Below are 144,179 nucleotides of genomic sequence, written 5' to 3' on the forward strand. Positions count from 1 at the left end.
TGCAAACTTAATAGAGAGCTTCTGCGTCTGGGGGCTGAGAGATTTCAATCACTGGTATTGTCAATGAGTGGGGTTGGCTGGGGCCATGGTGTATCCTTGTCTGGGAAAAAGAGCAGAAGCTTAAAAAACAAAAACAACAACAACAACCACCCCACCACCACCTCCCCGCAGAAAAACAGCCTTGCTGAGTAGGTGCCAGGTCCGGTTGTGAGCTGTTGCAGGTGTGTTAGCTGACTGGAGCTGGGCCGATTTCCTTCCGTGGTGGGGGAGCCCTCCTGCAGGGCCAGGCAGCACACCACAGCTCCACTGCTCAGAAACAGGAGGTTAATTAGCCCAGTGCTTAATGAGAGCATCTGGAGGAACTGTTGAGAAAATACTGGAAAATAAATAAGATGGAGGAACAATGGAGAAAAGGCAGAGGGCTGCGATGTGCTCTGAAATGGCTGGTAGGAGAAATAATACGGCTGAGACAAATTGCCAATGACTGTGCAGCCAAGGCCTGGCCTCAGTGCCACTGGAGGGGTGCTCTTAGTAAACATGCAGCACAGACATGGAGGAGCTTGTGAAACTTGGCAGCTGTGAGTGGTGACATGAGTGTGTGAATGTGCGAATGTGTGTGTGTGTGTGTGTGTATTGAGGATTTAGTGTGGAAAAGGGGAGAGGCTTTGTTTTCATTTTGAGAACTTGAGAATCATTAAGACTTATAAGGCAAAGAAACAATCATGTTCTCTTCCTACAATCATTTGTATTGACTTCTAATCAAGTTTGGCACTTAGTCACTGAAAATAAATATTTGTGGCATAAATGAATGAATAGAAGAGGAAATGAGTTTTGGTAAGTCAGTGCCATGGTTTCATGGCAGTGGTTTTCGAATCATGCCCGGAAACGTCCAAAAGTTCCATGGAGATATGTCAGGAAACCCCATGAAATTATTGACCAGATTGTGTGGATGAGCGTATGGCTCTTTGGAGAAGTGCTTCGAAGCCTAGACACTCAGCAGGGTTTGAATCAGAACCAAAGGTCTAACTGAGCCAAGCGTCCTCATGGCTATTGCAGCCCAAGGTCATAGGGAGAGCTAGAAGCTGAGTTAAGGATTAAGTCAGGAACTTCTGAATTAAACTCCCAGTGCTCTTTCCAATCTACTATGCTTGAGGCTGCATAAATATCAGAAGAATGCACCAATTAATACATTAAATGTTCATAAAAAATTGCCAGTGCCTTGGAAATTTGGGAAGACTTGGGAGGGGAAAGTGAGACTATAGGCAAACTTTGAGGAAAACGAGTGTCTTTTGAAATGAGGACTTAGATAAAAACCGAAGGAATGAGGACAAAACAGTAAAAATGTACATATATAGCAATGACACAAAGAGATCCGAACACTGTGAAATCCTGCTGTCTTCATTAGGGCTACTGTTCTTTAAGGTAAACAGTCTTATTCCAGTTTTACAGATGAGGAAACAGGCTCAGAGAGATGAAGCAACTTGATCGAAGTCACACTGCTAGGAAGGTGGTAGAAAGTGGATTCAAACTCAGGCCTGCGGAGTGCCAATGTCCTCAATGTCACTGAGGGAAATGAATGAGCATGACCTAGAGGTAATTAATAGAGTTCCAAAACAAATGGGCAAAATAATCAGAAAATTTAATAATTATCTGCATACAGATAGATACTATGGTGACAAATAAGAAATGGAACTGTCAATCTCCACACAGCCTGGGCACTGAGTATGGATATGGAAACCACCTTCTACCCCAACATGACTGTGCCATTCTTCTGTATTTGTTAGCATGTCTTTGCTGTCTCTAAGTCTTCATTAGCATGACTGAATTCTTTCCCAAGTCTCCTGCCCAGGCGAATGTTTTGATCATTCTTCACAAGAACTTCTTGAAAGACTCTACTCTTCAATGGAAAACATCAACAGTGTATGCCCCAAAATTCTTTGAATCCCTTGCCTCTGAATATTCATCTTGCTCTTTCCATCAATCCCAGACATTGTTTCATAATTCTGAGCCAATCCTAATCAAACCCCAGCTTTGGAACACCTGCTTGAAGTCAATAAATGTTGATCTTACCTTCTCCCCGCAAGAATTTGCCAAAACTGGGCGCCTGGGTGGCTCAGTTGGTTAAGCGACTGCCTTCAGCTCAGGTCATGATCCTGGAGTCCCTGCATCGAGTCCCGCATCGGGCTCCCTGCTCGGCAGGGAGTCTGCTTCTCCCTCTCCCACTCCCCCCTCTTGTGCTCTTTCTCTCTCTCACTCTCTCTCAAATAAATAAATAAAATCTTTAAAAAAAAAAAAAAACTTTGCCAAAACTTTGCAAAGTGATGTTTCCAACAGTAAGCAATCAATTAAGCTTTGTGTTATCAAGAGGTGGTGTTTATAATATTTGAGGATCCAGCTTTTGACACAAAATGAGCTTCGAAAAGTATTCAGATGCCAAAACCAGTGAGGGACCTAGAGAACTACCAAACAGAACATACAAAAGACCGACCACTCTGCCAAGAAGCCTAAGTTCAAAACAAAGGCCAAATGTTCTGTCCTCTTTCTTACCCTTCCCTAAACATAACAGATCATTTTGCAGTCAAAGTTGAAGCCGATGCTGTTGGGGAGGGAGACAGAGATTGTGTCATTTGGCGAAACCAGAGGCAAGAGGCAGGAGGCAGGAGGATGTCACAAAAGGACCCCCTTGTGTCAGAGCTGGAAAGATAAGAGAAGTCTAACAGTATTACCAGGGTTATCATTCTGCTCATTGAGGCTTAGACCACCATGCTGGTAGATTGTGCAGGGGAAAGTAGGTGAGAGAGTGGGAGGCAAACTGTTCTGTATTCAGACTTTCTCTGAATCTGGAACCTATGTCTGTTCTACAGAGACAAAACGAAGAGTTCTCTTGCCTTAAATCCTTTCTTTAATGTGCACTCAAACCAGTGGTATTCTCTGACCTTCTATGTGAGTTAACACCTCCTCTGTTTGCTTTCCAGCTTCTTGAAATTTACAGGTGTTTCTTTTAAACTGGAGATACTACTCCCACTATATTTGCTGTTAGTTTTCACATTTTGTATTTTTTTTTACTGCCTTAAAATTTTTTAAAAAATTTTAGAGAGATACTAAGAAGAGAGGAGCAAAAGGAGATGAGCATGAGTATTGATCCATTGCCTTCAACTAGAAGACCTTGCTTACAAGAGCAAACATTTTTAATTTTAATGAAGTTCGGTTTATCAGTGTTTCGTCTTATGGCTCGTGCTTTTGGCGTTACCTCAAGGAGCTTTTATAATATGGCATCATGCTTAAAGCCTTTGCCTGAATAGCCACAGGATATGCTAAGTGGTATATGAGTAATACAAAGTTCTATAAGAGTTCAGGGGAGGGAGAGATCACTTAGAAGTAGGTAGTTTTGCAGTGTTGCTAAACAGTTTTCCAATAAGCTGCTGCTGACTCCTGAATTTTCTAAGTATTGAGATATATTGTTAATGTTTCAGGATTTGGCTTGATCACATAAAGTTCAAGAAATGTATCTATCTGTGGCCAGTGAGCCCTAAACAAAACCATTAGTGATATAAAGAGCCAAGAATGTTCCTAAGCTCTCGAACTCCCCCAAGCACCACCTCCCCTTGTCAGCATGTATCCTTTTATTCCACAGGAGTTGCTTTCAAATTTTGATGGGCCCTTTGAATTTTATACATTTTCTTCTTTGATTTATAAGAAGCAAATTATCTATTTAGTGTACTTATTTTTTTTAAGATTTATTTATTCATTTTAAAGCTCACACAAGCAGGGGGAGGGGCAGAGGGCAAAGGAAAGAGAATCTCAAGCAGACTCCCCACTGAGCACAGTGTGACCTGTGGCTCAATCTCATGACCCTGACCCGAGATTATGACCTGAGCTGAAATCAGGAGTCAGCTGCTTACCCGACTGAGCCACCCAGGCGCCCCTATTTAGTGTACTTATTGCTGTGATCCTCTTTCCTACACTACGATCTTTGATTCTGCTTATTTTAAACTCACTTTTGAAGGACTGATGGGCTTGTCTGGTTAAAAAATAGATATTTTATCAGTAAGTGCCTTATCATGGCACCATGAGTATCTTGAGGTCTCAGTGTTTCATTGTTAGGATTCAGCACATAGTAGATATTCAGTAAATCTTTGACAAAAGAAAGAATGTGATTGATCTCTTCACACGAATCAGAAAAGAGTTGAACAGAACTTTTATTCCTACACTTTTATATGTTTGTTCATATCAGTACACAGGTGAACACTAAAACCAAAGATATTGTAGATAATCTGAGGTTGAAAGTAACGTTTTTCTTTCTGATGCTAGAGATGAAAAGATCTAAAGTTTCTCTAGATGTAAAATGAAGGGCAATTTTTTCTTTTCTCTTAGCTGTTAAACAACGACATGGCTTTATTATAAAGGCTACTTTGTTTAGGTGTGGCAAAGGAAAAGAAACCCTAGGGCCATTGCCTCGGTGCCCATCATTAGTCAGTTGGATGACATGAGCATGACAGGCCTTTCACTGAGATGCCTGCCCCGTAGCTCCGGTCCTTGTCTCACGGTGGTGACGGTTTGCACTCACGCTGGGGGAAATACAGAGCCCCAGCCTTTTCCTTCACCCCAGCCTCCCAGCCGTGCTCATAACTAGCATATGCTGTGGCTGAATGACCTGGCTTCATTCACAACTAAATCAGTACTAAAGCAGTCTGGATGATAGATAGCCGCTTATCAATAATTGAAAAGAAAGGCTCAGAGATGTCCCATTATCTGAATAATTAATGCTCCACTTGGGCTTTGTAATTCCTTAATAAAACTGACTGATTGATTTGCTTAATTAATTCCTCCTTTGACAGGCTTATTGCTTTCTTTGGAGACAGGGATGGGCAAAAAGAAAAAAAAAAAAAAGATAATTCAAGCCAAGAGAAAAGATTTAAGATCTTCATAAACTTTAACCCCCTCAGAGTATTATGAAAACAAGTTCTCCAGCAAACCTTCTACCCCAGTCTCTGCTTTGCTGTAAAGACCCCACATCCCTGTAAATAGACACCACATGTCACCTGGGTGTATTTGGCTTTGCAACTGATGAAACATTACGCTAAATGGTAAGGGCCCAACCACATCTGTAGTAATAAACTCAGCTCAACCTTAAACACTTTGGAATAAATCGATTTGAATGAATGTTTAAAGCCGACTTCCATTTAAAGCAATGTGCTCTGAGCAAGGCAGTGGCAGCTACCTCGATGTGGAGTGAGCTGATGGCTTTGCCTGCATGAAACATCCCTCTGGCTTTATGCGCACCTGGTCTGACTGAAGAACAGCACCTGTCACTAGACTTTGGTCTAATCCCAGCTCTGCAGCCATCCCTCCTATGAAGATTGGAGTTGACCAGAGAAGGCTCAAGTCAGCACAAAAAATTAAGCAAAGAAATGGAAAGAAACTGGTCCTGGGGCGCCTGGGTGGCTCAGTCGGTTAAGCAACTGCCTTCGGCTCAGGTCATGATCCTGGAGTCCCAGGATCGAGTCCCATATCAGGCTCCCTGCTCTGCTGGGAGTCTGCTTCTCGCTCTGACCCTCCCCCTTCTCATGCTCTCTCTCTCTCTCTCTCTCTCTCTAATAAATAAAATAAAATATTAAAAAAAAAAGAAACTGGTCCTATGGGGTGAGGTTTAGAGGGTCAGAGATTTTGGGAAAAAAAAAAAAACTGAGTGAAGTAAGTGAATGTGAAATATACATGGCAGAGAGTAGAGAATTAAGGCCATTTCTCTTAATTCTGGAACTCATACAATTGATGCTTAGAAAAATAATATAATCATTCTTAGAAAATGTTGTAAAAGGACACAGAATAAAGAAGAAAAATTATTCAGTTGGAAAAAGGAAGCAAGCCTTACTATCAAACATTCCAGTGATTTTATCAAGTTAAATAACCGATATACACAGTAGAAGTTTTAGTGCTGGATTCTCTTTCAATCATCTGTAGTTCCATGGCATTGATTCCTGTGGATTTCTCAAGAACTTTGTCTTTGCTTAGGCTGCTATAACAAAATACCTTAGACCGCAGCTTTCACAATAGACATTTATTTTTCACAACTCTGGAGGCTGGGAAGTCCAAGAGTAAGTACTAGTCTATTTGGTTCCTGGTGAAGGCCCTCTTCCTGGTTTGCAGAAGACTGGCTGCCTTCTTGCTGTATCCTGCATCTGGCATGGCAGCAGGAAGGACAATGAAGGGGGATGGAAGAAGGGAGAGACAGAAAGAGAGAGCACAGAAGAGCTCTTTGGTTTCTTTTTACATGGGTATTAATCCCATCATGAGGCCCTATGATCTCATTTAAACTTAATCACCTACCAAAGGCCCTACCTCCTAATACTCACTTTTGGAGGTTAGGGCTTCGACATTTGAAGTTTGGTGTGATGCAAACATCCAGTCCATAGCAAACTTAGTTAAGGAGAGTTGGTGGTGAAGGGAGGTTGGGTGTCCTGTATGGGAATCTATTTCTGACCAGGGATTTCTGTGCAAGGACTCAGGATAGTGCATTATCTGTGGAGTAGTGAGACATTTCCTCCCCTCAAATTTCCATGAAAAGAGTAGACACATAACTAAATGAAATACACTTCCTGGTGAGGCATAGTGTGAGGTCTCAGTGGAGAAGGGTGAGATGATCAGGGCTGATCCTAAGATGAAACTCACATCTCACAATTCTGACTTTTGTCACACTGAAAGCTATAAATTTACCATGATTTTCTCAGTTTTCATAACCTAACTCCATTTCTCATATACAGGAGAGACCTACATCTTCCAAGGATGAACAAATGGGTGGTTGAGAATACCCTTCTGAGCACAGTTCTGGGAGCTGTGTCACATACCATCCAAGTAAATATTCTGTGCAGTCCTGGAAGATAGCATTATTAGTTGCATTTTCCAATCAGAAATCTGAGACCAGGAGGGATCAGTTGCAGACTAGTGAAAGCCAAAGTTGGAACTAGGCATGGTTCATCTTTTTTGACTCCATTTGTTTATTTTAGTCATGTTGGTTTGCACTAATTCTTTACCCCTTTATTCAAGTACTGTCTGTTCTTCTAGGCCCCCTCCTCCATGAAGTCTTCCTTGATTGCACCAGTCTCCTTCAATCTCTTCTCTAGGAATTGCTTTTGTCCTTGTTATCAGATATCTCCAGTTTAGCACTAGTTTTCTTCTTTTTTCATGTGTTTTATTTTTATCTTTCCATCTAGTATATCAACATCTTTGCTTTTATAATAGCTCTACACAATAATACAATATTTAGTATACCGTTGGTTACATAGATATCTCCATATACTTAAGGCAATCAAATGATCAATTTTAGAACTTTTTTTTGCAAGCTAAATTTAAAATTTATGACACTTATCACAATACAGTTCAGCATGTTTTTATTGGATGTTCACTAAATGATTGGTTCTGTGTGAAATGTTGCAAGAACTACAAGAGCTTTTGGAAGAACAAGTTTCCAAATTTCCATGTATACTTTTTTTTTTAAAGATTTATTTCTTTGAGAAAGAGAGCATGAGTGGGGGAGGGGCAGAAGGAAGGAATAGAGAGAATCTCAAGCAGACTCCCTGCTTGAGCTGCTAAGCGTGGAGCCTGACACAGCTGGATCCCATGACCCATGAGATCATGACCTGAGCCAAAATCACAAGTGGGACACTTCACCAACTGACCATCCTGGCACCCCTCCATATATACTTTTGCATACTATTCTACAGTTACTTTATGTGTTATCTTTCCATTGTGTGCTCCTATTCCTTCTTAATGACTATCTAAAAGAACACTGAATTTCCTTAGAAAATCATTCTATTCTCAGCTAGGTGGTTTGTTTAAGATAGGCTACAATCTCAGCTCTAGAACTGGGTATGATTAGAAGAAGCCAGTCAGTATGTCCCATTACCTAAGCATGGTAATCTGCTTAGAGATGGGCTTGCTACTTTTACTAGAATTTCTGGGTCACAGACTCTTCTTCTCTCCTGAATTTTTCTTACTTTTGGTGATTTTATTGCTAACAATGCCCTGGACAGAGCTACACTAAAGATGAGAAAAAGGATACAACTCCTGAACTACAACTCCTGAACTGTACTGCTGCAATTTCCGCTATGTGATCTCCGTTTCCTCTTTGTTCCTATGCTAGTTCAGAGTTTCCTTCCTAAAGCCTAAAGAAATCAACTGTCCCCATACTTAAATTCATTTGATGATCCCCATTGCCTAGAGGATAATGTCCAATCTCTTCAGTATAAGTTATCATTTCCTGTAACCTGATTCCCACAATGCCCCAGAACAATGCTCTCAACAAGGAGAGATGCTAGTAGCACTTGGATTTTGTAGTAGTAGTACTAGCATTTGGGCAACATGATTCTTGTTTCTGTGGGACTATTGTAGGTTATTGAACATGCCTGGATACCTGGTGTTTAATGGTACCAGTGTGACCCAGCACTGTGAAATCAAAAGCACTGTACACATTTCCAAATTCCTCTTCTGTTTGATATAGACCCCAGAGTGAGTAACCCTGCAACATCACTATCCTTGTCCAAATATGCTGAGCATCCATAGATTCTCGACCCCATGGCTCAGAGTACAATGCTGAATACACACCATTAAATCAATTTTTGTTTGAATGAATTGAATTAATACAGCAAAAATTGACTCAAAGATATTTCTTAACTACTCTTTTTATATGGAATGAGGTGGACATACCTTAATACCTAAGAAATATGATTATATTTATCCCTAATTTCAAATTACTTAAGTAATTCTTCTTAGGGAAAAAAAAATCACCTATATACAGAGTGACTTAGTTGAATAGGAAATAATAACATCGGACAAAAATTTAAAAGAATCCACAATTTAGTGTAGGATTTAATGTCTAATGAGTTAAAAAAAAAAAAGATGCATTTCTGAAAAACTGTAGGTGTCTATAAAAAGGTTTGAAGCCTGTTGTCTTCAGATGTGTTTCTACCAAATAGGAATATGAATCAGTTTTCCAAAGCTTTAAAACTAGCCATACACTTCTTAGTAATAACATTCTATCATGCATGCTTTTCTAGAATACAGCAGTTCCATCAATATTGAGAACATAGGCAGGAAGCTCCTTCCTTGGTAACGCTCTGCAGTTACTGTAGGGGACTCTTGATCAGGGGCAGTGGGTACATTCTCCACCTAACCATTCACTATGATTGAAAAAAATAAGTTAACTGAAATCCAATTTTCATTTATTCATTTGTTCAAAAATATTTATTGAACCTCTATTGTATGTTAGGCAGTCTTTTAGGAATCAAATATGTTGGATGGGGGGAGTAAAAATTTTAGATTGGCTAGTGAGAGGGGAAGAGAAAGGGAGAGAGAGAGAGAGAGAGAATGTCATGCAGATACTAGCCTGAGGATAAACTTTCCAAGCAGAGCGAATTTCAGATGCCCTGAAATGGGAGAGTGCCTGGCAAGTTTTAGGAAGAATGAGGAAGCTGGTGTGGTTAGTGATGGAGCAAAGGGGAGAGCAAGAACCACATGGACATACGTTGGCAGTGCCCTTCAAGACTCTGCTCAGAGGATGAAAATTTTAGATAAAGGGCTTAGGGTGTTCTGCTCCCTTTGGCAAGGCCATCCTGTGGAGAGGGATGCCAAAGGAGATTTCTAATAGATTTCATGTGTTCTGGCCCTATTTGATGAGACCATTCCAATCTCAGACTAATATTAATTCCATTAGCTACTTTTTTCTGAATCAGATATTCACTAATTCTTATTATTATCTCATTTCCCACATATACCTTCTCCCAAGAAGAAAATATTTGGCCATATAGACTTTGCATATTTCATTTCCTATGAGTGGAATTTATCCTCCCAATAGAAAGGTATTGTTTACAGTAAATAAATAAACTGACATCCTGAGTTTATTCCTCAGTCTCACAAGTTTGGTTAGATTGAGTATGTTTTAGAAATATGGGTGCAGTCACAATGTGCTGACAGAGGCAGATTCCTAAGGATAAGGGCCACCACCATCTAAGCCATTGTGAGAAAATTTACCAAGAAAATAAATGCCACCCTGTGAGATACCTTGGAAGGGAGACACTTTCCTAGAGGTCACATGTACACATTCTCAATATTGCCTAGGACTATATTTTTTAAATTATTATAAATATTATTTCCATACACTTGTGTTGAGTCTCTACCACGTAGAGACTGTTGGTCAATGCAAATAGATGTCCTAGATATGGTATCTGCCTCCCAAGACTTCAAAGTCTACTAGATTACTTGTTGGCAAAGACATTGAGGAGACGATGGCTGTTGTGAAAATGATACATATTCAACACTTAAAAAAAAACAGTTTTAAGGCACAAAATTGTATGCCATATCTCTGCAAGGCTCAACTTCCCATGAGCTGTTCAAGTGCAGATAGACCACTAGTAAGTCCAATAGTAACTAGTGGAATTTTCCTTTTCTTGTTCCCCCCAAGTTTTATGTGTTAAATGTGTGGAAAAAGTATGCTTTCAAATGTCTTAAAATTTCTGAATCAGTATTTCAAACAATCAGATTCCTTATTTCAACAAACTATTAAAGCACCCCATAAATTATTGCTACATTTCAACATTCAAATTGTGTCAAATTTTTAGGCAGAACCAAAATGTATATTTTTTCAGACCATAATATAATTTTGTGCCTTAAAAGAAAAAAGAAAAAAAGTCGTCTTATTCATAGTACCTACCGTAATGCCAGCTACCTAATAGATGCCCAAACTGACAGTGACTGGTTTGATTGTCAATATCGCATGATACTTTAAGATAAAAGTCTCATTGTAGGGATGGAAGGGTATTGGACTGTCATAGTTGTGTGATATAATGGCCCATTTTATTCTGTGTCTTATAAGAGAGGCTGCATTGTTGTCATCTGGGCATCACCACTGCCAATTCTAACCTTTTTTTTTTTTTTAATTTTTATTTATTTATTTGAGAGAGAGAGATAGCAAGAGAGAGCACGAGCAGGGGCTGGGGAGAAGCAGGGGGTGGGGAGAGGGAGAAGCAGGCTCCCCACCGATCAGGGAGGCCGCCATGGGACCCATCCCATGACCCCAGGATCATGACCTGAAATGAAGGCTGACACTTAACCGACTGAGCCACACTCCCAATTCTAACCTTTTTAATCTGTGCTGCTGAGGAAAAGCCAGGAACTACAGTTCTCAGAACTCCCTTTTTTTGTATAGCTCCAGATATGGAAGGTGGAAGGGAACACAGGCCTTCTTGGGAAGTTATGGCAGCCAAAGGGAATTGGCTTCTCAGACTCATGTATGAGCTCCCACTCTGATGAAGTAGACTGGGACAGTGGTAGGACCTTCCTGTAAACTTGGAAACTTTGAAGCATGTTCTCTGCCAGCCACCCACTCCAGTACTTCAAGCTAAAGCCAGCAATGACTGTTTTGCCAACCTTGTGACTACAGCCGTCCCGTCCTGACTTTCTACTCGCCCTGCTCTTCTCACAAATGTGTAAGCCCTAATCCCTTTATTAACTGTTTGTATCCCTCTAATTCTTTGAGAGGCTCTGATTCCACGGCCAACCCCTAACTTAGAGTGAGTTACCCTTATGGAAGACTCAAATACCTTTTCAGTTACTCAAGTGAAGACAGCATGGAGATTCATTTCCAACCTGATGGTCAGGTGTGCACCAACCAAGCAATTTCCTCTGATGAAGTCTCCCTTTAGAAATCTTAGGAAAAGCTAATACAATACACAAACATCCCTCAAAGAGACCTTTCATTAGAGGCACAGACTAAGAAAACCCAAAGAAAGCCCAGTCTGGTTGGCTGTGAAATACCTGTTTCATGGATAACTTAAAATGCTCCAAATACCATTTTTTTTCTCCAGCACTTCTGAAAGAACTAAATTGCTTAGGGCAGAACTTTTTCCAGAATTAAAAATTAACTTAGATGTCAAAATAAAACCCTAGAATTTAATTTATCATAAAAGCTGTATTCTCGAATAGAATCTAATGGACCAAAACAGATAAAGCAATTAAATGGGAAATGCTGTGAATTAATCTTATTTAAAGAGGCAGTCGAGATGGAATTCATATTTTTAAAGATACAATAACCAGGGAAAAAAAAGAGCCTTCCCAGCTCAGCTAGAGGTGTCATAATTTAAAATAATAAAGCATTGTAAGTACCTAATTCATTCATTTTCTGCAGGTGCTATTTGTTACTTCTGACATTCCCCTCAGTTTTGATTGTTGGTGACTTTCCTCTCTTCGGGGACATTTTACTTTTTTTTTTTTCCCCGTTACTTGCTAAATTTTAGTGGTAATTGTGTATGTACTATGTAAAGTGGAAGAGTATTGAAGCCCTGAAAAAAGTTTAAGCTTAACCCGGTCCTTCTAGTATATTCTATCAAATACTCTCTCCGCAGTGATATGGTGGTGAAAGCAATCTTTAGAAGACTCTGTAACCTCCTAATTATCACGGTTACTGTTATTAGTAGAGGGACTGTGTTTTATTATTTTCTTTTTATAAGAATTTTATATAATTAAGGTGTACAACCTGATGTTGCGATATATGTATACAGTGTGAAATGATCACCACACGCAAGTTAACTAACATGTCCATAGCCTCACACAGTTACCTTTTTATTTTTCCCTTCTGGGGAGAACACTTAAAATCTACCCTCTTGGAGAATTTTGAGTATTACTATACAATATTGCTAATTATAGTTCTAGAGATCTAATGTACAGCAGAGTGACTATGTTCTAAGGTTTGGTGTTAGATTTCCTTTATTTTTCCTTTTTTGGCCATGTTGGCTGGTGGTTAGCAGCATGGGCTCAGAAGCAGACTGCCTGGGTTCTCATCCTGATTTTATCACTTCCAGCTCTGCAATCCTGTACAACTTTATTTTCTCTAATACTTGGTTTTCTGTCTGTAAAATGGAGATAATAGTACCTGCCTTATAGAGAATTTTGTGCTGATTTTTAAAAAGCTTAGAATATTAACTGGTACATAGTAAACATTCAATAAACATTAGCTCTTATGTTATAATTACTTTAGATAATTTTTCTTTGACTTAATTCTAAATATAATTTTAAAGGATTATGTGTACCTTTTGTAATTTCCTTCATGCTTATACATTAAAAAGCAAACTGACAAAAATAAAAACTCAAAGCATTATCTTAGCAGTAGATCCTAACCTTTAATATCCCCCATTGTAAAATAAAATAAACCCTAATGTTTATGAAATCTCACATTAAATAGTATGATTTGAAACAAATCAAACAGTGAGACACTGTATTGCTTCTCCCCATCCACACAGTGGGAACCCAATGTACCCTCCTCTACCTACTTCACCTCACAGGAAAGTCATGGTTCATAAGGATACAACCTCTATCCATTGTTCTTCTTCCTCCTCTCGCTTTTTTTGTTCTGTAGTCTCTCTCCTTCCCAGAATATTTTGCAGGTTGCCACCAGATTTGTCTTCCTAAAATGTCCTTTCTACCATGGGTCCTCCACTGCTCCCATAGAGAGTCTGGTCTTCAGAGCCACCTATGGGCTGCCCGCACCCACCAAATTGACTACATCTGAATTACTGCTACTTTGTTTGGTATCAATTCAGTTCTTCCTGTTATCTTCAGCATTCTTCTGGTCACCTCCAGTCACATCTACTACAGGCCCACTATTTTGTGGATCTTCCTGCTCCTTGGACATTAAGCCCTTCTGCACACTTTTTCAGTCCTATCCACTTTTCAAGATGGTGCCCAAGTACCTGACACCTTAACACAGCCTTCTATGTGCCTTGACCACCTCAGAGGTTTCTTTTGTGAACCCCATAAATAATTATAAAGGGCAGACCGCTGACTCACATGATTTTATCTCCCCAACTATGTTTCAGGTGCCTGTGGAGTAGATTCAGAATCATATACCTATAACACAGCTCACTGATTTTTTACTGTATTGTTGTTTGATTTGTTAGGTGCTGATTTTTGTCTTTTAATTGAACTGTTTTCCTTTCCTCCTTATCCATATCCCCTCTCACATTATGTATCTGTGGCTGATGATAATGTGGTCTTCTGTCACAACAAAACTTTTTATTTATTGAAATGAGCTCTTACATGTTTTTACTATCAACATATATTTTCTTAATAGTTACTCCTTGGAGTCATATTAAGTTAATGGAACTTCAAAATTAACATTATGGATAAATAGTATAGCTAAAGCTAAATCTGTTTATATAACAAGTTTGGCTCTATAATCATTTTGCTTCTGCTATAAGATTTAGAATAGTATTTAACAATGGAGAATGAAATAAGTATATTGATTATGATAAGAAAGCATTGACTCCAACCCCCTCCTTCTTCCCTGAAATTGAGAGACTTCTGGAAAATTCTCTGAAGGATATAGAACTATAAACCATTGAAGAGACATCGCTGAGGTAACTAAGCCCAAGGCATAGTTACTTTAGCTTCTGGTCATAATGAGAAAATACTGGAACTGCCTAGAATGATGAATGCTACCTGAGAATGAATGATGGATGTTTACCTGAGAAACAAAGGAATAGGTAACATAAAACTGTTGGTCAGATTGTCAGGCAATGGTATCTGAGTAGACTTGTATGAGTTGAGTCACAGAAGACCCACATCTGGATTAATTAGACAATTATGGAAAAGGAGGCTTGTTGGAATGAAAATAATTACTTAAAAAAATAAACTCACAGCTGGCTATAAATAGTGAGATAAGATTAAAATGAGGAAGTATAGTTAAACCTTTGAATGCTCAATCAAATTAAGTAGAAACATATTTTATGAGGTAGCAACAGTACAGAAAGTGTCTCATTTCATTTGCAACATTCTCAGATTCTGTTGGACTTGCATGTGCATGGGATGGCCCCTCCATTAAAACTGGATGTCTGGAGTATGTGGTCAGGAGAAAGGGAATAGATTTTGGGGGCTGCAGTGTAGAGGAGTAGGGCAAGGGTGTGATTGAGATACCTACGTGGGCAACATAATGGAGGGAGATGGGCAGATGGAAGGAATGGGTTTTTCATACATGGGAACCTGAAACACACAAATGTAGTTGGTGTCTCCTATAAAATAATTCTGAGCAAATGAAACAAAAAATAAATAGGTATATGAAAATTGGGCTTGCACTATCCATATAACAAAACTTCCCTTTTAAAATGAAACATTTCCGGGCGCCTGGGTGGCTCAGTTGGTTAAGCGACTGCCTTCGGCTCAGGTCATGATCCTGGAGTCCCTGGATGGAGTCCCGCATCGGGCTTCCTGCTCGGCAGGGAGTCTGCTTCGTCCTCAGACCCTGTCCCCTCTCAGGTGTTCTCTCTCTCTCATTCTCTCTCTCTCAAATAAATAAATAAAATCTTTAAAAAAAATAAAAATAAATAAAATAAAATGAAACATTTCCTTTTTTTATTGTGGCAAAATATACATAATATAAATTTTACTGTTTGGGGGCATCTGAGTGGCTCAGTCAGTGAAGTGTCTGACTCTTGATTTCAGCTCAGGTCATGATCTCAGGGTTGTGAAATCAAGCCCCATGTTGGGCTCTGCACTGAGTATGGAGCCTGCTTAAAGTTTTCTCTCTCCCTCTCTCTCTCTGCCTCTCCCCACCCCACTCATGCTCTAGTTCTCTCTCTCTTAAAAAAAAAAATTAACTGTTTTTAGCCATGCTAAGTGTACAATTCATTGGCATTTAGTCTATTCATGATGTTATGCGATCATCTCCACTATCCATTTCCAGAACATTTTCATCGTCCCAAACAGAAACTCTAAGCCCATTAAATAATAGGTCTCTCTTCTCTCATTCCTTCAGCCCCTAGCAATCTTTATTCTGCTTTCTGTCTCTATGAATTTGCCTATTCCAGGTGCCTCATAAGTGAAATCATACAATATTTGTTCTTTGTGCCTGGCTTATTTCACGTATCATGTTTTCAGTATTTAATCTTTTGTAGCATGTATCGGAATTCCATTCATTTTTAGCACTAAATAATATTCCATTGCATGTATATATCACACTTTGTTCTTTCATCTACTGATAGATACTTGGGTTGCTTCCACCTTTTGGCTATTATAAATATTGCTGCTATGTACATGGTTGTACAGATATCTGTTTGAGTCCCTGCTTTCAGTTCTTTTGGATATATTCCCAGAAGTAGAATTACTGGATCATATGGTAATTTTTTGCTTAACTTGTATAGGAATTGCCAAACCGTTTTCCACAGTGGTACCAACACTCTCGCCAACAATACACAAGGTTTCCAACTTCTCCTCCATACCCTGGCCAAAACTTGTTATTTTCCATTTTTTTAAATAATATCACCTAATGGGCATGAAGTGGTAAAATGATGTAATTCCTACACAGTAATATGGAAAGAAGTGTAAAGATATATTCTTTAGTGAAAAACACCAAGTTCCAAATCATGCATATATATATATATATATATATATATGTATATATACACACACACATATATATAATATATGTAATATGGAAAGAGGTGTAAAGATATATTCTTTAGTGGAAAATGCCAAGTTCCAAATCATGCATATATATTTATATATATATATACATATATATATATTAATATAGCCAGAATGCCCACATGGTCTCCAACACCTTCCATAATTTGGCCTATCTCCATCCCCAAATAACCCACAGATAAACATTTCTCATTAGTGAGGAGGCTATGACCTATCTTTCCAGTATTTATGTCTTTACTCAGCCTTACATGCTCTGTGCTCTAGCTCAGCCATGAAAAGGTTTTTTTCCACTCTGTCACATAGAAGATTATGACACATTTTCATTGATGCCCTTTGCTTTCTGTGATGATAATTCTCACAGAGAGGAATGTCCCCTCGAGTGGGAACACCAGATGGACACAATGGAGGTGTAGAGGAAGAATGAGAGGGTACAGAGGTTATGCATGATTTCAAAAGTACCCAGGTGATGCTGGTGCATCTGTCTACACCTGAGTAGTCACTGCTATAGCCATCATTTCCTAAAATTAATTAAATAATCAGGTAATCTCTGTGCTGTTTATTAATAAATGCCTATCATGTGTCTCTTTTTGTAGGTAATTTTTTAAAAAGATTTTATTTATTTATTTGACAGAGAGAGAGCACAAGCAGGGGGAGCGGCAGGCAGAGGGAGAGGGAGAAGCAGGCTCTCTGCCGAGCAAGGGTCCTGGGATCATGACCTGAGCTTAAGGGAGACACTTAACTGACTGAGCCACCCAGGCACCCCTCTTTTTGTAGGTAATTTAATAGAAGTGTATTATCTGTGCATTGGTAGAACTCACAGTCCATGAAAGCAAAGAAAGTTGAATAGCACAATACAACAACATATAATTAGGTGTTGGAATAATACACTACAAACTGTAAGTACTATAGGAACTATGATGAAAGAATATGACTAAAGATGTGAGGAATGCCTCAAAACAGTTAAGAATTGAGTAGGACCTTGAAAGATAGGAAAGATTTATTTAAGCGAAAGAGAGAAAGGTGAGCCTTCTGGTGGTAACGAAAACCATGAACACAGACAAAGAAATGGTGATATATGAAAGAGGTGCTTATAGGACTTAGACGATGAATTTAACAGAACCGAAATCGAAATACTAGGAAGCTGTGGGAAATACATAACAGGAAGTCAGTTTATTTAAAATACTATTGCAGCAAATAGGACATTTTAACTGGTGGGACGTAGGGGCACGTTACATCTCCAGTTTGCCTAAAATAACACTATTCAGAAGAGCAGACACCTGTCTACTTTGTTTCTTGTAGGTTTAGTTAATAAAACTGATTGCCTTTGGGGCGCCTGGGTGGCTCAGTCGTTAAGCATCTGCCTTCGGCTCAGGTCATGATCCCAGGGTCCTGGGATCGAGTTCCGCATCGGGCTCCCTGCTTGGCGGGAAGCCTGCTTCTCCCTCTCCCACTCCCCCTGTTTGTGTTCCTGCTCTCGCTATCTCTCTGTTAAATAAATAAATAAAATCTTTAAAAAAAAAAAACCAAACAACTGATTGCCTTTGGAAGGGAAGATTATCTGATGAGAATAATGAAGGTAGTATTTATGGCATCTTGATTTTTTTGTGGGGGTTTTTTGTTTGTTTTTGAGGTGGGAACTGTCTATTCTGAGCGGCTGATAGTCCAGGTTCTGAACATAAATCTTTCATTCTTGCTGAATCACTTAAGAAAACTTTTTTAAAAGATTTTATTTATTTGAGAGAGAGAGCGAGAGAAAGAGAGAGAGAGAGAGTACGAGCAGGGGGAGGGGCAGAGGGAGGAGGAGAGGGAGAAGCAGCTCCCTGCACAGGGCTCCATCCCAGCACCCTGAGATCTTGACCTGAGCCAAAGGCAGATGCTTAACTGACTGAGTCAACTGGCTGAGTCACCCAGGCGCACCAAGGAAGTTTTGAATCTATACTGTACCTAAGCAGTAAATAAAAGCTTATTCCAGGATCCAAAGCTAATCAAAAATATATGTAATAGTGCTCTGCCCTTTCTCTTCATGAAAGAACAACCACGTTAGACACATAGATTTAGAGAAATACCACTTTTCTAGAATTTCAGAAATATATTTTATTCACTCAAGAAGGGAAAGGAGAAATCCAGTCCTGGGGGAAAAATGCTAATCATAAAACTGTAAGATACGGCTGCCTCACTTTCTCCCTAAAGTCATTTTATTTGACAATAATAATATAATTTGAGGAGTGCTGTTAAGAAACCGCAGTTACAGAAAAACTGGTTCCTGGGAGAAGAAAAGGCCCAGTGAAGACTTGCCCACACACGATGTACCATCCTTCCCATCCACCTCAGGTTGGCAGGAGGAGAACTAACAATGAGAATTCACATCAATCAGCCTTTGACCTTTGAACCTGAAAAGAGAATTCTGATAGCAGTCAGTACCCAACCACAGAAATAAGATGCTACTCTTTTCAAATATGGGCAAACATATGAAGAATTTCTGTAACATAAAAGCCTTAGAAATAACACTCAAGATATGTTGGAGAAAACTTTCAAGTTTTATTTCTTATACCACATGTTGATGTTAGATCCCAGGCCCCCTCCCCTCAAAATTCATGTCTAAATATATAGCATTGCATATATATTTATGTATAACATTAAAATAAATTATATTTTTATTTATTTTTTTAAAGAGTTTTATTCATTTATTTAACAGAGATAGAGAGCACAGTAGGCAGAGCGGCAGGCAGAGGGAGAGGGACAAGCAGGCTCTCTGCCGAGCAGTGAGCCCGATGCGGGGCTCAATCCCAGGACCCTGGGATCATTACCTGAGCTGAAAGCAGCCGCTTAACTGACTGAGCCACCCAGGCACCCCAAATAAATTATATTTTAAATAACAATTGATCACACTATGCCGTTCCTGAAATTTTTCCTACTTAAACATGCATTGTATAAGACCATTTGTTTGTTTTGTATTTAAGGAAAAACATTTTGTCTGTCCCCCTGCCCACCTCCCCTCTGGCAAGCACCAGTTTGTTCTCTATATGTATGGGTTTGTTTCTGCTTTGTTTTGTTTTTTAGATTCCACATATAAATGAAATCATATGGTATTTCTCTTTATCTGACTTATTTCATTTAGCATAATGCCCTCTAGATCCATCCATACTGTTGCAAATGGCAAGATCTCATTCTTTTTGTGTCTGAGTAATATTCCATTGTGTGTATATACCATATCTTCTTTATCCATTAATCTATCAATAAACACTTAAGTTGTTTCTGTATTTGGGCTATTGTAAATAATACTGCCATAAACATAGGAGAGTGCATATCTTTTCAAATTAGTATTTTCATTTTCTTTGGGTAAATACTCAGTAGTGGAATTACTGCATTATATAGTATTTCTATTTTTAACTTTTTGAGGAATCTCCATACTTTTTCCACAGTGGCTGTGCCAATTTACATTTCCACCAATAGTACATGAGGGGTCCCTTTTCTTCACATCCTTATCAACACCTGTTATTTTTTATCTTTTTGATTTTAGCCATCCTGACAGGTGTAAGGTGGTATCTCATTGTGGTTTTGATTGCATTTCCCTGATGATGAGTGATGTTGAGCATCTTTTCATTGGTCTGTTGGCCATCTGTATATGTCTTCTTTGGAAAAATATCCATTCAGGTTCTCTGCCCATTTTTTAAATCATTTTTAATTAAAATTTAATTTTTAATTTTTTTATTTCTTTTTTTTAAGGTCAAGTCATATAAGTCCTTCACATATTTTGGATTTTATTCCTTTATTTATTTTTTTATTATTGGATATATCACTTACAAGTATCTCTTCCCATTTAGTAGGTTGCTTTTTTCTTTTGTTGATGGTTTCTTTCACTGTACAGAAGTTTCTTGTTTTGTGTAGTCCCAGTACTTTATTTTTGCTTTTGTTTCTTTTGCCTGAGGGGGCTATCTAGAAAAATGTTTCTAGGGCTGATGTTAAAGAGATTACTGCCCATGTTTTCTACTATGAGTTTTATGGTTTCAGGTCTCATATTTAGGTCTTCAATCTATTTTAAGTTTATTTTTGTGTATGGTATAAAAAAAGTTGTGCAGTTACATTCTTTTGCATATAGCTATCCAATTTCCCCAACACCATTTATTGAAGAGACTGTCTTTTCTCCATTGTAGATTCTTGCTTGCTTTGTCATAGATTAATTGACCATATAAGTGTGGGTTTATTTCTTGGTTTTGTATTCTGTTCCTTTGATCTATGTGTCTATTTTTTGTGCTAGCATCATGCTGTTTTGATCATTATAGATTTGTAGTATATCTTGAAATTTGGGATTGTGATAGCTCCAGTTTTGTTCTTTCTCAAGATTATTTTGGCTATTTGGGGTACTTGTGGTTCCATACAAATTTTAGGATTATTTGTTGTAGTCCTGTGAAAAATACTACTGGTATTTTTTTTAAGATTTATTTATTTATGGGGCATCTTGGTGGCTCAGCCGGTTGAGCCTCTGACTCTAGGTTTCGGCTCAGGTCAGATCTCATGGTAGTGAGATCAAGCCCCACGTAGAGCTCTGCGCTCAGCATGGAGTTTGCATGGAGTTTCTCTCCCTCTATCCCTCTGCCCCTCCTGCTCATACTGTCTCTCTCTGAGATAAATAAATAGATAAATAATAAATAAGTTATTTGAGAGAGAGCACATGAGCAGGGGGAGGAGTAGAGGGAGAGAATCTCAAGCGGACTCCCCACTGAAAGCAGATCCTGACCTAGGACTAGATCTGACAACCCTGAGATCTTGACTTGAGCAGAGCCACCCAGGCGCCCCTACTGGTATTTTGCTGGGACTGCATTGAATCTGTAGATCGCTTTGGGTAGTATAGACGTTTTAACAATGTTAATTCTTTCAGTCCATGAGCATGGTTTGTCTTTTCATTTGGTTGTGTCGTCTTCAATTTCTTTCATCAATGTTTTATTGGTCTTCCATCTCCTTGGTTAAGTTCATTCCTAGGTATTTTATTCTTTTTGGTGCCATTGTAAATGGAATTATTTTCTTAATTTCTCTCTCTGTTACTCTCTTATTAGTGTATAGGAATGCAACAGATTTCTGTGTTAATTTTGTATCCTACAACTTTACTGAATTCATTTATTACTTTTTTTTTTTTTTTTAAGTAAGCTCCATGCCCAACATGCTTGAACTCAGGACCTTTAGATCAAGAGTCACATGTTCTACTTACTGAGCTAATAAGATGTCCCCATTTATTACTTTTAATAATTTTTTGGTGGTTTCTTAGAGTTTTCTATGTATAGTATCATGTCATCTGCAAATAGTAACAGTTTTACTTCTTCTTTACCAATTTGGATGCCTTTTCTTTCTTTTTCTTGTCTGATTGAACTAGGCTAGGCCTGCCAATACTGTGTTGAATTAAAGTGGCTAGAATAGACATCCTTATCTTCTTCCTGACCTTAGAGGAAAAGCTTTCAGTTTTTCACCATTGAGTATGACGTTAGCTGTGGGTTTGTCACATATAAATGAGGTATATTCACTCTAAAACCACTTTGTTGAGAGTAAAACAATTTTAAATAAAGCAAAACAACAGCAATGTGTGTATTGTGGGAACATTTCCAGATCAGTAAATCAGTAGATCTTATTATTTTAACAGCTGCCTTATATTTCATTGTGTGGTTTGTGCCATGACATGTTCATCTCCACCTTCCACTACTACCAACACTGTAACACATATTCTTTTGCTTATTTATGTGAATTTTTCTATCAGATGTTAGGAAGAGGGACTATGGGTAATGAGATACACATTTACATATTTTGATGGATACTGCCAGTTGATCTCCACGTAGATTTTATGAATCTACAATCTAACTAGGAATGTGAAACTGATTATTTTCCCACACTTTTGTCAAACCAGGTAGCTACTAAATAAAATTTGCCAATGTGGCTTAAAAAGAATTTCTCTTATTTTAATTTGATTTTAACATTTTTATTTTTACTTTTTCTCCAGCTGTAGTGGTACTGGCCTTTGTCTCATAGTCAAGCCTGCTGTGCCCATTTTCTTGTGAAGCCCTTGGCCTAAAATGTGCTTTCCCAAGTTTTATGGCTGATTCATAGATATTTCTCCTAAAAAAGTTTTTGGCATTTCCCTATTAAAATTCCCCATCACCCCTACCCTGATGAGTACTCTCTACCCTTTTAATTTCCTTTATTTTCTTAGAAATGCCCGAAATGATGTTATTTGTCAGTTTGTCCTTTCCTATTAGAATATATGCTTCTGGAATAGGGCCTAGACTTAACTTCACTTTTTTCAAATATATAATTATCTTCCTCAATATCATTTATTGAATGATCCATCATTTCTCCTCCTATTTGAAATGCTAACTTTTTCATCTACTGAATTTTCCTAAATTCCTGAGGCTGTTTCTTAATTTACTTCTCTTTCCCACTGTTCAGATAGGTATTCTGCAACAGAACCATATTTTTCAGTTTATTGCACTTTAATATCTTTCGACATTTGATGGGGAAAGTCTTCATAAGTTTTCTTATACAAAATATTTTTGTATAAATATATAAACCTCCTGCATCTGTATTTAAAAATACATTTTAGTAACATTGTCAATAAGACAAATTGATAATAGAGAAAAACACAGGATAAAGTACACATCTGTTTTCTAAAATGTAAAAAAAGCTACAAGTAGAATTTAGAAGTAAATCTGCACTTCCCAAGTTACAGAAGGGAGTAAGGATGCAGGAGGTAAAATATAATTCATTTTGCAAAGGATAGGAAATCAAGAACATCCCAAGGATTTGTATTAAGTAAAAGCATAAAAGAAGAAAACTGATGTAAACTAAACCATTTGGCTAATACAGTTATAAGACAGTTATCTGACTTATTAGATTATTACTTTCAGATTAGGTAAAAAGTAAAATAAATAAGAAAAAGAAAGAAAACTTTGACAAGATACTTACCTAGACAGGGAGATTCAGAATGTATAGATAGAAAAGCAAGCAGAGAAGGAAGGAACGAAGGAAGGGAGGAAGGAAGGGAGGAGAGAGAAAAAGAGGGAGGAAGGAAGAAAGGGAGGAAGACAGAGAAAAAAGAAGCAGTGATCCTTATGAAAATTGAGATTCATGGAATCTGGGAGAATCATCTTGTGTGACAAATATCACCTTTATAAGATAAAGGGTAAAATTTATCATGGAATTATCTTTCTACTATAAAATAAGTAAAGTATATAAGGTAAAAAGTTGGCAATTTTTATGCAACTCCCTCAAGGCTTTACCAGACTAAGGAGACAAAATTATAAACATATTTAATAGGTATTTGCCAAACTCTCTATTTGTGGGTAGAATATAAAAAGCAAGAAATTGTCTGAATCTTATTCTAAGATCTCCCAAAAAGAAAACTCAAAATAATAGCAAACGTTAAAACAGAAAACATGCAGCTACATGAAAATTTATAAAATATTTCTCTGAACAATTCTTCAAATAATGCAGTCTTAAGATTTTGAGGAAAAATAAAATAATGAAGCCAAAAATAAAAAGATTAATAATTAAGAAGGCAGAAAGAGAGTGGAATTAATATGTTTGTTTAGCTTCTTAGAAAAACAAATAACAAAGAGAGATAAAATACTAACATAAGCAATAAAAAAGGACATGTATATTCAAATTAGTAAAAGAAATAGAGTAGATGCACATATAGGTGAGGTGGAAATAATACTAAGAAAATCATATGTAATTATATTTGAATACATGGAGAACATTAATAATTTTCAGAAAAGGGCGCCTGGGTGGCTCAGTCGTTAAGCGTCTGCCTTCGGCTCAGGTCATGGTCCCAGGTCCTGGGATCGAGTCCCACATCGGGCTCCCTCCTCGGGGGGAGGCCTGCTTCTCCCTCTCCCCCTCCCGCTGCTTGTGTTCCTGCTCTCGCTATCTCTGTCTCTGTCAAATAAATAAATAAAATCTTTAAAAAATAAATAAATAAATAATTTTCAGAAAATGTGATTATAATAAACTCAGGAAGAAATAGAAAATCTCAGTAGTTAAAATTCATTTTAAAAATTTAAAAACCATTAAATAATTATTTTTAAAATGTTACTTGACCTAACTAAATGTTTCAATAAGTGAATCTTTTCTTTCATTGAAAAAGTAGCTTCCCTGTGTTATTAGGTGAAAAGTCTCTTAATTTTAAAATAATATAACATTGACTTTAAACCAGATAAATGAAAAATAAAGAAAACTATAAATGAAATTCACTTCTACATATAGGCACAAATTATAAATAACCTCAGTTTAATATTAGGCAAAAAATGTTCAGTGAAATAAAAATAAAATATTTCCTAAATATGATACAGAATATTTGTTTCAAGCCAAGACCAAAATATACCTAATGATGGCTCTCCCTCCTTAATCTACCTGAAGTAGATATCTTTGCTACTTTGCTTCATGCTGTCTTACTTTTTATCATATTCTATATTTGTTTTCTTTATTTACTTGTATATCTATCTGTTTACCAGGAGTTCAGCTCCATGAGGTCTAGGTATTTAGAAGGAACCAGCAAAGTCTTACAGCAAGGCAGGCTTTACTCTTGATTACTTCTGCTGGAGAAGCTTCTGGATGTAGGTGAACACCCAGGGGAGGGACATCCACACCACCATGGAGAGTATGCCAGAGATTATCCAGTATCCTCTTTGCTCCAGGGGTCATCACTACAGCTCTGTGGGCCCTTCCCCGCAGCAGGGCTGATGGAGGTCAGCAACCATTCTCTCTGGGAAACTGTTCCCCAACTCCCTCTTTCCTCCCTTTTCTGACCCTTTTGATTTAAGAAAATCCTTTCTTCTGACACTGAATTTCACTTGAGCCCTGTACTCCTGGAAAACAGCATAGGTTAAGAAATTTCCCCATCCTTTTGGATTCTGGAGACAGCCTACTGCAAAGAAGCACTCTTCCCCATGACACAGATAATGACTCCCAGATGCCCCCTTCCTTGTTTATTTATGACAACGACAGACATAGACACTCCAAATTCCCGTTCTTTGTCTTATTAATGATTAGCTGAACTGCTTTGTCCCCACTGACCAATTGAAATAAAATGCTTGTTAGCCAAGCTTCTGTTAAGTCTTTCCTTCCCCCCAGATCCCTGAACTTGAGCCTACCCTGAGCCAGAGCCTGAGGCTGAGGCTGAGCCTGAGCCAGAGCCAGAGCCAGAGCCAGAGCACAGCCCAGACTTAAACTTCATCCTTCTCCCTAGACCATCCTCAGGGCAAAACGTTCTCTGATCTCCTGTCTCATCACACCACATCTTTTATCCCACTGCCCCACACTCCCTTCGTGTTAGCCTTGTTTACTCCTCCCTATAAATGAAAAACTCTTTTGGTCTCACCATAGAGATGGTTGCAGATCTTACGGTAAGAGAATTCTCTCTACTGCAATAATCCCTCTCTCCTTACTGTGAGGGTCTCTTTCCCTGCCTTGTGATAATGCTTTCAAAGAAAGTCTCTCCTCTACCAAGTCTGGATTTCTTTTCTATTTGACACTTCCCTCTTCCTCCCTCAAGGGCAGTTGCTTCCATTGGCCTTCTCCTTAAACCCTTTCTTTCCTCTTTTTACTCTTTCAACATAGTTTTCACTGTTCCTTAGAACCCAGATCCCAGATCATTAGTGATTCATATAGCAAAGGAAGGATGGTATTCCTGCATTGTGAAAGAAAATATGTTGAGTCCATCTTTCTGGAATAGCAATAAAAGATAATAAAAAGAGTGGGTTTTTTTTGGTTTGTTTTTACTAAAATACGTGTCTGTCTATTTACCCTAGCTTGCATGTATCAAAAGCTTTCATATGGGAAGGGGGAAAAGAAAAAAAAAAAATGGAGAGGGAGACAAACCATAAGAGACTCTTAACTCTAGGAAACAGAGGGTTGCTGGAGGGGAGGTGAGGGGGGAGATGGGGTAACTGGGTGATGGGCATTTAGGAGGGCACTTGATGGAATGAACACTGGATGTTGTATGCAACTGATGAATCACTAAACTATCTCTGAAACTAAAAATACACTATATGTTAAATTAATTGATTTTAAATGAAAGAAAAGAAAAAGAAAACAAAGGAGAGAGGGAAACAAGCCATAAGTGACTCTTAATGAAAGAGAACAAACTGAGGGTTGGTTGATGGAGGGAGGTGGGTGGGGGATGCACTTGATGGGTGATGGGTATTAAAGAGGGCACTTGTAGTAATGAGCACCAGGTGTTGTATGTAAGTGATGAATCACTGAATTCTACTCCAGAAACCAATGTTACACTGTATGTTAACTAACAAAATTAAAAAAAAAAAAAAAAAAAACTTTCAAAATCGACATTCTCTTTAAGCCAGTAATACTGGTTATAGAAGTTGTTCTAAGGAAACAATATAAATATAACCAAAATTTGTTTATAACATGCATGTGCCTGGGTGGCTCAGTCAGTTAAGTGTCTGACTCTTGGTTTTGGCTCAAGTCATGATCTCAGGGTCATGAGACTGAGCCTCACGTTGGGGCTCTGCGCTCAGGGAGAAATCTGCTGGAGATCCTCTCCCTCTGCCCCTCCTCCATTCTCTCTCTCTCTCTCTCAAATAAATAAATAGATCTTTTAAAAAAACACGCATATACTTGTAATGTTATTTATAACACCAAAAACAATGAGGAAAAGTAACAAAACTAAAATCCAACCCCCCCCAAAAATAGGTACATGTATAGACTGGAATGATCTTTAATACTTTATTTGCAAAGAATGTTTTATGGCATACGAAAATATCTGTGGGGGGCACCTGGGTGGCTCAGTTGGTTAAGCGCCTGACTCTTGATTTCTGCTCAGGTCATGATCTCAGGGTTGTGAGATTGAGCCCCATATTGGACTTGGTGCTGGGCCTGGAGTCTGCTTGAGTTTCTCTCTCTCCTTCTCCCTCTGCTCCTTCCCCCTCTTCCCTCTCTAAAATAAAAAGAAAAAATATCTGTGATATAATATACATATACATTAAAATATAAAGAGTAATTTTAGTTTTAGAAAAATTAAATATGTATAACTTGCATTTTTATATTTAGTATTTATCCATGTTTTTCACATTTAAAAAAATACATTCGTCTACATTTTAAAACTTTTTGTTTGTTTGTTTTTGCTAAACTTCTGGTAAACATGCAAGAGTTAGCTATATCATCCATAACCCACAAAACATAGCATCTTGCCTTGTCTTACATAAGAAAAGTCATTTTCTCTCACTGCCTCCATTCTGAATTATCTCCAAGAAGCTCCTACTGGCTATGAGTGCAGTTGACCCATGGTAATGGGCAATGAGGAACCATTACAGATTATTAAAATTATGTGAGGAAGGTTTTAGGTTGCTAGCCACATGGGTGGAAGAGGTAGAGGCATAAAACGTCCTTACTAGTCAAATATGGCTTTGTACAAATTTAAATTCATTTGGTCAGTCCTAGGGTTGTTAAATCCTCTTTTTACAGAACAGAAGCTGAGCCTCTGATAGCTTTACTTTTCAGAAAGAGCTACCCAAACAGTTCTACCTTATTCTCTTGGTAGTTCTGTTCTTACTTACTAGAAATATAATACTAAATTTGATATATTATGAAGGTGGTATTGCAACACTAAAAAAATAAAACAAAACAAAAAAGCACAAAATGACTTGCTTCCTTTCCTACTGAGGTTTGCAATCTACTAGGGAGGCTGGCACATTAATAGTAAGATAATATTAAGACAATACAAAATGAAACGTCAAATGCTCTATGGCAGTGCTGTCCAGTAGAAAAATGATATAAGCCACATGTATCATTTAAAATTTTCTGGTAGTCAAAAAAGTAAAAAGAAACAAGTAAGATTAACTCTATTTTCTTTAACCCAATATTTTCAAAAAATTGTTCAAAATATTGCAATTTTGATATTGCAATCTATATAAAAATGATTAATGAGACATTTTATACCTTTTTTTTTTAAATTGTGAGCTCTACACCCAATGTGGAGCTTAAACTCATGACTCCCAAGATCAAGAGTCACATGTTCCACCAACAGAGCCAGTCAGGCAGCCCTGTTTTGCATTCCTAATATTGAATCTTAGGTGTGTATTTTACACTTGTAGCACATCTTGGTTTGGACTAGCCATAATGCAAATGCTCAATAGCAACATGTGACTAATGTATTAGAGCAGGTCTATATTACGGTTACAACTAAAACTCAAATAAAAGAAGTGGAGAGGGTTATTTTGAAGTTGGGATGCTGAAAAATTCTCTTGAGGGACATGGTATTTCAGCAGTGCCTGCAGGAATGGGGTAAGGATAATAGGAAAGACATAGAAGGCAGAACATGGACGAAATAGAAAGAAGTTAAAAATGCAGTCTGTCCATTGTGGCTGAAATGAGCAGTCTGTAGAGTCAAGGGAGAAAGGAAAAACTGGGCTAGATTATAGAATGTGAACATCAAACTGATGATTTGTGGTTGTATCCACATGCAGCATTAGTTTATCGAGGGTATTTTTAAATGAGCCCTTTGAGTGTGGTGTGTAGCATAGACAGAAAATGACGCAAATCAGCGGGAAAGCCAATGAGTGACAGTTTCAGGAGTGGCAGATCCTGGAAATGAGGGCCCCAAATAGGCATTCAGAGTGAGAATGGAGGCAGCAGGCGTGGGGACATCATAGACGTTGACTTTGCAGAATGTGTTTCGTGACAAGGTAGAATGGGAAGGAGAGTCCCAGATGCTCCTAGGTCAAGGACTGAGCCAGGGAGCAGAAGGCGAGTCTATTCCCAAGACAGCAAGCACAAGCAGAGGAACAGGGGTAAGCAAGAAGCTGAGAATCCTGCTTTTAAATGTAGCTTGACCTTATGGTATAGATCTAAAGAAACCTAAGGTGTTATCTAGTAAAGCCACAAAGGACACTGCGAAAAAAAAACAAAACAAAAAAACATTTAGTCCAAACTCTTACTTGAGATGAGGAAACTTACATCAGTTTGGTGGCTTGGATAAGGAATTGAATTCATAGTTGAAGGTCTTATGTTTGAGTTCACGTCCATCATAATCAGAGGAGGTATGACATGGCATGGCTCCTTGTAAAAGTCAATATCGAGATTCTCTCGCAGTTGGGCCCTAGAAGGAAAATCAGATCCTAATATGTCAGGTCCCCAACATACTGCTGTTTATTTTGAAGATCAGGCGGCAGCTAATGTAAAAATCTGCCCCCTCTCCGTCCCTCCCTTCTTCCCTCCCTTCCCTCCCTCCTTTCTTCCTTCCTTCGTTCCTTCCTTACCCCCTTTCTTAAATCAATGGCCTCTTTTCTAGCTTCTTCCAGCTCTTCTTCCTTATCTAAAGAATAAACTTTTTTCTCTGAAGAAAGCCAGTCCCTAGCAGACTCTTTTTAGAGTTTCTATCAGCTGCCTGTGACCTAGTTAACCACTGATTTCCAACTGAGGCAAGTTTAGTGAAAGTCCCGCAGGCCCTCTCAGAGGGAAGCTCGAGTTCAGTTTGTGGTGTCTGAAGAGCTGTGAGCAGGTGCCCAGGGTCTCGGCGCCTGCCTCAGCATGGGTAATTTATGAGTCCCCAGCAAGTTAGCAAGAGGAGGAGAGATCCCGGATAGGGGACCCTGCTAATTGGCCCTTTCAGTTCCTGGCAGGCACTACTGGTGGGAAACTCCATGGGCTCAGACTTCTTATGTCCTTTTCAAAAGGTAGAGAGAGAGCTTAGGTCGACAAATAAAAAACAAAACAAGTGGGAAAAGCCCCCAGCTCTAGGAAAGGCTGTCATTGGCTTCACCCAGCTGTATGGCCATCTCCTGACTATGGAGGAACCGTGAGCCTGATAGAGGCTTTTGTTTTGTGCAAGCTGAAAGAGAGAACACATTTCCTGCTATAGACTGAGGAGTCAGGCCAGTTGATTCAGACTCACATGTATCTGATTTACAAGTTCAGCAGCTATTTGGAGCTCAGGTGCAGCATGGGGCAGCCCAGAGAGGGTAGCCACTGGGCCTCAATTCAACTGTGGTTGCAGTTTGGGGGTCCACACAAGGAGCCAGAGTTAAGGATACTCAAGTCACCACAAGGAACTTTATGAAGAGGTGGCAAAAACTTAAAGAGGACTAATAAGACATTGTTTTTCTGTCCTGCCTACTTCAAGCATCTAGCAATAAAATAATGGGAACGGGCTTCATCCCCCTTACACTGCTAATTGCTGTTTTCTTGCCCACTTTCCACCAGTACCTACTTACGTTGTTTATTTGGCCCAGTTTATCAGTACAAAAATGATGCCAGCTGAGGCAGGTGACATGTGGGTGGATGTAAAAAGAAATAGTCACAGTTATAACAACAGGTGAAAATAATTTCATTCAAAGCCTTTCAAACCCACATTGGCTAGTGAGGATAAGAAAAAAGATTGGATATTTGCATTGATTGGGGTTATGAGACATACTCAGATTGAATATTGGGTTGGACCAGAAGGTAAGTCCCTTTGTAGAAGGGACCAGTTATTTTCTTTGTGGTGGCATTATGATCAAGCACTGCTAGACACAGTGTTGGTGATGAGTTACAAGCAATTAAATTTGATCATGATACTGAAAATCCCTTAACTTCATCTGACATTATGATTATCATATATTGTTTTAAAAAATTTTTTATATTTCTCATCTAATGTCTTCTTCACAACAAAGCTGAAAATAATATTAATAACTATAACACCTCATATTTATTGAATATCTACAGTGTGCCAAGCATAATGCTAACACTTTTACCTAGAAAAGCCCTAAGACTAATAAGTATTAATTAAATTTTTTGAGAGAAGATTTATAAAAATATGCCTGAAAAGACTTAGATTCTCAACTCAAGCTTTGATTGATTTAACCAGCTGTGTGACTGTGAGCTAGCTGCTTAATATTTCTGGGCCTCAGTTTCCTCCTCCTCATATTCTCATGACCCGTCAGAATACAGAATAAGCTTTCACATGTGCTATTCCATTTTCTCTCCCCAACTGTGTGAAAGAAGTATCCATTTTATAGATGAAGAAACTGAGGCCTAGAGAGAATAAGAAAGGTGCTCAAAGTCAAAGAACCAGAAAATCTACACACCTGGATTTGAATTCCAGGTTTCTGATGCCAGATGCTATGAAATTTCTCCATCATCATGCCCCCTTCAGTAGCATTTCAAAGGCAAACACATTTCCTTTTCACCTGCATGATGTGCGGTGACCTGAAGAATAACTTTCACTTTTGTCAGGACCACAAATGGTGAAGTAGTTTGCTTTTGAGATGGGCTTTGGAGTGCTCCACTGGATTAAAAACTCTAGCTCCTGTGTTTCTGGCTGAGGCCAACCTCTTGGGCCCTCAACCTCTGTGTCTGCTTCTGCTTGCGGTAGTTATAGCAGGGTCTCTGGCACAGTATCATGGGGAGGATTAAATCTGAGGCCTTAGCTCAGATTATGCTAGCATTATCAGAGCACTTGATCAATATTAGTTATTATTCTTTTTTTTTAAAGATTTTTATTTATTTATCTGAGACAGAGAGAATGAGAGAGACAGAGAGCACATGAGAGGGGGGAGGGTCAGAGGGAGAAACAGACTCCCCGCCAAGCAGGGAGCCCGACGCGGGACTCGATCCCGGGACTCTGGGATCATGACCTGAGCCGAAGGCAGTCGCTTAACCAACTGAGCCACCCAGGCGCCCTATTTATTTATTTGAGAGAGAGTGAATGAGAGCGAGCGCGCACATGAGAGGGGGGAGGGTCAGAGGGAGAAGCAGACTCCCCGCTGAGCAGGGAGCCCGATGCGGGACTCGATCCCGGGACTCCAGGATCATGACCTGAGCCGAAGGCAGTCGCTTAACCGACTGAGCCACCCAGGCGCCTAGTTATTATTCTTATGATACAGAGAAGGGTCCTAGCTGCCTAGCCACATGGAGTCTGCTTGCTTTGGAAATATGACCCAATACTCACTTCAGGCCACGAAGAAGTGCTAAAGGAGCTACAAGGACTACAGTTCCATAGGAGGGGAAATCCATTCTTTTCCTCTGGATTCTGCTTGGTTTTCTACTTCTCCCTTAACTGAACACCCTTGTTTTGGAACACTTATTCCATGACCCACCTGAGGGGCTATCAGCAGAAGATTGAGAACTTAGTCATGTTAAATTAAATTATGCCATTGTAGTATCATGAAGAAGCCAAAAAAAAAAAAAAATTCCCCCAATCACATCACTTCATGTCCTTAGAGAAACTGCCAGCATTTCCATGAGGTACTCTGGCTGTGGGCTTAAGCACTGTCCACATATTGATTTTTTTTTTCTCCTAAATTATTGACTAGGTGTCTCCAGCACATTGAGCACATTGTAAAATGTCTAGGGAGGTGCAGTGACACGCTGGGGGTCATTCTTTAAATCTTCTTAAGCACTGGACATATTCTTCCCGTCTTTGTGTATCTAGAGCTGTAATTTTTTTTTTTAATTTTTTTTTATTCTTATGTTAATCCCCATACATTACATCATTAGTTTTAGATGAAGTGTTCCATGATTCATTGTTTGTGCATAACACCCAGTGCTCCATGCAAAACGTGCCCTCCTCAGTACCCACCACCAGGCTAACCCATCTTCCCACCCCCCTCCCCTCTAGAACCCTGTTTGTTTTTCAGAGTCCATCGTCTCTCATGGTTCGTCTACCCCTCCGATTTCCCCCCCTTCATTCTTCCCCTCCCGCTACCTTCTTCTTCTTCTTTTTTTTTTTTCTTAACATATATTGCATTATTTGTTTCAGAGGTACAGATCTGAGATTCAACAGTCTTGCAAAATTCACAGCGCTTACCAGAGCACATACCCTCCCCCGTGTCTATCACCCAGTCACTCCATCCTTCCCACCCCACCCCCCACTCCAGCAACCCTCAGTTTGTTTCCTGAGATTAAGAATTCCTCATATCAGTGAGATCATATGATACATGTCTTTCTCTGTTTGACTTATTTCACTCAACATAATACCCTCCAGTTCCATCCACGTCGTTGCAAATGGCAAGATCTCATTCCTTTTGATGGCTGCATAATATTCCATTGTATATATATACCACCTCTTCTTTATCCATTCATCTGTCGATGGACATCTTGGCTCTTTCCACAGTTTGGCTATTGTGGACATTGCTGCTATAAACATCGGGGTGCACGTACCCCTTCGGATCCCTACTTTTGTATCTTTGGGGTAAATACCCAGTAGTGCAATTGCTGGATCATATGGTAGCTCTATTTTCAACTTTTTGAGGAACCTCCATACAGTTTTCCAGAGTGGCTGCACCAGCTTGCATTCCCACCAACAGTGTAGGAGGGTTCCCCTTTCTCCGCATCCCCGCCAACATCTGTCATTTCCTGACTTGTTAATTTTAGCCATTCTGACAGGTGTGAGGTGGTATCTCATTGAGGTTTTGATTTGGATTTCCCTGATGCCGAGCGATATTGAGCACTTTTTCGTGTGTCTGTTGGCCATTTGGATGTCTTCTTTGGAAAAATGTCTGTTCATGTCTTCTGCCCATTTCTTGATTGGATTCTTTGTTCTTTGGGTGTTGAGTTTGATGAGTTCTTTATAGATTTTGGATACTAGCCCTTTATCTGATATGTCATTTGCAAATATCTTCTCCCATTCTGTCGGTTGTCTTTTGGTTTTGTTGACTGTTTCCTTTGCTTTGCAAAAGCTTTTTATCTTGATGAAGTCCCAATAGTTCATTTTTGCCCTTGCCTCCCTTGCCTTTGGCGATGTTTCTAGGAAGAAGTTGCTTCGGCTGAGGTCAAAGAGGTTGCTGCCTGTGTTCTCCTTTAGGATTTTGATGGACTCCTGTCTCACATTGAGGTCTTTCAACCATTTGGAGTCTATTTTTGTGTGTGGTGTAAGGAAATGGTCCAGTTTCATTCTTCTGCATATGGCTATCCAATTTTCCCAACACCATTTGTTGAAGAGACTGTCTTTGTTCCATTGGACATTCTTTCCTGCTTTGTCAAAGATGAGTTGACCATAGAGTTGAGGGTCCATTTCTGGGCTCTCTATTCTGTTCCATTGATCTATGTGTCTGTTTTTGTGCCAGTACCATGCTGTCTTGATGATGACAGCTTTGTAATAGAGCTGGAAGTCCGGAATTGTGATGCCGCCGGCTTTGCTTTTCTTTTTCAACATTCCTCTGGCTATGCGGGGTCTTTTCTGGTTCCCTACAAATTTTAGGATTATTTGTTCCATTTCTTTGAAAAAAGTGGATGGTATTTTGATGGGGATTGCATTGAATGTGTAGATTGCTCTAGGTAGCATTGACATCTTCACAATATTTGTTCTTCCAATCCATGAGCATGGAATGTTTTTCCATTTCTTTGTGTCTTCCTCAATTTCTTTCATGAGTATTTTATAGTTTTCTGAGTACAGATCCTTTGCCTCTTTGGTTAGATTTATTCCTAGGTATCTTATGGTTTTGGGTGCAATTGTAAATGGGATCGACTCCTTAATTTCTCTTTCTTCTGTCTTGTTGTTGGTGTATAGGAATGCCACTGACTTCTGTGCATTGATTTTATATCCTGCCACTTTACTGAATTCCTGTATGAGTTCTAGCAGTTTTGGGGTGGAGTCTTTTGGGTTTTCCACATAAAGTATCATATCATCTGCAAAGAGTGAGAGTTTGACTTCTTCTTTGCCAATTTGGATGCCTTTGATTTCTTTTTGTTGTCTGATTGCTGTGGCTAGGACTTCCAATACTATGTTGAATAGCAGTGGTGATAGTGGACATCCCTGCCGCGTTCCTGACCTTAGGGGGAAAGCTCTCAGTTTTTCCCCATTGAGAATGATATTCGCTGTAGGTTTTTCATAGATGGCTTTTATGATATTGAGGTATGTACCCTCTATCCCTATACTCTGAAGAGTTTTGATCAAGAAAGGATGCTGTACTTTGTCAAATGCTTTTTCTGCATCTATTGAGAGGATCATATGATTCTTGTTCTTTCTTTTGTGAATGTATTGTATCACATTGATTGATTTGCGGATGTTGAACCAACCTTGCAGCCCAGGGATAAATCCCACTTGGTCGTGGTGAATAATCCTTTTAATGTACTGTTGGATCCTATTGGCTAGTATTTTGGTGAGAATTTTTGCATCCATGTTCATCAGGGATATTGGTCTGTAATTCTCCTTTTTGATGGGGTCTTTGTCTGGTTTTGGGATCAAGGTAATGCTGGCCTCATAAAATGAGTTTGGAAGTTTTCCTTCCATTTCTATGTTTTGGAACAGTTTCAGAAGAATAGGTATTAATTCTTCTTGAAATGTTTGGTAGAATTCCCCTGGGAAGCCATCTGGCCCTGGGCTTTTGTTTTTTGGGAGATTTTTGATGACTGCTTCAATTTCCTTAGTGGTTATAGGTCTGTTCAGGTTTTCTATTTCATCCTGGTTCAGTTTTGGTAGTTGGTACATCTCTAGAAATGCATCCATTTCTTCCAGGTTATTTAATTTGCTGGCATAGAGTTGCTCATAATATGTTCTTATAATTGTTTGTATTTCTTTGGTGTTGGTTGTGATCTCTTCTCTTTCATTCATGATTTTGTTGATTTGGGTCATTTCTCTTCTCTTTTTGATAAGTCTGGCCAGGGGTTTATCAATCTTGTTAATTCTTTCAAAGAACCAGCTCCTAGTTTCGTTGATCTGTTCTACTGTTCTTTTAGTTTCTATTTCATTGATTTCTGCTCTGATCTGTATTATTTCTCTTCTCCTGCTGGGTTTAGGCTTTATTTGCTGTTCTTTCTCCAGCTCCTTTAGGTGTAGGGTTAGGTTGTGTACTTGAGACCTTTCTTGCTTCTTGAGAAAGGCTTGTATTGCTATATACTTTCCTCTTAGGACTGCCTTTGCTGCATCCCAAAGATTTTGAATAGTTGTGTTTTCATTTTCATTGGTTTCCATGTATTTTTTTAATTCTTCTTTAATTTCCTGGTTGACCCATTCGTTCTTCAGTAGGATGCTCTTTAGCCTCCATGTATTTGAGTTCTTTCTGACTTTTGTCTTGTGATTGAGCTCTAGTTTCAAAGCATTGTGGTCTGAAAATAGGCAGGGAATGATTCCAATCTTTTGGTACCGGTTGAGACCTGATTTGTGACCTAGGATGTGATCTATTCTGGAGAATGTTCCATGGGCACTAGAGTAGAATGTGTATTCCATTGCTTTGGGGTGGAATGTTCTGAATATGTCTGTAAAGTCCATTTGGTCCAGTGTGTCATTTAAAGTCTTTATTTCCTTGTTGATCTTTTGCTTAGATGATCTGTCCATTTCAGTGAGGGGGGTGTTAAAGTCCCCCACTATTATTGTATTGTTGTCGATGTGTTTCTTTGCTTTTGTTATTAATTGGCTTATATAATTGGCTGCTCCCATGTTAGGGGCATAGATATTTACAATTGTTAGATCTTCTTGTTGGATAGATCCTTTAAGTAGGATATAGTGTCCTTCCTCATCTCTTATTACAGTCTTTGGTTTAAAATCTAATTTGTCTGATATAAGGATTGCCACCCCAGCTTTCTTTTGGTGTCCATTAGCATGGTAAATGGTTTTCCACCCCCTCACTTTCAATCTGGGGCTGTCTTTGGGTCTAAAATGAGTCTCTTGCAGACAGCATATCGATGGGTCTTGTTTTTTAATCCAGTCTGATAGCCTGTGTCTTTTGATTGGGGCATTGAGCCCATTTACATTCAGGGTAACTATTGAAAGATAGGAATTTAGTGCCATTGTATTGCCTGTAAGGTGACTGTTACCGTATATTGTCTGTGTTCCTTTCTGGTCTATGTTGCTCTTGGGGTCTCTCTTTGCTTAGAGGACCCCTTTCAAGATTTCCTGTAGGGCTGTTTTTGTGTTTGCAAATTCCTTTAGTTTTTGTTTGTCCTGGAAGCTTTTAATCTCTCCTTCAATTTTCAATGACAGCCTAGCTGGATATAGTATTCTTGGCTGCATATTTTTCTCGTTTAGTGCTCTGAATATATCCTGCCAGTCCTTTCTGGCCTGCCAGGTCTCTGTGGTTAGGTCTGTTGCCAATCTAATGTTTCTACCCTTGTAGGGTACATATCTCTTCTCCCCAGCTGCTTTCAGGATTTTCTCTTTGTCTATGAGACTCGTAAGTTTTACTATTAGATGTCGGGGTGTTGACCTATTTTTATTGATTTTGAGAGGGGTTCTCTGTGCTTCCTGGATTTTCATGCCTGTTTCCTTCCCCAAATTAGGGAAGTTCTCTGCTATAATTTGCTCCATTATACCTTCTGCCCCTCTCTCTCTTTCTTCTTCTTCTGGGATCCCAATTATTCTAATGTTGTTTCGTCTTATGGTATCGCTTATCTCTCGAATTCTGCCCTCGTGATCCAGTAGTTGTTTATCTCTCTTTTTCTCAGCTTCTTTATTTTCCATCATTTCATCTTCTATATTACTGATTCTCTCTTCTGCCTCATTTATTCTAGCAGTTAGCGCCCCCATTTTTGATTGCACCTCATTAATAGCCTTTTTGATTTCTACTTGGTTGGATTTTAGTTCTTTTACTTCTCCAGAAAGGGTTTCTCTAATAACTTCCATATTTTTTTCAAGCCCAGCTAGAATCTTTAAAGTGATGATTCTGAACTCTAGATCTGACATAGTACTAATGTCCGTATTGAGTAGGTCCCTGGCAGTCGGTACTACCTCTTGTTCTTTTTGTTGAGGTGATTTTTTTCCGTCTTGTCATTTTGTGCAGAGGAGAATAGATTAATGAGAGAACAAAATGCTAGCAGAGTAACAACGTCCCCAGAAAATATACTCTAAACAAATCAGAAAAAACCTGAAGCAGTGGGAAAAGAAAGGGAAAGAGAGAAAAAAGAAAAAGAAAAAAAAGAAAAAGATAAAGATAAAAACAAAAACAAACAAAACAAAACAACAACAACAAAAAAACCAGAATGTGATCAAATATGATCAGTGCCACACACTAGATTTGGGGTGTATTTTGGTCTTTTAGAAGAAAGTGCCTCCCAAAATTTTAAAGAAAGAAAAACTTATATATGTACAAAAATAAGGGTTGATATGATGAAGGGATGGAATATGACTGTAAAGATGGAAATTATAAAAAATTTTATAAAAGGAATTGATAAGAAGTTGGAAAAAAGAAAGAAGAGGATTTAAAAAAAGAAAAAAAAAGGGAGAGGATGTGATCAGGCAGGGGAATAGAAAACACCATATACTAAAGATTTAGGGTATATTTTGATCTGTTAGAAGAAACTATCTCAAAATTTTAAAGAGAGAACAACTTATATATATAAGCCAAAAATACGGGTAACTACTATGAAGGGATAGAATATGACTCTAAAAATGAAAAATAAAAATGTTTTTTTTTTTAAAAAAAAGGGATTGATAAGATGTTGGTTGAAAAAGGGAAAAAGAAAAATTCAAAAAGAAAAAAAAAGAAAAAAAGACAGTTAAAAAAAAATTAACTTTGAAAGACTACAGAATCATGGTAAAAAAGCCATGAATTCTATGTGCAGTAGTCCCCTAGAGCTGGAGTTCTGCCGTTCTCATTGGTGGGTAAACTTGGTCTTGGCTGGCTGTTCTCGCTGATCTTCTGGGGAGGGGCCTGTTGCCGTGGTTTCCAAATGTCTTTGCTGGAGGCAGAATTACCCCGCCCTTGCCCCCTCCCAGCTAAGTAATCTGCTGGGGTTTGCTCTCCGGGGCTTTTGTTCCCTGCGAGCTTTCCGTACAGCTTTGGAGGCGGAGACTGAAAATGGCGGCCTCCCAATCTCCGCTGTGGAGGAGCCGAGAACTCGGGGCCCCGCTTCTAAGTGAGCCCCCAGAGAAAAGCCGTCAGTCACTCCCGTCTCCCCGGTCTCCAGCCGCACTCCGTGCTCACCCGGCCTGTGACCGCGCGTTTCTATCTCTGGCACCCGACCCGGGTGGAGTCTCCAAACCCAGCAGATCCCTGCGGCGCACTCCCGCGCGGCTCCTCCCGGGGGAGGAAGGTGAGTCTCCCCGGATCTGCCACTTGTTGGGCCCCTGCTGGAGGAGCAGGGGCCCGACTGTGCCGCGGATCACGGTTTATGGCAACCCCGAGCTGAGAGCCCGCGCCTGGGCTCCGCCTCTGCAGCCGGCTTCCCTGCTCCGATACCTGGGAGCTCTGCCACACTCAGGCACCTCCGGTCTTTCTGTGACCCCGAGGGTCCTGCGACCACACTGTCCCGGAGGGTTCCACCCCCCGCTTAGCCACCAGAGTGACGTCCCTTGGCGGAGCAGACTTTTAAAAGTTCCGATTTTGTGCTCCGCGGCTCTATCACTTGCCAGAAGCGGCCGCCGGAGGCCCCTCCCCCGCCATCTATCCTCCCGAATATCGCCTCGGATTCACTTCTCCGCACGTCCTACCTTCCAGAAAGTGGTCGCTTTTCTGATGAGAGAGTTGTTGCTCTTCTTTTCTTCGACCTCCTGTTGAGTTTGTAGGTGTTCAGAATGGTTTGATCCCTATCCAGCTGAATTCCTGAGACCAGACGAAATCCAGGTCTCCTACTCCTCCGCCATCTTGCTCCGCCCTAGAGCTGTAATTTTAATAAGAGTATAAAGGGAGGGAAATAAGAGCCAGACATAGCCCAAGATCAAGATTCTCTTCTCTTGCAATCTCCTTTGGAATTTCTCAAAGTCCAAAATGCAATTAATCACTTCTGTGAGGAAATTTGGAATTGATCAATACATTTCATCATTGCTTTAATTATCCTTAAAGCTGTTTGAGGGCCAAAGTTTCCTGCTCTGGGAAAATAAATAAAACAGAGTCTTCATTAAGACTCCCCTCACTCTCGCTTTCACCCAAGGTAAGGCTGTGGACAAAGGCACAATATACATAAGGGAATTATCTTTCTTCTTTTCTCCTTTTCCTCTTCCCCCTCTCTCCATCTTCTTTCTTCTCCTCTTCTCTTTCCTTCCTTCCTTTCCCTCTCTCTTCTTCTCTCTTCCCTTCCTGCCCTCATTCCCCTCTTCCTAATGAGGAAATTAGAAGGTAGTTTTCTTAAGTTTCCCTAAGCAGCAAGTGACAGGGCACTGAGCACATAGACTAATTCTTGAATTCAGTGGACAAGTAGAAAGTGAAGGAGAGAGGAGGATGGTGGAGGTAATGAGGCAATGGGATTAAGTTCCAGAATTTGCCAGATTTATGATTCAGTGTATTCATGGGGGGTGCCAAGACAAAGGCACCAGGCAGACCACACTGAGCGATGATGCAGCAGCATCCATAGAAATTTTAAAGTAGAGACCCTCCACTTGGGAACCAAGCCTTTTGCTTCCTCATTTTATTATAAAGTATCATAAAACAGATATAGCAACCCACATACACACAAAATACATGACTTAGTTAACTCACCGTAAGACAATACTCCCAGACCACCCAGATCAAGAAATGAAACTTTGCCATCTACCCTAGCAGGCTTTCAGTGGGCTGAGTCCCAATTCAGCCCCTCCCTCCCTCCAAAAGTGATCACTTTCATACTTCCTTAGTAATTATTTCTATGCATTCCTTTATAGTTTTATTACCCAAATATGTATCTCCAGATTAGCTTAGTTTAATTAGTCTTGCCTATTTTTTTAACTCAATATATTTCTTTTGGTCTACAAATTCTCCCTCTATCCCTTTCTTGCCTTTATGAGTTACCTGTTGAAAATCTGTATAGTTTCCCACAGTGTTTGTGCTGCTGAGTGCACAATCATGGTGCAGTTCAGCCTGTTCTTCCATCCTTAGAATTTGCTACAGATTGGCAGCTGGATCCAGAGAACGGATCAGACTGGAGTTTGAGCCCCTTGAGCCAAGTTCCTATATGCATCTACTACTAACAAATAAGGTAAACACCTCTAAACTAGACTATATGGCTTTATTTTACAGTTTTTATTTAAAATTACTTTGATTTGAAGATAGTGATATTTTCTGTGTTCTCTTCAACTCATGTCCTACTAAAAACAATTAAAAAAACCACTAATTTACTCCTTTATTCATTTGAGATATTTATTAAGCTCCTATTAGATACTATTCATACCCCCAAAGGTAACACAAACTCCTTATCATGGATTTTATTTTCATTTGGGGAGAGATAGACCATAAACAAATAAATGAATAATTAAAGTGTTGGGTGATGATAAGCAGATAAAAAAAAAAGCAGGGTCAGGGAGATTGAGAGGGATGTTGGGAGGGGACTATAATTTCATATAAAATGGTCAGAGAAGACTTTTCTGATTATGTGACATTTGAGTGGAGACCCACTTCTGGTGAGGGAGTGAGCCAGGCTATTATTTGTGGGAAGAACATTCCAACAAGAGCAAAGCCCTGAGGGATACTGTTCTTGAAGGTTTGAGGAATGGCAAAGGGGACCATGGTAACCCTATGGGTATGCCTGGTAATGCCATGAAAAGGGGAGTGACTAGGAAAGAACGAGGTTAGAAAGCTATTAAGTGGATAGATCATGAAATATTTATCATCTGTTCATTCAACAGAGCTTCATTTAGAACTTCTACATGTCTGGATCCTAACTCCATGCACAGTTTGAGAGAAAGGGTTGGTGTGGAAAAACATGTTATTAGGGCTCAAGAAGAATATGGTCAGCAATCAAGGCAGTTGGAAAAGAGATACTGATTAAGTCACTCTTACATATTTCTAACTTACATGCAAATAACTACAGGCAGCATGCACTTGGTGTTGCAGCATCAAAAGTCCTTGAGAATTTACCAGAAAGTATTTTTCTTTTTGTGACAGTAAAAAAACTTCTAGAAGGAGATAGCAGTTGAGTTGGACTTTGAGAAAAAGTAGCATTTTTAAAGTCAAAGGTGGGAGAAGGGACTGTAAGTGGAGGAAATGCCATCAGTAAAGGCTTATAAGCAGGAAGACAGAGCATATTCTGAGAATGGCCAGTGGATCTATTTGACAGGACTTGTCAAAGGAGTCATGGAGTGAAAAGACAGGTGAGGTTCAACTGTTGATGGGCTTGAATGCTATGATAAATAGGTGTATGCTTTAGAAAGGGGAGACTTAAGAAAAATATTTGACTTAGCAAATGCCTTGGTTAAAATGGAATAGGAGGGATTGGAGAAAAAAGAGGCAATGTTCAAAAGAGGAATTCATAGAACAATACCTAGCCTAATATATCAGTCCAGAGCTGAGGGGCTAAGGACCTAAATAAGGCTTGAGGAAATTTAATTTAAAGAACAGACTGAAGAGACTGAGTTTCAACTGGGACTTCAGTTAATGAAGAATAGGAGAGGTGGACATGTATTATAACTCCAGTTCTAAGAGTTAAACAACTGCATCTGGGAGCATTATGATGCAGATGATATAAGCATATATATTTACAAATGCAATATACCCGTGTGTGTGTGTGTGTGTGTGTGTGTGTGTGAGTGAGTGTGTATAGTATATATTTGCCAAATCCCTGCTTTTTCTTTCATTTTGCTTGCTTCCTTCTCTTTTTGAATCTGGGTGTCTTCTTTTGTGCCTAGATTCCTGAAGCTTCTTATTAGCATAGCTTAATCTTATTCTGACCATCCAGTTAAGTCCTTGTAGAGTCTGGATTTTTCTAGTGCTACCACCAAACACATTTCCAAAACCTACCTGTCCTGAGTCCCTTTCTTTTAGAGCTCTGTTTTCCAAAGTGACAATTATTTGTAATAATTGTATATATTGTAATAATTGTATGTGTGTGTGTGTGTATATATATATATATACATAGTCCTGCTGATAACACTGCCTAGATTCACTAGAAGTTTCAGGAACTAGTAAAGATAAAGAAAAGATGTAAAGGAATTCTGGGACTTTTCACTCTTTTCAAATCACTCAACATAGGTAACCATCCATGATACAGTAATTCTGCAGGGAAACTAGAAAATTGGTTGAGAAAGCAGCCCCTGGAACCACATTGCTTAGACTGTAATTCTACCTATGTCTTTAATAACTGTGATATTGGGTACATATCTTGAGTCTCAGTTTTCTCATTCTGTAAAATAGAATAATGGGGCGCCTGGGTGGCTCAGTCGGTTAAGTGACTGCCTTTGGCTCAGGTCATGATCCTGGGGTCTGGAATTGAGCCCCACATCTGGCTCCCTGCTCAGCGGAGAGCCTGCTTCTCCCTCTCCCTCTGCCTGCCACTCTGCCTACTTGTGCTCTCTCTCTGTCGAATAAATAAATGAAATCTTAAAAAAAAAGAAAAATATTTTTAATAAAATAAAGTAGAATAATTATGTTAATTACACCATTTTTCTGTATTAAGGATTAAATAAAGTTAATATATGAAAACACTCAGAACTGAGACTGGCAGAGCGAGCATTCAACAAATATTAGCAGGTTTGTTATATAAGTAATCCTTTGACTGAATCTCATCCATCAACAAAAACCTAGCCTTCCTAACAGTAGCAAACTAGGATGCCTATGAAAAGTAACTCTCTAGGTGTGGCCTTCAGTATTCTAAAACCCATAATTCACTTGGTCGATACACAAAATTAACTTCAATCTGGATCTTTGATTAAACTACCAGTGTACTCCAGCCACTGGGAAACCCATCAGTGGTTTGCTTAAGGGCTGTTATGGAAGAAAGATCAAGGGACTGTTGCCAAGTTCTGGTTCTGTCATTAACAAACCGTGCAACTGGGGACCAGACATTCCGCCCCCCCCGAACTTCAGGCTTCCCAGCGGCAAAGTGAAGGAGTTCTGTGGAAGACTCTCTAAGTTTCCTTTCAGGTTGACCTCCCTGTTTTTATTGTTTAAGTGTTTAAAATAAGTGTGGGGGTTATAGGGGGAAAATGTAGCAAAATGAGTTGCTTGTCCGATATCTTCATTCATTGAAAATATAAACACACACACACATACACAAGCATGCCATGGAGCATGTTCTCTTTCTTTATCACATTTGTGAGGCAAGAAGTTGAAGTTGTTTCCTGTTCCTACTGTGTCAGGTGGCACTGACTGTACAAATTTTGGTACATAGACTTTCTGATCTCTTTGGCTTTTCACTTTAAATAAATGCAGGTTGACATGAGAGCAGATTACATTTGTCATATTTCTTCTTGTATATATTCCTGGTCTGGAGGAACAACTGTAGGGCAAGAAAAATGTAGAATATATTTCTGTCCCTCAGAAACAGTGCTAACAGAGCCATGAGCTAGGACATGCATAACCCCTTTATAAAACCATACATGAAACCTAAAACCAATACTAAATAAAACCAAACTGAGAACTTATCCCCAAAACTAGATAGTAACTGCAGGAGGGAACAAGGACCACCTCTTATGTCTCTGAGATCACAGAGACTTATGTCCTGCAAGTAATTAAGACCTCCTAGCATTTATACCCGCCTTAGACATTCTTTCAAACCCAGAATTTGGCAAATGCCACCTCTACCTAACAGTAGGATGAATTACATCAGTGGGGGCATTCTTCCTTTGGAGTTATTTTTTTAAAAGAATCTTAACACTACATCAACCATAGAGTCATTGATCTGCAGATGAAGAGGGAGTGACTGCCCTAGGCAACTTTATGAACCACTTCAGCCCTTACATGTGAGTGTCCCATGTCCTTCCTTGCTGGTCTTTCAGACTCTACTTCTGACTTCTAGTATCCTAAAGCATCTCATTCCATAAAATCCAAAGCTACTCTTTAGAGGGTGCTTCTTCATCCTTGGCTGAACTGTATTTCCATATCACTTCCATATCCACACCAGAATTCCACCAGAGCAAGTCAAATTTCTCTTCCGTATCATAGGATTCATATATTTGAAGCAGACTGTTCTAGAGTTCGTGACTTTTCTTGACCTTAACTTTAAGGATTCCCAGCAGGCAGAGTGAAAAAAAGCCTCTGCCATGACAACATGACAACAAGACAACATGACAACAAGACAACATGATTTTGCTGTAATTCACTAGGTACCCTGTGAGCAGAGAGAGTTTCAGTGGGCAGATTGCAGGAGGTGCAGATCATGTGCCTCTCATCACTACATGGTGCTTCTTCCTGTGCCAACATCTTAGGTTATGACATTTTTTTCTGTACACTTAGACAATATTTTTTTCAAAAGGTAGTCTGGTGGAGGAGTGTAATATTCGGAGCTAAAATCTCCATCTGCCTGATGATTTATCTAATTCAAAAGCCTCTGGGCACCAACTATGGCAAGATTATCAAGCATAGGTGTTCAAGATGAACCTACACAAGCACACACACCCACACACACACACGTGCGCACATGGGCATCCATAGTGAAGAAATGAGAGAATGCTTTCTTTACATTGTTCAGGGTACAACCTACCCATTAGAAGGCTAAGTTCACATACATTGTCTTTCCCCTTTAAGTGAAAATCTCATTTTTTAAAATTTTTTTGCTTAGCTATATGCCCATAAGCAAGGGTAGCCCAGTAAGCTTGAGCAGACAATGTTTGATGGGAACCTGACAAGAGGAATGCTGAATCATATTTCCACTTACTTCTTTTTGAAGGGTCCAGAGCCAGTCCTATGTACTGCAAGGAAGAAGGTGCCTCTTACACTTTGTCGTGAATCTGTTCCCATTTTTCCTCCCTCATTGATTGCATTACATTCTTCACTTCCCAATTAAAGGTTGATTCATAAGGTCATATTTGCAAGTATATGTAATTCTGGGAGATGTAAATGAATTGTTGATTTTTCACCTAGCATCCCACTGAAAGGAGAGGAACAGAGGGTGAAAGAGAAAATGGGATACTTTCTGGAAGAAATGTTATAATGCCACAGTGATGGTATCAGGGTGGCTGATGGCAGGCATCAGGAATGTGGGCAAGAGGGCATCTCAGCTCTGCTCAGGTGAAGGCCCTGGCTCTGGCCCATGCAGAGCCCCTTGTCATCCAAGGGAAGAGGCAGAACGAGACCCTTGCCATGCTTTCTTGTGTACTGCCTTCCACCAGCCAGAGAGCACAAAGGACCCAGGGCTCCTGCAGGTGATTGAAAAGAAGAGCTGATTTTTAAGCATTTTACTTTAAAATGTACATTTCCTTCTGTTTACATCTGCATATATCTTTCCACTGATGTGGCAGCTTAAATGCTTTATTTACTTTTTAAAGCTCTACAATTGGCTTTTAAGTTGTGGTTACAGCTCCTGTCCTTTCCCAGATGCGATCCAATTGTACACAAACACATAAACAATTAAAATGGTGAGATGAGGTGGGGAAAAGGGCAATAAAAATGGTCAGAGTCAATTAACCCAGTGAAATAAAAAAAAATTAAAACGTGGAATGGTGTACACAATAACCCATATTTTATTATTTTCCCCTTACAACATTGTAAAAAATACATAAGCCCTTGATGTATGTACGTTTCCTTGAGAAAGGTGCTCTATGGCTCAGAGGCGGATTGGCGGCATGTGATGTGGGCAGCTGTAAGGTAACAACATGTTTTCCCATAAAAAGCAGAGGAAATAGGCACATAAATTCCATATAAACTGTCAGTGTGTCAACTATGCTAACACTAGGGAAGCTGGTGCCCTGGAGCTACGCTAACTTATGCACCTTCATTTTTCAAACACACACTTCTTGAATTCACAAAGCTAAGCTGCAGTCAGTCTACTTTTTTTTTCTTCATCTTCTTCTCCTCCTCCTCCCATCTAGCAGTTGCCCCCTCCCCCATTCCTTCAGATATCTCTTGCTTTAAGAAAGGAAAAGGCAAAGGACAAGAATAAAAGAAGAGAGTATCAAGAAGTGATCCTTACGTGTAGTTGCCCTCTTGGGCAGTATAGCAGTTTCTGGGTCCTTTTTGTTAACAACCAAATCTCATTGAATTAAATGTAAAGAGCATCATGGTGCTAAGTCTACAGTTGAAAAGGTCAGAAGCACAGGGAGGACTCAGAAGAATTCTCCCTCCTCCTCCCCTTTCTCTGCTCCCTCCTTCTCCCTTTTCTCCCCCTCATGCCCCTCCTCCCATTCCTTCTCCTCCTCCTTTTCCTCCTTCTGTCTTTTCTTCTTACTCTTCATTGTTTTGCCATTTCTTGGTCGTCTGGAGGTGACTTCTAGGATATGAATACATTTATTTGAGAGCAGCACCCAGTAGATAAACACACTTTTCTCTTGCTGGTAACTCTATGTATACAGTTATTGAAAGTTAACACCACCAATCTGAATTCAGGGTCATTTGTCAAAATGAAGCAGAATCAAAGCTTCTGCCTCCTTTCTGGAATGGTCCAGATTTGCTGATGTGTGTATGTGTTAATGGGTAGTAGATCTGGGGTTCAAATTTTTTACTCCTACTTTCAGATTTCTCTATTTGAAATATTTTGGTAGCTATTTTTTGAAACTATAACACAGACAAATTACCCAAACTCAAAATTTCTGTTGTATCATGACAGTTGACTGTGTATTTAATTCAACCATACAGCATCTCATTGTCCAAGACTGACTTTCCATGTGAACAAGTTTCCTGAGCAGCCTGGGCTGAAATTTGTTAGTTCATAGGGGCTCAGCCATCTTTTTTTTTTTTTTAATTTTATTTATTTGAGAGAGAGAGTGAGAGAGAGAGAGAGCACAAGAAAGGGGGAGAGTCAGAGGGAGAAGCAGACTCCCCGCTGAGCAGGGAGCCTGATGCAGGACTCGATCCTGGTACTCTGGGATCGTGACCTGAGCCAAAGGCAGTCGCTCAACTGACTGAGCCACCCAGGCACCCGGGGCTCAGCATCTTTATCCTACAGCATTATAAAGCTATTGTGATTACTAAATGAAATACTTAATGTAAATAATATATAAGGAAAGGTTTCATTTGATCTTCAGATACGAAGAATTATTGAGACTTTGACAAATTTTGATTCAGGATTTTGAAGGCATGTTGAGACTGCCTTAAATCGAAATATACTTATCCCTTTAAGGAGTTCTAGGGTCCGACAATTTAAAATGTGCCCAACAGTTTGTTTCATCTAAGATTTTGACAAGGTTAATATGATGGAAAGCAGAAAAAAAGAAAAGAAAAACAAAAAAAAGGCTAGGAATACAAATCACTTCAAAAGAATAAATAAGGGGTGACTGGGTGGCTCAGTCGGTTAAGCATCCTGGGATCGAGCCCCACGTCGGGCTCCCTACTCAGCAGGGGAGTCTGCTTCTCCCTTTCCCTCTGTCCCTGCCTCTGCTCATGCTCTCTCTTTTGCTCACTCTCTCAAATAAATAAATAAATAAAAGCTTAAAAAAAAAGAACTAAAAATAAGTAGGATGATCCCACAGTCATTATTTTTGCACATCAGCAATGCAGTGAATCTCAGCTGTTTTCTACACTAATATCTAAACATCCATGATCATATTTTGTCCATGGGCTCTGCTCAGATCCATTTCTGTTATGATTTGGCCATTAATAAAACCCTGTAATTCTTTTTTTCCCTTTATACTACTTGTCAGAATCAATCTCAGATAGCAGTGGACTTCTAAGAAACACATATCTAAGACTGCCAACAAAATCATTTAGATATGATAAGATCTAATCACTTATTAATTAGTCACTCTGCGTGACCAGATCATGATTAGCATTTGCTTCATTATCATGCATCCTAAGAAACTGAGACACAGAGATGATATTGGACTTTTCATGGATATCTGGAAGAAGTAACTACACCAGGACTTTGATTTCATACGAGGGATGATTCTGTCTATAGCTCATCTTGGTATGAATCTCTAAGGTCTTTTACACATTTGTTTGCTCATAATCCTAAAACAGATAAAGAGGGAGGTATGATGTTTACCATAATAATTCAGGATTAGAATGATAATAATAACCTTTGGAGTTAAAGAAAAATAAAGCTGGGAGAGGATCATTAGTGAATTCCAGTGATATGCCTTCCTTTCCCTATATTGCTCAGGTCTTCCTTTCAATCAACTTGTGTAACTGGAAAGCCAACTTCTTACTCTCAGAGTCAGCTTTGCATATGGGGCCTCTCCTGTTCCCAGCAGGCCTATTTTGCACTGCTGTCGAACCAAAATGGTTTAAGTTTAATTATCTAGATACATTGCTCTCTGCAGTAACCTCACTATTGTTCTCACTGTAATCTACCACATTATTAATGCCAGATTTTTTCTATTAGCTTTTAAACTGTTCTTTTACACTGAGTAGTTTGCCACCAAATTGTTACCAATAAAAATCCCCAAATGCCTAAAGGTTATTTTAAACACAGTTTGAGCAATGCTGGTTTCATTTCACCATTTATTTTGTTGAGTCATTATCGGTATGCGTTGTATGAACTTATTGTATGCATTTTTTATGCTGCTGGAATGGCAGTATATTTTTAACGATCCCATTTTAATACTACTGTCCTAAAAAAAAAAAATCATTAAACCCAGGGTTTAACAAGGACTGTGCAAACTTCACCTATCCTCTCTCCTTGTGTCAAATATTGTGGAGTGATAACTTAGGGAACCTAATATATTTGGAAATCTTGGCTTCCATTTCTTTCAGAGCTATAATGCATACTAAAGGATGCTATAAAAGAACATTTTCCTTGCAATAAGTGTTCTCTGCATCATATTCTCTAGTAGTCAGATAACCAAAGAGCTCAGGCGTAGAATAACCTTCCTTATAAATGTCAAAAAAATTTAGGCACATGGTACACACTTTAAGAAAACTTTTAAGTCATTGAAAATCTGATTCAAAGCCTATCATAAAAACCAAACTCATATTCTCACTAATATTGTTTCTTATGAATATACACTCTGGCCTGTGGCCATGCCACTTCTAGCTAAAATCTCATCAGGTTTTATAAACTAAACAAAATTAACTTGGTCAATATGGATGAGGATTTTTAATGGAAAAAGAAAAACAAAACAATTAGAACTGGGATAAGAAAATGGATGGTTGAATGTCACTTAGATAAATATGTTGTATTATACATAAACTCACCTTCCCAGAAGGTAAAAATGTGCTCTTGCAGGACGTGATACTTTTGTAGGTTTGACTGAAGCTCTCCTAGCTCATAGACTTATATCAATATTTTGTGCAGGGATCCTGGGAAATATACTGGTTAGATGTGATGAAATAAGGCTCTAATTCTAAGGAGCAGTTTAGAGTTCTTGTTATTATCTTGGGGGCAAGTGTGTGCAGTAGGGAGGAAAGAACAGGGTAGTCCAGTCAACAGGGAGGTCACTCATCCATCCATTCATCCATTCGGCCTTCCAATGTGGATTCAAATTAATTAAATATTTATCCAGCACTTACTATGTCCCATGCTCCATAAGTAGCTTTCAACTTATACCAACCAGTGAACAAGAAAGATGGGTTCTATCCACAGGAACCATAGTTTTGCCAAGTGAATCTTTCCACTTGATGGGTAATATAATCAGGCATAAACATGTCAAGGTTACAAGAGTTCTTTCCGGTCATGACACAATCACACTGCATAGCTAGGGGTATGAAAGCTAGAATCTCTGAGGATTTGGTTCTCAAATTTTGATACATTATAAGAAAACCATAGCCGCACCCAGGGTTACTAATTAGAACAGGAAGGGTAAGGGATGGCCAGGAGAGAGGGAAGCAGCAGTTTTGCTGATGGTTCTGATGCACAGTGTGAGAAGTACTGCCCTATTTGGAGGGGCTAGTGAGAGCAAGGCAGACATATTTACCCTAGCTGAAGCTCCTGGCATGGCCTCAAGAGGAGAAGAAGAGAGAATTGAGAGAGTGATGAAATGGGATTCAGGGCAGGGGTGAGGGTGCTACTTTAATCAGGATATGGCCCTGGGGGCAGAAGGAGTAGTGAAGAGGATACAGAGGAAGAAAGACGATAGCTCTAAGTTCTTCCAACAAAATCCAGATGCTTTGTCTGTTTGTGAAAGAGTCATTAAACCTTACCTTGTGGCTGAACTTGATGACCAGTTCCTCTTTTTTGACAATGGCCTAGGAACCAAGGGGGTTTAGACGTACCTAAGTTTGCTCCCAGTTGATATAGTTCATGTGAAAACAAGCCCTGGAAGGATGAGGCTTCAGCAGACCACGCATCACTTCTGCATCTTTACCATTTCAGAGGTGGCTCTCAAGTCTGTTTAGAGAGTTTGACGTATGGCGGTGGGAAGAGAGCTATTTAGAGGGAGACTGCAGTGCTGTCAGTACTGGCTTTAGGGTCAGAGACCTGGCTTGACTTCCTGCTCGAACACTACGTAACCATGTGGCTTTGGTGAAAGTTACTCAATCTCACTAAGCCCCAGCCTCCTCATTATTAAAAAAAATTGTTTTTGAAATAATTTGCATTTTATATGGTTGCTGAGATTCTTTTTTTTTTTTTTTTTTGTTAATGGTTGCTGAGATTCTTAAAATAATTTTTCTAAAGTACTTGGAACAAAGTAAATGGCAACTATCATTAAGCCTCTCTACCTTCCATTCACAATAAAATGTATCCTTTAGGTCACTGTTATGCAAAATTTAGTCCAATAAATTACTGGTGAACAGAATGATTATGCTAATTTCTTTGCTTTCACATACTTTTGCCAGCATATACAAATATAGTCACACTTCTTGTTGGCTGACAGGTAATAGAGACATGTAATTCAACCACCTTGAAAGTGGCTGTATTTTGATGATAGCTGGAAAGAAGTGTTCTCTGGCAGAGTAGGTACCATCACTTTGTAAATCATCAAAGAATGGTGCAGGATAAAATGTTTGATGGGATTTTCATGGCATTATCATATAGATTACAACATAAAGAAGAGTTTGCATATATCTGAAGAAGTGTTTCAGGATTTACATAATGAATTAAAATAAAAAGGCAGACTTAGATCTGAATCCTTTAACCAATATTCATCCATAGCAGAGTCAATGGTCTTCACTGAATTCCATCTGCAGTGAAGGGATCTGATGTGTTGTGTTAATGGTGTTAATGGTGGAAGAATATGTAAAATCTAGAAATAACACAGTGCTCTTAACCTTTAGAAGGACAGATAAATGGAAGGGGTTCAACAATATAAAATTTCAACTATCTCAGGTAAACTGTATAGGCAGGCTGTTGGCCAGATTGTGGAATTAAAAAAAAAAAAAAAGTCATTACAGTACTAAACACTTTCTTTTAAAAAATGCCTCCCTTCCCAAATACCCTTAGGACGGTCTTGTGAACCTTTCTGAATTTCCAGTGTAGATCTCCCAAATAAGTACTTTCTGTCCCAACTATATCTTTCTTAATTCTTCAACCTTGTTAAAATGTATCTCACTTAAAGGATAAATCTAACCGTAGGTTCATATTGACCAAAAATTGAAGTTGCCAGTGCACATGGATGTCACTCTATAGAGAGAGCCGTTAAATTTGCGTGTGTGTCTCCTGCAGAGGTGACTCATGCAGGAGCTCTGATCGCAGGGAATGACACTTCCGCAGACCATTTAAGGATAGGGGTATATGTCTAATGACCCTCATATTACACAGCCACCTCTCATTCAATATGTAGAGCTCAATCTAAGTTTGAGATAGGACCTGAGCTGGATAACCTGCTTATTTGTTTGTTTGTTTGTTTATGTATGCATGCATGTGTGCATTATATGGAGGAGGTGACCAGGAGGGGTGTCTTCCCTGGTGAGATGTTTCCTTTGGTAAAGTGATTGCTCCACCATGAGGACAGGGGTAACCTTCTTGCCTGGATGGAGGACAAACTGGTTTATACAGTATCCGTTACATGATATACCTGAAATCCAGGAAGGGGTGGTTTCCATCCAAATGGTTACGCTGAACCTGGAGGGGAAATCAGAAACAGAAATCAACACTACTCGGAGTTCATTTGTGGCTATCAAATAGGTACAGGTATCAGTAGGAGGATCTTACAACAAATGAAAAAAATAGGGGCCTTGAAAAAATGCAAAGGTAGGGACAGGAACGAACAATAGGAGGGCCCTCCAGAAGAGGCCATGGGGTTGGCTATACCGAGTACCTTTGCTTTTGATTTAGGGTGTGGTTCCCAGGTTATGGGGGTAGAAGTAGGTCATCTCTTTCACTTCCATGATTCATTTCCTTTGTGATCTGATGGTTATAGTTAGTGCCTAAACAAAAATGTAACATTCTCTTCACTTGGAGCTCACCAAGCCGATTTATAATTTGTCAGATTTGGTTTTGTGCAATTGTAATACATTGGTAAAACAAAACAAAACAAAACAAAACAAACAAAAACTACTCTAAGCACCCAATTCACAAATAAATCTTATACATTTAACATTTTGACATTCCTAACAGGTGTGCAGAAACTTGCCTTTGAACTTGGGAGGTAATTTGTTATAGAAATTGAATTATTTTATTATCCAAGGCATTACTTGCTACATACTTATGTATTTCCTTATAGTTTTACTAGTGAACTTCTATTGCTCTATTATTATTAATAAAGCTTTCAAATGATTAAGTCTAATCTCTGTAGCAAGATTTTAAGTATTTTGAAAGGGAGGCATTATTGTAAATTTCTTGGTGTCTACAAAGCATCAAATTGGTTCTTTTTCTAGCATGTGTTCAATATATATTTGCTGTGAATATCATGTGCTCAATAGATATTCATTGCAAATAGCCAGTACTTAACATGTAATTGTTCAGTAAGTGTCCAGAAATGATGGGAACTTGGGTTCGAATCCTGCGTCTGGCATCAAAATTAATCAATGGCATCGAATTCATAAATAGAACTGATTGTGGCTCCTGATTTAATTTTTAATTAGTTCAGTAAATAGATTCATAACTGATTCCATTTATTTTATTAAAAAATTATCGAACAATACCTATTATATTCTGGCTCTGTGTAGGAACCTGTATACCAAAAATGAAAGTTACAGTGAAAATGCTTATATTCATTATGATGTCAGTAGCATTCATACCCTGCCCCTTCTTGAATGGCTGTCTGTAGCTTCAGAATGAAAGCAATTCAATCTTAACCTCTGATATTTGAGGGACTGCTCACCTACTCTCCAGCATAGATGTTCAATCAAACCACCATGGAGTCCTTAGCATTCTTTAAACACCCATGTTTACTTTCAGTGCCATATAATTGATCACATAGAAGTATGGTGCATTGGAATAGAGCCAACTTTAAAGCAAGATGGGTCAGTTCCAAGGTGTATCACATGTTTTGTAACCTAGACTGATGAATATTAACTTTAAGGGTTGTGAATGAAGATCAGAGATAAGATACAATGTGCCTAGCATAGGACCTGGACAAAACATAACCTGATAAATACAAATCTATTTATGAGGACAGCAGGTAAGAAATAAGGTCCTATGCAGATGATTTAGGGAGGTGAGTACATAGCTCTGCTAAAATCTCAAATTTTCTGAACCCAGTGCCTTTACATTGTGCATGCTTTTATCATTGATTTACATTGCTTTAACTACTAAAGTTAAACAAGAATTCAAAAATGCTAATAGATTCAGCATAATTTTTTTTTATTTGACTGTTGACAAGAAAGATGATCCAAAAGACACACTTTGGCTGTTCCAAGAATCTAATTCACAAAGTTTCTATTAAAATGAAGGAGTTTGTCAAATTGTATAAATCGGGGAGGGGGGGAAGGAAATAGGATGAAAAAGAAAAAGCTCATTTGGAGACCTTGATAATTTTAATTCCATTTATCTAGCATCTAGTATTTGTCAGATTTTTCCTCATTTCCTGCTGCTTAGTTTCAGACGTTTGGTTTCTTTAATAAAGTAGGAAGATTGTGGTCTCATCAATTGTAGCAAAGCAGAGTGGAGTCCTAAGGTAATTTTCAGGTAAGTTGAAGCAAGAAATAAAAAGTAAAAGTCTCTAAACTGAAGTATATAACTCTCTAAATAAAGCATTTTTAGGGTCTAAAGTCCCTGGGTGATGCCCTCAATTCCCAAGTAGACTGTATATAGAGATCTGTCCTGAGCACAGAAATTCTAAAGAAGAAAATGAGACTGTGTGTAACTCCTGACCTTGACCTCATCCCCTTCCCTTTTAAAGATGGGGATGAGGCTCCTCAAATAGACTGGCCCAGATGAGAAAGAACAATCAATGTCCCAGCTACAAGAGATTTCTCTGGGGTTAATCTTGCTAGTTATTGAAAGCCACCCAGGACAATTGCTATTCACTTTTTTCTTAAGGGAAAGAGGACTGACTCCATATCTTACTGTTGTCTTGGAAAAAACTGGTCAGTCAGTACCATTTCACTGCCATCTAACTTCAGGGTGGGGGGCGGTAGGGTACAAAGACAAGTGAACAGGCAAACAAACAAAATATATAAGGCAATCAAGGTCTCCCACTTGGGACACTTTGTGGCAAAATGATGCTAGGTCACATCACCCAGGACTCCTGCTTGCCATACTGTCAGCCTACTCATTTCTCTCTCTTTTTAAAAAATCACTTTCCTAAGTTTTAATAATAACTGAAAACCCAAAAGTTCATATATTGCTTTAATTATTCATCTGCAATCCAGATTTTTATATAGATAGGTTCCAATTAACAGGACAGGACTACGGATGTCAGGGTATGTGCATTGTAGATTTTATTGTTTTTTATTTTTATAGTTTCCTGTAGAGAGAACCCAGACAGACACACGTGTGTGATCAGAGACATTTAAAATGAGCATAATTCCAGCCCCATCCTTCAGGAGTGGAGAGCATTGTCCCACTCATCAGCCAGGGCATTTGGCTGTGAAGTCAAAGACAGGAATATTTAATTGCTATCAGCAAACAGAAACCCAGTGAAGAGTATTTGTGTCAGTTAGATGCCAATGAAACTAAGCCTCTCTGAGATGGAGAGGATCGATTTAATTTTTTTTCTCCTTCTCCAGATTTTTGCTATGACAGAATGACATACTCTTCATTCAGCCACTCAAGCAAAAGAGTGACTGATGATCCAGTGAAGGTCAAATAGTTTTCCAGCCAGCTGACGCTGTTTCAGACAGACTTAACCCTCTTCAGCAAAATGCCTGGACCAAAAGGTTGTTTCTGAAGACCCTATGGGCTACCTTTCCAGAGACAACCTCCCCTTACTTCCTCTATCCTCAAAATACACACTTAAAGAGAACTTTCCAGTAGATGGTTTTACTTTCTCAAAAGGTTCCGTCCTTTCCTTTGTGTGCAGTCGAAACATCCTGTGACTTTCATTCTACTTTGCTGGCATTTTCCTGGTCTCACACCATTGTTGGGCTCTGGCTTTATTTCTCATCAATGTCAGTGCGCCCCAGGGAATTAGTTTTTCTCTTTCCCTGAATGAACAAATGCTTTCCCTAAATGAAATCTGGAAATATATGGCCTTTCTAACAAAGTCATAAGGGAGGACTCTCCAGGAGGTGGGAACATTTACATAAAACAAAATCTCAAAGGGACTAGTGAGTCCTTCAGTTCAGAGCTCTATTAGCAGGCCAGAGGGATTCTTGCCTCTGACCTCTGATTCTTTAGACTGCGCATTTGTCAAAATAGCTTCACATTCTTGAAGTCAGGGAGGATTTTGCCAAATATCATCAAGTGTGCAAAAATGTGACAAAGGCACGTAAGTATAGATGACCTTTGCATTTTGGGGTATTTACTTCTAGACATTATTAGCTGTAGTTTGTGGGTTCTTGAAGTTTTGAAGTCTTGGAAATTCAGTGCCAGCCACTGCCAGCCTGCCTTAGCACAAATCCCACTTGGCTATTTGGCCCCTAGGACCCTCTAATTCCTCCACTAGTCTCTTGGAAGTTATCTCTTCCATTTTTACCTTCCCATTTTCTGATTTTTCCATTTTAAAAAATGTGAAGAATTAGTGGTTTCTTTTAAAATGTTTATCAAAGTAAAGCACAGCAATGTGTAACAATGTGTTTTGTATTTAGCTAAAGCACAGACATTCATTCGGGCCTTTGCTCTGTATTTTACAGATTAGAGCACATGTTGTAACTGATAGATGAGAAAAAAGAACCCCTGAGCGGTTGCATTATTTGTAGAGCTTCAACTTACAAGTCACTGATAAGCCAACAATGTGGGTAGAGCTTCCTAACTCCTTAGATAAGATTTATTCTACTGTGTTGGTGGTGCTCTTTGTTTTCAAGTCTAGTTAAGTATTTTTTTTTTTTTAAGATTTTTATTTATTTGCGAGAGAGAGAATGAGAGACAGAGAGCATGAGAGGGAGGAGGGTCAGAGGGAGAAGCAGACTCCCTGCTGAGCAGGGAGCCCGATGTGGGACTCGATCCTGGGACTCCAGGATCACGACCTGAGCCGAAGGCAGTCGCTTAACCAACTGAGCCACCCAGGCGCCCAAGTCTAGTTAAGTATTACTGGATTCAAGCAATCACTCTTCATGTGAGTTGTTATTAACTGTAGTTACACCCAACACTAAGGGGAGGAATATGGCCCCCACTGAAGGAGAAAGACATTCATGGAAAATAACAACAGGTGTGCTGGACAAAAGCTACCAATGGTGGAAATTCTATAATTAGTAAAGAATAATTCTACCACTTAAAAAAAGTATAATGCAGCATTTAGTAACTGAGCTTACCAAATAACCTCAGTTTCCCTAACCTAAAATTTCTCTTCTCAATTTTACTAAGTTGGAATTGATTGAATATCAATATTACAATATACCCTTGAAGTGAAAGAAACGTTGAGGTTGAAAGGTGATTGTGCCAGTTGGTTTGGGTTTTGGTGAACGTGCTACACTTGCCAGTCCATGTGGAAGGTCCTGCTTCTGGCCACAGTCACAGAGTCTGGGTCAGCGACCTTAGGTCTTTTCAGGGGCACCTGACATAGAAGGGTACAAATACAAACATGGGAGTTAGTCCCACCTGTGCCATTTTCTAACCTTGTAACTATAAGTAAATTACTTAATCAACCTCCAGTTGTTTTCACATTTGTAAAATAAGGAAAAGGAAGCCTGGGTGTCACTGGGAGGATTAAGTAAAATAATCTACATACAGGACATTGTGTTTAATAGGTAACTAGTGGTATAATACTATTACATTGTTTTCTCTGTGCATTCTCCCTTTTTCCACAAAGACAAAGCGGGTAAAGCACCTGAGATCTATCAACACCATTCGTGTGGGCAAACAGCCTTTTCCTAGACTTGCCTTTGGATGTAGTTCTCCAATCTTGAATCTTACACCACTTGATTCAAATCATGGACTACTCAGTTTATTAATTATGCACCCCATCATACCACGACGCAAAGTAGCTGAGAATGTGAAGCTCAGTACAATTCCAAGTAATGTGTTGAGTCAGGAGGAAAATGTACTGTATTTTAATCCAGGTGAAATCAGTCTAAAATAATTTTTACTTTAAAAAAATGAAATCGCTGGAAAATTGGGCCTTGTTTTCAGAAGTGCTACAATGTATAGGAATATAAGCAGGGACTAAGAAGAGAAAGATGGCCTGATACTATTTTTAGATGATATAAAATACCCGAGATTCATTTATAGATGAGAATTCTGCATTTTATCCCTGCCCCAAATCCCTGCATAATACCCCTTGTGTTGTTTTGCTTTGTTTCTGTTCAAATCTTCCCTTTCTTTTGGAAATGGCCCCACCCCACCAGGCACATGACAGCCATTGGAACTGCCCTGTGAGTATAAACATTGTATTATTTCCAGGTGACATCTTCCACATTGCTTGTATATAGTTTATTGTGTAAATGGTTCCCCATAGGATGATACAGGTGGTGGCCCCCCTGCAGTATTACCCTGCTCTTGACCACAATTGATTGATCCAGGGATTTACCCACGATCCCAGAATGAAAAGATGCCAAGAGAGAAGGCCCATTATCTCTAGCTGCTAAAACCCATTAATCTGACATAGTTCCTCTCTTTTTGAGGTTTGGATATTTAATACCTGCTTAGATACTCTGAGAAGTCCTTTTATGTTTCTGGTAGATTCTCTGTTGTTGCATAAAGCAGCAAGATTTGGTAATTCTAGGGGCGCCTGGCTGGCTCAGTTGGTTAAGCAACTGCCTTCGGCTCAGGTCATGATCCTGGAGTCCTGGGATCGAGTCCCATATCAGGCTCCCTGCTTGGCAGGGAGTCTGCTTCTCCCTCTGACCCTCACCCCTCTCATGCTCTCTCTCATTCTCTCTCTCAAATAAATAAAAAAAATCTTAAAAAAAAAAAAAGATTTGGTAATTCTACTTGAGAGAAACAATGAAGAACCTTGACTAATAAAAGCACTCTAACCTCAAATGAGCATCCTCACACATACCAGGCATGTGGAGCAGATGAATTGCCTACTCGTGTTTCAGGACCCAGATCATTGTGATAGAAGATGAAGGTTCTGGGTTCAAATTTCCTGGGCCCAGATCTGGATCTCACCATTAACTGTAATGGCTTTATGCAAAATATGTAAACTTAGCATCTCAGTTTCTTCATTTATAAAATAGGGATAAGATTAATACCCCCTAGGGTTGTTGAAAGGATTAAGGGATTTGAGCATAGCCTAGTTTTCTCTTTATAGAGTCAGTTGTTATTATTACCATGTGAAAGTCATCTGAAATTTCTGTCATAAATTTTCCATACCTCCATTTGATATGATTACTTTTTTCTTTTGTGCTGCCACTCTCTCTTGAACACTCCTCCATTAGATCTCCTAATACATTGTTTTACAATTATTTACTTATGTATCCATCTCCGTTTCCTATTTGTGATCTCCTTGAGGGACAAGGCCCCTGTCTAATTCAACTCTTGCCCAAATGCCCAGCTAGAACAATGTCAAATGGGCGTGCTCAATAAATACATTTGAAAAAATAATAATTAGCAAAATTACTGAAAGACTGCCATATAAAAATCACATTCTGCTGTTTGTTGTTATGAGTTTCTCTCTACATTGATCCAGACTTTCTCCATTCTTCTGTTTATTCATGCACTTATTTGGTAATATTTGGGTAGACCACTATAATTTGGTATGTTCTGTGGAAGTATAAAATAACATAACAATCTCTCTCCTCTAAAGCAGTTTGCAATCCAGGAGGGGATAAAACAGGTATCCAAATTGCTGTAATATAAAGTAAAAGGTGATGGGTTTTATAATAGAGGCACTAGGAACTTGCCATAAGATCTAGAAGATGTAGAGATCATTTCAGGCTGCAAAACTTGAAAAAGACTTCAAGGAGGAGGTGTATCTGAGGCCGTTCTTAGAGAAATGAATATGCTGTCAATAGACTGAGAGAATATTACCCCAAATGGGAAAGGTCTGCAGGTTAATGAATTTCTGCTAAGTATGACTGTTACTGACATTTCCTGTCTGTCAAATGGACTTTGAGGAATGTAATCACAGTCTGTGGCTTGGGTTTCATAAAGGTAGAGGTCAAGCCTAGAGATCTGTGTTTGCTTACAAATTGATCTGTTTTAGTTTCATTCAGAACAGAAATCAATATTGGAAAAATAATTTTGATATCCATTATGAACAAAAATGATGCAACTGACAATCTCTTTGAGGTGTTTCCTCAATATTGTCTGTAGTTCTTTGCAGGGAAAAAAATATCTGGAATTCTTCCTGGGAATAATATCATCCAACACAGATTTATTGAGTGCTGACTATATACCAGACATAGGCTCTCCACTGGATTTTTTTGGTCAAGAATATTTGATTGAGGTATGATTTATGTACTATGAAATGCACAGACTTAAAGAGTGCAGTTTCATAAGTTTTGACAAATGCATGCATCTGTGTATCCCATGCCTCTTATCAAGATAGAGGACATTTCTGTCACCCCAGAAAGTTGTGCTTCCCTATAAATATCCATCCCACCTCAAATACAACTACTCATCTGATTCTTTTAGCATAGATTCATTCTGTCTGTTTTAACATTTCTTGGAAATGGAATAATACTGTACTCTTTTGTATTTTACTCTTTCACTCAATATACTTTTTTAAAGATTCATCTATGTTGCTTCATCTATCAATAGTTCCCTTTTATTGCTACATATTATTCCCTTGTGTGAGTAAAACATAGTATATTTTAATCTGTTTTTCTACTAATTGGCATTTAGCTACTATGACTAAAGTTGCTATTCACATTCTTATACAAGCTTTTTTGTGATATTATTATTATTTTGAGTTAAGTACCTAAAAGTACAGTTGTTGGGTCATGGAATATATGCATATTTTAACTTTATGAGAAATTGCCAGACCTATTTCCAAAGTGTTTGAACCATTTCACACTTCCACCAGCAATGTTTGAGAGATCTGTTTGCTCAACATTCTTACCAACCAACATCTGGTGTTGTCAGTATTTTTAATATTGGCTATTTCGGTGGGTGTATTGTAGTGTCTCATTGAGATTTCACTTCACATTTCCCTGATTAGAAATAATGCTGAGTGCTTTTGTCATGCTTTTTATACATGCATATATCTTCATTTGTAAAGTGTCTGTTAAGGTTCTTTACACATTTTAAAAACTGGGTTGTTTGTCTTTTTATATTGACTTTTCTAAGTGGATTATTCTGGACAAATCCTTTGTCACATACATGTATTGCAAGTAATTTTCCCCCAATATGTGGCTTACCTTTTCATTTTCTTAACACTGTTTCTTAATGAGAAGTTTTAAATTTTAATAAAGTAAAATGTATCCATTTTTAATTATGCTTGGAATGTTCTAAGAAGTAATTGCCTACCCTATGATTGCCTATGTTTTTTTCTAGAGCTTTATAGATTTAACTTTAGGCTTAGGGCTATTAGCCATCTAGAATTTAATCTTTGTATGGTGTGAGGTAGAGTTTGAGGTTCTATTTTCTATATAGCTGTGCAGTTGTTCCTGAATATTTTTGGAATATTTTATTTTCCTCCATTGCATTACTTTAAATTTTGAAATCAATTGAACAAATATAAGTGGGTCTATCTTTGAGATCCCCATTGTCTGTCATTAATCTATTTGTGTTTCTTTATGCAATACCACATTGCCCGAATCAGTGTAGATTTGTATTTGATCTGAATGCCAGTTACTGTAAATCCTCCAAATTTTTCTTTCTCAAGATTACTTTGGTCACATTAGGTCTCTTGCATTTCCATATAAATTTTAGATATAGCTTATCAATTTCTACAAGGCACTTGCTGCAATTTTTGTTTGAGATTACACTGAACCCATAGAATAATTTGTGGAGAACAATATTGTGACTTCTAGTCCTTGAAGACGTTTAGAGCTTCTTTATTTATTTATTTAGAGCTTCTTTAATTTCTCTCAGCAAAGTTTTGTAGTTTTCACTGTGCAGATATTGCATAAATTGTTAAGGTTATCAATTTGTATTTCATGGGTTTTGGTTCTATGATAAATAGTATTCGGTACTGAATTTGTAATTCCACTTTTTAAAATACTCATAGAATTATAATTGAATTTTGTCTATTAATCTTGTGTCCTGCAACTTTGCTAAATTTACTTATTAGTTCTAGTGGTGTTTTTTACAGGTTACTTAGAGTTTTCTACATACATTATCAATTGTCTGCAAATAAAACATTATTTCATCTTTCCTTCAAATCTATGAGCCTTTTATTTATGTTCCTATCTTATTGAATATGCATATATACCTCTAGTACCATTTTGAATAGAAGTGGCAAGAAGTCTTTATTCTTTATTAAGAATAAAGAAGTTTTCTTTATTCTTATTCTTAATTGGAAAGTATTCAGTTTTTCACCATTAAATATGAAGGTAGCTTCAGGTTTTGCAGAGATGTCCTTTATCAGCTTGAAGAAGTCCCCCTCTATTATAGTCTACTGATAGTTTACTTAGTTTTTTAATTATAAATAAATGTGGAATTTTTTCCAGTGTTTTTCTGCATCTATTGAGATGGCCTATACTTTTTCTCTTATTTTTGTTAATGTGGTGTAAAACATTGGTATGTTTTTGAATGTTAATCAAATCTTGCATTTCTAGGGTCAACTTCACTTGGTTATTATGCATTACTCTTTATATATGTTGCTGAATTGAATTGGAAATTTATTGTTAGTAATTTTTATATAGATTCATGAAGACTGTTGGTCTGTAATTTTGTTTTCTTGTAATGATCATCTCTGGATTTAGTATCAGGGTTATGTTGACCACATAAAATGAATCTGGAAGTATTTCCTTTTTCCTCTATAGTTTCTGATGTTTGAATAGTTTCCAGTACCCTGTCTTCAAATTCACTGATCTTTTCCTTTGTAGTTTCTATTAACTTTTAAATATATATGTGTGTATGTGTGTGTGTGTGTATATATTTATATATATGTATATATGTATTTACATATATACATATATATATTTATATATATATAACCATATTATATATATAACCATATTATATGTGTGTGTGTGTGTGTGTTCCTCCATATATATTTTGCCTTGAACAAAATTGTAATAGTTCTTTTTAAAGCCCTAGTGTGCCAGTTCCATCATTCCATGGCTTATTTCTCCTGGCTTTTATTATTATTGTTTCTTCTTCTGGTTCTTCTCTTGCTTCTTCACATATCTAGTAAGTTTTGGTAGTGTGTCAGGTGTTAACGATTTCTGTGTTGTTGAGTATATGGATAATTTTGTTATTTTTCTTTGAAGAGTGTTAAGTTTTATTCAAGCAGGAAGTTAGTTTGCGTGTAGGTCAGCTTGCTTCTTTAAAGTCTTTGTTTTAAGTTGGAATAGGCTGAGTCTAGGTAAACGGTTACTCTAGGATCAGATAAGCTTGCACCTATGATATGGTCTTTCTGGGATCTCTACTGAATGCTTGAGCTATTTAGTACTTTCTCTTTATTCTGGCTGTCAGAACTCAAATCTCTTAGTCCTATGTGAGCCCCTTTAATTGTTTGGGTCATAGTTCCCCCATGGTTATTCTTTCAATACTAGTGCTTTTGCTTGGCTTTGTAGAATTTCATCCTAAACATACTATGATTAGCATTTATTCAAAGACCCAAAGGGGTCCTACACAGGTTTCTGGAGCTCTTTCCTCTCTGGAACCATACCCTGCAAATTTCAGCTGCCATCATAGCCCCAAAGTCTTATCTTTGTTCCGTGCCTTATGATGTAAGATCATCATGGTCTGGCTGAGCTCTCCATGCATGCTATGGCCTGGAAAATGTGTCCAGGCAGAAATCATGCACAGTTATGGAACTCTTTCATTGTTTGGCTTCTTTTGGGATTGTAGTCGTGTACTACATCTTATCCTTTATCTGAAAATAGTATGTTTCATATATTTTGCCCAATTTTATGATTGGAGTGGCTAATCTGTTACAAATTATTCCATTACAGCTATAAGCAGAAGACTCCATTGGATTTTTTTAAATGTCTTGTCAAACTAGTGATATGGTCTAGAACTAGAGAAGTATGGTAAATAATGTAACCAAACATAAATAACCTGGTGAACTCAAAAGTGAACTTGTAGTTTGATGGAAAATGTGCTTACTGGAATCATTATCACATAAGAACCACAGGCTTTGGATTTTTTTTTAACCCTACTGTGGAAGAACAACAAAAATTCTGAAGGACAACAAAAATCTGTGTGTCTCATATGTGCTTTTTAGATAGCTCTTCACTCTAAAATTTGAAAGGTAGCCAGGGCTATTGTATAGTTTGTCATAGCCACACCTAACATTATAATAATTTTATTGGAACATATCTGTTTAATTGTGCTTTCCAAAGGGGAGCCAGAATTAGACCTGACCCAGAAGTTGTTTAGAAAAGTGAAAGTTGAACACTCGGGTATAGGGAATCCAGAAAAAAATAGTGGTTTTGTGTTCATGAGTTGTAATTCAGTATGCCGCATCCCAGGATTTGTACTCAGAAATTCCTCTTCTTATTTCTATTCCTCTGCATGTATGAAGGGTTAAGTAGTGATATTTCTAATGATATTTTCTTGCAGACTGGCTTCTAAGGCAGAAATATTTTATTTAAATCTTCAGATTCTGCAGATAATGCAGATTTTCCGAGTGTCATGATTTTTAGGTATGTTGTACAAAATAGATAATCTGGATTCTAGTTTTGGCATGTGAATTACAAGTTTTATGACTTGGGGAAATTTTTTTTACTTGGCTCAGACTTAGTTTCTGCCTCTGTAAAATTGGAGTCATGAGAACACCCATCCTACAGGATTTTTTGAGCAATAAATGAGATCATGTATGTACAACACTTAGTAGAGTGCTAGGTACTCGCTAAAGACTAAACAGATGCTTACCTGTATTTTTAATGCATTAATACAAATACATACAATGAGATAACAAGTTGTTAAATTTTTTTTAAAGATTTTATTTATTTATTTTAGAGAGAGAGAGCATATGTGCGAGTAGGGAGGTGGGCAGAGGGAGAGGAAGAGAATCTCAAGCAGACTCTCTGCTGATCACTGTGTAGAACCTGGAGCCCAATGTGCGGCTCAGTTCCACAACCCTGAGATCATGACCTGAGCCGAAACCAAGAGTTGGTCGCTTAACTGACTGAGCCACCCAGGCACCTCTCAAGTGCTTAAATTGAGAAATTTAACGCATACATATATATACACACACACACATTTATTCAAGAGCCAATTATGTTCTTAAGCAATACCAACTGGGTTGGTTAATATTATGTGTCAACTTGTGTGAGTCACTGGGTCAAACATTATTCTGGGTGTGTCTGTGAAAGCATTTCTTGATTAAATTAACATTTGAATTGGCAGACTGAGTAAAGCAGATTACCCTCCCTAATGTGGTTGGGCCCCATCCAGTCAATTGAAGACCTGAGCAGAACAGAAAGGCTGAGAAATAAGGAGCTCCTCTAGCCTAAATTGATTGAGCGGGGACTATCAGTAATTTCCTGCCTTTAGACTTGAACTGAAAAATCTACTCTTCTTGAGTCTCAAGCCTGCTGGCTTTCAAAATGAAAGTACAGCATTGGCTCTTCTGGGTCTCCAGTTTGCTGACAGCAGATCTGAAGACTTCTTTGCCTCCAGATTGCATGACCCAATTCCTTATAATAAATCTCTCTGGGGCTCCTGGGTGGCTCAGACGGTTAAGCGTCTGCCTTCAGCTCAGGTCATGATCCCAGGGTCCTGGGATCGAGTCCCGCATCGGGCTCCCTGCTCCTTGGGAGCCTGCTTCTCCCTCTGCTTCTCTCTCTCTCTCTGTCTCTCATGAATAAATAAATAAAATCTTTAAAAAAAAAAAATCTCTCTGTCTCTGTCTCTCTGTTTTTCACTCTATATGTGTATATCCTATTGGTTCTACTTCTGGAGAATCCTCTTACACCAAGCCTCTGTAATTTTGGCCATTCAGCTCCGTTCTCATAGATCATAGGGGAAGAGGGATTTTCTGACTTTCCAAAACCCCTCAGTATCCACACCTGATATTTGCTGCAGTTCTTCCCTATTGCTGTTACTCTGAAAATAGAAAGGATAATGACATATTTATTTACATGTACTGAGCAGTCACGGAGTAAATAGCCTAGAGGAGGGGAAATAAAAGTGCACCAAGAAACGATTGTTTTTCTTATTCCAGAGACCCACAAGATGAATTTATAATGTGAACTGTAGGGGGCCAGCCCATCTCTGACTTGAAATACATTTGCCCTGAATACTTGCTCAGCCATTTCTGATATCAAACTGTCTTAGTCACTTTTAAAAACAAAGCAGAGATCATTTTAAAGGCATTAAGGTGAAAGGCCAGGTACAATTATTCCTCAGACACATTTAAACCGCCCTATCAACAGGCAGTTAGCACTTACTAGAGTGGTACAAGTTACCAGAGACACAGTGCCGTCCTGAATCTGATGCTGAGAAATAGAACTTGAAAGCAAGTATGAAATGCCACGATAATAAATGACAACTTCTTTCTTTAAAAGAAATTTTTTGGGATACACTATTCTGATGAAGGGAAAGATAAATGTATGTTGTCTGATGTATTTCACATATCAACTAATGGCCTGGGTTCTGTATCTGAGCCCCAGACCTGGAAATTAGGTGTGCTCTACCCTGACTTAGCTTTCATCTCTTAGAGTTTAGCTCATGTGTTTTCTCCTTAACTTTAAAGCAACAAATAGTCATTGAGTTCCATCTATTTACAAAAACATTGTTCTAAACATGTTAAGGATGTAGATGTGGTCACAGTATAATCCCCTCTCTAAAAGCAGCTTACAGTTCACTGGAACATTTTAACAAACATTTATTGATCACCCTTATGTGCCAGGTTGTGTTCTAGGTAAAGGGGATGCATAGATATATATGACATATTCTTTGCTCTTGATGAATACATACCTACTGAGGGACAGATACACAAATAATTGCTGTAAAATAGAGGTATATACAAGGAGTCTAGAATGAAGAGTGAATAATTCAATCTGGAAGAGATAGGCTTCATTACAAATAAAATATTAAGATGAGAGTGGGGAGATGTGTATTCATGAATCCAGCACCTTTTTAGAATTCGTATTTTAAAAAAGAAAAGCATAGAGTTTGCGGGGGGGGGGAAATGTTTTTTAAAAAGATTTTATTTATTCATTTATTTATTTATTTTAGAGAGAGAGAGAGAGAGAGCACCCACACATGTACACACGAGCCAGGGGAGGGGCAGAGGGAGAGAGAGAGAATCTCAAGCAGACTCTGAGCTGAGCATGGAGCCTGACCCAGGGCTCGATCTTATGACCCTGAGATCGTGACCTGAGTGGAAATCAAGAGTTGGTTGCTTAACCGACTGAGCCACCCGGGCGCCTCACCATGTTGCTTAAATCCAATGCCAGCAAGGGGGATATTGGCAATCCTCCATGGGTCTGGCATGCCCCTTCTAATTCCGGATCTGGAAGATGTTCTCTAAGCTTTTTCAGCGTGGATAACCTTTTATATACAATTTATCTCTTACAAATTACTCTTGCCTAATAGGTGCTGTCTTAAGATTCTATAGCCTTGCTCAGAATTTGAGGGCAAAGGCTGTGACTGACATTTCCTTGCAATAAACACAACGTTTTGTACAAAACAAACAGGATATACACCAGCTGACTGATAAAAGATAGTTTTTACTCCATGACACAAACATTCAAAGCCCACCTTCCTCAGCAGTGATGAAAAGACACCACAGAGTGATGAGGAGCCTTCCCTTATCCTTACTATCTTTGCTATGCAATGCCCTCAGAGCATTATTCACCGTAATTCAAGGATTTCTGCAGTCACTCCATTGTGATCATGTGTGGGACCAATGGAAACATAAGGGCCCTACTTAAGAAGTAATTCACTGTTTAGGAGCTAAGGAAAGAACATTTCCTTAGAACATAAAGGAAGCATAGAATGCCTTCTAAATGGAGAATATATAAATGATGATTTTTGAGTACCCATTATTCTTCAGCCAAATTAAAAAATAATAAAATGTGGATATGCATAATAGGGAGAGAGAAGGATATATTGGATACATTCCTGGCCTAAGTGATAGTTAAGAGTCACAAGAGTTCTTGGAGCTTAGTTTACTTCCAGTAAAATAGGGTATATGAAAAATTATGCACCAAAAAAAAGACTTCTATTTCCTGGTTTCAGCTTATGTAAGATTTATAGATACTTAAAATAAATGTAAAAAGCATGTAAATATAGCTGGAAGGTATAAGAGATAATATAAAGATCCTACTTATTTCTGCAATAGGGACTAGCTAAATATTAAATAGTAAAGATTTAGAAGCAAAAGTGCCTGCTTTTCTGCAGGTCAGATTTATTCAATGACTGGCTCCTTAAACTATCAAAAAAGATACCAGCCTGAAGTATTTGGGTGCACAAAAACTGGAACACTCATTTTACTCGAACACTCAATGCAGAAAATCCGTAAGTTTTTAAAATTCAACACCTCATATATACAAAAACACTATTCTGATCATCACAAAGAGATTCAAATAGGCATGGGATATGCCCTCAAAAAGCTTAGAACCCAGCCAAATTAAAAATATCGGACGTACACACATACATACTGAGATAAGACAGCATCAGCCCCTGTAAAGTATATATACCTCATTGAGTGTTTATATAATCAGAACCACAGATTTATAAGAGGGAGTGGATGCTTTACTGAATGGGTTTATCAGGGATGCCCCAGTGGTCTTGGGGATGAGGCACAGAATGCCTACCCTGACATTCCCTATATGGGATTCTCGGGAGAGAGTTTTAGGAGCAATTCTGCAAAGACCCTGGTATTAGGGCTGAGAAATATGAAGTTGAACCTGTGAACAATGCAAAGAACTTAGAGGATTTTGAGCAGGGAGTTATTTATTGAAGGAGGCACTTTTGGATTTTGGATCTGGATGAACTATGCAAGGTGATTTTCAGAGAAGAGATAGCAAGTAGTCAGATGAGAGCTAATCCAAATTTGAAGCTATGAAGGTCAGAATTAAAAGCTGCAAAGCAAAGTGCATGGAATTGCCTGGATTCTGGAGTTAATCTGAGGCATCAGAGTGTCCTTTCCACTCTATTTGCAACACTTTCTTTCCCCACATAACTTCATAGATTTGATTATAAAAAATCTAAATTCATTGAAGGCACATAATTTTAGGTATATATTTTTCTCTGATCCTTTCATACCAGAAGACCCAAACCAATCCCCCCAGACAAAGATTTGCTTAGCTCTCCAGCCTTGCCAACTGAGCTATGGATTGTGTATTCCCAGGATACTTCTTAACTCAACCTCATACATCTAAAGATTGGGATTGAGTTGACAGTGGAATTTAAGAAGTTTCTCTGTGTTCTTTACCCACCCTCCCATCCCTAGTTAGCCAGGGTCATGCTTCCTGGGAGTGAGGCCATACCTGTCCGAAAAGAATCCAAGACTATTTCGCATTCAAAGAGAAATAGTAAGATCCTTACCAAAGTGCACACATTATATTTAATTCTCATTTTTAAAAGAATGGGCTTAACAGAAATCCACAATTTCTCATAGTCTCTCATTCATGAAGCTGGTGCTATGGTTTATAAACAAGCGATAGGAAAATGGCATAGCTGAGGAAGTCTGGAACAGGAATCCAGGACCCTGGGTCAATAGCAGCCTTCTAGAAGTCAGCAGTCCAGGCAGGAAAGCGCCAAAGAAAGAATGACTCCATGACCTGCTGCATCTTCCTCTGGTCAAGAAAGGACGCTTTCCCCTTGTTTTCCTGATCTCCTTCCCTCTTCTCTTTCCCTCTTTTCTCTCTTCCTCTCTCTTACCTCCTAGGTCAATCTCCTTTTCTCTCCCCAGTTCTTCCCTTTTTTCCTTCGTCTCTCTCTCTCTCAGGAGGAAAATGAATTTATGTTTTAGTTTCATTGAACAAAAGGTTGAGGAGGGAGTGCGTATTTCTAGTTGTTGCCGGTTTTCATATCCTTTAGCAAAAAAGACCTTTCCCTTTAGAAGCCCAAAGGTGGCGCTGTTGCAAAAGGAGAAAGCCAGACAGGCCAGCCGCGCCCGGCGGGGCCCCCAACACACACAACGCAAACACTTACATGCCGGGTCTGCACAGAGGAGCCACGGATCCTGGAGGCTTTGCTTCCAAAACATAAACATTTCCTTTTTTTTTTTTCCCAAAGAGAAATAAAAACCCTGATTACAGCAGATGCATTACTGCCAAACTGTGCAAAATAGAACAAGTATTAAGTGTCTGCTTAACCCCCTTTAATTGTTAATTCCATGCACTTTAGTAGATTCCAGTATTATCAAAATAACTGCAGGGAGGAAGGATTCAAATTCATTTGGGTTCATTAACACTGCCATTTATCAGTGTAATGTCCTATAGATAATGATTGGAGGGTCATTCTCTTTTCTCCATTTCTACACTTCCGTGTAGTGTGCTGAAATGCTATCGGATGGTTACATTTCTGTGGGAAAGACCTAGAAAAAAGGCTCTTTTCAGCAGCTAAAAAGAGACTTTCTGCCTCTGCATTTGGTCATTTCTCAAAATATTTCCCACGATCCTAACATATTTTACTTTCATCATCCTGAGAAGCAGCAGCAAATTTTGAAAACCCATTTTATGGAGAGAAACACACAGAGCTCGCTTGCATTGTTCTGGTTCCTCCCAGAAATGGGATGAATTGTCACCATCCATTTCCACAGATTTTTTAGCTCTTGGCTTTGTTGAATAGTTTTGACTGTTCTGCTTGAAAATCAGAAAGCTCCCCCATCCCCCGCCCAATCACTGACCTCTTCCTTTGTCTCTGTCCCTAGAGCAAAGAGCTCCAGATTGATGTCTCAAAAGCTGTTGAAGCAAACAATTTAGCTAATTTCAGAATGTCCTCATTTACTCTCAGAATATGATTTCACCCTCATCACTTTAATGTTTACTTTCAACTCTGAGTTGCTGGTTAAAACAGGGACAAAGTAACCTGGGATGTTTTATGCCACCAAGACAAAGGGTATTGATCCTTTTTGCCTCTGGAAAAAAAGGTTTCTAATAATTTCCAGATATATTGTAGATTGCATTGCTATCTTTAATTAAAACATGACACAGGACAGAAACCAATTATTTACTCTTTTAAACCATAGGTCCACCTTTGTCCTAATGGATTCTGATGTCCCATTTGCAAATTGGCAAGTTTGTTTTTAGTGCCACCGTGTGTGTGTGTGTGTGTGTGTGTGTGTACATGCACTTGTGCTATCGTGCTTGAATGCAAGCATGCTTGTGAATTTATTCTTGGCTTTGCTACTGGTGACATTTAAATGTGGGTTTATGTCAGGCAGTTAAAAATATATAAAAGGCTGAGTTATACCAACACTGCCTATCATGCATGCCCCCAAGATGACTGAGGGGGGAGTTTCCAAAGTGGTTTTATTTATGCAGTTTGGGTGCCCTGTGAAACAGGACTTAAGAGGCAGGGGCTAAAGCAAAGTGGAGTAAAAAGAAATGCCTTGAAAGGGAACTGATTTCAGATACGGAAATAAAGCAACCTCATCCTATTACAAGAATACTTGAACTGGCTCAGTCCCTTCCTTATTTCTTATTCTCTCCCAGCTGTTTCAAAAGGCGCATCTCATCGCACGTCTCTGGGGCTTTTCCTCTGATCCAGACCTGGCCTTGTGTTCTGTTCTTTCCTTTCAGACACTGCTGGTCTCCAAGACATCTCCTCGGCAGCTTTTGCCATCTGGAGCTGTCTGCTTTCAACTCTGCCGTGCAGACTCAGGCTCCTTGAAACTGTCATCTCGAAACATATTTATTACTTCCTCACGCCCGGGCTTCTTGGTGCCATGTTCCTTCTGCTCTTTGATTATGCAGGGCAGAGGCAGTGTTATTTTACCATCTGAATTAGTGCTATGGGGTGCAGTTAGTGGGAAGAGCACAGCCTCTGAAGGAGAGGGCGGCATCTCTTGAGGCTGCCTCCCCACAGCCCAGGCTGCTGTTACTAGGGGGTCCCTCGTGCAGCTCTGAGGCTGGCAAGCAGGACCACCTTCTCCTCACTTTGCTTCTGCTGTCTAGACTGGGAGATACAACTGATGTGTGATGAATCTAATGCAGCTGTTCCTCCCTCTCACTAGGCTGATAATGTACCTGGATACCTCAGGTGGCAGTCCTTTTTAGGTCATTGCCCTTATTGACTCCATCCTGTGGAAGAGGCAGACTCGCTCACAAAATAGAGGGGAAGTTGTTTCAGAGATCAGAAAACATGGATGTTTTGAAAAGCCCTGTCCCAACAAAATGGCAGACCTGCTAACGCCTTCCAGATAAAGTTACTGTAATCTTCTTTGAACAGAGAAACCCATTTGCACATTTGTATTTGCAAAACTAGCCTTGGGGTCCGTGCCTTATGACCTAGTTACACGTAATCCCATGGTAAAATCATATTTCAGAGACCCATGATAGATACAATGAGCCACAAATTTGAGTGCATCCTGTAATGGCAAGAGTCCTATCTCACAGACATTAGACAACGATCGAAATAGATTTTACTTTTTTTTTTTTTAATTTTAAACTTCACTTGGCTCAGTATCTCCATTTATATCATGGGTTCTTCGATTATGGTTGCCCCTTAATTGATAACATTAAATGAATGAGGGGGAAAGTAACTGCCAAATGTGTCCCACTTCAGTTTTTGACAGATGCTCTGATATGAGCTGCTGTAATAATGGATAAGGAGGGAGAAAGTTCCAGAAGGATTTTAGAATTCAGCTTTGGTTCAAGGAGTCTCATTAGTCACATGTGAGAAATATTAACATTTTCCATTAATTCCAAAGAACTTCCCAAATTTATGTGGATTTCCATGGCTAGTGTTGCGGTGGAGATGTAACAGAAGCCTGAGGAAGAGAAGGAAACTAAAGTGTTTGAGGGTCTACTAAATGTAGGGACAATCATGTATCTTATATTTATAAGGCTGTTGAATCTCATAACATCTTATCGGCAACCACAAAAGGCAGGTATTTTAATCAAAATTTTACACATGAAGAAACTGAGGCTTAGAGGACTAGGGTCAAGGTGACTTCCTGATTAAAAAAACTTGCCCCCAGGGTGTTAGTCTATTAGGAAAGGAACTTTGCTGGTCTGTCTTTTCAGAGATCCTGGCAAACAAGTCACAACCATGTAATTAAGATCCCAAGAGAACAAATGAAGCAAACAGGGACCATGGAGGACAATGAGGCACAGATCCATTCGGTGAAGTCTATCAGTCCTCAGGTTGCAGGATTAGGGAGCACACAACCTGCTAGATCTGTGAATGTGCTCACACCTCCCTGCCAAGGACCAGGCTGAGGACCAGAGCCATCCGGAAGAGCATTCTCCCAGAGCACTCTCCAGGGGCCATTTCTGAGTGGAATAAAATTGTTTTGCCCAATTGCTGGCTAATCTTCTTTTAGAAAAGAAAGAATTTGTATCGGATGGGGAAATAAAAGGGCAAGTTACTAACACCCTCCTGGACCTGAAGGATAGAATCAGGTTTCAAATGTTATGAAATTTTAAATTTTCACCAAAGACTGAGAGGAAGTGAAGGGCCTAATGTGGAGTTATTATTATTTTTTAATCTCTGTTCTCATTCTTTATGCTCTTAAGAAAGAGTGGGTCAATGCCCTCAAAAGTAAAGGAAATAGAAAAAAGTGCATTGAAACACTCAAACAAATAAAACATCCTGGAAATATAAATGGTGCTTTGTGAGCAATGGGAAACCCAGATGACCCTTGTTGTCTTGAGACTCATAAGTCTGCATATTACAGATGCCCTGTTGCTTTATTCATACTGTTCAGGGAGAAGGCAGCCCCTAACCATCAGCACCCATCATTAAATCATTACAGGAGTGCTATTGTTAAAGAGACAAGGCTTTAAAAAAAAAAAAAAAGACACACCACACACACTCATTGTGCAGATTTATTTTACCAGAACTCAAAGTGTTTCGATACTTTTTGTATTGCCCGAGCAATGCATAGAGCCTTCAAAGCCACAATTTTAGAAAAATAAGTACACTTAAAATTTTTATTTGTTTCTTTTTCCAATATGATCATTGTTTGGAGACCTGATCAAGGGTAGATTTAAAGTGGGTTGAGGAGAGGTAGATGGACTGGAGTAAGATGAGTTTATTTTACACCAGTGCTACATTTAAAAATGTGAAATTGGTCACTGTGCATGTGTCTATTGATTAGGCCAGTTCTAAGAAGATAACTACATACGTGCTTATTGACTACACCAATTTTTAGAAGAATTCGGATCAGGAATACTCTCATCTTCCTTGAGTCCCGACATCATTTCTGAGATATCCTCTCTGCTAATTAGATTACACATACTTTAAAGTTGCCTGGAAAGCCTGTTATATTCAGCACCAATTTCTACTTTCCATCATGTGTCCTGAATCAAAACAAGGATAAGTGGTAAAAGTATAATCTATCTTCAGAGAACTACAGTTGTGATTTCAGAGACTTGCTTCACTCTAAAAAAAAAAAAAAAAAAAGCATCTTCATATGTCTTATATTTGTAAAGCAAAGAATGCACTCATGTTGGTAAACATTATGGTGACATATAAAAATCCTCAGGTTCTTGGCCCTTTTATAATGATCATTCCTCAGCCAGTAAGATCAACCATCTTTTGAAATGGGTATGTGGAAATCAGCATGGTTTATAGCAAATTTTACACATTCATCAAATGGTAGCTCAAACTTCTCTTCCTGGGGGAACTTCCCGATCAATTGGCCCCCCATGACTTCTGCACCTTGAATTCTTATTGCATCATTATGTCTACTGTCTACTTTGTTGTCTATGTGGACTTTGGCATAGGCTCAGATATCAATTTAACTGGATATGGTTTTGAAATCTCAACTAAATGTTTAACTTCTCATAATTAAAACTTTGTCTTAAATTTTCCTTCAGGAAACTCCTGCTGCAATGAATTTCTAGCACAGTGTTTCACAATCTCATTTACCTGTTTATTCATTTGCTTGCTTATCAAACATCTTTGAGTACCTATTCTCATTGCTTATTGAAAATGGAGGAAGTTGCTACACCCACATAAATGAGATATTTAAAATAATATAATCTCTATAAAAAATAAAAAGAATACAGTTACAGAATGAATTCAAATGTACCCCAATCAGTGTAGAAAGAGGAGAAACTGATCAACTTTATCTGTGGTGGGTATCAGCAGAGTCCTCCAAACACTACCTGAAGTTCCACATGAAATTTATAACTGGTGAAACAGTCTTGTTTGCAAATGTATGCCATGGTCTGAGATTTGCAGAAGCCCAAGACACTTACCTTGTTTACCAGATATATCTTTTTTATTCACTGGTCATTCCACCATTTTTATTGGATTTCAAAGGTGAATAAACAAAAGAAAAGCCAAAGTGTTCAAGTATTACATACTTTTTTTTTTTTTTTTTTGTCTTTTGGATGTCCTAGAGGAAAGCCAGCTTAGGTAAAAGATTGAAAGTACATTTTAAGTGGCCTTGACCAAAAGAAGAAATGGGTGGAAAAGAGATATACTATGAAATTTTGTATAATTTCATACAATTTAGATTTACCTGTGGTGAGGATGGGAGGATGGGAGGAGGTGGAATGTCAGCCTGAGGTGTTAACACTTTTCTGATGAAAGAGAAGACCGTTGCTCAGGAGGGAGCCTAGATGCCCAGTGGCCATGCCGTACAAGCTGGAGAGATGCCATTTATATTGGAGTCCGTGTGGGTGGTGCTTCCTGGGGTTGTGCGGTGGAGCTGCGGAGGACATGTCTGCAAGGCCATCCTGCTTCCTTGCCTGGGTCTGATCCTTAGGGTTGATATCTGGGTGTCGCCATGACGACTGTTTTGCGGTCCTGTGTGTGAAAATTTCTATCCAGGGCAGTGATGTTATTAATGCCTAAAATTTAGAGCGAATATCTCTAGAAAAATCCATTCACCTATCACTGCTCCAGGAAATTATTATTATTTTTTTTAAATGTTACTGTTCATGTGCATATTCTTTGCTTTTCTATCCCTTGGGTGCCACATACTTGATGTGAGGCTTTTTTTCCTTCCTTTTTGGCAATTAGAGTGCAGAGGTGCCCATGAGGACAGGGTTTGGCGGAATTTTACTAGTGAACACAGGGGTGCCTACTGCTGGCAGACAGAACCACGACTTATTTTGAAAACATACATTTGGGCTAAAAATGATAAATCTGTATTTATCTTCTTAAAATGCTCTGAAAGGGGAAGAAAAAGGGGGAAAAAAAGCTTGGATTTGGAAAGCACAGAGACCAGAGAAAAGAAGAAGGCAAAATCTGCTTTTCCCAATAATTTATCTTCTTCGATGCTTCCCAGTGGGCATCGGATACATTTCCAGTCTGTATTTTGAATGGCAAAATGAATATTTCATTTAACCAACTGTATTCCAGAATACGTAACTATCTGAAGCCTCCATATGAGGAGCCAGAAGAGGCTGCTTTACCTCATCATATATATGGCAGAAGAAAGTGTTTTCCAAGTAAGAAATGGTAAGCGTCACCCCTGGACGTCACAGCAGCTGCACTTTTGATAGCTCTGCAGTGCTTTCCATCAATTCTTTCTGGTTAAGTTAGTCATGGTTTCCAAGATGCTACCATAAATGTTACCTAGGACCATTTTTTTCCCCATTGTTTAAATCTTTGTAAGCAAGAAGTAATTAAATATTTTAGAAGATCAGTTGAATGAATGGGGGAATTGGGGATGTTCATGATAAGAGTACCAACAGCTCAGCTTCCCCTAAAATGGATAACCCAGTGTTGAGAATTAGTCCAATTATAGTACAATCATATTATAACAACAGGTTAACAAATATATAAATACTTTTGTCTGTATTACCTAAACAAAAGACTGGTTATATTTTTTCTTAATTTTCTTTTTTTTTTTTCCTAGTTAAAGGCCAGTGACTATCTTATTTACTTTACAGTGCTCATCCAACTTTGATGTGCATATGTATCACCTGGAGATTTTATTTAAAATGAGTATTCTGATTTTTGAGGCTTGGGTTGTGTCTTAAGTTTCTCCATTTCTACTACCTCCCCAAGAAGTACCAGTGCCATTGGTCCGCAGATCACACTTCTGTAGCAAGGCTCCCCATCCCACTGCTTAAAATATTGTTTGGCAAGTAAAAGACCCTCAATAAACATTTGCCAATAGGTGAATGAATGGATAAATAAATCTCAGACACATTCTTATTTTGAGATTCCTTTTTATCTTTTCTCCTAGTTGGGTTGATTTCTGAGTTTAACTAATACAAATGAAATTGGTATTTATACTAAACCACCAAGTGCTGAAATGTATAGCTTTTCAAATGAAAAATAAGACCTTCTTGCTACAGGGAAAATAAAATTATAGCATGTAATGTCATCACATTATTCAACAGATTAGGAAAAGAGAGCCAGTAAAGTAAGCTACAAATAGCCATATGATGTAGTGAAAAATAAAAGTTGGGTGAGAAGGGTGGTTATGCCAGACACACCTGGGGTTAAACCTTACTTACTCATCTTGTCTGCTGTGTGGCCTTGGGAAGTCACTTTCCTAAGCCCCAAGATCCTCCTCCAAAAAATGGGTAGGATCCTTCCTATATAAAATTATGAGGAGAGAAACTGAAATAAATTATATAAATGTTAGGTTTCTTTTTCTCTTCCCTCACCCTTGCCCAAAGTAACATCATAAGAAAGTGTCACAGCAAGATGGTAATTCCAAATCACTTCATTGCCGACCTTCTACTCACAGAAAGAAAAAAAAATCAGATTTGTGTAGACATGCTCTTCTAGTTTTGGAGATCAGATGGAAGCAAATGTTAAATAATCTTAGGAGTATTTATTTCTCCAGCATTAATTATCTTTTTACTAGCTGTAGCAGAAATGGCCACTAGCTTTACGAAGCCTGAGAGTCTGAGAAAGTTTTCCATCCTCTCTACTTTAGAAAGTTTTTTCCAAGATGAAAATAGAACATTGGCCCTAAAATGTCAGCTCTTTCCTTACATTTTCTTCTTCTTTTAAAAATTTCTACCAACTTTCCTCAATAGCACATTCTTGGTTTTGTTGTCCTGATGGCAAGAAATTCTCATGTTGCAAATGCAGTGATTTAAATATATTTCCTTCCTCCAGGAGCGCCTGAGTGGCTCAGTGGGTTAAGCGTCAGACTCTTGGTTTCGGCTCAGGTCATGATCTCAGGGTTGTGAGATAGAGCTCTGGTTCAGGCTCTGGGCTCAGTGAGGAGTCGGCTTGAAATTCTCTCTCTTTCCCTCTGCCCCTCCCCTTGCTTGCCACACACTCTCTCTCTCTCTCAAATAAATAAATAAAATCTTTAAATATATTTCCTTTTTTTTTGGGCGCCTGGGTGGCTCAGTTGGTTGGGCGACTGCCTTCGGCTCAGGTGATGATCCTGGAGTCCCTGGATCGAGTCCCGCATCGGGCTCCCTGCTCGGCAGGGAGTCTGCTTCTCCCTCTGACCCTCCCCCCTCTCATGTGCTCTCTCTCATTCTCTCTCTCTCAAATAAATAAATAAAATCTTTAAAAAAAAAAAAAGAAAAAAAATAAATATATTTCCTTTTTTCTTTTTAGATAGAACTAGAAGATACTAAGCAACCTCTTCCTTGAGGAGAGGAGAAAAAAAGATACAAGCAATATTTAATGTTCTATTTACTTTATATTTTCTCATTTAATCCTCTGAACGATCTTTAGCTGAGTGTTATTTAATTCCTCTTGTAGATCATGGAGTTGAGCTTTAAGAAATTAAGTATCTTTCCCAGGATTGTAGCTAGTAAATGGAAGTGAGGGTTTGAGTCAAGATTTCATTCATTTGAAAAATGCATAAAGATGAAGCATGGCCAATTTGGTGTTCTATACATTGGATATGATGGTGCAGGGTCAAGAAGGCACCTCTTCTCATGGATATTATAGAATTGAGAAGTAGATGGCCAAGCAACCATTTTGGCTCAGCATGATAAGTGTTCTTGTCTCCTTGCCCTGAGCTGTGCAATGGGAGCTCCTGACAAGGGAATTATGGGCTATTTGCATCCCAAAGCCTCACTTTCCCCCCATAATGTGTCATGTCTGAATGTTGATAATAAAAAGAGAATCATTATAATACACCCGAATACATGAATTCAGTCCCCTCCACCACATAGTTCAGGCTTACATTAAAAGTAATACAGATACTTTGATTTTTCAGTCAGCCCCGTGGGTCCAGGTCTTTATTATTTTTTTTTTTTTTAGCCTTTTCCCTGAAGCAATGAATGGAATTTTCAATAAAGTCACAGACCAGGTTAAGAATAAAAGGGGGAGGCGTAGTGAGAAAGATCATAATCTAGGAGTTAAGCATTCCATTTTGTTCCTCTTTGGTAGGCAATGAGTATGACCACCAGGTCTTGATTATGGCATCTCTCTCCAATAGGACACTCAAGATATGATTCCCCTGATAGCCCAAGGAGAAAGCACTATTTTTTTTAAAGATTTTATTTATTATTTATTTGAGAGAGAGAATGAGATAGAGAGAGAGAGCATGAGAGGGGGGAGGGTCAGAGGGAGAAGCAGACTCCCTGCTGAGCAGGGACCCTGACGTGGGATCGATCCTGGGACTGCAGGATCATGACCTGAGCTGAAGGCAGTCGCTTAACCAACTGAGCCACCCAGGTGCCCGAGAAAGCACTATTTTTGTTCTTATTTTTAGATAAAGGCCCGACTTGATCCATGGCTATTGGTAGTCCACAGAACTTTCTCCTGAATTTCAAATAAGTTACAATCTGAGCCACATAATTGTTTAGCCTTTGAGTCTGTCCTCTATATTTCTCTCATTGTTTCAGGCCTGATGGATTTATCTTCTCAGTAAGTTTATAAATTATGTTAAATCAAGTGTTGTGACTTCTTCCTCCCCCTCTTCTTCTCCTTCTCTGTCTTCTTGTTCTTGTGGAAATAATTGAAGACCAAACAAATGAGAAAAGCAAAGCCTATTAATTTTGAGCTTTTTATAGCGAGGGAGTCAGCAGCTTCACTTGGCATTTGGTCAGAGACTCAAAGGAAGGCAGAGGACTTGGAAAACTTTATAGTGGAGAAAAGGGATGACTTCAGATATGCCCTGATTGGCAGCTTTGACGTAGGGAAGCTGTGGTTGGGCTACCTAGCAGCAGGACATCTGTGTGATTGGCTAGCAGTGCATATTTAATTTTCTCTGGTTGGTTTTAAGTTAGAAACAGGGACAAAAGGGGATGCCTGGGTGGCTCTGTTAGTTAAGCGTCTGCCTTCGGCTCAGGTCATGATCCCAGAGTCCTGGGATGAAGTCCTACAGGGGCTCCTTGCTCAGCAGGAGCCTGCTTCTCCTTTTGCTTGCAGCTCCCCCTGCTTGTGTGTGCTCTCTCTCTCTCTCTGACAAATAAAATCTAAAAAAAAAGAAAGAAACAGGGACAAAAATTAGGGAAGCTCTCAGAAACAAATTGCCATTTTGGGCCAATTATCACAGAAATTATTGTTAAGATTCCTGGGTTGTCAATAGAGATAGCAATCTGGCTTCCTGTAAGTCTGGTTTATAGAAGGCTGACTTCCTGGCTTGTTTGTTGTAGATAAAGGAGTTGGTTTCCTGTGCAGGTGGCTGCAGGTACAGGTCAAAGTTCTATTTTTCATATATGATCTGGCCATTTATATATTCAGTCTCTTCTCCTATACTTCTTCTCCTACTTTCCCCCCTTTTTCCTCTATCTTCTTCTTTCTACTTTGGTACTCTCCATGCCAAAGTACAAGTATGACTAGTTGGATATTTTTCTTTTCAAGACTTTAATATTACAAAATGTCTGCATGCCTATTGAAAAAAAAAAATGTCAACCAGTACAGAGTGTATACAGGACACGAGAAAGGTCACCCTTTCCTTATCATTGTAGAATAACCATTGGTTAGCAGCTTGGTGCTCATTTTGTAAATTATTTTAAATACAAATGTACCACTCATTTAAAAACTAAAATTATAGCATATTATATTTTAAAACTTGCCTATTATCATTTATCAAAATATCAAAGACATTCTTCTAAGTCAGAACCCACAAATCTATTTTACTATGTATTCAGTCACAGACTCTAAGCTCACTAAATTATAAACTCCATGAAGGCCAAGATTGTAGCTCTGTTGTTAATTCTGCTTTCCCAGGCCTGAACGGTGCTAGCACACTGTAGGTACTCAATGATGCTTGTTAAATGAATGAATTTAGGTTTCATTTTATTTTTTAAATCAATATGTCAAGTAAAAAAAAAATCATGTATAATCTTGAACTTAAATGTATGCACACTTGTATTTCTGTCAGGCAGAGATTGCTAGGAATAGAATTGTGGCAAAATGGATAAACATTTTAAATCTTGATATAGGTACCAAACTTTCCTCCAAAATAAGTTAGTTCTTATTGTTTTGTTATTTGTTATCTTGTTATCATTTGCATTAATAACAACAGAGGTAAGTTTAGATAGATATCAGTGGCTGTTTACCCAGAATCGATTGCTTCCCCTAGTCTCACCAACCACCTCTTCTGAAAATAAACCAAATTTTATTTGGGGTGTCTACCCTGCCTCTTGGATCCTATTCTTTAAAGAGCCCTGACTCCCATCTCTGACCCAGTTTAGGGACCTGGTTGTTACAAACCAATCAGCACATTCTATTCTCCTGGCCATGCTCATTAAACGTCTGTTTTAAGCAATCTAAACAGTCCATTTCAGAACTTTTACTAGGGATACTGGGACGGAAAAAGTTCTCTTTATCTCCTTGAGGATGGTGGTGGTTCTGCAGATGCAAAGCCTGGAACTGTAGCAACAAATCTGTCCTTACTGGGGAGTCAAGTCATAGGATCAGGTTGGCACCTTGAAAGCAAGTGGGAAGGTAGAACTGAGCCAGGTCTGAATCAATCCAACCCTGAAGGCTCATCCACTGCAGGACTCGCACTTACAGTAAGGCAGTGGAATTGTTTTCTGAGATATGGCTCTACAGTTCTTCTCTTAATTATTTTATTCTGATGTTTTTCCAAATCATCTTGGACCTAAGGATACTCAGGAAGAAAGTGTCTTCTAAACAATGCACCTTCCCAAATACTTCTGAAAGAATCTGGTCACCTGAAGAGTTTCTCCCTGTGCCTTACATTTCATTGTGTTCCCATCGTGTTCAGCGTTTCCTTAAAATGCTTATCAGTTGCTCAGGTGTGAGGGATACTGTGCCAAATCCCATTTTAATTTCATTTTCCTTCATCCCCTGTAGAGGAGAGGCATGCCCATTCTCACTGTGGGCATCTGCACACTATCAGCTTGGTCACAGTCTGGCTCAAGACCCAATTTTGAGCCCAAGCCAAGGGAAAACCTCCTTTGTGTTCAGGTGCTTCACATGCTGCTGCTGATAAAGTTGTGCCTGAAAATGGCTGAGCTTCTGAGGCATCATGGAGCCAGCCAGGTCTCTTACTAGATTCGTCCAATCAATATAAAGAGAAGAATTATTAAGATCCAGGCAGTAGGGAGACACTCAAGATGAAGATGGGATGGAAAAATTCTGTGAGAAAGTGGCATCTCAGTTTCTTGATACGGGTGTGATTCACGCTGGCCCCTGCTCAGGGGAGACCAGCACATCTAGATGATCCACACCAGTGAGGGTACAGCGTAGGCGCAGACACTGGGGGACAAAACTCGGCCTGGGAAGCAGCACTGTGAAGGCCTCCAGGTAGGTACATGCTCTGGCAGCAATAGCGATGCGTTGTAAGTGGCCGCTCTGCGGGGCTTGCCCGGGTGTAGGACTGATCTTGGTGCGCCTGCCATTCTTTCTTCTCTTCCTCTTCCTGCCATCTTCCCCCATCCAAGGTGTATTCAGACACGAAGCAGGGGCAGCATGACACCAAAGAAATATTGTAGCTGCACCTGAGAACATACTGTGGTGCAGACGTCGTAATACTAAGCATCTCCACTTGTTTAAAAAAACAGGCACAATTTTTTTTTCAGATCTCTGTAAAATATCTCCTCAAATATTTCTTAAATCTGTTCATCCCTCTCAGTATATATGTTCTTTACCCTTAGGTTGTGGCAGCTAGCATCCAAAATGGACTCAGTAATTCTCATTGCCTAGTCACACTTGTGTAGCAGCCTCCCCCATTGTTGGAGGGTGGATGGGGGTGATGACTATTGATGGCTGACCTTTGGTTTCTCTAGAGGTGGGGAGCCATGAGAACAGATTTACAACCAACAAAGTAGGGCGAGAGTCACTATAAAGGAAGTGAGGCCAAGTGGAAAGAAAATTTCTAGCCCCTTCTGAGGTTTAGATCATGCAAGAGAGTCCTGGAAAGCTGAGAGATGGAGAACAAAATTAACTTCCTCACAAGCTTTTATATTTTAGCTTAACAAAAGGAATAAAATGTGAAAGAAAAAGAAGAATGGCTCTTGTGATTGAGGTCGCTTGGTTTTTCTGTTTGTATATGCATGCAGTCTGTTCACATAATGTTAGTAAATATATGGTAGAACCCTTATGTAGATCTAACTTCTTCCAGTAGCTTGCAGAAGGAAAGAATGCTTCTTCATTATTTCATGACATTTCCAGTAGGGCAGGAAAAGGTGATATATGCCATATAGCAAGATTCCATGGCTCAAATTATCTGTACGAATTTATGAACATGTGCAGAAATGGGTATGTTATTCATATTATAATAGAAAGTTTGTCTTTTGTACTATAGAAAGGATACTTTAACCAAATATTGATTCTGTGTTTATTTTGTCAATCATAGAAGTGTGCCTTTTGTTATACCTCTAAATCTATTTGAGACTGAGAATTTATGTAAGTAAAATGGAACTCTTTAAAGAAGTGCTCTGGAAGTTCTTGACTAGTTCTAACGTTCTGAGATTCTATCTCCATTATGCCATGGATCTTTCAGTCATAGAGCCTCTGTATATAATTATAACAAGAGAAATACCCACCTCCACCCTTGACCAGTAGATCCTTAGCACATTGGGTCTAATGGAGTAAAAACAGCCTGGTTGCAAGAAAGGTTCCAGGGTGATCAAAGTGGGCAGAAAATACAGTGTTTTTTTCCTTAAGTCAATAGCATAAGTTTGTGTCAAGAGTTCCTGTGTTACTAAGGACAGTCTGAAATTTTAAGTGACTTGCACTTAAAAGCATACACGGCTGTTTTATCCAAGTAAGTGAAATGGATCCAAAGATGAAAGTCCCATTTTTTAGTACTGCCACAAATCCAAATTAAGGAGCGGTGTCTGCAAAAGCCTTTGATTATAGATCATAAAATCTCCAGCTTATATCAGACACTGTAAAATTGCTCAGTGACAAATGAAATGCCTATGCACTAAATATATCTTTTAAGCACCTTGCAGTTCAGGTACGTTTATCGCTGAGATACAATAGTACTTCTGCAGGTCACAGGTACAAGGTCAGAAATGCTGGTTCTGCTGGTTTGGAATGTAACACTTAATGGCCCATTATTTGAGGACATAGAGCAGAGGCTTCAAGCAAATACACAGACTATATTTCATGTGGAAACTTCAGAAGCCAATAGACCAGCCATATTTAGAAATAATGATAGACCAGACCCAGCATGTGCATGTATGGCTCAAAAAATACAGGGACCCACCGGGATTCAGCTTTGTAACAATAGCTTGCATCTGTGTAGTGTTTTGTAGTGTTTCAAAGAACTCTCACATACAGTATCTCATTTGATCTTCACAGCAACATTGTGAAGTTGGCAAGGCAGGAATTATTATCCTCATTTTATAGAACAGGAAACTAGACTTAGGGAGGTTAAGTGACTTGGCCAAGGTCACCCAGATGACATGCAGCAGAATCACAGGATTTGAATATACATCTTCTGACTTCAAGTTCAATATTTGTTCCATTACAACAAGCAAACAAAAGCTGATAATGTCTATTCAACTACATTGTTGGTCATTTCTGGTTCTAAAAGTCTGCACTATGGAGTCGGGTATAAAAATGTAGTAGGCATTTGACAAACTTGTTTTTCACTTCTCTTGCCATTTCCAAATGCCTAGAGATGAAACAGGTATATTTTGACAATGATGGTAGCAAAATATCTCAGTTGGGTGGCCAATGTGAGAGGTTTCCCGAAGAGCACATTGGGATATATGAAAAGGAAAGAAAGCCAAGAACCACTGGATACTGAAATATGAGAATGAGAGCAAGAGAAAAAGATAGCAAGTTGATAGTAAATGGAAACCGAAATACTGAAAACCTGCTTCTCAACATTGTATTCTAATCCAGTGAACACCTGCCTTACCCTCCTCCAGTCCTTTCTCCAGCCGTTTCTCATTTACTGATGCTTTTGTCTACCTTCTTGCTGTTTCTTGACTGTTGAGGAGCCCAAAGATCTATTTCTCTCTTCAGGTAAATGAGTTAAGTTTTGCTCCCCCCACCCCCACTTGAAGTGCCCTCTCCTGCCTTCCTTTGCAGGAGACAGTGAGCCAATCCACTCTAAATGTGATAAACAAAACACAATTCTAGGTCATGTGCTGGCATCCAAAGAAGAGATGCCAAATCTAGACCCACCATTGCTGATCACTGTCATGGAGACAGACGTTCCTTATTCCCACTCCAGTGGCATGTACCATCCATTGATCTCAGAACTTTTTTCCCTTGTTGAGCTCAGTCAGGGTATCAGATTCCTTCATTATCCGGTGTCTTAGACAGTTGCCAGTTCCTAATCAGAAGGGGCAAGACAGATGGGATCTATTTAACATCCTTGTTTACCCAAATAGCTTTTGAGTGGGGTAGGTGGGGGATTTTCCATAACCCCTTTCCCGCCCAAATAAAACCACGTATTTGACCTAGAAGGCAGCAGCTGGTGAAGGCTTGACTTGACTTCGCCTTGCTGTAGTCCCTCTCCCATGTGTCCTGCACACTCGGAAGCACTGAGAGAGTACCTCGCAACCCGGAGTGAGTGACAGTGAGAGTTCCAAATCTTACCTGTAAAATGACTCAAATGAGCATTTTGTTTTTAACACTTCTCTCTGTCCCGTGATTCTGACTCGTGTGACCAAAATCAAAATGCTATGCAGGGCAGCAAGCGGGATCACTAAGTGTGTCAATCAGTGACTTGAGCCTTAACATCTCCCACTTTCTCTGAATTTTTCAGAGACTGAGAGAAAAATTGCTCTTTCAATTTTGTTGTTGAAAACTCGAGAGGATATGCAGGTGGGTGTTTGGTAATTTCTTGCCTTCTCTGTAGAGTGGACGGCATGCAGACTCCTCCTCTGACTATGCACAGTGTACCTCTGGCTTCCATCCTTCTCACCGAGGAAGCTCAGGGACCCAGATAGTAAGGAAGTTTGGTTGAGATGATCAATAAAGGACTGCTGATTCCCCCTTGCATCCAGAGTGGCAGTATGTAAACGCATTCGCAAAGGGTACTGGAAATAGAATTAGGCCTCCTTACAGGAAGGGGCGATGCTGAAGCTCCTGCCAGGACTGCTTGCATTACATCTCCAAAGGGACTTTGCTAGTGAGAGGCTTGCTCCTCGGAGGTGCTTTGTATTAAGACAGGAGCAGGTGTGCAGGGAGGCAGGGAACAGGAATACGGAAGGCAGCACATTTAATTTAAAAAGTGAATACATTCAACTGGAGAAGAACCTTGTGAGAACTCTGCATTCTGTTTTTGATGATGAGTTTCGGGGAGCAGGGGAAGAAAGAGGGGTGCTGGAATCTGTAAGGTTGTGCACGGAAACCAAGTTTTCAATGTAGGCTGTGAGTGAGCAAGAGAGGGCAGTGTGGGCACATCTAAAGCAAGGCGTGGAGGCTCACAGGCCCCACTGCGAGAGACATTTTTTTGTTGTTGTTTAAAATTTATGAATTCTTATTGTTGTTTGTCTCACCCCGCAAACTATACCTCCCCCCACACACATTTCTCTTGGAAGTTTTGCCTGACCCTGGTCAAATAAGAAACCCTAAAGTAACATCTAACTGGAACCTTCGCAAAGATTTAACTGTGATGATGGAGTCGAGAAGGGAAAACAAAGTAAACCTGGGAAGGGAAAGGATAACATGATAAATTACTTGTAACTAAATGGAATCATTTCAATCAAAAGCATTTTTTTTTTAAATGAATGAACTTGCTTCTTTGCTTGATTCTAGCTTTAGCAAGAAGATCAAAGAGATTTATGACCTGTGTCTCTTCAAGCCTGATGCCAGAGATGAACATGTTCTTATTAATAGTCATTTTCTCGTCAAAAGAAGGCTTTTATGCAGACAATGTGCATTGCTTTCATAGCTTGCTCGTTGGCAAAAGTTTTTATTAGAAGTTGGATGGCTCATCTTGGGGATGATGTGTTGTATGTGTGTTTGCGTGTGTGTGGGGCGCATTTAATTGCTTTCATGTTTCAAATGTTCCAAACTTATGTGGCCCGTATATTTTTCAATTTTGAGAATCCTGCCTATTTTGTTTGAAGTAGGAGATTCACTGACATAGTGAGAGGTACAGCAGACAAAGGTAAATCTCCAGTCTTTTGGATGTTTTGAGTCTGATGACATGAAGAGATGAAATTTCCTTGGGAGTTCAAATTTTGCACATTCTGGTATAACCAACTTCATGCCGAGACTCCACAGCGTGACTCTTGTAGAGACTTAAACAATTATCTGCTGAATTTGAGCAACAGAATTCAAAAAGCTGAATAATAGAAAAATAAAATAAATAAATACAAATCTTTCTTCTCCATTTGGGAACAGGATGTTTTGTTCCCCTTCGTTGAATGGTTTCTGTTTGCTTGTGTTTGAGTATATATTTGGACACACAAAGAAATTGTCAAGTAGGAATGACTGAAAAGTTCAATTAAACAGTTTGAATCTTTGTCACCAAGTTAACCAACAGACCAGTTCTGGGACATTATATAACCACGTGTAAAGTAGTGACATATGCTTGGAGAAATTTTCCAGGTTTGACTTTAATATCGCCCAAGGGCCTCAAGTCACTGCAGCTGGCTTATGTCCCCACTTCTACACCAGGAGTGGCCTCTGCCCATTGGAATTTTTTAACCTTACCTTGCTGTACAGAACATTCTTCCAAACTGTTTTCTTTCTCGAAACATTATATGTTTTGGCTTTTATGATACTACACATTCCTAATTTTCTTTCTACTTCTTTTTTTTTTTTAATTTAATTGACAGAGAGAGAGAGACAGTGAGAGAGGGAACACAAGCAGGGGGAGTAGGAGAGGGAGAAGCGGGCCTCCCGCTGAGCAGGGAACCCAATGTGGGACTCCATCCCAGGACCCTGAGATCATGACCCGAGCCGAAGGCAGACGCTTAATGACTGAGCCACCCAGGCGCCCCTCTTTCTACTTCTCTGGCCGCATTTCCTCAGCCTCTTTCAATTTCTGCTTATTTCCCCAGCATCTAAATATTAGAATTCCCTCAGTCCTAGGTGCTTCTGTTCTGCATTTTTCCCCTAGGGGATCTCATTCATTGTCATGCTATTAAATGGCATTGATGGGGTTCAGGGCACACTATCCCAAAATATGGCACCTTAGCCTACTGATTATTTTAAGCTGAAGGAATTTGAGAAACAGCAGGTGTAAGAAGGACTCTCTGATCTTCATCATATTCCCTGAAGCAGGTCACAAGACCCTCATGTGAGAGGTCCCTCCTATACCTGGAGTAAAGAAGCATCCTTGTATCAGAAAATGGAGTGATTCAGAGAGGAATCTGAAGTAGACCTTACTCACTGTCCTCCAGTTTACTACCCTTAGCTCATACCCTTTTGTCTTATCACCTTTTTCCACGACTTTCCACTCTTCATCAAACCTAGTATAACAGCACTCAGATTTACCCATTTCTTTGGGTCTTCATTTCCTTATGAAGGTTTCTGTATCGTAAAACTTATGTCAAATAAATGTGTGTGCTTTTCTCTTACTAATTTGTCTTTTGTCAGTCCAGTTTACAGGGCTCCAGCTGGAGAACCTAGGAGGGTAGAAAGAGAAAGAACTTTTTCTTCCCTGTAGCATCTCTTTGTTGGTGACTCCCATGTTTCAATCCACCCTGACCTCTCTTTGAGCTCCTGATTTTTGCATAGCAATTGCTTCTGAGGTTGCCACTTGGATGGCTCACAGAACCTCAAAGTTGAGAGGATCCAAATGGCATTCTCAACTTTCTTTTTCCCAATGCAGTTTCCTCCCAACTCTTATCCAGAAAGGCTTCCACCATTTATCCATCTGCTCAGTTTGATTCCTCTCTCTCATACTCTCTCATTCATTCATAGTTCTGTTCATCTGCATGTCCTGGAGTGTGCATGTACATGTGTATTTTCAATGCATATATCCGCATCTCCACTGTTCTAACCCAGTTTCAAGCCACCACTGTCCTCTCTCACCCAGACTATCACACGTTTCCTAACTATTCCCCCTATTAACATTCTTTGCCTCTGCATTGCATTCATTGTATAACAATCAGAGTAATCTTTTAAAATAGTTGCATGATCATTTTGCATCCCTAAATTCTTCACATCCTTAAAATTCTTCAGCATTTCCCCTTTTACTTTGAACGATATTTTACCTACCATGCCTTGGGTCATGAGACCCTTGCTTTCCTTTCCAACTTCATCTCATGCCTCTCTGCCCCTCCTTCACTCGGCCCCAGCCCTTTCCTTGGACTTCCTTTGGGCACACTTGCTAAAGTATTTTCTAATTCAGGGTTTCTGTGCATCCTGTTCCTTTTGCTCTTCCCAGGAGAGCCTTCATGTGTAAGTTTAATGTCCACTCTTCACAGAGACTCCCTCTGACCAACCTACATGACAAGTTTCCTCTCTCTGCTTCTCTAGGTCACTGTGCCCTGTTTTGCTCCCACAGCACAATGCAGGAGAGCAGAGAAGATATTTGTTTTATTCACCCAGTGAATACACTCAGTGTTAACAGTGCCTGCTACATATTAGTCCCTCAATAAATATGTAGTGAAGGAAGAACTTTATAAAAAAGGAAGGGATGGATAAACTTTTCATAAGTAGTGAAACAGCTACTCTGGAAGGCAGACTTGAAAAGAGTAAATTTTCTTAATAAACTAGAAAGGCTTCTTTCCAAGCCACACATAGAGCTTTATTTATAGAATAAAATAGTTTTTGTGGTTTGTAGGCACTTTAATATATAAACTGGTCTCTCTTTTGTCAGGCTGGGGACTATCTGCTTATGATATGCAGAAAGCAGAGGTCACTTGAAGATACTGTCTGTCCCTAAGATCATAGCACTTTTTCTCTAATGAGCTTCAAAATTCCTGCTTGGAAACATTTAATGCATCAGTGCAAGTATTACATTTAGTTAATTCCAAAATGATGGTATTGATTCAAAACTACTTGTCCAATGTGACAGGAACAGTCATTTAAAACAGAGTTTATTTGGCCAGGCACATAGTTTAGGGGTTGTTCCCTTAAGACTGAGACAGTGCCTGTAATGTGTAGTATCTGCTTCCTAGTGGGATGGTGTCTTGCTCACTTATGTGGCCAGAACATTTTTTACTTTTTTATTTTTTTTTAAATTTTATTATTTATTTGAGAGCGAGCGAGCGAGAGAGACCATGAGCAAGGGGAGGGGCAGACGGAGAGGGAGAAGCAGGCTCCCCGCTGAGCAGGGAGCCCCCCATGGGACTCCATCCCAGGACCCTGAGATCATGACCTGAGCTAAGGCAGAGACTTAACTGAGCCACGCAGGCACACCAACCAGAACATTTTTTAAATAAATGCTCCACTAGTCTAACTGAGTAGTGAGAAATGGTAAGAGCTGGATAAATCTAAAATAAATAAATAAATAAAAAGCAACAAAGAATAAAGCCTAGACTTGGTCCAAAACAGTGAAAACTTCAAAATGAGTTAGGACATTTCAAAAGAAAAACGAGGCAGGAGGATCTTCTGTTTTGTGATCTGCAAGATCCCACTCTGTTCAGCAGTGTTTCCATTGTTCTCTGGGATGCACTGTAGTTTCTTTGGCAACCTGTAAACCTTGGCCTCTGTACGTTGCTCTAATGGGAAAGATGAGTTACGTTAGGAATAGCATCCTAAATAACATCTAACTAGAAAATGAACATAAGAGAGTACAGAATGAAAACAATTATGATGCTGAAGTTCCTAATCAAGCCAATTCAAAAAATGTGCATTATTTCAGCATTATACACATACATTAAATAGTTTACATTGAGTGAACTTTTTCACAATTTTTAAAATACCTTTTTTTTCCACATCAAAACAATATGGGACACTGAAATAAGCAGAAACAAGGACATTTTTCATGTCTGCGAATTATAACAATCTGCGAATATTAGAATGTGCAATTATTGAACACATTGAAAGCTGAAGTGTTAAGATGGGATTTAGTGATGAGTTTTTGGAATCTGGGCCAGGCCTTACTCTCCAGAAGGAGGTGGGTAATGACGTATAGTGTCAAAGATATGTGAGGGGCAGAAAGCAAGGAACCAGTGTGTATATTCTCGTATGGAACACTACAGATCCACAAAATTCTTCCATGTTAAATGCACAATCCTAGATTTACCATCTGGGGTCCACTGTCCCTAACCAGAACCCTTTGCACTTGTCCATTATATTTTCCTCCACACTTTTACACACGTTTTGTTCTTCTGCCACTTCCTGAAGGTCGCCGTGGCTCTAAGTCTGCTGTCACTCACACTTTCCCTGCTCTCTTGAACATCCCCTCCCTCTTCTACTTGTTTATCCACATCAAACCCAACCTCTGTAAGCCCAGAGGGTAGCTCATATGCTTTAATCCAACCTTTTCCAGCCATTTTGTTTAAGGGGTAAAATCTTTCTCTTTTGAATTCCTATAAAATACTTATATGTACAGTCCATATCACAATCACATGCTGCCTTTTGACATGTCTTCTGTTATCTTGAACTCATATTTGCATTTTGAACAATTATTTTCATTTACTTTTTATAAATTTAAGTTAGGATATTAAAATTGGATCGTTAAGTCTTGAGGCCAAGGTCCGTGACTGATATATTTACTTTGTAGTTTCCACAGAAGTCAGAACAGTGTTTTGCAAACATCCATTTACAACAGCTAGCTTCCTTTTTCAGAGCCTCCTGGACCTGCTAAATTTCCTGTACAGAACTACTGTAGGGAGGAGTTGGCTTCAGACTCTCCAAACTCTTTTGCATCAGGTAGAGACACATCTGATTTTTTTTTTTTTAATTTTGGTTTGTAAAGTTACTCAAGGATCCCTCCATCTCTCCTCAGACTCTAGCAATGTAGATTTTAGTCCAGGGTGAAAACCAGCTGTGATGGCACAGGGAAGGGGGGGGGCACTCGAGCTGGGAGTGTCCTGACCCCTTGGCCTGCCCAGGACAGTGTTTCGTGGTTCTCAACTTCCTTTTTGTCCTGTTTGTTTACTTTTTATCTTCCCTTGTTACCTTTATTTGCTCGTATCACAAAGCATGGAATCTAATCGGCAGGAGCAGATTTTGGTTTTGCTCCTGCGATGCGCTGTGTGCTCTAGATACAGCGGAGCCCTGAATGGGCACAAACTCCCAGTCAGGTGTGTTTTATTGTCTCACTTAATAGATGAGACCGTGGGGCTCAGAGAGGGTGTTACCTGTGATGTCAAAACTAACATTGCAAGATTGGTGATGTTTTGTTTTGTTTTAAAAGAATATGACATTTGTTGCACATTGATCACAAAAATAAGCCTCTCTAAATAGGGACCAAGAGCTCTCCTTTTATCCCACTCCAGGTGCCCCAGGCCTTCCCACTCCAGTGCCAGTAAAAACACCATTTCCAGTATCCTGCAGTTTTAGGAATGTATGCATAAAAAGAACAAAAGGTGGTAATTGGTGAGGCTTTATGAAACATAAGAACACTGTGGGATGAGTTGGGGCTATCGTCATTTTGAAGCTAGGTACCCTGGCCATATTTTTTTTTTTTTTTTTTTCCCCCTGGTTTTCAAGCCCTCCCACCGCTGTTGGACTCCTGTGTTTAGAATTTGTGCGAGTAGTCGAATTTGACAGGTGTTGGTCATCTGGGTTACAGAAAGGGAGCACGTGAAAGGGTTTGCTATAATGACAAGAAATTAAGGAGCAGCAATATTCAGTGTGATGCAGCACAAAATCCTCTCCATGAGAGCTGAAACTGCATCAAGCCACAGCAGTGTCGGGCTGTGTGGAACCGTCACCGGCTACCTTTAGTGATAACGTTGCTAGGATATGAAACTCCAAACGCACTGTTAGTGTGAAAGTGGGATTTCATATTTGGGGAGAAAAGAAAAGAAGAAAGAAAAAGGAAAAAAAAGAAAGAAAGAAAAGAAAAGTCAGGAAAACAGTCCCTGGTGCTTTTCCTGGGCATAGAGGCACAGGGATGACATCACCAGCAGCCTATCAGAGCTCTCCAGCTTTGTTCAGGTTCCGAAGCCATGTCATCATCACCGATGTAGCCCAGAAATGAAAATAGAACCATCTCTAAATATACAACAATGAGAGTCAAGCATTGCTTTAAAAGGATGAGAGAACCAAGAAAAACTCCTTAAATCATAGCGTCTTCCTTTCATCAAGTATACATAAATCTAGAATTTTGGCTCCTGGAGCCACTAACCTTGATATTTAATTTAGTGTGCTTGAGACTTTCCAAACTGGCAGTCAAAACTAATTAATACACAACTGAGACCACCACCCAGTCGTTCCGGTTTGCCCCCGGATGTGGGAGAGAGGCAGGCCGACTCTTCCCTAAATGGCAGCTGTGGAGTGGGATCATGGCTGCAGTGTCAAGGGGACAGTCTGCCTGGTTTGGGGCCAACATGGGAATATAGGGCTCCCCAGCAAGGTGGGTAAGTGGCTGTCATTGTCAATATGTTTCACTTAGCTAAAAGCACAGTTTACAGTCGTTGAAGTTTGATTGATCTGTTGATAAACACTAATGTTTTCCAGTTGACAATTTCTCCATGTTAATTTCTTTAACGCTGGCAGAACTGCCTGGCAGGGCCCTATAAATAGTATCAGTGTCATCATCCTTTTTAAGTTATTAATGAGCCATCGTGTTTCAAGGGGCTGGGATTTGGGGACATGTTGTGCTTGACTGCAGTTTCTGACATTGATACGTTAGTGTTTGGAACTTGGTTGAGATGAGAACATGTTTCTTAAAAAAATTAGTGCACTGGCCAAATGCATCCATAACAAAAGAGAGTTGTTTATAATTAGTGACTAATTAAACTTTGGAGAGAGGACTAAACCGCCAAGCCCCTACACACAGCATGTCCTTGATACTGGGGCATTAGTAGCGTCCCCACCTCACCTGCAGCCGCCCTCTGCTTTCTTTGCTACCTCTCTCTACACATACCCTGTTATCACGGAGATAAATGAATGCCTGACTCTGGGAATCAGCTCCAGCCCAGACTGTTCCGTCTGCCAAATGGTGACAAGGGGCCAGAGCAGACTTCTCCAATTAGCAGAGTCCTCCATCAGGTGGCTGGACACACTGCGTTTATGTTTTCGGACAACACGGCTGCAGCAGCTGAGCCTCTGGCTGAGGTCTCCTGCACTGGTAAACATGAGTCTAAAAGTAAGACAGACAAATGGACAGGGTAGCATGATATCTTTTGCTGACATTCTCGCAGTCCAACTCTTCTTGCTCCTTTGAAGTGATTCCAACGAGCACTGAAGGCATGCACAGTAATGATGGTAGAGATGGCTTGCATTCCGGTGGCAGGAATGCTGGATAGGTGCATTGCTTCTAAAGGGCACCAATACGAACAGGACACCTGACCAACCTAGGTTTCTTATCACAATAACTCAGGTATTTCTCTAGTCTTGAACTCTTGCATTGCACAGAAGTGACCCTTTGCTGGACCAGGATTTTCTGTTTAAATGCTTGTGCCCAAATCTTTCGTAATTACCCTATTTCCTTCACTTTGAATACCTAATTTCTAATTATATCTATCTGTTTTCTTCAGAGTTGATTTTGGATCCCTGACTCATGAGTAAACACATTGCTATTCTGGTTTTAAAAGTTCCTATATGTATTTTCAAAATAATTTAAAATAAATTTGTCCCCATTCAACATACTACATTCAGAAGATCCTGCTCAGATATCCTATCTTAAGGGAATGCAGGGGCTGATGGTCTGGTGTCTCAATCCCAACATATGAGGCCTGAAACCTTAGGAGCATGGAAATACAGAGAAGAATGTACAGAAGAAGAATTTAGTGTCCACTAAGGAGATTTAGCTCAGCTGAACCAAGTAAAAACAAGCTTTTAGTTTCTCAGCTGGGTCTGACTACTTCTCATTTCTTAGCAAGGGAACTCAGCAAAAATAGCTTAGGAAAAATGGCAAAGCTGATAAAACTTTTTTTGTAACAATAATCTAGTTAAGTTACCTACTGTCCAAAGAATATTGTGGAAAATTTAGGTTGGTGCCTTTCTGTAAACCAACAACTTCCAGCATATAATGGTTAGCCAGAAACTGGAACCAAAGAAATAAATATCTGAGTTCGACAATATTAACTATATTTAGAAGCATTGAAAGGTATTTTTGAAAATTAAAGTTATTAATCTGTTTGGTTATAATGAGAAATGAATTTGTATTACTGAGATTTGCTTCCTTATATAGGAAGATAATTTGAGATATTTAAGGAATAAATTCAAATTAATGAAAATTAGCATATCCAAACATCATATTGCAGGAGGCTTGATTAAAGTTGAGATGTGATTATAAAACAATACCAGACAGAAGGAAGAGACGAAGTGGAGGAGAAGCAGTTGTGTTCATTTTTTTCTTGGGTGGATTCTGAAGTGGCTGTCAGGGTGACTCAACAATTAGAATTGCCAGAAGATCTGAGTGATGACAGCCTTACTGGGACAGCTATGTCCTCACCAGGAAACTAATGTGAAGAAGACATACTACGCTCCACTAAGCTTGCTTAAAGGAAAAATAAAAGTAGTCTCAGATAGCCACTGTCCATTCCTTAAGCATTACTACCAGAAAATCATCCAGAGCAATCATTGACAGCTAAGAGGCTATAGAGTTGGCAAAAGAAACTGAAACACTAAAGAGGAGTCAAGTGGTTATATTTACTTGGTCCAAAAAACTAACAATATGATTGCATATGTGAATTCCATAAAAATCCCTGAAAGGGTAAGGAAAACTTGACATAATTCAGAATAACAGAGAACGATATGGATAGCACATGGAGCATGTGACTACAAATTCAGAGACATGGTGACTACAGAAGCCAAATATCTGGACTTTCTTATTGCTCATCTTCAAAATGAGAGGTGTAATGAATGATCTATATTAACATTGATGGCCTTGATACTGTATTATTTTGTGTTTAACTATCGAGATACATCTATAAATCTGTGTTATATGTGCACATATATATTTAATTTGTATATAGCTATCTAAATTATACCATATATAATATAGACAGATATATTTGTGCATTACATATGTATAAAAAAATGCATGGCCAATCTGGTAGAAAACCCTTTCTCTAAAACTTAAAGTATAGTTAACCAGTTATAAGCAGCCTCTTTATAGCTATAGTTTTAATGTATCTTATGACAATATCCAAAGGCAGTCCATCTTTCTACATTTCAGAATACATTTCTCCACCCCCAAATTCTGTCCAGATTTGATTAACATATCTCTTCTCAGTTGTAGAACAATTTAAAACAATTGAAACAGGCAAGGGAAAATCTGCCTTAGGGAGCTTTATTCCATCAGCTAAGGTTCCATGATTCAAGGTAACGCTCTAGGTGAAACAGGACTTAGCCAGGTAGGTTTTTTGAGAGGGAGGGGAGGAGGTATACTCTCTGTACTAATCTCTCTTGGCCTTGATCTGAAGAAGAACTTCTTTTGCTCAACAGGACCACAGATAGTGTTATAGGGCCTGAGCCTTTCCTTTTTCTTCATCGGAGCACTCACCAGCAACTTTAAATCAACAGTAATCCTATTCCTGGTACCATGGAAAGAAACCCCCAATAGGTTTCTTCTAATAGTTCAAATTTTAAGATAAAAAGGACAAGTTACAAAGAAAGAAATGTCATTAGGGATTTAAATTTTGTTTTGTTAAATACATTCTCTGGCTGTAGGCTTTGGTCATTACTTATCCAGACTATTATCTACACCAGCTCTTTGGAAAGAAATGTCATACATGCCTGAGAGAACAAACATATATGTGTTCACTGATACTCACATTGCCTGTTGTTACAATGTCCTCTTCTTAGTGAGTGCAGTAGTCAGCCCATTTGCTACCTTTCTGGGAGAGCAGGGCACTGACCTCTGACATAGGCGTCCCTGTCCATGAAAGCAGGTATTCTCCTATCCCCTCCTCGTTGTGGTACACTGTTCACAGATCCCTCCTCACCTAGCAAAGACACTACATGGTCCACTCAATTTCCCCTGGCCTGGGGCACCTGGGTGGCTCAGTCGTTAAGCATCTGCCTTCAGCTCAGGTCATGATCCTGGGGTCCTGGGATCGAGCCCCACATCGGGCTCTCTGCACAGCGGACAGCCTGCTTCTCCCTCTCCCACTCCCCCTGCTTGTGTTCCCTCTCTCGCGGTGTCTCTCTCTGTCAAATAAATAAATAAATAAAATCTTAAAAAAAAAAAATTCCCCTGGTCTGAAATACCACTCACACGTGAACATTTCCCTTCAGATATTACCCACTTTTAAGTTGACAGTGACCAAAGGTGGCGATGATACACACAATGAATCAATGATTACACCATCTTCAAAGAATTCAAAGAATGATACAGTTATAGGCAGCCAACTGCCCTGATTGAAGCAGAAATAAGGCTACCAGAGTGCTTAGAATAGTTGTTCAATAAAAACTAGGGGCGTGCGTGTGTGTGTGTGTGTAAAATTGTAAAGTGAGTCAATATTTTCTAATGAACTGAAAGAGGAGAAAAGGATTTCAGTTTAACACCTTATTGTGCAGAAACTCATTTAATCCAAGTTTTATAGCATTTGCTATTTAATTCTGATCTGAATTAATGTCTATTATCATTATAAATAAATATTTGTTAAATACCAGATAAATGTTGTTTTGGAAACTATAAATGTTGACAAGATATATACTAGTCTGGGTGGTATTCTATTGTGTAGCAAAGAGAGTGTCTCCAGAAATTTTACCTAAATCTAGAAAAAGATTCATGGTGAGTTCAATTATAGAATGACTGGCTAATTCCTATCACTTGTTTTACCTATTAAGCTCTCCACACAGACTTTAGAGGTGTTCTAATGAATACCCTGCCAGAATTTCAGTGTAATGTGATTTGTATTAGAACCATTTAAGGAGAGTCCTGCAAAGGAAGGTTGCTACCATTTGTTCTTATTATGTGTATAGAAGGACACAAAGAACATTTGTTATCTAGTAATTTTTCTATGATTTTGGTACATTGGCTCACATGGATGCCAGTTGGGAAATTTCCCAACAGTGTAGACATTGTGTATTATGGGAAATGGACGGCTAGTAGACACTGTTGTGTGTTATGGCCTCTTCTATCCTGTGAGTGGCATATATTTAGAGAGACACTGCCAATGCCTCAGGATAAACACAACCTTAAAACCTTCCACTCCAAAATATAAACTGCATGCTCCCTCAAGCCAAAGCCTTCCTGGAATACTATATGTGTTATTGATTTCCCTCTTCTCTGAGCTCCCAAAGCTCTTAAAGTCTGTATCACCCCATTAAGAATGCTTTCATATACCATCTTGTACTATTAACTAATTGTTTCATGTGTATTGGCCTTGTTCAATTTGATTGTTAGTACCTCTTGAGTAGAAACCATTCTTCCTCTTTTTACCATCCATCACCAAGAAAATCCTTGGAATGTAATTGACACAAATAACTCATTGAATTACTGGCTAACTGATTAAAACACCTGAATTAATAAATTATATCTTAAATTTGAGTTACGCTTCTGGTTTTGGCTGGGTTTCAATAGGAGGATGATATAATGAAGTAGTCCTTCATTATATCAGAAATTAAAATAATACCTCAAATGTCATCCAGCTGCCAGGTAGTCTATTCCCAAAGAACACTAAGTTGTTATTTAAAAAAAAAAAAATGGCTTGTCTTCCCAGGGAAAAATTTGAGAATATGAACATAATTACAGAAATAATCTAGAACTCAGAAAATTGCCATTGAAGAAAATTAAGGGGATTTCAACCCAAGTTACTAGGTTCAGTATTTACCTCCATGCAAAACAACCCTGTGAGTGTTCAACTCTTCAGTGTCAGGCACGATAAGAGTCTCTATCTTTAATAAGTCACATAAATGAGTGTTATGTGGTTCTACTGTAGAAGCATAATGTTATATATGAGGTGTTATGCAAGTACAGAGAGTCAAGGGTGGGGGGAATCAACCAAATGAACTCAAAGAAAGGGATAGGAATAAAGGGGGTGTTCACAGAAGAAGTATAGCCAAGGTTAAGGGGACAAACAAGGCCATGTTGAAGCGTGCAGGGGCTAGCCATTATTAGATGCTGATATCATTTCTAGACTTGGAGAACCAGGGAGGGGAAATAGTGTTACAGGAATTCAACGAGAGCTGCCACCACGGAGAACGAGCCGCTCAGAAGGGACTATAGTTGGGTAGAGGCAGATACTGCCAGAGATGTGATTTGAAGCAGAAGGAAGAGGGGAGGAACCTCTTGGAAAGGGAGTAGATTGGAGCAGGTCTTTGAGGAAGGAAAAGCAGTCATCCAGGAGTGGTAGGAGGTGCTGCTCACCACAATACTTTGGTGAGATGGTCCTTATTAGAAATATCTGATGTCTGGGTAGTATTATTCATTCTCAAACTCAAGACCCTGAGATCAGGAGTCATATGCTCTTACCAACTGAGCCAGCCAGACGCCGCTGATAGCTTCTTTTTTAAGTGAGTCTGCAGCCTCTAAACATGCTTTTTTTTTTCTCCATGAATGCCTCCCGCTCTTCTCTCCCAAAATGCTTCCCTTTTGCCTCTCCACCCATAACAATTCTCACCATGGCTCAAGATCTCACCATATAGTACCGTCCCAATGAGCCTCTCCAGTTCACCCCTGTTCTGATTCTTCTCTCCTCTAAACTATAAGACTCACTGCATATAGGGCTTGCTGGCTAATTAATCATATACTACTTACATTGCTCATACTGTTTCTTTGTATTATTATTTAACTTTTCATGCATACATATCATCTTCCTATCTAAGAAAAGTGTTGAAAAAGTAATTTTACAAGGCCGATTCAATTCAGTGCACTGAAGACCATCTGGTGCCCGTGTGGTAATACACTCTTTGCGGCCCCACCTGCAAATAGAGTCTCTGGTAGCTCTTTGGGATTTAGGGGATAGTTAATGAAGATAGCCTTGTAATTTGATTTTTAAATGTGAAAAATGCTTCTGGTATAATAATGCACTCTCTATTTTCTCATACTGATGGGAAGAAAGAGAACATTTTCATCTAACAAGGAGTATCAAAACTATGGGTGTAGATACAGTGATGCTCTGGAAAGGAGGATATCGAGACAGGACCCAGCATTGTGAAGAATGCTAGAATCAATAAGAGGGTATGACCTAGGTGCCTGGGCAGTGCTCAGCAAGGCTTTCTTTCTAGGGCTTTCTAGAGCTACCATGTTTCTTTAAATGAGTTGCTTTGCCAGGCTTTCAATGCAGAACCATTCAGGGAGGAAAACCAGTTATAGACTGGGAAGAAGCTAAGGTTTCTGGTCCAAAGACATCAATCAGTTGACATCCTAAATTAGAAAGGCTAGAGCACATAGGAATTGGTATGAAGGGTAAAATACAGAGTGAGAAAATACCCTGCAGTGCAGAGAAGTATGAAGCAGTTTGGGACAAGTCCCAGAAATTTGATTTTTGATTGGCAGGTAAGCCTGAATGGGAGAATTACTACAGAAAAACATGTAAATAAACCAAGGTCCTTGAATTTTTAAATTATCATCAAAATGTTTTTCCTGCATGGGACACATAGATGAATACATTGGTAAATTATTTAGAAAAAGTACAATAATGTGCTTTAAATTTATAATGATTATTTGCCCTGTAATAAGGTCTGTTCCTTAAGTATACATTATGTGTTTGCTGCAGCCCTTCGTGGTTGCTGCCCGTCTCCACCCTTACACCAGGGCCACACACCAGGCACCACATTAAAGGTGGACTCTGGCTCTCTCTTGCTGTTCACAGCCTTAGTTCTGAACCATTGGTCTTGACCCATTTTTTGTACCACATTCCAGACTGCCTTTGATCATCTCAGCCTCGGCCCCCATTGCCCGTTCTCTCCTTTCTGGCATCACCTTGCCTCACCCTTTATCCTTGATGTGTTGCATTAGCATTCCTCGTTCTCCCCCCAGTGATGCTAACTCCACCGCCGTGGGTAAATGCTCCTCCTCTTACGACCAGGTCCCGGAACCCCATAGATCAGTGCTGTTCCCTTCAGTCTCCTGTAACTTTTGCTCCCTCCAACCAGGTAGCACACCCTTTCTGTTCATCTTCAAAATGGGCACTAGGAATATTGTCAAGTAGCATACAGCTCTCCATTTCCCTGTGATGAAGGGAATGCCCCATTCTTCCCTGTATCCTGTTAGTACCTGTCAAAAGTTTGAACACATGTTGAGAGCCTGAGACATGTTTCATAATTTATTCATACATTAAAGAAACCTCTAGAACACAAGGGCAGATGGAGTTGTAGAAATGGAAAGTCGGTGAAAAAGCAAACTGCTGATTTTGCAGCTTCACGTCAACATAGGCTTTTTGTTGATTGTTAGCAAACTGGCTTTTAGGTGTGGAAATGAATCAGTGACAGTAGATACTGGAGAGGAAAAGCAGCAGCAGGTTACCATAGGGCCAACATGTCCCAACGTAGGCTTGGACCATGGTCCTGCATCCTCCTCCTCTCATCTTGAGGGGTGGAGCCACATTCACTATCACGGCCTCTGCTCGGCTCAGCTCTTCCCTCACCAAACCAACCTCCTGACTGGGCCTATACAGATCTCCTCTAAGTTCCCAGCACTGGTTTATTCTAAATAGTTTTGTTCAGCAGCTAGTTGGGATGAGAAATTATCAGTTACTCTACCCTTTTATTATTTTCTCTTCTCAGATGGGGTTGTAACTCTCACAGCAGTCTTCATAGTTAGCCTCTGCAACATTGTTTCATATTTAAGCAATAAGAGGAAGAGGGAAAGTCATTGAATTTTTTTACATGGAAGTTTGGGCAAGAGATAATTGAAGACCCAGGCAGATTGAAACATGAGTACTCTACTGTCAAGAGCAGCATTAAAGTTTGCCACTTATAGAGATTTGAGAGACACTTAGGTAACTGGTGTGATCTTAGTCCACAAACTGAGAAATATGGAAATAGTGCATTTCCCCCCCCCTAAAATTCAACTTATTAAGAATTCCAAGCCAAGTTTGGTCATAATGGTAGGAAATTTAACCGCATTCATTCTGGATTCTTTTTTTTTTTTTTTAAGATTTTATTTATTTGACAGAGAGACACAGCGAGAGAGGGAACACAGGCAGGCGAGTGGGATAGGGAGAAGCAGGCTTCCTGCTGAGCAGGGAGCCCGAGGTGGGGCTCAATCCCAGGACCCTGGGATCATGACCTGAGCCGAAGTCAGACACTTAATGACTGAGCCACCCAGGCATTTGCCCTATTACATGTTGCACATTATAAAGATGACTTCTGGTCTTTGGTCACCTGCCCATTCAAATTCTTACCTAAGTCATAATGCCACATTAAATTGGGAAAGACATTAAGAAATAAGGTATGCCTCCAAATGTATTGGGGTCATTTGGACAATATATTCAAATATATTGACTTTTTTGTCCTCCTGCCTATTCCAAAAGGTATAAAGACTTTAGAAAGAGATTTAAGTCAGAAATAGAGCTATTGGCCATTTCTGAGACTTGTGATTTGGTTTTCTTTGTTAGTTTATTAGGGTAAAATAATTATTAATCAAGAAGCTTCAGCCATTGAGGGTATGATCATAAATCAGCTTAGTAAATGTGCTTATATGTAGTTCAGGAAGTTGCTGAAGTTGAACTTAGGACATCAATATCACTGGAAGTTTTGTTTTGTTTTTTTTTTGCTTAAACAACAGAAATGTATTGTCTCCAGTGCTGGAGGCTTGAAGTCCAAGACCAAAGTCTCAGCAGGGTTTGTTTCTTATGAAGGCTATAAGGAAGCATCTGTTCCATGCCTCTCCTCTAGTGTCTGGTGGTTTACTGGCAATTGTTGGCATCCTTGGTTTGTCAAGGCATTGCCCTGACCTCTGCTGTCTTCATATAGCATTTCCTCTGTGTGCTTCTTGTCTATCTCTGTGTCCTCATTGGAAGTAATTTTGACTCTTTTGAGAAGGACACACCTTAGCCATTAATTTATATATATATATTTTTTTTTTTTTTTCTCTAAGTAAAGAGATAACTCTTTGAGAAGATTCACTGTGTCTACAGATTTTGGAATTCCTTCAACATCCCAGAGTGTTTAGTAAATACTTCAGAAATAGACTGGGGACAAAACAAACAACCCCCCCCCCCAAAACAAACAAACAAAAAACTCAGAACATTGTATGGAATGTGTTTCAGTCAACTTGATTATTTTGTTACAACTCATATCCAACTTGTATATTTACCCTAGTTCAAACAAATCCAATGAGAAGATGTGTAAACCCAATAGTATTATCTCACCATAAACATGTTACTTTCTTTATCTTCTTCTTAAGTATAAACTTGCCCATATTTAAAATGACTCTCTGTCACCTGGTGTGGAAAGATGCCTTTTAAGGGGAAAATGACTGCAAATACCACAAGCCATAATATTAAGGTGCCCAAATGAGTCTTGGAGCCCCTGCCAGGCAATGACTGGAGAGAGATAAATAGGGCCAGGGGCTGTAAATAGGAATAGTGTTTGAAGTTCAGCTGACTATAATTGTTATAGGTTAAAGCAAGTACTCATCCTCCTAGAGATTGTCTTTTTCTCTAAAACTTATCATTCTTAACCACAGGTTTTGATAAAAGTGAGTTTGAATTGTGGTTCTATGTCACAACCAAACAGCCCCTGGAGAACTTAGGATGCTTGGACTTGAGGGCTTAGGGAGTTGTTAACCTATTGATCCCATAAGGGAATTGTGTACCTTTGTCCACGGGACCCAGAAAAGCACACTCTACTGGAATGTTCTGCATTCTTGCTAGTGGCAGTATAAAAGTTGCTCAGCCTTTCATGAGACCTGAAATTCTCAGACCTGGAAGTAGGTGAGGTCTTGAGAACTAGAGGTAAAAGGAGGACTAGGTGTGAAGAAGGGGGAGTAAACCTATCATCTAAGTTTAACAGGACACAGTTTGCAAACTTTACTTTGTCTCTACTTCCATGTTTTATAGTCTAAGGCTGTGTTCCACATTCACTGATCCTCAAAGGAGCAGTTCAGGTGTTTAAAAGCCTTGTGAAAGAGCCTTCCTGAGAACTGGGATTTGCCACTCTAGGAGGAAAGAGAGATAGAACTTTATTAGCATAATGCATCCACTCCCTCCCCCACCCTAGACCCTCAGAAAGTCAGTATTAACCTAGAGGGAGGCCAAGTAAAGGATGAACATCAGAACTGCGAGAAAAAAAGCAATTTTGGAGTGCATTAGCCCAGGCGGATAGGAGAAGAATGAGAGCTGTAGTCCAGGGGAAAATCAGAAATGAGGTTTTCTTTTCCTAAAACAAGAAGGGGAGACAATTACTGTGGACCTGGTTGGCAGGCTTGCTTTGAGATACTAATTCACGCTGAGCCTTACTCCTCACCCTGAAGGGTTGGTGGGGAAACAGGACTGTTGCTAGAGAGAAAATCAGAGCCCTGTTTCCTTAATGCCACCCCCCTTCCCCCCTCAGCCACTCCCTGTGGAACTCCTTAATTCTGGATTTGCTTTAGGCATTCCACCCCACCAATACACAGCCTAGGGCACAGCTCTACTGATAAGCTTTGGGTAGTGGACTGGAGTGGGAGGAAGACTCCCCATAGGAAGAATGGAGGCCCGCAAATAAGAACATTTCTTCCTAGACAACTATAGAAATCTCTTGTAAGAGACCTGGACAGGCATTCCCTGATATAACAGCTTAAATTCACTAAGTAATAAGGCTAGAGTGTGGAACAAAATTGGAATCATTTTTTTCCAATATATTTTGCTGCCTACTGACACCCCTCCCCCCCTTCATGTGCAATGGTTGGCTTTGGCAGTATCCTCCTAGGTTCCGTATAAAGGTTCCTAATGTCCTAGGAAGTCATAGACTCCTTTGAGAGTAGGTTTGAAGCTGTGAATTCTTGTGGGTGGGAAGGACAATGGATAAGGGACAAAACCAAATGCACACAACATTTTGCATTCAATTTTTAGTGCATTAATAAGATCTTTGAAACCTGTTCTTCAATACCCTAAAGATTCCTGGATATGAGGGGCACCTGGGTGGCTCAGTCAGCTAAGCCACCAACTCTAGATTTCAGCTCAGGTCATGATCTCAACCTGGGATCAAGCCGCTTGGGCTCTTTGCTTAGTAGGGAGTCTGTGTCTCTCCCTCTCCCTCTCTCTCTGCCCCTCCACCCCTCAAATAAATAAATAAATCTTAAAAAAAAAAAAAGACTCTTGGATGTGAGGTTAAGACCCCTGTTCTAGACATGTACAAGCCCACTGATTCTGTGGAAATGTTTAAAATGCACTCAGCAACAGATCATTTTGCTCTAGTGGTTAAGGGTATGGAGCCAGCCTGCAAAGCAAGTGCTTCACAAAGCATTGATGGTCACGCTTTATTGCACACTAGTAAGTGTCTAGCATCCTTGTGCCTATCCCTGCCCATCTCCATGAGACCTATAAGACAGGAGAAAAAACTATTCCAAATAAATTGACCTCACAGAAATGACAGGATAAGGTGAGGGAGGCAATACCAATGGACAAATTAGCTAATATCGTAAGACAATAAGTGACAGTACTGCATGTTGTACAACAAATGTGTGTAGAGAGAGGACTATGTGGGGAAGACCAGGACTTCAGCAGTGCCCTAGGTAGGGAGTAGGATTTTAAGAGATGAGAGGACATTAAAAAACAAAAACAAACAAACAAAAAAACACAGAAGGATGTGAAAACACGCTAAGGTGGGAATGAGGCAGGCTGCAGAATAATCCTAACTATACTAATAGGATAATGGCAAGTAAACATGACAAGGTAGAGATATCCCTGAGAGATTCTTATTGTTTTGTTGAATGGATTATAAAGAACCCTGAGAGCTAGCCAGAGAATCATCAACTATATCCAAAGGAATGGGAAAACTATTTCAGGTTTCCAAAAAGGACCAACCTACAGTTTAATCTACTATAGAACTCGTTGCCATTGGTCGATCACAAATCTAGGAAGATGTGGCCAAGGGAAATTAAAAAAAAAAAAAAAGTCTTTACCAACGAGGAGTAAAACCAAGTCTCATTTAATACAGGAGCCATGGATAACTTGGAAAGTTCAAACAAGAGTATTCAACATATTTCTTGCACTTAAAATGATTAATTGGTAATCATATTAATAAGTCAGGTTGTCACTCTAAAAACCCCCATGGAGAACTCCCACTGGAATGGAAGCTACATCCTGTAGCCTCACAATTGGGATGAAAATTGGAGTCAATAATAGCAGAGGAAAGGAGAAATTAAATGTTATAAGCCTGATAGAAATGAGAGGGCATAGGCAATGAGAGTTGAAGAGCAAAAGGAAATTTAATAAAGGTAATGTAATAAGCTCTTCTGTCTGGCAGACACTGAAGGAGATGACTCCCCCACCCAAAGGAGAAGGGATGACAGGGATGTCTAGAGAGACTGATTATTCAAGGGAAGCTCAGAATATGTCCTGAATGAGCTAGCTACGATGGCAAAAAATGCCAGGGCTGGGGTGCTGATGATACACCCGATACACCTCTCCAGCATCCACTCCATCTGCACTGCAGCTCGGCCTCTTATTATGTATTTTTAAATATCAACTCTAATGGGCAGCCTGGCCCTTACCCTTGTCCCACCCGTGTCATTGCTCAATAAAAGAATTGCCTTAGTTCCACACACCTGTCTGTCACGACATACTTTGGGACAAACCATTTTTATTCAACGCTCTTGCTCTACAATAACTCTAGGAAGTCGTTAAATTAGGAATTATTATCAACACTATACAGATGTGAAAATCGAAGTACAATATGGTAAGTGGGTTTTCCAAGATTAGTTGTGAAGCTGGAATCTGAGGCTCCTGGTTCAGAGTTCTGCTAATATACCTTCTTGTTTTCTCTAACAGTAGCAAGGGAAGCAATAAAGATTCTTTCCCCTCATGTTTCCAGTACAGGTCAGAGAGCAGGGCTCTGTGCTGCTAGCTATGTAGAATAAAGTGCTGTCATAGTAAAATCTGATTCAGATTTTACAGAGAGACATTTTGCATAACAAAGTCATTCTTGTATCCCAGGAGGAATGGTCTACAGTAATAGCATTTTGTGGATCTGTTTGCAACAAATAATCTACAATTAATAACGCTATATAATAAATGTTTTCTTTCTTGGCTGTTCATAAAACATGCAGTCTCTAAAATAAAATACTTATTGGTTTAATGCTTGGTTATTGTTTAATTATGGCTTTTTAATAAAAAAAGCAATTGATGGAAGAGTATATTTTGTTAGAACTCTAGGTATGGAAGGCACAATGTCCAGCTCTGTACCAGCCCAGCTCTTTCAAGTTTGGTTTCTGCTCTCAAGCATTACTGGTCAGCTCTCCTAATCTTTCCCAGCTTTCATGTATCACCATTCAGCTGCCTCTCTAGCAGAGAAATAAAATGCTATGCAAGCGGCAGTTATAATAAACAAATCATCTTGGAGGAGGAAAGGAAATACTGAGTTAAGTATATCAGAAAACATCATTTCTGAAGTCACTATAAATTTCTGAGTGCCCTATAAATATTTGATGGATTGTTTTGTTTTGTTTTGTTTTTAGCTCCAGCTCATGCCAAGGGTAAATATGGTTCACAGAAAAAATCATTACAAGATGAAATAATTTGAATTTTTTTGCAGTATTGCTATAATGAAGTATGACTGGTATCTCTTTTCATGGTATACTCATGCAGAATTGGAAAACAGGCAGTTAATCCTACCCTTCTGCCATTCAGAGGATTCTTTTGAACAATGTCTGTTAATTTTCCTTTTTAATCACCTTTCCCCAAAGTGCTCTTTGATCTTTGTCTGTCTTATATAAATATATATACATCTGCATGTGCCCCTAGACATACATATACTTATATGTGTCGGTTTATCTTGTAATGTGTTTAGATTGAAATATTGTCAAAAAAGAATAGGATGAGGGAGGGCCAGATTTTAAAATGCACTCACCTTTCATTCAGTGGGAAGGGTCTAAATTGGTTTTGATTGGGCTTCAAAAGCATGGTTGTTACAGCCTCCTTGTGGAAATAGCAATCCAAGACCAAAAATTAGAACAATTGTAATACACACTCACCCAAAGTGTCCAGCCTGTGCCCAACCCTGAGCTAAATGACTGCCCTGTAGTACCTTAGTCAACTCCTCATTAACATTCGTGTATGGTGGGTGCTCTATTTCACTGTGCAGACTTAAAATACAAGCTAAGAGAGGTTAGTTCCATTGCACAGAATATGCAAGTAGAACTTAAAGTGGGAGTCAAACCCAGATTTGTTCTCCTGCAAACTGTTTTTAAACATGGGAAAACTTAGTAAAGATAGGTTAAGAACAATCAAACTACTGCATGATGGAGGGTGCGTTTAGGAGGCACAATGCTCTTTTTCTGAATCAAAACAGGGTAGTACAGGTAAGATTTGAGCTTTGAAATTTTAGACCAGTATTTCTCAATCTTTTTTGGTTATTAGCCTACCCCTCCATGGAGGCTTTTAGAAAATGTTTTCCTAATTGCTCTCCCCATGAAATGTTCATTTGATAATATATTGTTTTCTATATATGTACTATATGTATATCTGCACTTCATATAGAGAGAGAGTAAAATTTTTTTCATCCTCAGGAACCAATTTACATTTCTGTTGAGAATGCAAGTTCTAGAGTTATCTAAGTAGTGAAAGAAAAGTCTTAATATTCAAATATATAGATCCCAGAGTAGTAACCAAAATCTTTAATCTTTACATTTCTATTCTTCTTTTAACTGTAATTAAAGATTCTTCTGGTGTTTATAAAAAGTGGATACAATTTAATCAATATATGGAATTTCGCTTAATTAATTTTTAAACATTTAATTGACTGTTACTTTGCTTCATTATCAGCATGTTAAAAGATAAATAAAATATTGGTTAGAACTGAATTGACCTAAGCAGATGCTACTGTCAAACTCAAACAGTTACCTGAAATGAAGACACAATCTTTGTTAGCAAGTTTTCAAATATTAGGAGAAATGAAAAAGTAAAAAGAAAAAACCTTAAGTATAAAACAATCACCATTTGCTAAACAAAGTTTATATGCATGAATAGATTACACACATACATTCAATTTTTGCAGTACAGAAGCATAAACTCTTTAATACTGGCTTGCCTGAAATTTATATACTTTCTTTTCATGTATGTATTGCTGTTGTTTTGCTGATTTTGGCTCCTTTTGCTCTCTAGTTTTAACTTATGTCTGAATTGCCTTATCTTTACTTCTCTAAAACTCTTAAAATTCCAAGAAAACATCATCATTTTCTATCCTCAGAATCTGAAGTATTATATATTTTAAGTCCTCTGGATGCAACTTCATGATTTATTTCATCCCTTACTCTTGATCCTTTGTGCAACCCTAAAGTTGCTATTCATTTATATGTAGTGAGAACCTCCTGCCATGTCACAGTGGTATCCCAGACCTAGGAGGTGGCAAATACACAAGTCAGGCATGGCTCCTGAATGTGGGAAACGAATGGCAGAGTTGGGGAATGCCAAGAGATGACATTTAGACGCGAGTTTGAGATGAGTCATGGCTTTTGAAGTTAAGCTACTCTGCCCCTTCTTATTTTTATGATTTTAAAAAAAAATCCGTTTAACCTCTGTCCACCTCAGTTTCCTCCTATAATAAATAGTACCACTCCTTCTCCTCCCCTCTCTTCCTCCTTCTCCTCCTCCTCCTACCATTAATAACAATGGCTGTTATTGCTAAATAATAATAATAGCAGCTTACATTTATGAGATATTTGCCATATGTCAGATGCTACACTTATTTAATCAACGCAGGGGTTCCTGAAATATGTACTGTGATTATCTGCATTTTATAGATGAAGCCAAAGCAAAGAAAATGTAGTCCTCCTGAAAGGGATGGCAGAGCTAGAAAATAACAGTCTTGAGTCAAGAGCCCATAATTGTAACTGTTACATAACGTGTACTGGATTAGATTCCTCCAAACTCAACTACTTCCTGGTTCTGTGATTTTCCATTATTCCATCCAGGTGGCAGTGAAAGCTACGGCTTTCATTCAGTGAATACATGGAATATAAGGGCACTAGGAAATGGCCACAGGACCACAGGGGAGTCACACAGTGGCTACCTTTAAAAAAGGCCCTCTTTAATTTCTTCGACTTTCCTAGGCATGTTTCTCATGTTATTAGCCCAACAGTGATTGACCATTAACCATCACCAAAAATTGGGAGAGAGAGAAGAGGGGAGAGAAATAACCACCAAGATAGCATATATTCACAGAGAGACAAAGAACCATTGTAAGGAGAAGAACCAGCTAAAAAGTCTGCAAAGACGAGGAAATAACCAGTGCATTTCCATGGATAAAATTTAGGAGAATTTTTATTTTGAACAGATAATAAGTCTTGGTGGAATTGGTCACTTAGAAGCATGTAAGTTCCTCATCATGTCTAACTCATGGCCGAAAAGTTAAGCTAATGATTTGAATAACTCCAGTTGACTTCCAGAATTTCATATAAATGGACTTGCTGCTTTTTTTCTGAATTAACTGAATCTAGTACTTGCTTTGATATCAAGACGACCCCATGATCTCTGCCTTCTTAGAGCTTCTGGTCTAAAATGTATGCCACTGATAGAAGAAAATCACATACGGGCACAAAGCAACTTTTCTGTCTCAGTGAAGGAAGTTCAACATTACTCAAATCTACTCAAAGTAGATTTATTGAGTGGCTACCATATTCCCTGCTCTATACAGAATGAAATATCAAGACTCTTTTGGGGGATACTATAAAGCATTCTTAGCCTTTGAAGAGAAATCCTGCTCTCTTTTGGCAAAGTTTACTCTTTACATATGGCAAGTGCTCCAAAGGTGTGGGTTGTGCCTTTTGTGCTAACTTGGGACAAAGCCAGAACAGAACACATTTGGGTTTGTGTAAACTTACTGGCGCCTTCTTCTTCATTGAGGAGTGAGAGCCTCAGCTGGAATGAGCTACTCTAATTCCCAGCCCTTCAAACTAACCACCAGACGATAACCACTCACAACAGATATTGACTTTCCATGCATAAGGATTCATTTTATGTGCAAAACATTTCATAGTGTTCCAGTCACAGCTTACTGGTTGTTATTCCAGAAAGCATCTGTCTGAACCACTAATCGGAGTTTCTTAAACAAACTGCATTAGGCATCTCTTACTTGGTTTTGCAAATTTTTTAGAGGAAAGATAACAGATTTGAAATGGTTGTGTATCATTATCAACAATATGATCAAATATGCAAGGTATAGTAAGGCGTATGGTAGGGGCCTGTTTTCTTCCAAGATTAATAGAGATTTCATGTAGGGATAAAAATTTCTCAAAATATATTCTTTGGAATACCTAGAGAAAATGATTTTTAGTTAAATAACTGTGGGAAATATATATTGCATATCACTCCTAGAAATTTACAAATATGCTAGCCTATTTGGACACACACACACACACACAGAGTACCAACAAAAAAACTAGTGCCCCATAGAACTCTGGGACAGGAGGACATCATGGGAACAACTGGGATTAGTAGATAAGAGACTAGCTCCTCCTTTAAAACCAGCTCTGTGACCTTAGACTCAATTTTACCTCTTCAACTTGGTTTACCTGTCTGCCAAATTCAGGTAAAAGTATTTAACACGTCAGATAAAGCTACAGAATTTGCAGAAAGAACAGTTGTTAAATAGCTGTGAGAGCACATTGACATGTAAGAGCAACAAAGACAAGTGATGTACTTCTGTAGCTCCAGATCTTGGCTTCAGCACAATTCTGAATGTATCACTGAGGTTTTTTCCATTGTTTGTAACTCTCATCTTCATAACAAAACATTTACTGAAACAACCTTGTACAGCTGGTTAGGTTATGTAGACTGTAGTTAGCAGGATCTGCATGTACATTCAGGTAAAACATTATACAAGTTTTACCCCCAGGTAGTAGTGATTGAATACCATCCTCAAATACTACACAATCTGACTGCTTTACTCCAAGACTTGAATTAAATGATCTCTCTGTAAATTTGTAAAATTTCTATGGTTCCTTTATGGTTTTATGATGCCCAGACCTCTAGAGAGCCCAATTAAAAAACCCCATTGTTTTTTCAGATAAAGAAGACAATGTCTAGGGGCGCCTGGGTGGCCCAGACGGTTAAGTGTCTGCCTTCAGCTCAGGTCATGATCCCAGGGTGCTGGGATTGAGCCCTGCATCGGCTCCCTGCTGAGTGGGAAGCCTGCTTCTCCCTCTGCCTGCCCCTCCCCCCTCTTTTGCCCTCCCCCCCCCCCCTCTCTTTAAAAAAAAAAAAAAAAAAAACTTAAAAAAAAAAAGACAATGTCTAGAAAAGTAACATTTTCTAGGTTCCCCCTTGAAGTCTGTCCTTTAAAGCAGCGCCTGTTTGAGACCTTTTTGGTCTGACCACTCTTTCTCTTGGGGGTCTCACCACTCATCATAGCAAACATCTACCACATGTATGTTGAGACACAGCTGGTTAGTGGAAGTGATGCTATGTTTTATAGATGTAATGAAATACTTATAATTTTGATTTTTAAATTTTCTGTTTAGATTTTGGGTATTTACTGTTTTAGGTTCCAAGCATCATTATTGCAGGCCCTCGGAAACCTCATAGGTAACTAGAGATCCTAAAGGATAAACACCTTGTTTCAAATACCCACATTTTCCTAAGTGCAGAGTCTGTCCCATCCAAGTGATCTCTCTCTGCCCTTCTCTCCCACTTGTCAGCCAGGGTGGCTAGCAAAATCCATCTCTTGGTAGGGCCAAACTCAAGCCCCATTCATAAAGATGTTCTTAATGGGTTTCCTCCAACTCTGTACTTCAAATTTGAGAATTCAATCCAGGATCATATTTTTCCGTACTTGTTTTCTAGCTGGTACTCTTTGTCTCTCCATTAGACTGTGAATTTTCTATGAGGAAGAACTATACTTCGTTTTCTCCTTTTTCTCTACAAAGATGGACATGTGCTCCAGAGTATAGTGAATCGAACTTGAGGGCATTGGTTTAGATTTAAAAATCTCTTCTAGTATGTTTTGGAGGTACAGTCAGTGCAGTGTATGTCCAGAGACTATGTGAGGTTGTTCTTGGCATTCTTGCCCCTGGAGTGCCCTCTTTGTCCACGCACCACCCTGGGAACAAGCGATCAGAGAAGTGTTGCACATGGCTCTAGGTCTTGTATAGTTTTCCAGTTTGCTGTCCCCTGATGTAGGCAATGTAGGAACCAGGACACAAATGTTTGCCAATTCCCACACAGTTGAGTAAAGGGGGATTATAGTAAACCTGAAGAATGCACTTGCTTCTCTTCTGACTGCCATCACAACAGCTGATTTCATAAACATGGTCTCCTCTCCCCAGCTTCCAGGGGCCCAAGGTTGGCCTGGAGAGGTCTTGCCACAGTGGAGGTTTGAGAGCATGCACCTGCCAATGGCCTCTCTCTCCTGGTATAGCCTTTTAGGCATCAACAGTGTTCTAGGAGGCTGGTGGCATCCCCAAGCCTGGGCAGTGCAGCCTCTGTTATTTCCCAGAGGGTTCTGGTTTGACCCCTGTCAAACTATTAGAAAGCAAAGGCTTAGGTTTATTTCGAGCTGGCAATCTCTGGGTTGAGCAATGGACCATCTCTGGGATACGCCCAGAAATTGGAATGAAGTTGGATACTTCCAGATAATAGATTCTTGACTTCAGCCCATGTGTATCTCCCCACATCACACTTTCTCATGCCACACACAGACACACACACACATGCATGCAGGCATATGCATCCATACACACCATATATTCATGCCAGACACACACCACAAACATGCATGCATGCCACACACCCCACACAAGCCAAAACATGAATTCACCACATTCATTACACATTCAATCTCTCTCTCTCTCTCTGTCTGTCTGTCTCTCTGTCTCTCTCTCTCACACACACACACACACACACACACACACACACACACAAACGAGAGCTTATGCTTCCATACCAGATCTGGAGTACCAGGGATGTTGCAGCGAGAGTAAGCAATGTGCAGGGGTTTAACCTGAATGCTAAATATACAAAAACCAGTCCTGAACCCCGTATCTTTGCCTTGGCATGTCACTTTTGATCTTTTAAAGTTGTGCACACCACATCATGTAAAACTTGAAAGCAACTTTGTAAGGGAGTGTCCCCAATTTATAGACAAGAACAGAAAATTCAGACATAGTTCGTGATGTGACCCACTTCTAAAGGGAATAAACTAGATGTCCAGATTGTCAAATGAAGTCTCCTCAGTGCTGTTTCCAGAACTTGTCATTTTGCCATTGACAATAGAGTGACGTTGGCAAATATATAGCCTTGGTGTCCCAGTCTTGATGATGTTGTCCTACCTTCCACAGGGACCTCTCTCTCAGGTGACCCTGGCTGTCCAGATCCCTCACTGTGAGAGCCAGGGAAAGATTGGAAAAACTCATCATGTGGAAGGGGAAAGAAATGATGAAATGTAGTGTGCTTCTACTCCCAAGAGCACCAACCACATGGGCTCTCTTGACGTTTCTTTAAAATGCTGAAAGGCTGTAAGCTTTCATAAACGCTGTTTCTTTATCTAGGCCACTTTGTTCCTATTTTTCACCTACATGTTACTACTCAGCTTTGGGGGCTTGACTCAAATTGCACTTCTCCAAATGGGCTTTCCTTCACCCCACAATCCAAGTTAGATGTCCTAGTTATGCCCCACATAGCACTCTAGGAATTTTTTTCTTAATTCCAAAGATACTTCCTCATTCTGTGCTTATTTGCTTGTTTTCTGAACATCTAGTTCCACTGGTATGTATGCTCAGGAAGAGGGACAACACCTGGCCTTTGTCATTGTTATTTCATCAGCTTCCAGCATAATGCCAGGTGAATGGTAGCCTTTCAATGAACATCTTTGAATGAATAAATTTGTGGGTCAATAAAAGAGTTCATGTCCTTCTTCGCCAGTGCAAGCTCCTTTCTCTATTTTCCAGTAACATGTGCTTGTTAGGCTCTGCTTTCAGGAGAGAGACTCTTTCATGGATTTCAGGGAATTAAATAATGAGTTTGGCCCAGAACTTCATGTAAAAGATCTAAGTCACTTATGGCATAAACATGGCTGTAAATGGCAATTGAAACCAGATGGTCAATGTGTCAGGGATTTTAGAAGGGGAAAGATCATACATGTGATGTGGCTCAGGAGACACTATGAAGGAGATAGCATTTCATATGGGACTTGTGATGGACATGTGTTGCTTAATTGTTGGGCTCCTCTAACATACCCCATTTTCCTTGGAGGAACTATTTCCCTACAAGCTTAATTGTGTGATTCTGGTGGGATTTCTAATCCCATGGCTGTTGCTTTCATGTTTGCTCTGTGACCCATGTTTGCTCCATGACCATACCCAACCATCCATAGTACCCTACGCAGCAGATCAAGCTGGCTTTATTAAGTGTCCTCTTTTGGGAAATTTTTAAAATTTAGAACTGGAAGATCAGAGGCCTTATCTTGAGGGTCAAGGAGTTTAAAGGAGTTGAAGCCTGAACTCTTTGCAGTCCTGGACCCTGCTACCTAAGAAATGCTTTCTTATAATAAGAGATAATTAAACGAGGTAGAGATAAGTCAGGCAGGGAGATGGGTGAGGGGGTGAATCAGAGAGAGTGGGAAAATGAACATGAGGCAGGACATGATGACACCATGGGAGTTGGTGGACCTAGTGACCCATAGGACCCTATGTCCTTCTAGTTACATAAAGTCAGTAAATGTCCTTAGTTGTGTGTTTGCCTTCACCGAAGCTAGGTTCAGTGGTGTTTCTATTTACAACTGAGTAATAAAGCTGTCGAGGTATTTATCCATTAGATAGTTAGATGATAGTCTTATAGGCAGCATAAAAAAAGCAAAGACACTGAAGTTAAAAAGAAAGAAAGAAAGAAAAAGAAAAATACATGGAGGGTACTCAGGAAATAATTAAGATCAAGATCACAGTACAAGGGGTAGTTCTACTTATCATCTAATTGTAATGATTATCTTCCATGTCTGTGACTTCACCTGTGTCTCAAAGCACTAGAACAATGCCTTAAGCGTGTGAGGAACTTAATATATGACTGCTGAGCAAAATGGATTCTGGAAATAAGTAATAATCAGATAAAGGTTGGATTGTAGACTATTTTCAGATTCTGGTTTCTGAGAGCTAGTATGGAAGGAATAACAACAAAAAATACAAAGGATTTAGAATGAGACCGGTATGAATTTATATACTTCCCCCTTAATTCACTAGTTTTATAAACTTGGACAGTTCATTTCCTCTCCTATAAAATGAGCACAATAAAATCCAGACTCAAAGGTTTGAGAATAGTGTGAGTTATGAGATAATCTATATAAAATGCTTCTAGAAATATCTGACTCATAGTATTTAAGAAAAGTCCGTTGAAGTTCTAGAATTCTTGAGAAGTGGTCTTCCCCATTCATCTGGCAAAATAGGAATCGTCCTTCTAAGATTTTTGTTAGATGGTCACCATGCCTCTGTTTAAATTTATTCACTACTGGGGAGATTCCTGCTTCGTGTTCTGTATTTGGACCTCTTGAGTTGCCTTTTCCGATGTTCAACCATGACTTTTGGTCCTGTAACTTTTACCCATTGTTTCTACTTGAGCTGTGGAGCCGCATATCAGTCATTACAACTGTTGTTAGAATTTAAGCTAGAGTTTAAGCTGACAGGGTCAGACATAGATTTTAGTACAATCAGTCCTTCTCTTGGATGTAGTTGAAGAGATGAAAGAATAAATATTTTTGAGGATAATTCTAGGGTTATTTTTTCCCTAAATTTAAAAGATTAAAAAATGTGTGTAGATATTTTAATTTAGATGTAGAATATAGGTTTTTGAAATGAGTTCATGTCACAATCAGAAAGGAAAAAATGTCATATATGTTCATTAGTTCAGTCAGCCCTCTGCAAATTAGTATGATTTTATTCAGTTTTATTTCATAATTTGGATTTATAGATTAAACAAATTTTCTGAAAATAAAATCCAGAGTTCTTACAAGGACCTATAAAGTCTTACATGATCTGTCCCCTCTATTCCCTCTCTGACCTCGTTTGTCACGGTAATCTTCCTTGCTCACCTGGCTCCAGCCCTCCTGGCTTCTTACTGCTTCTCTTTTCTCAGATCTCAGATTTTCAATTAGGCCTCTACTGGCAGCCCTATTTAATATGCAAAGTGTTGCTCCTTCTCCTTCCTACTGCTCATTCCCCTCCCATTTGTTTTCCATTAAATGGTTCAATTCTCCCTGCTATGTAGATCTTTTAGTATGTTTATTATTAACAGTCTGTTTCCCTTTGCTAGAGTTTCAACTCCTCAAGGGTGGAGCTCTTTATCTCTTTTGTCACTGATGTATCCCAAAAATCTAGAATAGTACCTGCTTATACAAGTCTCTTAATGAGTGCTCATTGAGTGGGTGAATGAAGGAATGTGTCCATACGTGAATGAAAGGAGGGGAAGAAAGAGACAATTAACACTCTACCCCAGGAGCAATTCACTCCCCTATGATGAGGAAAGATCTTGGCCATGCAGAGAGGCCATAGAACCATGAAAAGGAGAGAACAGCGTGGGATACTTCAGGAAATGTCCCTAGGAAGCTTGAACAGTGGAAGAATCTGGCTCAGACTTGATGGGCAGGAGAAGAGACGTGAACAGCAGTTAGGAATGGCTAGTTTTCCCCATGAGAGTATCAATACATATTTCCACTCCCAATTTACTGCCTCTGAACAAAAGCATTTAGACCAGATCTTTGGGTTGGTACCATGAGAGGCCTCCCAGGAAAATGACCAGATGACATTTGTTGGAAACAGTAAGGATTCCAGACTTTGCACTCTGACTGTTCCGCTTGCTTGTCCAAAATTCTTCGCTGCTACATAGCATTCGCTTTTGTCTAGGTCTTGTGTTCTACTCAGGTCCCTCTAATAAGAGTTAAATCTGAAATTGCTGAAGACTAGATTTTATGTTCTCTTTTGTCCACTAGAGCTCCTAACATGTTGAGACTATTGAAGCTGCTTCAAGGGTAGAGTTGGCCAATTAATAATAATAGATATTTTGTAAAAGCATGATTGATTATTGTATTTATTTTGTAGTGTGTCACAGAGTATTTACACAGAAGATTACCTAATATAGCGGCACTTTACCGAATATTTCCAGGAGACCAGTGGGGGAAAAACAACACAACAACAAACTGATGACCAATTCATAAAGGGGGCAGGACTCTCTATCTTACCCTCCTGTGTATGAAGAAGTCATGTGGTGTGTAGTGAGAGTCCGCAGACTAGAAACCAGCCAGACTTCCAATCTCTGACTCAGCCAATCTTTAACGGACAGCGAGGCCAATCCTCGCAGCTGTTCCTTCTGTACTTGTTATTGCTATGTTCCCGAAACTAAAAAGAAGAAGAAGGGGAAGCGGAAGGGGAAGCGGAAGCGGAAGGGGAAGGGGAGAAGAAAGAAGAAGAAGAAGAAGAAACTTAAGTCCTTTAAGAATTCTGCACCTTGTGTTTGGTACTCAGTGCAACTTAGGAGGCCACCTTTAGCTGTCAAATTGATGGTCCTGTTTTTGGACAAAACCTTTTTTTTTTTTTTTGCCAAAAACTATTTTAGAAGAATCTCTATCACTCTTTTCAGTTTTATCTTACCTGACTTCCAAGCCTCAAACCATCTACTGGAAAAAAAAAAATGCTGGGTACCTTCAAAAGAACATAAATGCAGTAGGTGAATATATCACTTACCATTTCTCATGCCTAATTATCCAGAAATCTATAGTCGTGTCATGCGTATTTGCTTCAGAAGCTATTTGCTCTTTCAGACTTCCCAATTCAAAAGCTGACTGTGCATTAACACACCCTTGTTCTCTGCCGCTCCTTTTCTCAGGTTGTATCTCTTCTTTTTACATTTCATTTTCTCTTTTATGTATTATGCCTTTTTATCACTTGGCCCTGGCTTTTTTTCTAAAATACATGTGTGTGGGGGCGGGGATGTGGGGGGGTGCACGTGCACATGCATGTCTGGGATCCTGCAGTAACTGAGCAATTTAAGTTTAATAGAATTTAAAACTTACCTTTGGAGATAGCGGTTTTCCTGGGCAAAGAGGAAGAAATATAGCCTTAATGAAGCAGAGAGATAGTGCCAGCGAATAATAAGATGCCTCAATTTATAAATTTTCATATATGTATTTTTTTCAAAATCTGTCCCAAAAATTGTTTTCCTAAATGCCACATAACCCCATCATTGACAAAACAAAAGCAAAACAGCAAAATTTTCCCAAATAACAAAGTAATTGGAGTATTTCTGAGGTTTGGAGTTTCATTTTACTCATATGAAACATTAATACGGATCTCCAACAGAGGGAAATGGGCTGATGTTAATCCACTTTTACAATCCTTTTTATAGGGTTTAAACAATTTAATAGCTGTTTAAAGAAACCAGTGTTTTAATGAAATTTTGTAATCTCACCTTTGTTGGTGAGATTGTTATGGAGAAGAGAAATATTAGGATTCATGAGAAATTATACAGGCCTTCATAAAAGATGAGCTGCAGTGTTAAGCAATATTATAATAGATGTTTTGGCCCCAGCACGTAGCAGAAATTTTAGTGAATATTTGTTGGATAAATGGAAGGAAAGGAGGAAAGGATGGAAGGAGAGAAGGAAGGAAGGAAGGATGGAAGGAAGGAAAGAAAGTAAGAAGGAGAGAAGGAAGGGAGGGAGGAAGGAAAGGAGGGTGAGTGAAGAAAGGAAGGGAAAAAAGGCTCTTGTTTTCAGTTCCTGTGAGCTGTTTCAATATGTGAAGTGAAGCAACCATGTTGCTTCTGGGGAAAAAATACGTTCAAGAATAATTTGTCAGTAAGAGAATCCTGAAACTCTAGCCCCCTGTAATCCTCCAGAGTTCTTCTTTATCATGCCCCAAACAGCATCTGACCCACTAGTAGTAAAATTGGGCTCCCAGGCTGGAGACTAAGTGAGGGCTGAAGGTGAGGTACATTATGAAACAGAACGATCTGGACTGAGATCGGTATGCATCTTTCCTTCCCATTGGAGGAGACTATGGTCCTACGGACAGGGAACAGTACACTGGAAGAACATTGACTTGGCACTTCACTGAGTTTGAATCCAAAATCTGTTAGTGATGCACTTCTACATTTTTGGCTTCCAATTTCCAAAGGACATGTGACAGCAACTTTCTTGCCCTCTCCCCCTACCTATTACTCAGTGTTCCCCAAGGAATGAGTCACTTACCTGTCTGGTGAGCAGTCACCTCAGAGAGTTCTCTCCAGTTCTCACACCCACCTGCTCTCAGAGGGTGTGCTTTGATCTGCTGTCAGGCATGAGGTAGGCAGGAAGGATCGTGGTTGTCCACCGCTGACAGCAACGGGGTGGGGCAGATCAGTGTCTTCTTGGTAGGGTCCATTTTGACTGCACATCTAAGCCATATTCTCCAGTCTCATTTTCATGATCTCCACTGTAATTTACTGCTAAGTACTTGGGTAAATCATTCATTTCTTCAGAAAAAGGTATGTTCAACTATAAAAAGGTTCTTGTGAGGGAAAAAAATAAGACAATGTTTATAAAATGCCTAATTCAGTGCCTAACACATCATATGTCCTTTATAAGTGGCAGCTAAACCTTCTTTGTAGTTCCAACCATGACTCTTTTGTAGCCAGTATTCAATAAATATGTGTTAATTCACTACTATCAAGTATGGTACCCAAGATTAAATCAGGTAGAAAAGCAAGATTTTTAAAAGTGTCCTTCTAATCTTAATTACTTTTTTATATAACTTACTCCCCACTAACCCCACAAACCTGAAGCAATATAGGAAAAGCGAATTGTTAATTTAGGCAGTTTTTGGTGACGTTGATTAATGCAGAAAGATATTACTCACTAATTACAGACAGAACCCCCTCATTTGAACTCAATAACAGTTTTAATTAAAATTCTTAGTCTCCCAAATCATGGCTCCCTTAACCTGGTTTAATTATTTCGTGGGTCTTGCCTATGACCTTGCATTAATTTGCATGGTGCTAAACATGTTTCTTTATTTGTCTGGCTTTGTGCTATTATGAGGGAATTTCACATTTTAGCTAAAATCAACATTAACCAAAGATGCCAGCTGATTAATTGGGCTTAGAGATGTGTCATACATGCACTTAAAATGCAAATAAATGGTGGACTTTAATGGTGAATATTTAATAATAATGTGGAAGATTTCAGCTTACTTATAATTTTTATTAAATGTGAATTTGTTAACTATGTACCACTTAAATAGTACACTATCTGAAGGCAGTCTTCTTTTCAATATTTTCCAACCTGTGTTATTTCATGATGGTGTACAAATCAAATACAGGGTCTACATCAAAATTTAAAATGAGCATACCTCATTTTAAAATTTAAAATGAGTTGCAAACATATAAGCAACTCTACTTTAGGAATTTACCCTGCAGATACATAAATATATGTACGAGAAAGTTTCACACAGAATTATTTGTAATAAAGAAAACTTGAAAATTACCTGGATGTCTATCAATAGTATGCATCTCTACAACAAGGCAAACATGTAAGTCTATTCTCATGAAACTGTGTTCATGGTAGACCATGCAGCATTACATACGGGTTGCAGAACTGAGGAAAGAGAGGATGCCTGCTCTGAGGATGTCATCTGTTTAGCCAGGATGCAGAACTAAAGCAAAGTGAGGTGATAGCACAGACAGGGAGCTGGCACACCATGCCTTAGTGCAACTTACCCCTTGCTCTGGGTTCCCTTCAAGGAAAGAAAGCCAGTTGCCAGACATTCTCCACCCAGGCAGGGTCCTGAAACTGAATAATCAAGAAGCTGAATTCTTGCTTTGCCACTGAGTTTGTATACCCTCGATTCTTTACCATTCCAGAACTTAGTCTGACACTCTGTACCTTCTGTTTAGGGTGATGTTTACAACATTGGGCCCTACTGGGCTTGATCTGAGGTCAGCACCAGCAAGACCATCTCCCATCAAAGGAACGAAAATAGAATTGACACCCAGATGTCCTTATCCAATATTTCTGCATCTAGAGCTCTGGGGTCCCATAAATACCATCTCTCCTAAAATTATTTTTAAAATAAAAATAAGAAAGAAAGACATAAGCAGATGATAAAATACCACTGATGGTGTGAATTCAGTCTTACGTTCACTGCAGAAAAAGTGGAAGAACATACATGAAGGCACTAGCGAAGTTGGACTGCAGGTGGTGAGTTCATACTAAGTTATGTTTTCTTACTTTAGTTTTTCTGTATTTCTAAGTATTTTATTTTATTTTATTTTATTTATTTTTAAAGATTTTATTTATTTATTTGTCAGAGAGAAACAGAGCACAAGCAGGGAGAGAGACAGGCAGAGGGAGAAGCAGGCTCCCCGCTGAGCAAGGAACCCGATGTGGGACTCGATCCCAGGACCCTGGGACCATGACCTGAGCCGAAGGCAGACGCTTAACTGACTGAGCCACCTAGGTGTCCCCTAAGTATTTTAAAAATTATGTATGTATACCTTCCTATTAATGGAATCCTGAATTAAAGTTAACACACTTGATCAAAATCAATCTAGTCCTTCCCAAGTTTTCATACAATGGACTCAAAAATATGAAAGTCGCTGCTTCCTGTGAAAAAAGTAAAAATAAAACAAAGCAATTAATATGTCATTCACCTAATTAATGTAATAGCTACCTAATTGTTCTAAAGATAGCCCAGCTGAAATTGAGCGAAGAGGCTGCATATTATCTGAATATCATCCATATCTGTCTCAGTCTCACTTGCTCTCCTGCACATACCTGTGCATATACTGATGTACTCCACAGAAGAGAAAAAAGAAAAAAAATATGTATATACATATTATATGTGGTAAATTTGTATTAAAACAAAAGCCAAGTAGTAATTTAAAATTAGCTTTTTTCTAACTCTGAAACTGCATCTATACATTTCAGAATTTTTCTTTTTTTTAAGATTTTATTTACTCATTTTAGAGATAGAGAGTGTGAGCAGGGGTGGGAGGGGTGGAGGGAGGAGCAGAGCAAGAGAGACAAGCAGACAATGTGTTGTGTGCAGAGCCTGACTCAGGGCTCAATCTCATGACCCTAAGACCATGAGCTGAGCTGAAATCAAGAGTTGGATGCTTAACTGCCTGAGCCACCCAGGTGCCCCCAGAATTTTTCTTATTTTTAAGATACAATCATGTCAGAGTAAAGACTTAATAATTTAATTCCCTATGACCTATCAGAACAGATATTATTAAGGAAACATTCTTGAAAACGAGGCAATGAATGCTTTTAAATAACATCTGCCCTCTAAACAAGAACAGCACATTTTAGGATAAAGTAAGTGAGAAATGGTTTAAAATATCATAAAGATGACACAACTGTGCCCAGTTTTATGGCACACCTGCCCCACTCACTTATTGCCCATGCTTTACAATTATTCTCAAATCTAGATTTATATGTGAGATATTTTAGAAGAAAAGATTCCCATAAATACTACTGTAAAATTTGTAGTTAAACTAAACAATTTAGGAATAACAAATTATAAGTTAGCAAAAGTATAAGATTTAAAGAGAAATTTAGCTTTGATTTTAAATTATGTACAGACAGAAAATAAGAAGACACTTTAAGAAAAGTCAAATTCCTTAGAATAGGAACATTTAGTTCTTGGGATCATCTTAAAAAAGAAAACAAAAAAGCTAGAAATCTGTTTTTCTTTGCCATGCTCTTCCATGCCTTACTTTAGCTCAGTCTTCTCCAAGCACGTCATAGATCCTATCACAGTTGCCTTGTTGAAAAATGTAATATCTTCATAGAGAATTCGAGTGGTTCCTTATAATCATCACTTTTTTTTCAAAGTCTTTTTACACTGTCTTTTAATAATCTCCCTTAGACTTCCAGGTCAATATTTTTCAGAACTCTCAGTGGGAAGAATGAGAAATACTGAGCTCTGAGAAAATTTTATTTATGGAATATTTTCCCATTTCTGCTTTTTCACCACCTTATTAATTCTCTGTCAATCTTTTCACCAAAATTACTAACCTAGATTTTTTTTACAGATTCCTTTGTTTTCTTTTGATGTAACTCATTTATTCTTAGAACTTTGAAATTATTTAATGCAAACATCCATAACTCCCTTCCAAAGTTTCTGAGGTTTTGATTTTCCCTTAGTCAAGTCTATCCTATCCTTTTAAGTGTGAAGATCACTTTCCTGTGGTCAATAATGGATGCAAAACAGAGGTTGATTCGTTCTGCCTTTTCTGTGTGAAATCTCACAGTGCCAGCTCATCCAAAAGTTTGAAAAATACATAATCATGTGTTAAAAATATCCAAGTCTGACTCCCAGTCTTGTGATTTAATTAATAGGGCATTGGAGTCAGGAATCCCTATTATCAATAAGGTACATTGTGTTTACAAACCTGTGACTTGGAACCAGAGTAGGAAACAGAAAAGTTCAGATCTTATAGGATACTACTGAAAACCTCTACAGAACAGGTGTCAAGGTAATTCAGAGGATAATTCACTGAGTCAGAGCCAACAGAGTATAACTGTAATCCTTTCCATGCTGTAAACAAATCACATCATCTAGCAAGCCCAGGATTCTTCATCCATCAAATTCTAAAATTGATCTAAATCAATGTCATAGACACTGTAGTTTGCCTGACTCAACATTAGTCCCAATTTTCTTCTCCTTTTCTTGTCTTTACTAGAGACTGTTTAATATTTGCCTTCCTGGCTTCCTCTTAATTTAGTAGTGGCCCCATTACACTGTGTTTTCCAATGGGACCTAAGTGAAATTGCTTACGTTTTGGGGGGAAACTTTACCTTCTCTGGGAAAAGGGAGCAAACTCTATTGCTTTCTCTCTCCTCTCTTCTTTCCTGCCTTGAATGAAGTCTCCATTGTCTGGACTGATGTAGCCATTTTGTGATAGCTTCTGATTCAAAGCGTATGAGGCAAATAGTCATTAGTTTACGATGTGGGAGTGGGAAGATTACATGTACCTGGGTCTCTAATGATATCTCTAAGCTATAGGGGCCAACTACTTCCAGACTCCTTGGGTAAAAACAAGTAAATATTAAGTAAATAAATAAATAAATAAATAGTTTCAGGATTAAGCTTTTGCCATCTGGCTATTCTGTTGTTTGCAACCAATTGTGTTCCTCAATCGTTGTTTCACAAATTGGACTGCTCATAAGAATCACAGGGTGATTGTTCAAAATAAGGTTTTCTAGGTCTCTTCTTAATAAATTCCACTACAGTAGATTTGGGGTCAGAGCCAGTATCTGTGGTTATTATTATTAGTAGTAGTATTGTTGAGATCTAATTGACGTATAACATATTAGTGTTGGGGGAGGTCATCAAGAGCATGTGACCGCTGGTTGACCCGTGAGCTGGACCCCAGCAATCATAGGCTCCCAACCCACTCCCTTGCTTTTGGAATGTGCATTCCACTGCCTTACCCACTCCCAGAAGTTGCTCCAAGGAATAAGCTTTGAGATAGTGATGTTGAGGACATCTGGATGGTCTATGTGGTTGAACCCAGTCAAGGCCTGTATATAAACTTTGAGATTTGGCAGGCAGGTACAGAAGCCTACTCATCCTGTGGCCATGCAAGACAAGCCTTATATGTAAGTTCCCTTCCTTGTTAAAACTACCACCTACCAATCTGGAGTGGCCTGCCTCTTTCTTCAGTCCCTCCTTGTTCTGCAGATACTGGGGCCAGTTTCTGATTACACTGGGCAGCTCCTAAGGAGGTTGTGAACTAACCACTAGGGTCAGGTGTCCACTGGCCCTCTCTTATCCAGGTTTTCACTTTCTTTGGTTTTAATTACTCGTGGCCAACTATGGTCCGTCCGGAAGGAGATAACCCTCCTTCTGCTGTATTGTTAAAAGATCAGTAGTAGGGTCAGTAGTAGCCTAATGCTATGTCACAATGCCAGTGTCATTCACCTCACTTCATTTCATCAAATTTTAGGCATTTTAGGCATTTTATCTCATTACAAGAAGGGTGAGTACAGTACAATGAGATATCTGAGAGAGAGAAAGAGACCACATTCATGTAACTTTTATTACAGTATATTGTTATAATCGTTGTATTATATTATTAATTATTGTTGTTTATCTCTTACTATGCCTAATTTATAAATTAAACTTTATCAAAGATGTAGATATATGGGAAAAAACATGTTATATATAGGGTTTGATACTATCTGAACTCTATGCCTGTCATAGGCAACCACTGGGGATGTTGGAAAATATCCCCCACAGATGAGGGGAGACTACTGTACAACATAATGATTTAATACTGGTGTATATTGAAAAACGATCACCATAATAAGTCTAGTTAACATCCATCACCACATATAGTTATACTTTTTTTTCTTATAATGAGAACTAAGATCTACTCTCTTAGCAGCTTTTAAATAGGCAATACAGTATTATTAACCATAGTCATCATGCTATACATTATATCCCATGACATTTCTTTTTTTAAGTGGAAGTTTTAACCCCCCTTTGTCCCTTTCATCCATTTTGCCCACTCCCCACCTCTGACAACCACCAATGTGTTCTTTGTATCTACCGCATCTGTGTTTTTAACAAGCATTTTAGGTGATCCTTAGGTCAATGTTCCCCAAACTTACATGATAAAATACATTTAGTAAACAAAACATTGTCAATTACCTAAAAACTTGGCTCTATTCTTCACTTGGTGTTTGTCAATGCAGCCCTAGGGTAAACTGGTAAAAATATAGACTGAGAATTTTTCACAGGTGCTTCTCATTACCTTCCCTCCTTTGATGCCTGGGTCCCTGCCACTTTGACTCACTCTCTCCCACCACCATGCATCACCTTTCCCATTTCCCCTGCAGTCCTTCCTCTTGCCTGCTGGAATTCTCACTTTCCTTGGAATATTCACCTCTAGTGTGTCACTTTCTCACTTTACAAGTCCCCTTCAATCCTTCTGTTCCTCTTTATTCTATGATTGACTCTCCCTAAGAAGCCAGTTGCGATCCCCTATTATGAAGAATTCCCTATAAAAATAAATTATAACACTGACCTTAAAAAGGTGTGGTGAGTACTAAATGCCAGAAATGGATATTCCATTTTTTAGTAATGTGAACTTAGTGAGTATCATTAACAAATTAAAGCACTCAGCACAGGGCCTGGCATAAAGTAGGCATTCACCAACTATTAGTTCTCTTTCTTTAGATGCACACAAAACTAGACTTTATGTGGACCCTTCCCTGAAAGCTGTAATTCTCTTTCCTAAATTGAAATTGATGGCACAAATCCCACTACTCTAAAAATATAGTTGGAATGTTTTAATAAATATGTATCCTTAAAACAAAAAAATAAATAAATAAATAAATTATATTGTGCTGTGTTTGGGAGATAAACTTGATGGGGTAAACAGCTGTACACAGCAGCTCTGTGCAAACAAGTTTAAAGCAAAATCCAACCAGCTGCTCAGCATGAACCCTCTGAGAGCTGAGATCAGCTGTTGTACTACCCAACAGTTGCCCTACAGAAAACCAGCCTTGCTGGGAGAGAAATGAAAGAATAGTATCACCAGGTGATCGAAGCAGGGGTAGCAAGTGAAATGTTCATTATCCAAAAAAAGGATGCTACAGTGATAATTTTTCCTTACTCACATTGGCATATTTCATCAGGAGCAAACCCAAATGATTTTAGGAAATGTTTTGTTTAAAGAAGGACATTAATATCAGCATTGTTGAGCCACTTTGATACATGCCTATCCTGACTTTTAGAATAAAATACCAAAGATTAGTTGTAGAAATTAAAATCACCTCCCCCTTGGGAGGTCATAGGCATATAAATTTCTGATAAAACATCCTCAAATTTGGGACCCCTGGGTGGCTCAGTTGGTTAAGCGACTGCCTTTGGCTCAGGTCATAATTCTGGAGTCCCAGGATCGAGTCCCTCATCGGGCTCCCTGCTCAGCAAGGAGTCTGGTTCTCCCTCTGACCCTCCCCCCTTATGCTCTCTCTCTCTCAAGTAAATAAATAAATCTTTAAAACAAAACAAACAAAAAATCCTCAAATTCAACTTGGAGATTCCTGAGGTTTCACTTTCTTCCTGTAAAGGTTGCTTTTTCTTTAAAAAAAAAAAAAAAGGAAGAAAGGAAAGAAAGAAAGAAAGAGAAAGAAAGAAAAAGAAAGGAAAGAAAAAGATGACAATCTATGTTCGGTAGAAAAAATAAAAAATATCAAGGATAGGTTTAGACATTAATGGTTTTCTAGACCAACCACTTCTCAATCCTCACACCCTCTCCACTCAAGTGAAAGAGAACCCCTGCCTCTAAAGGCAGCCCATCTGATACTGTATCTTTGACAAGTTTCCTTATGTGGAGCTAAAATCAGCCTCTTTTTTATCTTCTGCCCATCAGGCTTCATGTGGTCAAACAGAATAAATGAACCTTTGTCAGCTCTTTGAAGCAAACCAGCCTTCATACTATAATACACCCAGTCTTCCTTATTCCAAGCTAAACCTTACTAATTCCTTTAATCGAATATCCTGTCATGAATTCAATTCCTTCTAACATCCATCATTTGAACAAGTTCTAGCTTATCTCTCTTAAATTTAGGGCTCAGAATTATGTGACATATGTAAATTGAGGTTTGATTAGCAAAGAATAAAGTGATATTATTATTATCCTGTAATACTGTATGGATGTTACTCTCAACCTTTGCTGATTTATGATTTTGGAAATGCTTTATTATATTGTTGATTCATAGTTAGCATTTTAACAATTCTTAATAAGTACTTTTCATATTACATATTACTCCACCACATCTCTAACTATTCCAAGATTTGTGTAGCTGGATATTGGCTCCAATTAAACGTTAGCCGTTAGCATTAGGCATTAGGTCATTAGGCATTAACATTAGACCTGTTAAATTTTACTTCATTATATTCAGCTCATATATTATAGTTTCAGTGGATCCTGATTCTGTCATCCAACATACTTTCTACTCTCCCAGCTTTAAGCCATCAAAAAATTGCAGAATCATTGTTTTTTTTATCTATTTCTCCATTAAATTGTCTTCCCTATTAAACCAGGTTATCATCAGAAAGATGCATTTCAGAAATCACTTTATCTTCTCCTTGCCCCACCCCACACACCCCACACAAGGACTCTTCGAGTTGCTTTGTGAAGATATAATTAAACCACTTCTCTCTGGCTTTCACTGGTAAAGGGATAGCTACATATACAACTCACGTTTTTGGTGAGACCACTATGACAGCATTGTTTGTTATATTGCACAAGGTTCCCACATAAAGTTTGTTCTTTTCAAATGGTTCTCTGAGTTGAGGAGAAGGAAAAGCTGAGGAAAGGAAAATCTTTTTCTTTAATTACAAGATGAAAGTTATATACACCATGGAATTTCCCCCTTTGCCTCATTGCTAGAAGGCTCAGAATAAAAGTCTGTAGTAATTACCAATAGTTTTTATTTGCATAAATATTTTGATGGTATTTTTCTTTTGTATTGCCCTTTATTATTTTGGTTTTCCCTTTTATGATGTTTATAGTATGTTAGATTTTAAACCATACAAATATACCAAAAAAATGAATTAGTTGGCATATTGGTACAGTTATTAAATGAAAGAGGATTAAGGACGGAACTCACCTGTTTCTGTAATCATTCTGGTAGATTAATTTTTAATCCATTAGTATTCTTTAGATATCCCTAGTCAGCTGGTGATTTATCCATGTATATTTAGCACAATGTAATCCACTTCATCTAACTGGTTCTTACAGAAATTTAAATCTCAGCTCATTGTACCTTAACTCTCCCATTGTTTTTGTTTGTTTGTTTTTAATCAAAGAACTTATCAATATATGATTTTTTTTTCTTGGTCCCTCACTGCATTCTACATTTCATGACACCAGAAGCTTGTCTGCATTATTTACCTTTATATTTTCTAAACAGCCTCTGGCAGATAGTTGGTACTCAATAATTATATGCTGAATGAATTAATAAATCTGAATTTTGACTTCACCAAAAAAACTTCAAGTGAACCTTATACAAGATATATAGCATGTACATATTGCCTGCTTTTTCTATATAGCAAAAAAAGAAGTAAGAATTTCCAATTATCCAGTTATGATGATGAATGTATAGAGTCAAATAAAACAGATCAGTTAAAAATGATGTTGGTGCTTTCAGCATCAGTATGTAGTCTGGTTAATATATTTGAATAACATTTTACAGCTTTCAAAATTCTTTCCCATATATCAACTCATTTGAATTTAACATTAACATGGTAAAATATCCAGAGTGATATTATGCTCTTGATTTTTCAGATGAAAAACAAACAGATCTGTCTAGATCTGTCTTTTGTATATCTGTACAGTAATGCCAGAAAAACCCAGAAATCCCCATCTTAAATATGTTCATGGTGTTAAACTAGTTATATGACTAGGTGAACCAAGACTATTCACATAGCTTCAATTGTATTATTTATAAAATTGGAACTAAAAGGCCGCCCTAACCATATTTTGTAAGATTGTGAGCTTCTTTTTCATAAAAAAAAATTAATAGGAAATTTCTTAGAAAAAAAAAACAACCTGTAGAATCATAATTTCAGAGGTAGAAGAAACCTTACAGATCAATATTGAATCACCTTATTTTTCATAAGAGGCAACTGAGGCCTAGAATTGTTAAATGAATTGCCAAGGGACACTTACTTTGGAGAGGAAATAAGACCAAACCCTGGACACTCAAGTCTTGGGAATGGGCTCTTCCTGCCACATCACCTTGCTCTTTATTCAAACACATGTCTAATATCACATTAACACAACAGTAACATTCCTTTTACTTCAAGAATAGATACTACTTATTGTTTTGAGTATTTTATTATATTTTCATATAATAAAATAAATAACATTATATGATAATTGTGGATTCCAGATTGATTATCACACTGTTTGTAGTCCTAATTCATATTTGCTATATAGAACAAGCTCAATATTCCCCAAATTAATAACTTCTGATCATTTCTGTATAGTAGTAAGATTGTACTAGTACTTACGAGGAGGGGAAAGGAACACAAAAAATCAGTTTGAAATGTCACATATTGAGGGACCTATAGTATCTAGCTGGGTTAAAGCTAAAACTCAGATAAGGTATTGGCTAGTTTGACAAGTCAGTTGTATCTTCTACCAGATTCCTAGACAAGAAGCTATTTGTTGTCTCAACATACAGCCCAACAGCCCAACTCCAAAAACATAAATTCTAAATATTCATTTCCCATCCGTTTGCTCTTCTCCTGACCATTTGGGCTTAATTGCTTTTATGGGTTTACTAAACCGCAGAGTAGCAATCATTGACTTCTACTTGTTAGGGGATTTATTGTTTATTATTCTCAAGAACAATGATAATTTCTATAGTTGATACGTGCCAGCAGAGAGGGGAGAGCTTGTGGTGGCTTCAGGGTGTTATTGCTCTACTCCTTTTACTATCCTTTTCTTACTTTTTACCAACAGTTCTAGTATTTGGTCCTCAGAATGTAGCAAAGAAGGGACATTTAGAGGCTGCTGATTCAATGAAGTGGTGGTCCCCCAAACCACAGCATTCGAGTCAACTCTATGGTTTCTACAAAACTGGAAGTGTCTCCCCCACAGTGAACCTTGACCACTTACTCAGATGTCAGTACGTATGTGTGATGTAGGTGATTATCCACCAGGTAGAGAGCACAGGGATGTGGGCATCGGTGAAGTCGGTCTTAACTGTAGGAGGTTCCATATGTGAGAGTGTCATCAGGAGGCTTCGGATGAAAGTAGTTAAGATGAGCAAAGAAAGAAGGGATTGGGGGCAGAATAGAACTCTGTTCTCTACTTCTGAGTTGTTTCCTTGGCATCTTTTTCAATGATTTTTCTTTTCTTTTTTTTTTTTTATTTTTTTTTTATTTTTTTTAAAGATTTTATTTATTTATTTGACAGAGAGAGACACAGCGACAGAGGGAACACAAGCAGAGGGAGGGGGGGAGGGAGAAGCAGGCTTCCCGCGGAGCAGGGAGCCCGATGCGGGGCTCGATCCCAGGACCCCGGGATCATGACCTGAGCCGAAGGCAGACGCTTAACGACTGAGCCACCCAGGCGCCCCTTCAATGATTTTTCTAATTACAGGGACAGGATAGATGTGTCATTTTAGGCATTTAGAAATAAAATCCAAGGTGTTGTGAATATGTCAGTATGTTTAAAGAAGTCTGTGTGAAAAATTCGTATCTAACGACTTTTGTGTGGCCCCAAAGCCTCTAGGAATGAATATCTCTAACTGCTCAGACATGATATGGGTAGACTTAAAAGATAAGAGAAATTCACTGGAAACTGAGTTGTCCTTGAAAGGGGGTCCTGGTGAACCAGACTTAGCAATAAGTCTTGGGTATGGGAAGGGCTGTGGTTCCAAATGGAACTTAGAAGATATATCTGAACGCTCTCTGATGTAGATACCAGTCACTCAAATATTCTGGAAAGAAAAAACTGAGAGGTAGAACTGACAAAGTGACTCATTAAAGGTGAAGCTTGTAAGAGAGCAACATATGAGAGAGGCAAAGTGTTTTCTCCTCAGAGGGAAAGAAAGGGAGTGCCAGGTAGCCAAAAATATGTAGCAGTGGCACTTTAGGTGGTATGGTATTAGATGGTATTGGAGAGAGTTGATGGCCCAAAAGATGCGGATGCAAAGAAAAGGTCAGCATCACTATGTTAGCAGCCCAAGAGGAGCAGGTGAAATGGGAGACATTTTCTGACCCGGAGGCAAAAAATGAATGATTATCTTCAAGTGGGTAGACAAGGATGATGGTATCAGAGACGCTGGATATTTGAGATCATGTGGGAGGATCAGACCCAGTCTCCCCATGTGGTCACTCCTGTTAGAGAATCAGTGTTTTATACATTGCTACAGTAACCTCAAAGCAAAGCCATGGCAGCCCAGAGTAGGACATTAGCAGTTGGAGCAGGGGGTGGCCATGAGATCACCTGCCCTGCCTTCCCTATCTGCTAGTTTGGGGTTCTGAGAGGGTATTAAGAAAGAGGAAAATATTGAGCTCTAGCATTTGCTGGTGAGGCATGTTGATCCAGTTATTGAGGGGTCAGTTATTAAGGTGGATTTATCTATGATCCATAGGCACACTCTTTTCCAGATACGCAAACTTACTTTCCCAGAGTAAGCTTGGCAGTACTGTTTGCTTGATGTAGGTTATTTCATGAGTCTTTCCTCACATCTTACTTCAGAAAAAAAAAAAAAATTAGCCGATTATGATGCAATTCTAAATTTCAAAAAAACGTAGTCATATGATGTTGTCATCTGTTTTCCTTGCTATCGTGTCAAAACACTTTCTAAGAATGACCATCTTCAAGTTGAGGGCCCAGGTGGTTTCCAGAAAATGAATGCATTGAAGGACTTCTACATTGAGTCATGTATAGTGTTGGGAAACACTGGCAGCTTATTCCTTTGGGAAAGGTGCCTGGAGGGAAACACATGCATTTGCTTCCCTTCTCTCTGGTGTAGAATACTCAGAAACCAGAAATTAAGATAGCTCAGGGACTGTTTCATACTGCCTTTGTCAAATGGATAAAGACAGGCACTTTCTGTATGACTAGGTTTTAATTAGTGGACAGTGAGGCAGGGGTACTTGCGAAAAGAGCGCTGCTTAGTTATGTTTACATTTCAGCTGAAGGGAACCAGTAGCTCAGGGCCATCATGGGGACAGTCAGAATAAAAGTAGGACCTATGAGCCATTTGTTCTCTGCTCTGTAAATGTTACTGTAAGGGCGACTGGTGGGAATATGCCCAACTTTGACAAACAGAAGTAAGGCTAAATATTAAGGCATCTTAGACAAACGAGGTACAATATTTGCTTCTCACAATTGTGAGTGTGCACACTTCTCTCCTGTCTAAAGCACTTACTGACATAATATACCTAATGCCATGCTATATGGATGCTGTCACATTTATCTTGTAAATATGTACTAATTACACAGATAACTGCTTAGGAGCCAGAGTCCTGTCCAACACACACACACACACACACACACACACGACAAACTGAAGTCTTTATTCAACAGATAATTGTGAATTCCTGTTATATGCTAAACACTGTAACTAAGCCCTGGGTATACAGAGGAGATGGATATCAGCCCTCAGAGAACTTGAAGTTTATGCAGGCATTAGACAAGTAAATAAACAAAAGATGGATATGTACTCTAACGAGGAAACTATGGGATGCAAGGAGAGCACGTAGCAGTGGCACTGAACTTGGCTCTAGATATTCAAAGAAGACTTCCTGGGGGAGATGATATAGGGAATTGAGGTAGGAATAGAAGTTATTCAAGTGAAGATTTGGGGGAGGAATATTCCAGAAAGAGGCAACATCATGTGTAGATGGCCTGGCAATCAAGGAGAACCTAGTCTATGATAAGATCTTAGTGGTGGGAATGTAGACCTATGGAGTGGAGAAAGGAAGAGGGAAAGATGGGGTTGGAGAGAAAAGTTAGGAGACTGGTAATCTAGGCTATAAAAGTCCTCATAGGAGAAGTTAAGGAGCCTAAGCTTTATCTTAGAAGCACTGTGACATCTGATGCTACCACTTTTTTACAATTCATAAAACCTCGAACAAATTATTTAAGCATCTTGTCTGTATTTCCTCAACTCTAAAATTGATCAAAGAATGTAAATGGCATGTCTTCACATGACTGTGTCAGGATTTGCTCTCAGGGCCTCCGACATCAAATGCACCAAAGCTCTGTGTATCACAATACAGCTTTTTGTACTTATGAGTAAATTGAATTATATAGGCTTTTTCCCCCTCAGCATCCCTAATATATAAAATGTGGGACCACCAGTATTTTTACTTTTGTCCAAAGAATGATGATTAGAATATTTAGTTTAGAGAGGAAAGGCTTAGGGGAATTATAACTTTTTCAAATATGTGAAATCCTGTCATTATAAGATATAATGAGATTTTACTGCCCCAGAGGGCAGAAGTAGGATATATAGATCAAATTTATAAGTAAGTAGATTTCAGCTCGACTGAAGTTTTGAATAATTTGTGATATTCTCAAGTGCAATAGGCTACTTCAAAGATAATGAACTTCCCACCATGGGAAGTATTCAAATAGGGGCTAGATGAACATCTGGCAAATATGTAATAGGGAGATGGGAATTTAGAATAGATGACCCTTATGGTAGACAGATTGCAGAGTTATTTCCCTGACTATTTCTCAGAGAATTTGCTTTTACTCACAATACCAGCTGAGTGGTCAAAAGGCCACATAACTTCCTCCATTGCCTGTACCCACCACCCAAAGATATATCTAGATCACAGATGATTAAATAAAAGCACCCAAAGGTACCAATCATATTCTACCTTAAGAAAATGAACTGACAGACTATTATCACATGATGGTCCATGCTCGAGCAGAAAGTTCCTGTGACATTAGAACCAGATAGTGAAATGGCACCAAATGGCACCAAAGCCAGGGAAGGTTATAGGAGGTCAGAGAAACACACCTAAATAGAAAAATATGGACTTCATAGGTAAGCAGGGGATGGCATAGCCATACAACAAAACTCCAAGAGCCCCATGAGAGACTGAGGAGAAGCTTTAGTTCCTGATATCATGGATTTTTATCATATCCAATACATTTTTAAGATTTTGCCTCATATAGGAGAAAGCTTAATTTAGAAGCTTGTGCAGAGTAAACTGGAAACTCTGAAGAGGAGGAGTTCATTACACTCATATAATGTTTGTTCCTATTGCATCTTCTATTCCTTCCCTTAAGTCTGAAAAAATAAAGAAGGAGTGGGAGGAAAAGAAAAAGAGAGAAAGGAAAAGACACAGGAGCATGATCCTTTGAGTTGGGAAGGGATAGAGAGACTACTGTACTTGGAGGAACTATTTGGACCACGGGAAGGTCCTTCACAGGTGGATGGTAGAATCTTCATGTAGATCTGTCCCTCTGGGGTTGGCCTAACTACTGCTGTCATCCTCTCCTTTGAGTCTAGTTTTACCATGGGGCGTTAATAGTCAAACAATTGTCCTTTCATCTCAGTGTTCCTGAGACCTCTCTTCCTTCCATGTTAGCATTTTGGTCTCTAATATTGACCTATGGTTCTTATTTGTTTCTACAGACAGTTCCCACTGATGTACAAAGCACATATTATAATAAAAGAATAACAACAAAAGTTGTTTAAGCAAAATATTTCCATGGTCTGGGGTGGGAAGGAAGTGGTCAGCAAAGATCAAAGTAAAGGGTATTTTTCCTGCTCAAATGCTATTATACTTTATTTTTCTAATTTTATTGTGTATTTGACCTACCTGTGTTTTACTTTTCATTTTTGTATGTCCATGAGCTTAACTCCTATGCACTTTAAAAAACATTTTAAAAAATGGGTTGGTTTGGGACGCCTGAGTGGTTTAGTCGGTTAAGTGTCTGCCTTAGGCTCAGGTCATGATCCCAGGGTCCTGGGATAGAGCCTTGCATCTGGCTCCCTGCTCAGCCGGGAGTCTGTTTCTCCCTCTCCCTCTGCCCCCTCCTCCTTCTCCTTCTCTCTCTCTCTTGCTCATTCTCTGTCTCTCTCAAATAAGTAAATAAAATCTTTTAAAAAATGGGTTGGTTTATGAGAGTTTTTTTCCTTACAACAAAAATTTCCCTAATTGAACAATCTCAACATTCATAAATTTCAACCTCAGAAAATTTTGTTATTGGAAAAGTAATTTGATGTTTAAGAATGCCTGAACAGGGCGCCTGGGTGGCTCAGTCGTTAAGCGTCTGCCTTCGGCTCAGGTCATGAACCCAGGGTCCTGGGATCGAGTCCCACATCGGGCTCCCTGCTCGGCAGGAAGCCTGCTTCTCCCTCTCCCACTCCCCCTGCTTGTGTTCCTGCTCTCGCTATCTCTCTCTCTGTCAAATAAATAAATAAAATCTTTAAAAAAAAAAAAAAAGAATGCCTGAACAACAATAATAACGATACCTTACATTCACGTGGTATTTTAAACTTTTTTAAAAAACTACGGTCTCATTATTGACAAACACAGTTGGTAGCTCCCTTCATAAATAAAGTTCCATAATGTTAGACTATAGGCAATCAAAGAGGATTAAAGGCATAGAAGTTCAAACCCATTATTTAGAGTTGAGGAAGCTTAAATGTCGAAATGTGTCCATATACACACTACATAAAAGGTTGAAGCAGTGAAAACATTGCAATACATGGCAGATGTCATTAGCCCATATTACATTAGCCCACATTACACTTTAAATAAATCACAATGAGTGGATGTTGTTTTAGTGATTTGAATTACTAGAGAAGACTGGATTATTTGGCTTAGGGCATGTTCTAGAGGCAATGACTGTGGAAAGAACTGGATTCACTTCTAGAACTGAAGCAGGAGAGTGAGGTTCTTGTCTCACAGAGTCAAAGAATGAATCTCGCGGACAAAGGAGGGTGAGCAAAGTGATAGAGTTTCATTAAGCAAGGATACAGAAAAAGGTCTCAGGAGTGAGAGGGGTCCCGACGAGGTTGCCGACGAGGGCTTTTCATTTCTGGCCTTTTATTAGGACTTTACCAGGAAACCTGCCAGTGGTTAGGTCAGTGGCCTGGATTAGACATGACCCTTACACATTGTATGAGAGTTTTTGTTTCTGTGACACCTATGATCTATAGATATGTATTGCTAGGTCTGGTTAATCTTTATAGTGAACTTCTCCTCTGAGGCCTGATCAGTTTTTGTGGCTATTTTTATTTTCTGTGTTCACATGTAATTATTAGAAAAGCATTTTAACCCTAATTGTATTTGGGATAGGGTGGTCTAAATTTTCCTGATCTTTGTCTTTGTTCTGTCTCAGCGTCTTCATACCTGAAATACCCTTAGAGCCTAATCAGGGACCTCCTGTCTCTCCCCGCCTATACCTTAACCCTTTCCCTACTCAGAACCATCTAACACCCTGGCCTGACCTTTGAGTCACTGCCCCTGGTGTTGCTATGGTGGATTCTTTCCTTTGATTCTCCTCACGTTCAATGTTTATCACCTGCCCTCATTGGTGGATATTGTAGAATTTGAGACTTTAGGCCATTAATTATTTTTAATATTACAGAGCCATAAAGTACACAAAGTGGGAACCGTGGAGGCATGGTTAGGAAAACCTACCAGTGCTACCACCATTACCACTCATTTTGTTGTGCTCAAATTGTCTTTTTTTTTTTAAGATTTTATTTTTTTATTTGAGAGAGAGCGAGAGCATGCGCACAAGAGAAAGCATGAGCAGGGGGTGGGGGGGAGTGAGAAGGAGGCTCCCCGCTGAGCAGGGAGCTCCCCCCCACCCCGGGGGGACGGAGGGGAGGGCTTGATCCTAGGATCATGAAGTCAGACACTTAACCAACTGAACCACCCAGGTGCCCCAGTCTTATATTCAAAATATAAATTCCATTTATGTTCAATAGTTTAAAACTAGGAGTGGCTTAAAATTGATCTTCAAATATGGTAAGAACTGTCCAGAAGAAATATTTCACCTCTCCCATGAGCTGACGAGTGACCATACCACAACATGAGGTGCTCTAGCCTAATATGATCTCTCGTACATGCTTTCTTTTGTATCTTCTTCACCAGTCCTGCTGGATTGTTCAATACTTCCTTTAAGGTTAGGTTCAAAGTTTTCTGACTGGTTGTCAAGGTGTCCCAACCTATTTAGTTTTTTGTACTACTTTAAAATCTCTGAAAATAGAATGAAAGTAAGTTAGAGTGGAGGGAGGGTTAGAGAGGACCGTAGCCCTAGGGAAGGAGAAAAGCTTGAGAGAGAGGGAGAGGCATAAACTGAGGTAAAATGACCAAGATATTACCCACCATCCTGAAGAATCTCAAGGCAAGTCAATAGAAGGACTGTGGAGAGAAACACAAGTACGAACTCAGTCAAGGAGAAGGGACATTGGTTTTTTACATGCATATTATTCATTTGATAGATCTTAGCATCTTTGATGGGTTGGCTATTAGGAGTGTTTATTGATTGTGCTTCTTTTGTATCCCTGTGTTTGAGTGTTAATCTGATGTATTTCCAGTGTCTTAGATTTCAAGATTTCATTGAGTTACCAAAAGGCTGCTCAAAATGAGAAGAGCAAACACAGTATAAAATACAATACTGGTATTGCAGGTAAATGCATTTTGCTTTCCTGCAGTGTGCTCTAACTTAAACCACAAGGAAGGATTTCAGAGCATCATATTTATAACTTATTTGACTATTTTAAAACTCTATTTCAATTTGTTCCTCGAAGGCAATGCAATCCTAGAATTATTTAGATTTCCCTTTACATTTCTTCTCCAATTTAGATGACTGCTAATTAGGTCTTTTTCTCTTCAGTGCCCCAGAACCTAGCTGCCTAAATTGTATATGGAAATATACATGAATACATAAAAGCTAAGGGTTTCCGTTAAATATTCATAGATTTTTATATGAGAAATCCAGTTTTGATATTTGGGTAAGTATTCAGTTTTGGAGATTTATTTTTGTAACAGTTAAGTCATTTTTTTATTGTTGTTATGGGTGACTTGAAGTTCAAGCAAGGGAAGGTGCTGTCCAAATGCCAGGTAGAGGGATAGAAAGAGGAGCTTAGCCCTTATTTGGTTTCCTCGTGTAAAATATATACTTATTCTACTCTGGCCAGTTTCACTGATCAAGATGAACTGGATCCATTCCAAGGATGATAGATCAGTGGCAGGGTGGATCACAAGCACCATTTTGCCCAAAGAGACCTACAGAATGAGAGGAAACAAAAAGTTCTTCCCAATTTTCCCTTCTACCCAAATTTTTCTGCTTTTTTTGGGAGAGGCAGCCAGCTTAACTCAAACTCCCTGTGATCTATCCTCATATTTTAATACTCATATTACCTTGATATATAGCACAGTGCTGTCTCTCACCATGCTGCAGTTCACTTTCATTTTCCCCTTGTGGTTTCTAGTCAGTAGAATTGGAAATAGCTGGTCTACGGATTCGATAAAACCACCTTGTGGATTCTTGAAGATCATTATAGAGTCATTCCATTAAACTCACATAAATTGAACATTATTGAGAGCAATACAGATAGTACTTTTTGTGTCAAAATAAGAGCACTATTCAAACTACATATATATTTGTAAAGGAAGTAAGAATTAGTAATATGTGACGAGGATGGATCCATATGGACAATAAATCATTTTGCTTTGCACAGTCCTATTTTTCTTACAGAAAATTTCATAGTCCTATGTTAGAAATGTTAGTAATAAGTTTCTTTACTTCTTACTCACTATATACCCATTTGTTGAAGCAGATTTTTCACTCAAAGGAATTGAATTATCTGGAGAAATCAAGAAATTTATTAAATAGTGTACTCTATATAGATTGTAAAATTCTTACACCCTTTGCCCTCTATTTAAGTTTTCTCAAGTTATTATCTTATAAAAGATGTTTACATTATACATGAAATTATCTCTAGCTTCTAATATCATGAGAGAAAGCAAAATTAAGTTTTAAGAACTTGGCTCTGTAGCCAGAGTGTCTGGATTCAAATCCCGGCTCCATCAATTACCAGCTGTGTGATCTTGGGCAACTTACTGAAACGTTCTGAGTTCTAGTTCTATTTGCAAAATTGTAATAAAAATAGTATTTACTTTTTCGATCAAGTGAATTCGTGTCCATTAAGTGCTCAGAACAAAACCTGGCTTATTTTTTAAAAAATATTTTGTTTATTTGAGAGAGAGAGCACATACACGCCGTTGGGGGTGGGGGGTCAGAGGGAGAGGGAGAAGCAGACCCCCACTGAATAGGGAGCCCAATGTGGGGCCGATCCCAGGACCTTGGGATCACAACCGGAGTTGAAGGCAGACGCTTAACTGACTGAGCCACCCAGGCACCCCTGGAACCTGGCTTATTGTAAACAATAAATGTTGACTATAACAATTACTATTATGTTAAAAAAAAGGGGGGGGCCATTGCTGAATGGCAAGTATAAATATGACCTCTAACAAATTGCAGGGCGAGGAACAAACTAATTTTCACTCTAACCTTCTGAGTTCTCTGCTGGGAACTCTGTAACAGAAGACTGATTAACAAGAGAAAAATGAACAAAAGTTTATTAACATGGGAGATACCCAGGGAAAATGAGTAACTCTCAGAGGTGCTTTATAATCCATGCTTAAATACATTCTTCAGCTAAAAGCAAAAGAGAAGAGTATAGACTAGGCTAGTTATGGGGAGGTGATCAAGAAAAGTACTGTAAATAAAAATAAGGTTTGTTATGCAGATTTAAGTCAGTGCCTTCTCCTTGAGAAGAGTTTCTAGAGATTTAGTCATCCTTTTCTTTGTGATACGGAGAGGAAGAAACCCTTACAAATGGAAATTACTTTTATACATGTAAATTTCCCCTACAAAAGCATAATTTCGTCTCTGTTTCTAGAGCTTCTCCTATGTCTGACGTTTCTCAAAATAATTAGCTCAAAACAATCTTTATGCCAAAGAGCATATTTTGGTATGGTATATTCTGCCACCCTACAAAATGATGGAATTGAAGAAACTGTATATAATCCAAAGACCTAGTGTTTAGTTAAACAGGGCTGGAACTAGACTGTGGGGGTCACAATTAGACACCATGTGACTATATTTCTAAATCTTCAAACTGGGCCCAGGGTAAATTGTTATTTTTCTTACCCAATTCTATCTCAAGCTGATTGAGTTTTTGTTTGTTTCTTTTTTGTTTGTTTGTTTTTGCCATCTTTGGCTAATTTTGCCCAATTTTCTATCCAAGGACACTTTTGACCAAATTCTCAGAGTGATATGTTAAAGAGTCATGTCGGCTGGAGATTGATATTGACAAGCTGCCCAAATGATTACTGTAAATCCAAAAGAGCAACTAATTTTCAATTTCTCAAACCTCCAAATACTAGGTGTCTGAGCCTTATCACACACAAAAAGAAGAAGAATTAAAGAGGAAAACCTTGATTAATTAGCAGCCAAATAGAGACCTCCATGGAGGCCTGAAAAAATATAAATTGATTTGACAAAACCTCCACTTCTGTTAAACTCATTGGGATTACCTAAAAAGGGCAAACTATACAAGACTTGAATATAGCATAAGAGCTACGACCACAGGAAGTGGGGATGCATGTTTTCCGTATCTGTACACAAACTGCACTAAACAGTGTGACCCATATGTTCTCATTCATGGCTTGAGAGACCCTTTCCTATAGTATGAACTTATTGGATATACTAGAAAGAGGTCTCCAAATTTTCATGGTGGAAATAATCTCAGAAATCACCTAAGAAAACCTCTTTATTTTACATAGGAAAGGATTGAGGCCTTTTAAAAGAATGCTATGGCTAATTTGGGAGAATCTAGGTCTCTACAATCCAGCCCGCTTTTCAGCAACCCTTCCTGTTAGGTAAGCAAATTATATGCACTTTCTTCCTTGTTTGAGTTTTGCAAGTGGGCACTCCTTAACTCTTTGTCAGCTCTATTAAGCTGGGCTAACTTCCTAGGGCTAAACATACAACCATTTTTCATTTCTTGGCAATCTGTTCTATTAAATTTGCATATTCAAATATGCAGCATTTGTGTCTGATCTCTAAAAGAAAACTCACTAAATTCCTAGTAGGATTATTTTCTCTCTTTCTCTTTGGCTGGGGACAGAGATTTGAATAACAACTGAGAGAGAAAGCAGAAGTTAGGCAGTGCTTTCATAAATGAAATTAGCAAGTTTCTACAATTTAAAGGTTTTATTTGTAATTTTAAAAACCTTTTCCCTTCCTCCTTGCTTAGCTTCAGGCATGAATAAAAGTGTTGGGGAGGGGGGAAATGTTTGCTTTTCTTCCTCTTAATGGGTAAGAGATAACTAAATGCTGAATTTACAAAATACTTTGCTGGTTCTGGATTTTATGCATAAGCACAAGATGAATATCATGGCTTGGATCTTAACTGAGTAATATCTGCAAAGTCACTTTGCTGTATATATGAAAAATCTACATTGTTTAACTTGACAGTCTTCTCAAATGATATCCACAAGTATTTAGCATTAAAAAGCTCAGTTTAGAATTTGAATTGCTAATGTTGAGTTTCCAATTCAAGGTTCTACAATCCAAAACAGGCTTGAAAAGGAAAAACAAAAAAGAACAAGCATA

This window comes from Neomonachus schauinslandi, chromosome 14 (genome assembly GCF_002201575.2).
Source record: "Neomonachus schauinslandi chromosome 14, ASM220157v2, whole genome shotgun sequence".
NCBI classification, from domain to species: Eukaryota; Metazoa; Chordata; class Mammalia; order Carnivora; family Phocidae; genus Neomonachus; species Neomonachus schauinslandi.